This window comes from Corvus kubaryi, unplaced genomic scaffold (assembly GCF_017639235.1).
Source record: "Corvus kubaryi isolate FWS band 111438036 unplaced genomic scaffold, C.kubaryi_AGA036_p1.0 74, whole genome shotgun sequence".
Taxonomy (NCBI): Eukaryota; Metazoa; Chordata; class Aves; order Passeriformes; family Corvidae; genus Corvus; species Corvus kubaryi.
This window is the reverse complement of record NW_024582061.1, coordinates 11,157,676-11,297,042: the sequence shown is the minus strand read 5'-3', so window position 1 is coordinate 11,297,042 and position 139,367 is coordinate 11,157,676. Positions and strand designations below refer to the sequence as shown.

The following is a 139,367-nucleotide window of genomic DNA, read 5'->3' as shown; positions in this document are numbered from 1 at the left end:
CTCACTTCTCTTTCTCTCTGACTCTGAAGCCACCATGTTGAAGAGTGTTCTTGTTCAGGCTTTACGGTGGGGAAAGCCTCGCTCCCTCTGTGCTGCTGGCTGCACGGTGTCCTCTTCAGTTCAGCACGAAGTGTGCTGGCTGCAGACAGGAGGCTCTGCCGGCTCCCGTTGGCTCCGCCAGCTCCGCATGGAGAGGAGAGGGACCCGCCTGTCCCCAGAAGCCGCGCTGGATGGGTTTAGCTGTGAGCAGTCCATGGCTGGTTTTAGCTGTGAGCAGTCCATGGCTGGTTTGAGCTGCCTGCGGCTCTGGGACAGTCCCCCCCAGCGACCCAGGGTCCATGCCACAGTGTTGGGAAAGGGGGGAAGGGGCAGTGGCCCCGGCCCGGCCCGGCGGGGCCAGGAGGCTCAGAGCCCCCCCACCTTCCAGCAGGCGAGCGCGGACAAAAGGCAATTCCTGCCTTTCCGTGCGGTTTAAATATGTAAATTGTGAGAAGCATCATTGGTCTAAAAGACTGTCCATCAACTCAGGGTCAACCCAATACAGTGGCCTAAATGATTAGAACTAAGTCAAATCTAATGCTAAATTTCTCCTTTGTCTTCTTCAATCACACTAAAATATGAACATGAATTACATCAGGGGGCTGGGAAGGTCATGAATGAAAATAACAATTCAAATCACATCATTCCAAGTCCTTTCTTCCAAATGTGAGCTTTTAGCTTAAATTGGAATTTCTAGCATGCTTTATTCTATAGAGTTCATAACCTTGAAGGTTTTCTATATATTATCCTACGTGTATTGGAAATGCCAGCTTATTACAAGCAATCAGCATTAAGATCCTATCCCTGCAACTAATTTTTTGTCATTTTGGGGAGTTTAATGTGTGTGGTTGGTTGATTTTTTTAAGGCAGACATTTAAATCCTGTGATCACCACTTAACTAAGTGAGGCTTTTGGCCCATTTGTAGATGGAGTTCTTTTCACAGTTTCCTCTTACAGTTTCTTCTCATGGAATCTTCAATTCTGATCTCTGCGCATTCTCTTACTTGGTGGAAGTTGCTGTGGAGAAACAGTAGCTGGAGCACTCTGCTGCTTTTGCCTGCCTGTCAAAGATTGTAACTCTGATTTGCAAGCAGCACATGGGAGACACTGGACAGCACTGCATGTTCCATCCACGTTAGAGAATAACTCACCATTAGTTCATTTTCTTTAAAATGTTCCTCCTCTCAGATATTAAAGTATATAAAGTATATTTAAGTATATAAAGTTCATTTATTTCTGAAAGGATGTTCCCAATGCTGCTTTCAAGTGATTAGTTTTGCAGAAAAAATACAGTTGTCTGTGTTCTTTTAGTAGTAGTAGAACTTCTTGTCATTTTTCATTTATGTGAATTAAATACTTTCAAGGAGTCTTCGATTTCATTGCATTGTCCTTTAAATAATGATTTATACTTGAAAGTATAGTTTAGAAGTTACATGATCTGTATGAAACCCTTGTCAGGGAATCAAATATTTTGAGGAAAAAAGGCATTGGACTACTGGAAGAGATTTATAGATATGATCCTTATAAATATTTTTTATGAAAAGACCATTTACATTTAGTACTGTGTTATTCATTAAATACAACTTAACAGGGTTATTAGGGGCTTTTTGGTTTTTTACGTGTTGTTCGATAACTTAAAATTGTAACTAAAAATAGAAAGACACTCCTCTAACTGAACAACAAAAGAGCTGGATTTTGTGATTTCATATGTCTTGAAAATCTCTCTCTGTGAGTGTAAATCAGAATAATCTTGATGAAGAAGAGTTGCACTTTACCATTCAATATCCAGTTTTATGGGTTGGAATCTCTCCATGGGTCTGGTGTGTACACCTAACCATTAAAGGGTTTGTTCTTCATATACAGCAGAACAACACACAAGAAGAAGGGTTACAGAAGACGGAGGTAGTCACAGAAAATGTCACAACTGTGGCCAAGGATCCAAGATATGCCAGATATCTCAAAATGGTACAAGTGGTAAGTCAGTTCTCATGTCATTCCTTGGCTATGATGTTATTTTTAGGTGGAACGTTACACACAGCTGTAAGCGGACGTTAAATGTCGGAACACATAGATTGTAACAGTAATCTTTAGGCTAGTATAACATCACAATATTCTAGCACATTTTCTCTAATAAATGAATTAGTGTAATATATTCCCTCAGACAGGTTCTGGCAAGATCTTTCTACAAAATTCTGCTGGTATACTTGTGAACTGAAGGTGTGAAATGTGTAAATGCAAAGTGATATTAGCCGGAGGCACAAAAGATGCCACTGGAAGTGTAGTTGTCCTGGCAGAATTGGAGTCATTCCCTGCAGACAGACATGATTACAGTTTGATTTTACTGTAGGGTACAAAATACAGCTTTGCAAGTATAGTCCAGAACAGCAGTACTTGATATTTCTGTAAGGACCAAAATAGAGGTTACAAGGATTGCTTCGCTGTTTGGTTCCACTCCAGTTTCCTGTTATTCATGATGCAGGTTTTGTTTACCTTTTTAGCTGTGGTCTGTGCTACAGACAAATAGGAAATAAATGAATGCAATCTCAATACTTAATTGTGTGAAAGCTAATGAAGGAATGAGAAGGTGAATGGGAGGCTCTTTGTGACATTTTTAAGAGCTCATTTCACATCCACATAATTAAAAATGGGATTGGAAACAAAGAATTTATTTCAATTTATTTTCAATTTGTCAGTGGAAATTTTCCTCTAAAATCTATATTATAATTCTGGAAAGTATGACTATGTCATAGTATTAATAAAACTTTGCTTGTGTTAAAACTAACTTCATGGTTTCACTCAGTCTTCAGAGAAATTATTACGATTGGTCTGCTTCATCCCTTGAATGATGTTCCAAACCTTATTTTTCACTTGAATCACAAATTGGCACTTTATGGATAGCTTATTACAAACCATTGGAAAACCTACCAATGGGATAGTAGCAAAGAGTAGAACACTGTGTTTCTGTATTGATTTAATGCCAGACTTCAAAGTGGATTTGAAAGTGCTGGATGGTCTAATTACTTTGAATTTTTTTTTTTTTGTGACTGCTAGAGGAGTGAGATCTCACTTTCCACATTTCTCCTGTGTACTGGCAGTTCCTGGTGACTCCTCTGCCAGTTGTAAACAGTGTGGTAGGAAAGTCAAACTAACATACTACAAATTAATGTGTGTTTTTGTATTTGCCAAACTTGTCTCCTTGTCCGGTCAAGTATTTCAGTTATGTCATTTATTTGTCCAAATTAAGTTTCCAGATGAAGATTTGTTTGAACTGATAATTTATTTATTGTTCACAGTATTTGTAGTAAAAAGAGCACCATTCTACACTAAAAGTAGCTCTTCCATGAAATTGTGACAAACTCATTTTGGTGGAGTGCAGTTGAGGATACTAAATTCTTACTTCTTAAAGTTTCCAACAGTATTCCAAGAAATCATACAAAAGCAGTACCATATTTGCAGATTAAAATTTAGGAAAGCATGAAAGGTAAAGGAATTGTAATGCCCCGATTGTATTCTAAACAGGTACAGGTACGATCTTAATTGTTTTCCTTCAGATAAAAAGCCTACTCTTAAAGGGCATTTTGATTAAACTTCAGATTAGTTTTGTGAATCTATGATATATGAGGATACTGAGAGGATTTTTTTCTTGTAGATTTTAATGCACACAATGTTGGAATAAAACATACTCCAAGTGTGAACATGGAAACAACCCATTCTTAGAAGTCCTATACCAAGTTCCCTTTGATTGGAGCAAATATGAGTTCTGCTTTGCCTGATCTGACTCAATTCTGTTTTCACCTGGTTTGAGTTGATGCATAAGCAACTCCCCAGTGACTTCTGAGGTGGGGAAAAGTACCTTAAGAGCAGCCAAGCAGGAGGAAAAGCATTATTACAAGATGATGTATAGACACGCAATCCCTTATGTCCAAATCTGTACTAGAATAAGTGATTTTTTTAAACTGTCATGAAATACTCAAATATTCACCTTTGTACTGTACGTGAGTTGGGAAGTACTGAGATGTTCTTCTATTTCAAGCTAATACATTGCAACTGTTTGAGTGACCTTTTTTGACATTATGTCTGATAGATTGCTTGAACTATGTACCTGTGTGTGCTGTTCCACAATCCTCATGCACAAGCCTTAATTGTGATTCTTGCTGTGGAACTGTCACTAGTATCACATCTTTCTCTGGAACATTAGTCATGGCTGCCCTTTATTTTATCATTATTTTACTTCCTTTTGCACAAAAGATACTAGTCCTATGCCACTTGAATTTAGAATTTCTTAGACCACCAGTAGCTTTGTCCCTTTCAAATCAGAAATTGTATCCTCTTTTTTTTCTTTTTTGTTTTTTTCTGTATCCTATGTTGTCATGGAGTGATCCAGATGGTATTTCTGATGGTTTCCAACAGGAGATGGCAAAGCAACAAGTTGCCTTTGAGCAGCTCTAGGGGAAACATAGGAGCAGTTTGTTGGAATGTATCTGATGAGAGGACGTGGGTCTTGGATATGTGATCCAAGATGAGGGGATGTTTAGGTGTTGATGAATAAAATAAAGTGCAGAAGCTGTGGAAGGACTTGCAGTGAAGGGAAGGAATTTTTTTAACACATACATAGTTGACTGAAATCTGTCCACAAGTCACAGAAGATACAAGCCTGACTGCACAAGCAGTTGTATTCAGAGAAGTCGCTTTTAAATTGTGCTTCTGTTCTCATGTCCTGTTTGCCTTTTTCTCCATGCTTTTTAGACTTCTCCAGTTTTTAGCACTGCCTTAAGAGATCCTTCTGGAGTGGTAGCAGATGTACTTCCCTGGTTTTCCTCTCTCTCTTGGACCTTCAGCATGCCCAAGTCTTTCCTAGCACAATTTTTCTCTGCTGTCTTGTGCTAGCTACATTGTGCTTTCTTCACATTCTTACTCATACAGATAACTTCAACTTCATGATTCTGTTTGCATGAATTGCAAGTATATCTATCCAGTCTTGATTCTCTCCCTGCAACTTTCTCTAGATGTTTTGCCATAAATGTAAGAGGGGTTAAAAGGGCCTTTTAATCTCAATAATTTCTTGCTTCTAGGTTCTTGTTGATGGCAACTGAGATTATTGTTCCATGCTGTTGTTTGACAAGTGACATGCATCAATTTATATCAAAGTGTGATTTAAAAGTACCTGTGTAATTTAATTCACCTGTTTGTGTCCAGTAGTTTTATATTATTCTTCCTCCTGCTACACAGGGTGTTCCTGTAATGGCAATACGAAACAAAATGATTTCTGAGGGGCTAAATCCAGATCTTCTCGAGTAAGTAATTTGTGACTCTCCATAGGGCTGGAGTGCAACCATGTGTTTAAAAAACTTGGAGAAACGAAAGGTTGTTCAAGGTGGTGTGAGTTATAGCAGTGACAAGCTACCATTAGACAACGTGCATTTAGCAATGAGGACTCAGATGAAAGGTCAGTAGCCATTTTCACTGCACTGTTTAGACTATGAGGTATTTCCCAGAAATTTTTTTCAACACTCCAATAAGAAAAAGTCATTATTGTAGAGTAGTAAGAACAAATTCAATCTTATTTTGCTGGATGCACGAGGGACAATGCAGTTGTTTCCAGATTCTCTCAGTAGATGGAGTGCACTACTTGACTTCAAAATTGACAGTGTAAATTGAAGTCAGCAGTTTAAAATTTTGGCTGTTGATTGAGTTAACCTGATGTGAAGACTACTAAGAATAGATAGTAATTTTCAAAGCTTCTCATCTGGCCATAAACATTAATTTTAGTCTTTCTTTACAGCTGACATTTAATTTAGTTCTACTAGATTATTTCACAGAATTTGTTAAACTGATGAAAGTATTAACTTTCATTCTTACATTATAGCCACCAAAGTGTTTGAAGTACTTTTGCATTCTCTTCAGAAACTGTCAGGATATTAGAAAGTCCTTTTTTCCAGTGAAGTCTTTTTACATTTTGTAAAGGCTTTTTCTGAAACTAGCAACTTGTTAAATAAAATAAACCTGAAGTGTCATCATATGATGAGTCACTTTAGCTCCCAACTACTTCCTGGTGTCTAAATAAGCCTAAAGTAAGTATTCTTCAGTTGATATTTTTACTGATTGAATGAGAAATAAGAAAAAGACCCTGTGCAAGTTGTAGGTAGCTTTAGCAAACATGGGTTTTCTATATGTGTGTTAAATGTGTTGTATTTTTTGCTGTGCTTTCAAGTCCATACCTTTTTATAAGTGCTGCTATTTCTTCATGTTTGGGTGCATTTTTATAGTAGATAAATCAAAAAGATAATAGGTTAAACTTCAAAAGCAATTTTTTAAAAAGTGTCTGCTTTTCGATTGTCTATTTTGCATTAAGACAGAAACATTATTGCTGTGGGTGGAGGCTCACAGAATATGTTTGGGGTTAGATCTCAAAGTTCATCTTCAAAGATCTCTGCAACAGTAATGCTTAGTCAGATTTTCTTTAAAATGTTATTGGTTTGAAAACTGTTTAAAGAAAGCTGATGATTTGGCAGGGTTCAAAATGTAGAACATTTTAAGGTGTCAGGGGTGACTTAATTTTCTTGCTTTCTTGTCTTAATATTATAGTCTTCTTTTTATATATATATCTTGCCATTCACAGCACATTTCTTGGGTTTTCAGGTTCCTTAGGTCTGCTCACTCAGTCCCAGAAAAAATTAGGAAAATGTCCACATGGCTGTGTGCTTGGTCACTTGCTGCAGGCTCCCCCAGCTCCTTGCCGTTGGCTGAGCATGGGATTTTGTGGCTGTAGATGTGCTAGTTCTAATAATATAGTGTTGTTTCTACACTCTCCTTTTGGCTATTCCACTTCTGTTATTGCTCCTTTCTCAACTTTCTACAGTGTTTTGTAACTGCCTATTCTATCAAGCTCCCAATTTACCTATCTTTGACTTTTGTTTCTTATCCTTCCTCTCTTGCCTGTCTTCAATTCCAGGAGAGTTTGTCCTGCTCTCATGAGCTAAAGGAATTCAGCGCCATCTTCCTCTTCTTAATAAGAGGTTTTGCTCTGCTCTCTCCAGATCACATGTCTTTGCACAGCTCTTCTGTTTTGTCATTACCATGGCAACAAGGAATAATATTGTGAAGTGGTATTTGCATGAGAAAGCAATTGCTTTCTTAATTTGTTTTAGAGGTGTGCAAGGGGGAGGGAGAAGGCTCTTCTGCAGTTCTTTAATACCCTTCTCATCTTTTCATGCAAAATGTTTAGGAACACTTTAAAGTTACCTCAGGGATTCCCAACAGAGAAATTATACTAAACAGAACTAATGTTGGAAAAGAAAGTCTATGCCCCCAAGATAAATAAGAACAGGATGATTAATACAACTGTCATCTTAGTTTAAAATGTAATATTTTATCCAAGAGATGTTAACTGTCATACGGGAAGTGCATTTCTCTGAATGTCATTTTTCCCCAAGTATACTTATGTGTGTATTTTCTACCTTGCTTTCAGACTTCACCAGGCTCTGTCTTGCTTGTATGTCAAACTCATTACATATTCTCCATACATCCATGGAGAGCCAGCATCTTCAGGCAGTAATGTTAGTTAGTCTTTAGATGGCTTGCTTCTCTCATCTTCATTTCCAGTAGATTCCCCAAGCAAACATTTTGCCACAGTGTTAAGATCCATCCTAAATATTCTCTTTAAAACTAAATACAAGAGGTCTGATCATTTGTAGTCAATAAAAATCCCATGGCTGTTCTTGCATGTCAAATTTAACCCAATGTTCTAGCCAAATTCCACTCTGAGTAATTTTTTGCTTCTCTAAATTATCCCTGCAGTTTTAGTTGGATACAATATTGTTCATTTCCTGTCTTATTTTTTTCATGTACTATTTACACTGCTCAATGGTGTACAGAATGTTCCTTTCAGCCCTAGAACCTCTGAAGATTAAAAAAAATTGAATTAATCATTATTGCCTGCTTTCAACTCTTTCTACAAGTGTTTGCCACTTCTTAATGATCTGTCATCATTTCTGATGGCATCAAAGGCATGCATTCACACTGATGTCTACAGAGTTTTGATGTCCAGTGAGTTACAGTTTGTAGTGTTTGTCTTTCAGTTGTAGGTGAAGCAATACCACTAAGGTGTGAGTTTGTGAACCATAAACAGTTAATGTGTCAAATGTTGTGGAAATAAAGTGCCTGCAGTTGTCGTGAAAGGACAGTGGTGTTACGTGCTGAGTTGCTTGTGTTCTCAGCTGGATTTGCAACATGGAATGTTTTTGTTGCCTGCAGGACCCCAGATGCCCCTGTGCCTGCCTGGGGAGATGATGGCAAAGCAGAAGACAGTTCTGATAGTGAATCTTCATTCAGTGACTGAAGAGACTGATTCCAGCCTTTGGAAACCTTTGTTAGGTGCTCATGTGTTTGGAGCTTTAGCAGACAATGGTTTGATGTGGGTCATATGGGTGGCATGGTTTATCTAATGACATTTTTAAGAACTAAGCTCCTGTGTGCTCTCTTCTGGAAGGTTTGAACAGGCAAAGTGTTTCAACCTGAGCCCTTTCGCCATGAAAATGAATCATGAGATCCTTGCAGTTTTTAGGCTGCATCATGTCAGATTCATTTCTGATTCTGCTGAAATTACTTTGTAGAGCTCCAAGAATTCCACACCTCTAAACCTCCAGGTCTCTAAAACTGCATTCTGGTCATTGTTAGATTTTCTACGTAACACTTCTAACCTAAATTGCCTTCTTTCTGCCCCTTCTTCCTTTACTTAAAGGTAAATTCACTTTTGAAAATGAAAATGTTTCATTGATGAACTGAACTATTTTCTCAATATTCTATATCTGCAGTGGTGCAACAAGAATTACACATAAGTCAACTCTCTTATGGTGATTGCACATCAGTGATACTCAGATTTGAGAAAAACTAAAATACAAGTGAAAAATACATTAAAATGCATTTTGAATCTATTTTGAAAGCATATACCACTATTCAGTACCACGTTAGAGTCTGTATGAAGTTGGTAAAGAAACCCCTGCTCTCGAAGAGTTGATTTATTGAATTCAGGGTGCAGTGTTGTAGAAAGCTACAGACACGGCAAGAGTGGTTTGAAAATGACACTGGGAAAAAAGCAAGGGACTTGGAGATTATTAATGGAATCTCATTACTGTTCACTGTTACATAGGTCAGTTGAGACCATTTTCTGACTTCCGTTGGCCTTACTCAAAAGAAGCTGTGGCTGAGCAGTTTGCTTAGGATGAGAAATCACCTCCAAGTTGGTGTATTTGCTGATAATTTCAGCAAAGAAGCTAAAATTCAGTTTGTTTAATGATCAAACTACCTTGCCACCTCTTGAGGTATGCATTGAGGAACAAAATAAAGAAATGCACTAGGAGCCTGACATGTCCTGAAGATTCCCCTCAAAATTACTTAATGTGCTCCATGACTAAAAAATGATACTTCATTAAAGAATCTTCTTTAATACAATTTGTTCCCCATGAAATCCTTCTCAATCTGTTTGAATTCCCCAGATTGTTGTGATTATACCAGAGTGCTGTGTGCCAGGCAGTCATTAACTTTCTGGTATTCCACATTCTTGCTGCGACCAAGAGAAGACAAAAACTGAAGCTCCAAGTGTTTAAGTTTGTTAGCTTTTATGACTGAGTCTGTACCTTCTCTCCTTATTGTTTATGGCACTTCAGTAGGTTACCTGCTTTTTTTTTCTGCTGTAACTTAAGCATGGCTCCCATTTAAGCCTGCAGATGTATTTATGCTCTCCATAAATAAATCAGAGTAATGCCTGAATCCCTACAAAAGCATATATGCACTAGAGAATGTCTAGAGATGGTATTTTGATGATGGGTTAATTACTATTGAACACATAAACAAGAATACTTAATAGTTAACACTTGGTAAAACACAACAAATATTAACATAATTAGCAATAAGTATTTCAAATGTAAATGTGATAATGTTATTTCAGAATGTATATATTGAAACACTCCTGACTTTTTAAAATCTATATTTGGAAACTCATTTAAGCAGTCTGTATAATAAAAGTTATACTTCGTAAACCAAAGTTGTGGTTCTATTTTATTGCTATATCTCGTTCTAAACAAGACAATGAAAATTCTTCCGAAGTCTCTGCAATTCAGGTTTCTCCAAAACTAATTTTGCTGAAGTTATATCAACCTGCTAGCCTAAGGGGAGAGTTTTGGAAATTGAGGTTTGGAGTTAAAGCTAACCCATGGTGGCACCCTGACTACCGGAGAACTGAATATCCCATAGCCACTGTTCTAAGAAGCAAATTTAAGGAAGACTGAAATTACATGTTTGATACTTTTGAACTGACATGAACCTCTGTAAGGAAGTAGCATGATTTAAAGAGTTGAATTGAGAATTATTTTTCTAAAGAAATAAACAAAGTTACCAAAAAGACATTTAAGAAGATATAGCTTCATTTGTTTATCATTCTGTAGAAACTATTTGCGTAAAATTATTTTGAACTGAGAAAACCCCTAAAATCAATTGTCTTTTACACCACTGCAGATACACTTTCATGTGGAATGAAAAAGAAAGCCTCTGGCCTACAGATACTTGTTAAAATAAAAGATAATTGATCAGTAATTATATATGTCACATAAGTAATTATATATGTCACAGTTTCATTAATAGGAGTTGTGAATTTAACTGCTTAAAGACTTGTAGTTTTTTTTCAGGCTAGGAGTTTACTTTGGAATAGTGCAGCCTTGGTAGCGTGGCAGAAATATTAAGAAAATCTTGCCACTGTGTCTCCTCTCTCAGCTGAGTGGTGCCCAGAAAAAATCCAAATGTCTGAATTGTGAGGAACTAGGTGGACAAAAAGATAAAACCATCCCTTTTTACATTCAGTGTCTCAGCAGCCATAGTGCTTCCGCTACCTTTGGAACCTCTGACCACTGTAGGCTCTTCTGTTCCTAAACACATCCCTTTACTTTTAAGTTGTAGCCAAATTCAATCTGAGATGTTTCAGCTTAGGACACACGCTGACACAAGGAGCTATTAAGTGTAGGATGGTTGGTTTGAGACTGAATTATGTCAGCTGTGCTGGTGCTCCTTGATCTGCAGCAGTTTTCTAGAGATGTGGTGCTAACCCAGACAGCTGGAAAGTCCTTAACCGCAAGCTAAATACTATAAGCAGAGACTATTCCAAGGTGCTCGTTATTTGCCATCTGTTTTGGAAGAGAAGATGGAGTATTTCAGCTTGGCAGCACAGTAATTAGATATATGTAATACTTTCAAGGGAGAATGTCCATATTTAAGAGACTTTTATTTTTAAAAGCTTCCAACAGTGAAGGACTTTCAGAAGATACAGTATACATTAAGAAGTGTCAGTAATACGCATCTAATATATCCAAATTTTGCATGGATTTAAACTCATCATCTGGGGCAGTATTACAACTTGCAGGCATGAAAACTACTGCAGAGTGTTGCTGGAATAACTACTGAATGCATCTGTTAATACTAATTATGTACTACTAGTAAACTATTATATTCTTTGTTTAAACAAACTTTTTTAATCCCATCACCGTATTCCTCATTTTGCAGGTGAATGGGACTGCAGAATGCATAAAGGTCAGTTTCTTAACGGTATTACAGGCATTTTAAATGCCTGTAGATGCCCTTAGACTAGATGCATACCTGTATTTTTGTAAGCGAAACCTCAAAAAACTGTCAAAAGCAAAAACAACATCTGGACATGATAATAACTTCATAGTGAAGTCCTGGTTTAGCACTTGTAATCATTAATGTGTTCCCTCTCAAGTCTTGTGTTCAGCTACATTTGAAAAGAAAATTGATGGTTCTTTTTCCAAGCTGAGTCTCTTCCTCTCTCTTGTTTTTCTTTCCAGTGTGTGTTATTTACACCAGTGAGTAAGTGTATAGTTTGACGTTCTGTGAAAAAAAAAAAGTATAACAAACTATAGCCTGTACTTGGAAAAAGAGAATATCACTAAGATCAGCACTTTGAGCTGTGTGTGATCAGGTCAGTTTTGGTTTCCGTAGTGTTACGTAGCAAGAAACTTAAGTTCATCATGGGCTTAATCTTCCCGGAGATCCCATTTTCCCTCTGAAAAGCTGATCCGAGGTAACAGTCTTACAATGAATTTGTCTGCAGAACGGGACATGTATTTTTTTATTCTTCAGAAAATTTGGCATCCTGTTGTCTGAAATGCCTGCACTGGTGTCCAAAGTGTTACTCTCCTGATGCTTCGTGTGGTGGTGTCTCCATTCAGGGCCCTTTGCAAGCAAAACAGGAAGTGCCACATTAATTGGGGCCCGTGGCTTCATTAATTGTGCAGTTCTGTCTCTGCTAGAAGTCAGTACTGAGTGCCTTAAGGGAAGATGTGAGGAGCACCACAGCAGTCCCTTTTCCTGCCACCAAGACTTTACTCCAGCCGCAAGCAGAGATTGATGTTCGGTACTAAATTACAAGTTTGTTAGTTCTTCCAAAAATATTTTCGTTAATTTGGGAAGCTGTGGATATTCCTGCTTTGTGTTTGACTCACTAACTTTGCTAATACAATACTGGTTTAAGGGAGTTCCATGGGCTTGTTCATTATGAGGGTAACGAAGCAGAAAATTGAAATAATATTCCTCATGCCATACAAAAAAATGAGTGACAGAAAGATGTTTAGCATAGGATGTGTCACATTCTGAAGAAACAAGTCTGAATGGCCATAAATTAAGATGCACGTCATTGGGCGAGGACAGATGTAGCACAAAGCACTCCATTTTATTTGCTTCTTTTTTAAAAAAAAATAAGTCAGGGCTGTGTCTTGATCTTAAACTAATGGATTCTTTTCTCATTCAGTATATTTCCCATTTTCAGGTTAATGGGTGGAAAGGAAAATTCTGAATAAAAATTACTTTGCAGACAGTTGGTTTTTTTTGCTTCAGACTTCAAAACTGGTGCCCTCTTCCTGAAGGAATGAAACAGTAAATAATAGTATTCTCTTATTTCGATAATTCACTCTTCTCCTCTCAAGCTCTTATATGTTCTTCCTGGGCTTCATTATGGCCCTCTGCCCTTGTCTGTAGAATCAGAAGCTGTAGTAAAGTGAATGCTAGGCCAGTTTTTTACTGGAAGGAGCATGTATCCGAGTGCCGAAAATACAGGGCAGAACAAAGGGATCTGAGAGTAATTTTTTACATTTATGTGAGCAGTTCTTTTTATAGGTAATTACCATCAACTGTTTGATAAACCTTATCCTTATCTCACCACTCTTGGAGTGGTGAGAAGTTGAGTACACGTGAGCCAACCTGCTGTGAAGAGTTGGACAGTGGAAATAATCTTCCAAGGCCCGTTTTAAGTAACAGCTCTCCTAAGAACTGTGATTATCCTTTTTCCTTTCGAACAAATGATCTCTAGGGTTCAGTTCACTCCATGCTCCCAGCATATTGCATAATCCTGGTGTGATTTCCTATAGCACAGTCTGCACTGCTTTTCCAGGTCATGGGGAATCCTTCCCCAGTGAGAGCCAAACTGTTCACGATGAACATCTTGCGGTATTGATTTCTCTTTACTACTACCCAACAACTCTCTGAAAAATAACACTTCTGTGTGCTGAGATGATCCTTTGGTCTTCTGGATCCAGTTCACCTACTTTTAAAGTAGATCATAAGTAGGAAAGGAAATGAACAGAGAAAATAAGTTGTCTTTTCTCAGCTGTTTCATCATTTGTTTTTCCCTCAGGGGACAGCCAGTATTTTTGTAAAAATGGATTAGGTGAAAAATAGTTCATAATGCTTTATCATGGGTTTGTTGTGGTTTAGGGAACTGATGTCAAAAGCTTGCCTGTCTGCACAAAAGCGTATGTCAAGAACATAATTTCAAAACAGCTGAATTCAGTTCAAATATCATGAGTGGGAGTTTATTAGTAGTATTTTTGCTACTGTAACTTCTCCTTGCCTGTTACTTGGCTTTTGTATTTGCCTCCTCTTCTGTTGTAAATGTGAGGTTTTGTTACTGTTCTTTCAGCCTCCTGGCATCCTTGCTCTTCATTGTTGAGCTGGCCTATTACCATATTTGAAACCAAGCTCTCCTTTGAGCCCTTGCATTTTAAAGGTTAACTTTGTGATGCTTTCTGCATATTTTAATTGTGAGAAGTGTTTTAGCCTGATTTACCATGGAAAAACCATCACTCTATACACGTGTCTGTCCTTAGTTTCCCTCAACTTTCAGAACCTGTTGGCTAGTTTCAGTCACATTTGAGTAGGGAGGAGAGGAAGGCATCCCAGAGAGCAAGGTTCTTATGGATTTGATAAAAATAAATAACCAACTAAAAAGGAGAGATGGTGTAACAGCATTTGAGCTGAAGCATCCCCAGCTGAAGCCTTCTTAAACCCCAAGTGGTCCATGCCCCAAAGAGGTGTTACCCAGTACCCATTCATGCTTTTCCCCTGATGTTAGGCCCTCTCAACAGAAGCCTTTAACCCTCTCTGGTTACAGCCATAACTCAGCTATAGGGTGCTCAGCTGTATTTTCTTTATTCAAGCTGTGTGTCGATCAGCAGAACACCACAACACTGATTCATTGCCAGTGAGGTTATAACCAGTGGCAACTGGTCTGACCAGCAGTCAGAACCTGAGGTGCAGTAAACAGGGCTTCCTTTTTCCAGGGTCTCCTGTAACTTTTTATGAGCATAAGGCTGTGTGGTCTGTAGCCCTGCTGCAGGAAATACCCACAGGAACTTACATCTTAGAAACCAAAGCTAGTCAAGCACATGCTCGAGCTCCCTAGGAAATCAAATTCTGTTCATTTCCCTGAACTTCTTGCTCTAAGTATACAGTTACCGGAAAACATTTCAAAATGTGACCAGCTTGGATCAAGAGAGATGCCATGCTTTTGTGGTGACTGAAGCCTTGGCAGAGAGGACAGGAACAATAGGACAGTTCTCTTTGGGAATTATTTATATTGTGCTCACAAGTGGACCATGCTGTGCTGGTGTTGTGTAAGGCAATCCTCAGGAAATCAGGTGGGAGTACAAACTTTCCTTTTGCCGTATAAACAGAATGTGTTGCATAACTGAACTTGTCTTTCTGCTGTTAGGGATGGTTTTTTCCATTTCAGTTACTGTGTCTATATTGTCATACATATCAGCACACCCTGCACTAGCTGTTTTTTCCAGGACCTGTCCCACCTGGGCACCCATCCCTTCGCTCCATTACATGCTGTTACTCTCCACAGGATGTCCCGGCATTGCAATGAGCCTCAGCCACCAGCAGCACCAAACACAGCTACCCATCGTCAGGCCCCAGCTGGCTGCTGCTCCCTGTGTTGCTAATCTCACCTCTCCCGGGGGCTGAATTGCTCAATCTTGCCCGAGTATTTGACACCGGATTCTTTTGTCAGATGCCTTTGCTAGGACAGTGTGATAAGTAATGGACACGCTGTCAGGAGCAGGGTTTGCCAGATGACACACAACAGGGCTCTGCTGACCCAAAAACTTGACTTCATGAGCCGTGAGCCCCACCTTCCCCTGAAAGGGCTTCCTCTTTGAAAAGAGGTTATGGTTTGTGTGTGTGTGTGTGTTAGCTTTTAGTATGTCTCTGTTGGGCAGCTCACCTACCATTTCATTCACACTCTGAGCACACAGTCAAGCTAGAGCCACAAGTAATGTCACACAATCAGCTGAGCTAGCAGCCATGCAATTTTGGATGCCATACTTGGGCCATTTTCCAGTACATATCCTTGTTGTGGGAGACTCATCACACAGGAATCACCTGTCAAGAGGAATGCCCTGTCACACAAGAGGAGCTTATGATCAGCAGTTGTCACACAGTGCACAGAGGGCATTTCATGTCCTTTCTCCAATAACACACACACCCCAGCTTAGCTAGAGGATGGACAGCTTTTCTGATTTCAGGTTTGCATAGCAAATTCACTTTAGTGCCAGTCTTCACTTAACAGTTTTGCTTATCTTTTTTCTCTAGCTTACATACCAAAACACAGTGAACTGGAGAGAAAAAAACATTCATTGATGCTTAACTTCATTATGGAGAGAGTCTTTATTGTTGGGGAAGATGAAACATTTATCCTTAGATTTTGAAAGTTTTTATTACGTGAGCTCTTTCACGTCACAAAAAAAGCATCCACACATGCACATTCTCACATGTATACTCCTAACTTCCCAACATGTTGATATTTTCAGTTCCAATTTGTAACACTTCATCTGTTCCTAAGCAGTGCACATTCTTTATTTATGTTCAAGATCCAAGCAAACAAAATTCCTTCAAACATCCTTCTGAATCAGAGAAGAAATGACAGTGAAAAAAGGCAAAACAATTAAATTCTCCCCACTTACATGAAAATTTTACTGAGGCTTGTTTTGTTACATAGTGTTATAGTGAAAACAGATGATATTTGAAACTTGGCTTTGAAGCAGGCCTCCCTTCAGCCTCCACAGGCAACCTGACATTCCCCTTCTGCACTTCACTTCCAACAGTTCTTTCATGCAAAACACTTCCCTGTTTATCCTCCAGACAAATTACATTTGCTGGTCTTAAGTCATTTGTGTACTAAGAAAATGATGTGTTGTCAAGCCCGGACCTCACTTCTCTTTCTAAATCCTTTCTTTCATAAAGGATGAAATGAAACAGAGAGGGAATTAATTCATTGCACTTCTTTCTTTTCTTTTAAGGTGTTAGGGTGGCTGCAGTGGGATCAGCTCCTCGGTGGACAGCGCAGTGAGCAGCACATACAATTAGCCTGTGTACCTTGCCTGATGGCCAGGCTCAGGGAGCAGAGCTTCAGCAGCACTGCTGACATCAGAAGAGCAAACCCTACATATACCTCCCCTAATCTGTGCTCTTTGTAAAATGACTGTGAACAGTTTAGCAAAATGTTTAGCCTGTTTTGATAGCTGGACTAAATTGTAAACAAATGGTAACCACGTGCTATTCATGGCAGAATAATTCTGCTTTGTTTGGTTTTATGACAGCATTTACACAGTATTTTTTGCCTTAGTGACCTACATGAGGTTTTTGTCTACAAGGACTACTCTTTTTCTTTAAAAACAAAGAATTAACAAAGTAGATTATGGCAGGTTTGGTTTTTAACTATAGCAGCTGGTAATTTGATGGAAACCACCCCCAGTAAGCTTCTTTGGTGTTTTCAGAGATCAGAAAATCTCTTGCTGCTGTCCCAAGAGCCTTTAACAATACTCAGTTGAAGTTCATTAAGTCAGGAAGCGATGGCAATACACATTACTATTCTCCGTAATTCCTGCCATCACAAACCATTTTCTGGCTTCTCCTCACCTTGCTCTGAAGTGGTTTTTTCTTTGGTTTATAATGGTTTTTTACTCAAGATTTGGGAAGAAGGCAGTACATTGTAATGAAACCATCTGTAAAATCACTGACACCCATCACACTGCAGTTACAGCTTTGGTCTATTTGCCTGTAGGCACAAGCCAAGATCAGATGGTTCTAGCTCAGGAAAGAAGAAATGGGGCAGGCAAAGCCACATAAAAGCTTTTCTTCTCCCTAGCACTTCCATTCAAGAGTCCCAGAAGAAATCACAGTTAGGTCAGCCTTACAAAAATTGTTCTTTAGCAAAACGCAAGTATAAAAAAAATGAAGACCCAAAGCATTAGGGTGTTCAATATCTGAATTATTTCATGGTAATGTTGGGAAAGTAGTAGCAGAATAATTTTGTGGTTTGGTTGTTGTTTTCAAGACAACACAGCTTTGTAAAGTTGCATGAGAGGGAACAGAAGCCTCTTGGTTAGGATTTGTAAATAGAAAACATCCTAGGGCTGCTGTCCCTTTCCTCTTCTCCTGGATCATTATTATCAAGAAGCCACCTGTAATTCTCTTTGTAAATGGACTGTGCTGCATGTGAAAGAAGGAAGGAAGAAATGGGGGAAAAAATCAAAACAACAACAAAAAATATCACAAAAAAATTTGCTGAACAGGACACAGTAAAGTAAGTATTTTTGAAAATGTTTGCTTTTCAAGGAGGGACATCTCCAGTTCTCAGTTCTTTACTGTGTGGGGAGGGGAAGGTTACAGCTGCTTTAACCGCTATCAGCTCCATTTTACTCCCAAGATGACATACTTACAAACTGAATTTATAGTTGACTGCAAATATAAGAAACACCAGTGCTACTATTTCTCTGTGTTTTTCTATGATTTTTGTGTATTGTATGTAGAAGCTTTCTCAGTAAAAGACAGAGGATACATCATGAGCAAAGGCTTTCCTTTCCCCACAGGTAAATGAGTCACTGAGATTAAACAAAGGCTGAAGTTCAGGGGTCTGACTTAAGAGTCTCTTTCACTTCTACTACCCCTAGTGTTTTGTCTTACAGGCTGTCATGTTTTCATTCCTTCTAAACCCTTTCTGCATGGCATTAATAGCAGGAATAGTATTTAGCTCCCTAAACCAGAGCATTCATCCATACTTCCCAAAAGTATGTCAGCTCTGAGTGCAACTGGTCAAGATGCCTCTTGAAATTCCTGCCAGCTCTTACACTGTGGAGGTGAACCTGAGCTGGTTTCAGCAGCTTGAGTAAATTTTCAGTTCATTTTTCTTTCACAGGAGGGACTGGAGCTCCTGGAGAGGAAGGACTGACCTGCTCCTTTTGCTTCCTCCAGCTCCTCCTTGATGCCTCACTGACTTGCCTAGTGCCCTCTTTCTATGCTTCTCCTCATCCCCTGCATCCATTTCCTGCAAAATTCCAGAAAAGTGTTTATAAAAATTTCAGACCCACTTAGAGCAGATTTTTAGACCTGCCATGTTTCCAACTATTGGAATGAAATATTCCAGACCAGGTGCCCTGCTTGAGATGGTTCATTTCTGAAACTTCTGATTCAAAATTCTTTCTTGAAAAAGTTAGGGGAAAAAATTCAGGGTTTTTTCTGTATTTTTAAAGAAATAGTAATTTTTAAAAGTTTCCGTGATGTCGCATTTAGATCAGAGGGAAAGCCTCTGCCAGGGAGCAGCAAGGGCAGGTTCCCTTTCCCTGAAGGGAGGGCAAGACAGGAACTGGGGCTGGTGGCAAGGCAGGAGCAGAGCTGGTCAGCACTGGCACAGTCCCACAGACCATGGAGGAGAGCAGGCAGGGTCCAGACACTGGAGCCAAGTTGGACCAAAAGTCCAAATCACAGGAATTCCATAGTGGCGAGGCAGGTTTGAAGTCAAGTTGACTTTGTAATTCACATTCCAGTCCAGAGAACACCAAGTCATTGCACATTGCAGGGATCACCAAGCATGTTTGTAGTGTGGAGGAAGCCAAGCTAGAAAATCAGACCTGAGGGTTTTCTTAATGAATTTCAAGACTGGTGATTGGCCTTCTCAGTTGTCTCTCTCCTCCCAGTGAGGTCCAGCCCCACCACAACTTTACAACGTTCAGTAAAATCTTTGTAAGCCCCATTTTTCCCCTTGTGCAGGGTGAGGACAGTGCCCCTGGTAGGTCCCAGCCTGGCACCACAGCAGCAGGAGTGAGAGGAACACAGGAGCTGTGCCGCAGCCCACAGCAGGGATTTCCCTGTCCATTTCTGCTACAACATTTTCTGCTGAGCTCCCCTCATCTTAAAAGCATCAGTACACCACGTACAGGAATTGTGGAAGTAATGGCTGCCCCTGCACCACCACCACCCGGGAATGATCATGAAATGGGTGGTTCCCTATGGGAATACAGAGCATAACTGCAAAATTAAAACACGAATGGCGCTGCACTTGCAGAGGAATCTCAGATTATACTGTTGCACAGGTGGCTTTAAAACTGAAAATTTACAGCTTGCATGTTTAGGGGGAAAAAATGCATAATGGTGTCAAAGGCCAGTTTTGGCTTAAAATTGTAATACGTATATGCAGCACAGACTGAGAGAAAAGAGTTGACTCATTCTTCTTGTGTGAGGAGGGATAGTGTGGAAAAGATACCAAATAACACCTAATAAAAAATAGGCAGTGATGCATATAAACTAGATGTTGGGAAGAGGTCTGGTAAAACTTTATTTTCTGGCACTAGTAGTACACCCCGAAAGGCTGTCTGAATAGTGGAGGGGTTTCTCGACAGAAAACTGAAAACTCCAATTGTAATAAAAGGAAATATTTTTCTGACAGAGCAGTAAAAAGGTGCAACAACTGATGCCCTGATAAATATACCCAGTTACCACAGGCACCTACAATGCGTCCTCTAAACACATTTTTTTGGCTGGTGAAGTGGAAAAATGGGGAAATTTAGGATTAAAGAAAATTCTATTCCACTTCAAATGTCTGGAGAGTGTCTGAATGGTATAAATTGTGTATCTTGGCCATCTCCAAATATATAGGCAGGCACTTGAGGCAACGTGTTAGAACTGCATTTCCTCAGAGGCAAAACTCAGTTGCAGCCATCGGTAAACTCATATTTTTCCATCTGACATGGTTAGTAACTTGGATTCCTGATGAGGAAAAAAGATAGTAGCAAATAATTAAACACAAGTGGTGACATATGCTCCATATGGTAGCAAGTTTTCTCTAATTGGTTACGTGGAACCATGGAGATACGAAAAGTTAGTGTATCCCTTATAACAAAGCACACAAACAAACAAACAAGAGATCTACCAAAACAACAGTCAGCATGACTCTGCATCGTTTGTCTGACCACTACGGGGGCAGTAGCTTGAATTCCACAACTGCAAAGATGTTCATCTATGTTTGTGCAGCTATTTTGTGTTCAGTGAGTTTCAAAGATTTGATGGAAAGATTTAATGGAAAGCTCTGGAAAAAATGCTTTTTAACCAGTATTCTGGTTTTGAAAGACTTAAAGCTACTTGGAAGGAGTTTTAATTGATTTGTATGAAACCTTAAAACAATTCTTTTTGTCACATTCCCTTTAGAATATTAAAATCTTTATGGTCAGTCAGAAATAGTTGTGTAAATCTGCTAATATTGTTTTAATGAAGATATGATGCATTTTATTCTCTTTATGCTATACTGTGAGTTGTTTTGGCTTTCTTTTTCATCCCAATCCTGTCTTAAATTCAAAACTAGGAGTAGAGAGATTCATATTTGTTCTACATATATAGCTTTTTAGATTAATTCACACGTAATCCAGAAACATTTTATTACCAAAGAGGAACTGAATGATCAAGAGAGCCCATACTTTGTCTCATATTTAAAACATGCAAATAGGAAATATCATTGAGTCATAGAATCATGGCATGGTTTGGATTGCAAGGAACCTTTAAGATCACCTAGTTCCACTGCCCCTGCCATGGGCAGGGATACCTTTCACTAGACCAGGTTGCTGAGAGCCCCATCCAACCTGGCCTTGTACACTGCCAGAGATGGAAGTGTTGTGTGATTCATGTTATGTGATTTTTCCCTATTTTAAAAGCTGTGAGTCTTTCTGGTCTTTATTAACACCATCAGTCTAAGATCTGCAACATCTGCTTATTAACTTCCCCAGCATCCTTGCAGTAAAAAAAGGCTTGTACTTGCAAAAGGATGGATTGGACTGCACACTGAAAGGCGTTTCTGATTGACAAAGTTCTCCACATTATTGTGTTCATTCCTGTTCTCGTCTACATAGAAGATGATTTGCCACATGGGAGAGAAAGTCTCGAGGAGAAAGTGGAACTTTGTGTGTTGCAGGTAGGAACTTTTCATTCTTTCCATCACTTGCTCTGGTCATATATGCATCATGGCAAGAGAGAAAGAGAGAGAGAAACCTGCACCAGCATGATAAAAGTTCCTTAAGGTCCCCAGCAGGTAAGGGTAGAGCAGAAAGTATGAGCTCCAGCTGAGCAAACCTTTGTCCTACACCAGCACATGTGCATGTGTAGCCAAAGGGTGACTGCTCCAAAAATTTCCTTGGTATCACCCGTTTTAAAATAGCAAGTATAACAATGCCTAAGTTGTTGCAAAAGTGCAGACATGCTGCCTAAATAGAAATTACCATGTCTGGTTGTTTCAATATAGTTAGGTGAATATATGACAAAATATGAAATTCTAGATGTCATATGAGGCAGGGGCTTTCCTGCCATCAGATCATTGTAAGGAGCTTTAAAAAGATTTAATATTACATTTTCATTTTTGTTTTCCTTAAATGTCCTAACTGGGCAGCATTCAGTTCCAAAAGTGTCTGGTTTTGGTACAAATGACTCATAAATAAAAACTTACTGTAGAAGCTTTAAAGCTGGCATGTAGTTTTCCACAAAGCAAAATCATAAGGAACTTGTTCTCAAAGTGGTGCTACAAATACTAGAGTAAATTCACAGGGTGACTGGGGGAGTGGGATGGAAGACAGACAACCACCTCAGTGCAGAAAACTGAATTTAAAAGGGGGGGGGGGTGGTGTATTTTTTTTTTAATTGCTTCTATGTTGCTTCTTTTAAAAGGCAATATGTCCAGAATTACTCAAAAATTCACATTCAATCCAAACAAATTCAAGTTTTAAATAGTTGCATTCCTTTGTTCCTGTTTGAATCAGAGATACAAACCCTGGATCAAGGGCACGTGTGCTCAGAGGTGCCAGCAGAAGTGTGGCAGATGACTCAGTAAGAAAACTTTAGTGATAGAGAATCAGATTTTGCTGCTTTATGATAATAACTGAGGACTGGAAACAAGCCTTTGTACAATTTCAGATTTTCCACATTTCAGACTTCTCCAGCCAGTTTATGGTTCCTGTACTTTAGCTTTCTGCTAAAAATAACAATAATTACCTCCCACTGATTTTAATCCACCAAAGGCAGGAGAAGTTGGAGTCCTCTGCAGGCAGGCTGCAGGGAGTTGCCAGATTTTGAGCTGCCATTTGGTCCCACTTGCAGACAACAGAACTGTACCTGAGATTTATAGAGCAGTTGTGCTGCTTAGCGAAGCTAAGTGTTGTCAGGTAGACACTGGAAACAGGAACAAGAATGGGAGCTTAGAGGAGAATTAATGCCAAGTCTTGCACTACAATAGCCTCCCATGCTAAGACTGCCAGAGTGATGAATTGAAGTGAGGATGAAGGCAGCAGTAAGGAAGAATGGCTTTTTTTTGATGGTGCCCAAGAGTGGCTCCTCTTTAGGATTTTGTCCTTCCTGTGCTCAGCTTTCACAAGTGGCATGAACCTTTCTGACAGCTGGAAGCCCACAGGTGTCCATCCCAGCCACAGTTTTATGGGAGCTCACTGGAGACAGCCCCATGTATCCATCTATCCATCCATCCATCCATCCATCCATCCATCCATCCATCCATCCATCCATTCATCCATCCATCCATCCATCCATCCATCCATCCATCCATTCATCCATCCATCCATCCATCCATCCATCTCACAGTGGGCTGCCCTCTGCTTTGCTTCTCATTAGCTGCTGCTGCCAATGGCCATTCAAGTTTTCTGCTTCTTCAAAACCACAGCTGGAACCTTGTTTTGGTGAACTAAGATAAAGTCAATGTAGCGTGGTTCCATCCTTCCTGCCACTGTTAGTCTGGCCAGACATGGAAACACCTGTCCTCCTTCATGTGTCAGCAAGCCTGTGGAAAATAATCCCACTGACCTCTAACTTCAAAGAGGCACAGATTGGGGGAGCAAATTCTCTTTCCAGTTAAATTGAGTGAATCACTCAAATTCTCATCTCTCAGCTTCTGTATTTACTGATCTGTCAGCATATTAGCATTTTAGAAATACACTGTGTAGACTTTCACGAGTTTTTAGAAGAAATTACATACACAGTGCAAAATAAAGCCTGTTTTCTCCAGGTAAAGCATTAGTTGTCCATGAAAAACCTGTCTTATTTCAAAGTTTCCTGCAGGCAATTTGCAATAGTAAATTACATAGTAAGGACAAAAAACCCCTATGCTTCCTAAACTGCATTCTGTGGCTCAAACTCAGTGAAATACTTAACTGACAGCAGCAAAAAATTTGCTCTCATGAAGAAGAATTAAGAGAAAAAATATTCCAAGTCAGTAATAATTTTAAAAGTTAAAGCAATGAGTTATTGCCAACCTGCAGATTTTGTCTGTCAGGAGCCCAGACCATCAGTGGTTCTGAGGATTGCTGTGAATGACTAGTGGTTCACAAACTCTCCTTGGCAATCACTTTTCCAGATCATAACTGAAATTATGACAACTTTTAAGCCCAATTTGGTTTCTCTATAACCAAAGAAATATGATATCACTATGCAATTATTCACATGTTGTTTGGTTGATTTGGTTTTGTTGGGGTTTTTTTAATTCTAAGGACAACTGACATTCCGTGTTTTTCTCTGGTGAATGAGAGCAGTGTCTGCAGCTAAGACTAGGTATGGATTTACTTGGATATGGAAATATTGATGGGCTTGACTTTCCTTTGAAACCTGAAGAATGCCAAGTCAGCATTGTGACAGCTGTGCCTCTGCTCACGTTTTGAACAAACTTTGTTTTGGATTCCTGGGCCTGACTGCTTCTTAGCTTTATATTTATTTTGCACTTTGAAGTTCATGTTACAAGATAGGTGCTCCTGCCTCTTTTTTCTCCATTTTGTTATAAATAAACAAATCTCAGCATCATACAAAGTTCACAGAGTTTATGGTTTGATTTTCTTCATTTGGTTGGCCTGTCTCCAGAAAAGTTCTTGGGTTTAGGTGTATTCACTAGAATTAATGGACTTTTCTGCCCAGATTGATTCCATTTGTTCCTCAAAAAGCCCAAAGTGATTTCTGTAAGGACATCTTTCCTCTTTTGTCTCATGAGGTCTTGTACCTCATGTAGTCTTGTATCACCCCAGAAAAACTCCCTCATTCACTGGGAAGACTTTCCTTGGCTTTATTAGCAAGTCTTATGCAGTACTTTTCTGTTCTAAGGTAATTAAATGCTGGTGGCTGACGGTGCAGATTTTCATAAGAAAAGTTTGTCACCTACCTTTTTTTGCTTCTTTGTGACAAGAACAGAAGGTTTGGCACTGAATGGCATTGGATTACATGTAACGTAACAACCAGAGAGAATTTTTTCACTGCTACTTCCACCCTTGTGCAGCAAGACTGCAAGATGTTTTCTGAATGAGGGCATTAGTTACTCTCTTCACAGGGAATACCTGTGCCTCATGACTGTTCTGAGACTGCAAGGGAGCTTCAGTGCTGGGTAAGAGAGAAAGGCAGCTCTACACTTCAGGATGCCCTCCAAAAACAAGGCAAGAGCTTTGAAGCCCGTCTGCTTAGCAGCCTTCCAGGGCTTTTGCCACAAGACTATTGAAGCCTTGCTGCCCCAAATAGCTTCAGAAGACAGGACCTAGCAATCTTCATCCAGGCACATGAAAGAATTTTCCCAGTCTTTTATAATCGCAGTCTGTGGAGTTTGGTTTTTCCATCAAAGCTGATGTACACTGGATTTTGGCTATCTGTTCTCTAGTTTTCTGTCCCCATCCAGTATAATTTTAAGCACAAGACTGATAAAAAAAACAAAACCTAAAAAAAAAAAAGGAGAAAGCAACCATTTGGAGATTTTATTTCGTTAAACCAAGACAAACTTCTACTAATTAGAAAACATCTGATGGAGCAGTATCAATCACTATAAAGGATACCTTTGAAATTTTCCATCCAGGAGTCCTTACTGTTGAATCTGGATACATGATCCAGCACATACTTAGCTAGTTCTGACAGGTACCTATGAAGTAAGATATGTTTTTTGACACTGCTCCAAGGGTCAAATAAGGAGTCAGGTATATGGGCTGTACTGACAAAGAGAGCTGTCCCAGGCTTCTACACCTGCAGCCTTATGAATGCTAAGCCCTCAGCCTGCCAGCTCTGCTGGGCATTTCAACACTGTTGCCATGAAAGTATCAGCAAGCTTTTTAGAGAAGCCTGTAGCTTTTGGCAGAGTGTAAATGAGCACAAAACTTATTTTAGCTTTGGCTCTGGGTCTTCTCTCACGTGAATACTTGTTATTGGTCTTGCTGTACATGGCGCACCATTTCTGGATAAGAGATTGAAAACAATGATAAATGAAGTGCCAGTTGCAATCTGCTAATTAACCCAGTGTGCCAGGGTGAGTAGCCTAGGGACATGGTGCCAACCTAGCTGATCTCTGTGATACCCTTGCTATTATGTCATTGTATAGTACAGGTAGTTCATTCTTTCCAGGAAAAGCTCGTTTTCATTTGTGTTTCACAGCAGTGCACAGAACTCATGACCAATCGTTCAAACACATGTAGGGGCAATGATAAGCCCACGTATGTTTGTGCAACTGGCGCCAAATTTTCATTAGTGCATTCAACTGCTTGACAGGCGATGATGAACAGAAAACAGCCATTACACAGCCCAGCCCCACTAGCAACAATTGTGCACTGAGTACTCCAGCAGTCAGTAGATAGAAGCAGTGTTGGTAACCCCTGATTACCTGCCTCACAAGTTGCTGTCAACCAAAAACGGTAAGCAGTAGGGTTTGTTCTGCACATGTCCCTCGAAGGCATTAAGCAGATAAGCATGACAGGAACAGAATGTGGTTTAAGTTCAAGCAGCATGGAAAGATTCCACAGGACTTCGATGTTGTTGAATGAGTTGTCTTGTAAACAGCCTCCTTAACATGGCAGATGCCATGTAGCATGGTTAGAAGATTTTGTTTTCCTCCTTAGGCCAAATTTGAGCACCCCCAATGTCTACTCCTTCCCCTCCAATGACCATGAAAAGGGCAACTGCTCCGTCTGGTTCTCCATCTCTCATAATTGCACCGTTATCGCTCATAAGGAACCCATTAATGTGGAATAGGTTTTGAAACCAAAGCCTCTCTTTTCAGAACTCTGATCTAGGAATGCTTTAAGGGTATATGCCAGCTCAAGAATCAGATGCATTTTGGTTCTGGGAATCAAACCACAGCCTCTGAAAAACAATGGAGTTCAGGAATCCATGGCTTGTTCCAGAAAGTTAAGAAACTCAGTTTTTTGCTGAAAGAAGGCTAATGCTTGATGTAACATCAGAGAAGCTAATTCTGAACTAACAACAATACTTGTTTTTTGAACAATTCAGCCTTAACACAAATAATTTCTCACTTCATAATTTTCCTTCCTAGGGCCTTCTTCTGGAATATCCTACAGACAAATGTCCTGTTTAGCAGGAGATCCCTCATATACATCAAATTTCTAGCTACTTTGAGTATTTACTGAATGAGAACATTTCACTCAAAGAATCTTTTCTCTCTCTGTGTGGGATGCCAGATGTCAGCTGCAATATGATCTGCAGAGAGACACACTGTCTTGAGGGGACCTGGGCAGTATGATGATGGGCTTAGCCATTCCTGCCCTATTTGAAACAGCACTGTCCCTGTGTAGAGGTAGATGTAAAGAAAAAATGAGCTGTGTAACAAAGAAGTGTGTTATGGGCAGAGTTAGGGGGCGGAGAACCAGTTTTTAGTGCACCAGCAGAAGAATTACCATGAACAGTATGTAGAATCAAAAGCAGCAGCAAACATGACGTGATCTCAAGGGAATGGACACTTCCAAGTGTGACTGGATTTGTATTTCAAATTTAAGAGGATTCATTAAAAAGACAGTTGCTCCCATCACTGTAAATACAGATACCAGAAGTCGCCAGCTACTTTGGTTTTTATAAGCAGCCAGGAAGAACCATGTCAGGGTCTCCTCCCCTGCCATGTAGCCCTGGGAGAGGGGCCCTGAGGGGAGGCACGGGGTTTCCCTGCTCCTGGTCAGCCTCATTCCCCACTGGTTGTTTTGTGTTTCCCGGCGCGGGCAAAGGACCCTCGGTCCGGACTGTGAGGGGTCCTCGGCAGAGCTCCGGCCATGTGGCTGGAGAAATAAACATCTCTGAAATATCTTCCAAGAATCTGTGTATATATATATATATATATATATATATTTCTTTTCCACGGGACTCCTGGTTTGATAGATGCGTGTTATAGTAATCCCCGCTGTAACAGAACCAGAAGCCTAAATCATTCCAGTTTGTTCTAGATCTTACACTGCAGCCCTGCTAAGGACTTGTAGTTAAGTAGGTGGGGAAAAAGTTCACACCAACTGGAATTCTTTAAAAATAAGCAGGTATAAAAACAAAATTTAAAAAACAGCGAGGAAAAAGGTGACAAAAATGACTAGGTTTCTGAAAGGAACTTGAGCTGGAATTCATGTTTGCAATATCTGCTGTGAACTTCAGCCTCTATAGCTTCCTGCCTGTACCCTGCACAAAGCCTATCTGGTGTAGCTGTAGGCAGCCCAAACAAAGCCAGCTCTGTGTGCCTCTTCACACACAGCATTGCAAAGCAGAACACCGCAGTAAATGAAGTTGTTTTAGGAACAAGTTTTGTGATTATACCTTAATTACTAGTGAATCAGCTGGCCTTCATCCAAATTTGTGCAAATCCAAGATCAGTAAGGTGGTTAAAAAAATATTTTACAATCCTAGGAAGTTAAAGGCACTGAAGTGGCCATAAATAAACGTTAAAGAGTAAAACTAGATGTTGAAAAACAGACTCCCCAGATATGTTGGACTAGAGCCTATAAAAGCCTTCAAAAGAATTTTCTTCAAAACACTATGAAAATTAGCAGGAAACGCTCTATAGGAGATTTCATAATAATTTTAAAGATGATTCTGAATAATGTGTTCTCTTGTTTAAAGAAAATGATACTGAAAATTCACAACAACCCAAAAAGAAATTATAAGGGCAGAAACAAACATATGCTAAGGAATGGGTTCATATTAGCAGTATTTTCTATTAAAAGTGGTTTAGCAGTGGACCAACAGAACTATCTCCTGTGTGGAGTATTTAGTAGATGAGCACTAATTCCATAGGCTTGGTTGGATGAAGTATTAGTGCACATTTGGTTGATCCTAATGCAGGCCAGTATAAACACTGGTAAGAAAAGCCATCTTCGCTCTTTTCTGCTGGAGTCGCTGTCCTCCTGATCATCAACAGATGTTTTAAGACTTCATTACATATTATTTGGTGGGTAATCATTTAGCTTGAGGCTCTTTCAGTTGCATCAGCATAGTTGTCTTCCCTTTATGTCTCCCCAGACTGGTACTGGTCCATTAGACTGAACAGAGGTTTGTAGTTCTGCATCTGTTGTATTCCCAATTTCACTGTTTTTCTTTTTTTTCTTTTTTTCTTTTTTTTAATTTCAGTGATGAGCACAGGGCTCCTCACTTAGGTTTCAGTCTTCCCATGCTTCTTTGAGACGTATTTCAGGCATCACTTAGCTGCTGGGAATGGAGAACCCATCCCAGGCAAGCAAACCCTCCTTGCACCCACAGTGACACCCTTCTCAGAGTCTCCAACATGACACCAGGGACAAAAGCAGATCACCACAACCATCTTGTGTAGCTCATTTCTCAGTGTTTCATTACAGAGACACTGTTCCTCTTCTAGTCTGTGATTTTGCTGGCAAAAAACTCCCCTGTGTTCCCTGTGGGACTGCCAAACAATCTGGTGTCTTCCCACCAGAAGCTATGTGGGGACCTTTACAAGCAAGCGCAACCTCCTGTTATCCCAAATTCTACACTGAAAATCCACAGAAAGGGAAACTCCTCCTGCTGCAATCTGTGAGCAAGAACCTCTTCTCCAGGTCCTGGGACTGCAGTTTCAAAATAACTTTGCTTCTAAGAAACCTATCGAGGAATTGCTCCTTAGTATCCAGAAAATGGAGGAAAAGTGTTTCCTGATTCCTTTGTGTAATTTGATATCATTTAATGTAATTCTTTACAGGGTAATAAAGGGGTCTTTCTGTGTTTCTTTGTTTCTGCTGAGGCCAGTGATAAGTGGCATGCTCATTTCCTCAGACTTTGAGGCAAACTCCTACTTTTTCCTTCCCCTCTTTTCTTTTACCGGAACTCCTCTCTTTCTTATCCATTCTCTCAGCTTCCCATCTTTAGACCTGTTACTGAGTCTGTGTGCCTTGAGAGTAACTGCCAAAACTGCCCCAAACACTCGGGAACTGCTGGTTCTGAAACATGGTTACGTACTCTGGTGATCCAGATGAAGACCCATCTCCAGCTCCCCTTGAAGAAAAGACACCACTAATTCCCGCTTTGCCTTGCTGTTTAGCTGCTACTGTGATTTATGGGATGGTTTCAGTAACCCATCCATGGAATTGCTAGGATTTCGGTTTCCTAGACTTCTGTTTTTCCAAAACCTCTTTTCCAAAAGAGGTACGCACAGAGTTTCTGCTCTTCCTAGAAATCCATGAGAGACTTATCTGTCCCCAGTCCCAAGCTGGATGCCTGATGCCCAGTGCCTTCTGCTCACTGAATTTAAATGAGTGGTTTGAGGGTCAACCCCCGTTTGTCCTTCAACCCCTACTCAAGAAGACTCAGTGATCTGCCGGATTGCGTTTTTATTCCAGAAATTGTTTTTTATTTGTCTGTTTGTGCATTTTTCCATGGTGAATTTTTATCTGACAGTGCAATGAACAGTTTCCAATCCTGTCTTTCTTTAGTTTCCTCTCACTCCTCTTTAGTCTTAACATTGTTAAATATTTTTGCAACCAGAAGGTATTTTTGGAGTGAATATACTGCCATGACTCTCTGTTTTCAATGGCAACACTCAGTTCTGGCTGCTACGAGCAGACACAAGATGCCATGTAAAACTGCAAGTTGATTTTTAAAAAACATGATTATATAATGTTGTGCCATTCCTTTTGGTTGAAATTCCAGGAAAGTAGTGATCAGGATTTTGTATTGCCTACCCTAAACAGTAAGCATGTTTTAAATTCAGTTCAAGACTAAAGAACTATGCTAATACAATAATAGTGTTCAAATTTTAAAGCTGTTTGGCAAGGAGGGGTACTGAAAAAATGTCAGCTTCACCCTTTGACAGCACTGGCAATCACCCTTTAAAATCTGCTATAATACTATAATTACCCCAAATATTTGGTTTAAACAGTTTTAAGCTAACCAGCCATGCCAGCTGTAGGCAGGATCTCAGTAGAGAGTTGATTTTGGTCTGCAGTCAGGTTAGAGAGCACCCATGACTTACTACCTGCATACGTTCAAATTCCCCAGACATCAGATTGAGACCACAAAATGAAGGAAAGTAAGGCTAATTTGTTGACTGTCATGAAGAAAGATGATTTCTGGAACAGAATCACAGAAACCACATCCTAATACTAACATACTAGGAGAGCTGTTTGCCAACATAATTTGTGTGAATTGAGTATTAGGTAACACAGAAGGACAGAGGACAAAGGGAGAAATAAGAAATGGCGCCATCTCCGTGCCCCCAAAACCCAGAGGAAGCCAAGCCAATGGAAAGCTTCCACACTCCTGAGAAAACAAGTGCTTGCTGAAGCTTGGCTCCTGCTTCCTCAGTTGCTTCTAAGACTGTTACAGCTACTTGGGGATGTCTCATATCTTGCCACAGTGTCATCTTCACACACAGTTGCACTGAATTTTGAATTAAATGTCTTTGGAGGCTCAATCAGAACTGCATCCTGTTGTATTTGTGGTATTGGTTCTGAGAGCTCGGGTCTAAATACTTCACTCTGAACTCTCTGTTTCTTCACTAAGAAAACAAGTTGGGTTTAAGAAGAGGCAGAACAAGCAGTCTTAGAGCTTGATGTCTCCCACAAACTGCCTACAGGGAGATAACTTGTTTTCTAAATTCATCCCTGAGATTATTCTGCTGACACCAGAATCTATCCAGGAAACATCCCGAGGCTCTATGAACAACATATGCACTTCCCAAGCAGAGCAAGAACTGTTAACAGTTAAAGCCAGTAGAAGGCTTGGCATCTGATTTTAGTTGATTAAAGGAAAGAAGATCACTTTTCTTTCAAGTGAAGGTTCTTATCTCCTATTGAATTTGGATCCTCAAAGGCTAAATAGATCTCTATAAGAAAAGATGGATATTTCATCCGTTCATTACATTTTTGCCTGAAAAGCAAGACCTAAGTCAAAATCCTTTAGTAGTAGTAGTAGTCAAGATTTTATGTGTAATCCTGTTGAAAAGTCAAATGAGCACAAAATTCTATTTATAATTTTTTAAAGGACCCCCCCAAATTATTTTATTATCAAAAAATCCTCTTGAATAATTCAAACCAAAAGAAAAAACTCCCTGCAAACCATCTAATATGTTTCAGCCACTTGATGCTCTGTAAGAGGAAGGAAAGACACCTCTTTGCATGGAGATACGTCAGCTGCTAATACCTCTAATAAGAGCAGAGCTACTGAGAATGTTCCTGCAGGTCTCATGATGAAAGTCTAAATGTTCATCAGAGAAACCTTATTTGAAATGTACCTGTAATGAATTTTATGACTGTGTCATGGGAGAGTGCTCGTGAAGTGAGGAAGTTCTACCATGCTAAAGATGTCTATCAATAATGAACAATAATGAACCAATTATACTTTTTCAGAGCACTTTCTATATTTATTTTTTAAAAATCCATACAACATTTGGTGGGAGTTTCAGGAGAAACATTCTTGCTGCTCAGCGTAGTTTATTTAAGACAGCAAATGCTGAACTTGTGTCATTACAGGTAAAATAATGTTCAGACGCCTGAATTATTGCTGCACTTCATAGAAGACAATGCTACCTGTTTTGTTAGGCAAGAAAATAACTGAAAAAAAGACATTTTAAATACAAAGTGCATTTTTAAATAGATACATCAGCTACCTTTGCATTTTTTTTTTACAACCTGGCATGTCAACTTTCTCTGGGTGCAGACTGGCTGCAATTGTGAAATGTTAAAATATTGTTCTTTCTGTATTGTTGTCTCATGAAAATCAGGTCTATATTGTCTTCTAAACCCACTGCAAGCTGACAGGATTTTATTGAAGCAACTGAGTAAAATGTACCTTCTTTGTAATAGGGTAGGAAAAACTTCCCAAGAGAAGTGGTGTAGTGATGAGAGCTGGATGTCAGCTTGTGCCAGTGATAACTGCAGCAAGTGGCTCCTTTGACTTGGACAAATTAATTTAAAATCGAAGTTGCTATGAGACTACGTGTTGCAGTAGAAAAACGTATTTACTTAGATGAAGGTAGGAAGGGATGCAATGAAACTTAGATCTGACTTATTTTCCACAAAGGCACAATACAGAACTCATTTAACTGGGCCTCCAGACGACTATTAAAATCAGCTAAAGCTACCTACAAAACTACTGTGCTTGCTTGCCTGAACGTGGGAAATAAACCCAAATCATGTGGTCTGCTAGTGCCATCTATTGTGTACAGGGAAAAATACAGATAACCGCATGTAGGACTTGCCTATTTTCTCCTTAAAATGAGAGAAATGCTCTTTCTGCATTACAGTACCCATCCAAAATACAGCCAAAGCTCATTAAATCACTGCTGTTGTTTATAAAATACAGTATGTATTATTATTTCTGGTATTGCAGCAACATGCAGGACTTTGACCACTGCCAGGCCTCATCATGCCAGTACTGTTTGTGTCTGCATGTGTGACCATATGGGCACTGGCACACACACAGATGCAGTGAAACACAGACCCAGCTGTGACAGTTTTTAGTCAAAGCTACAGAGAACTTATAAATTAAAGCCTATTGCTACTTCCCCACGTTTCTTCCAAATAAATGGACATTAGCTCATCTTCCAAGGAACCAAACATTATCTCTTCTTATAGTACAAGCACCACGCTGCCTTGCACTGTTTCTTGGAGGAGAGCAGCTCTTCCAGCCTCTTCCAGAGAGAATGTTTCCAGTGGACATTGTAAACTGCTGGGAACCAACCCCAGACTCTGCAGTCTTCAAGCAGACGCTCTAAAGCCTGAAGGCTTGTGAAAATGTGGTCAATATTGAGACTAAGAATGTATTTACAGAGGAGTTTAAAATACCAAGCTCCTGAACACCTTTACAAACTTCATACTGGAATGTCCAAAATTCACTGACGTGTTACCATAATCCCTCTAATCTTCTTGGAAGTTTTGCAGTACTTTTCCAGTATTAAGAGCAAGCAATAAATCCCTTGCCATCAGGATTATTGTACTGCTGTCAAACATATGCTGCTGTCTCAGGTAAGGCCGTATGCAAACTGAGCAGACCAGAAATTAAAGTTTAGAATGCCTTATGAGAAAAGCCAATGATAAGGTCATCACTGGCTCAGTGCACATTGGCAGTAAAAGGAGTGCAAGTAACAGTGGCCTAAGACAAAGGGGGTTTTAGGTATTTTGAGTTAATGGAGTTTCATCCTTACGTGATCTGGAACGGTGACAGAGACCACAACAGTGGTATTTCAGCAGCAGATCAAGCTGCACAACCTAGAAAAATGAGATTTTTCACTTTTGGAAGCAGAAGAATGATTTAGCATAACCACTAAAAATAACAGCAACTATCATGTGACTTACTGTAGTTTATGCAAAAGGAATTTCTCAATCACTCCTGACGGGCTGACAAATAGAGAACATCATGCAGAGTAGATGATGAAAATATTTCTAGCACTGCTTCCAAGAAAAAAAATACCTATTTCTTGTTGCTAAGAAATATGAAAATATAGAAAAAAGGACCTGTAGCAAAGCAACAGAAATGTGCTGTGACATTATCTGTGCTAACCTCTAGAGATCACTTGCTTGTGAAAAATTAAAGTGCAGTACTTAACAAGAGTCAGCCACAGATAAATTACAACTTGCTGGAATATTATTTTGGGAATTGCTTGCAACTTGTCAACTCAAATTTTAACTGAACCTGGAGCCAAAGAATAACCAAAGTGTTTTCAATAGTTGTTCACTGCACAAATAAAAAGGTAATAATCCATTGCCTCTATCTGCATGTCAATGCATGTTGAGGTCTTAGACGTAACAGATTTAATAAAAGGTGCACTCTTGGTGCATTCTTTTGGTCATAAATATAACTCATATTAAAATGTATCACGATAAAGCTCAGAAAAATGGGAAGGATTTCATTCAGTGCTTGAATTTACATGTTGACTTCAGGGAACAAGGTGATCTTGATTCAGCCACTTTCTCTAAAATTTTTTTCTTCCCTTTAGGATACTGTAAGCACTGTAAAGGTTGGCTATCATTTGAAATAACAACTTCAAGCTTCTTATACTTTAGTTTATGAAAGCTAAGAATGAAAAGCAGTAAAAGAATAGTACACAATGCACTAAGAAATATGGTCTTTTCTTAACAGGGCCTTGAAAATAATATGATGTCACTTTTTGTGGTTGGTATACATTTTCTTTATGATCTTTACTTGAATCAATGTGTGTCCCTTACAGGACACCAAATCAGCAAGACATAGGTCCTTCACGTAGTCTGTCCTAGATTTGATTTTTAACTTGGTTGTAGCTATGAACCTCTGCAAGATAACCTGGGTACTATGGAAAGCAAATCTACCAGTGAAAAACACTTCTACTGTTTTTATCTGGAAGAACTGATAAAGAAAACATCAACTCTTTAAGTTGTGAAACAGCTAAATTTATTACAGTTTAAAATACACATTAAAAGAAATATCAACAGATGACATCACTTCCCAAAACACACATTAGTTTTATCTTGTGGATATTAGCAACTGAAAATCATCAATATTTCTGCATAAACTGTGATAGTGTGGAAAATGTAATTTGCAGAGTACTTAATTGACAACCAAGAGGTTAATGCACTGAATGGAGGTGGTGAATCAGTCCATGAAAGAACCTTTTGCCTGCAGATACTTGTAACATCTGACTTCTCAATTAGTTCCTTTCCAAGTCTTTCATCACAGAAGTAACTACAGCAGCAAATATCTTCACTACAGATGCTCTCCAGGTTTGTTTTTTAATTCAGTTTTCTATATAAAAAAGATATATATAAAACAACTGAAAACTGCTGGTGCCTCTTCTTATTTTCCATTCATTCCCAAAGACTTTTTTTGAGACCTTCTTCACTCCATTCTAGATTAAAATACAGGCTGGAAAATTCTGCTATATATTAACCAAATTGCAGTAAGATTTCTCTTTAATACATAACACTTGAATGTAATTTACTTTCTATTCTCCCTTCTGTTTTATGTTTCCTACGACCATCAGTGCATAAAAGGAAAAAAGGGGTGGATTTTTACAACATGTACTGGAGTAATGATTAGATAACATTTTCCAAGCAATATAGTTTAAATTTCTTTCAGGATTTGCATTTGCATTATAGTGCCCAGTATCAGAAATATGCATAGTGTTACCACCTACTAAGTTCAAATTTCTGGTCTTGAAACAAAGATGCCCATTCTTGCTCTCACCATCCTCTACAGCCCTTGCAACTTAACAGTAGGAATTCAGTCCTAGTGATTTCCGTTGCCTTTACACTTCCCTCTTTGCAAAAGGTACATTCTCAAGTTTGAAACTAATGCTACTAATCACACTACAGCAAATGAAAAAGTACAGATATGTCCAAAATGGAAGAGCTGAGGAGATCAAGTCCTTGAATGATTTTCCAGTGCTTTTAGATATTGCTTTTATTACAGTATTTTTAATGTACCAAACCTTTTAAAATTACAAAATGTTGCAAAAAGGCAGCAGGAACTTTGCTGTGAGATTTTAAAATCTTTTAGTGGTTGCTGTTGCAGAGTTAATGGCATGGGTTCTCCATACAACCTTATCAATCCCTGTCCCTCTGCCACATTTTCTGTAAGTCAAAAGAAACGTAGAATATTCATAGATATAAAATATTGGTTTTTTCACTATCAGCAGTCTTCATGTATTTCTGTTGATATCCTTAAAGAAAATCCCTAAAAGAAAAATAAAGCAAGACCAGCTTAAGGTAAGCTAATTTTACAGTTCTGCAATATAAAGTACAAGGAGATGAGACAAACCAAAATAAAAATATGTTAAAATGAAATAAATACTGTGGAAAATTAAAAAAAAAAATCTTATTTTTCTTGGAGTATGGCAGGGGGTTTTTACTGAATTAATAGTTTGGTTTTCTCTGAGCACTGGTTAGGACAAAAAGAGGGTAGAATCTAAAAAATTCTTTCTGTCATTGTGAGATGTTAACATTGGATCTCGTGCTAATTTAAACTGTCTGCGTTTAATTCCATTTTGTTTAATTTCATCACTTTCTCTTATTTGTTACATTCACAATATTTATATTTAGTTAAACTTTCAATGTTTGAATGAATTCTCCTTTCAATGAAGGAGAATTATCAACTAAGGATTGTTGGTAAATATTCTGAGAGCTACTGCATTGTCTGGCAAATCTCTAACGCCAAGGAAAGAGTCTGAGCTTTGATAAAAGATGCAATCATATGCACACACATCAGAGAGTGATGGATTAGCAATAAATACCTCCCTCCAAAAATTACGCATTAAATGATGCATACGTTTCTGAAAGGTACTTCAATAATTCTGTCAGTTTTAGAAGGCAATTATATACCTTTAAGATCGTGTGTTGAGTAATTTTGAACAACTACCTTGTTTTCCAAAAGGCTTTTTTACTTCTGAACCTAGCTTTTTTAACTCTATTCTTTTTTAATTTATTTTTTTTTAATTAAGGAAAAGTCCTACAGCCATGGTCTATTCAGTACTAAGTCAAAACTAAACAGACATAGAAATGTTTGCTATTGGTTAGAAAAATATATGTTAACTCTGAATCCAGCTACCCAAAGCAGAAGGCTTTTGTGTCAATACTTTTCCAAAAATTATTTCATAATCTTTACACTGCGGGAAACATATAGCAAAATGTGTAGTTTTTAAAAAGAAAGGAAACATCAATGGTTGAAATGCTTTGGATTATTATATAAAATCCCTCAGGTAGAAAGAAATGCAGTTTTAGTTGCATCATTTATTGTGTTATTATGTCACTTTTAGAGGGCCTCTTTCTATAAAAAGATTAGTAAATAAGAACATATTAATTGACTGCTTTTAATTTCCAAGAAAAGACACATTGAACTATCAAACTGAATTTTAGATTTTGAAATCAAGGGGGAGAATATTCATTATGTAAACAGAAATCAGTTCTGCGATTGGTAAAATGTGTTTCTGTATAACTTTGATGCATCTATCTGAGGTAAAAAATGGTAATTTTCTATTGCATTTGTTGTTATACAATTCATAGCACTTAGTCACTGCTAAAATATGTAGATACTAACCTGAAAATCTCTAATGAATGTTAAAAAGAAGAAGATGAAACCAAAGGCCACCGTCCATTCACAGATTGCACTCATAAAGTGGTAAGTATAATCCTGATGGAGTGAGACATAAAACAAATTTTCAGATAAAACAGCTAAACAAAATAAGTGTGGAATGATACAGACATTTCCTTCTGTAAATTCAACAAGTACTGCAAGATTTATGACTCATCATCCCAATACTCTGTTGTATAAAAGTCAATTCACATTTTGTTTTTACAGAGTGGTGAGTATATTTATCAAGGTTGCATGTGTTGCATTAAGTCTTGTGCAGTAACATTAGAGGCAGTACAAGAAAACTACAATTAGCACAGTATCAAAACAAAGCTTGAATATAATATGAATGTGAAAACATTGAGTTCTTGTGTTAACATTACCAAAGTGCCCATGTTCCAAGCTTTCATTCAGAGCCACTGAGCACAGTAATACTGAGAAAATTCTCATCCTGTTTTGAAATAGAGGGCTACCCTTTATGACCCTTTATGACCAAAAAGTCCTGACAAGACTTTTGTTGTTAAGACTATCATAGAAAACCTATGTCATAAGACACAAACAGAATGCAAAATGTTTCTTAGCATGCCATCAACAAATAGGCCATCTGTTTCAGTAAAAAACCATTTTTTCATCCTTGCATCTCAAAAAACCCCACAAAATCCCTGAAGATATTACTAAGATTGTCTAATTTGCAAAGATTTATCTACAGTTGCCTTGCCACTGCTTTGTTGAAATACATTTTCTAAGTGTGCTTTTATTAAGCTCTTCAAGCAGGATGCACTGTCTGCATTATTTAACCTGGTTTTTGCATACCTCCCTTCAAGAGGTAAGTTTGTCCAAAAAGAAAGTTCAAAGTTTGTCCAAAAAGAAAAATTAGTTTTTGTAGTTGTCATTCTGAAAACACTGAAATCAACTCAGATACCCCTTTAGTATGCCTTAGGTCAGATGCAAATATTTATGACAGTAGCAAAGACTTTAATAAAGAAGGGTGAAAAAGCTGAGAAAACCAATGTTTTAAAAAACCTCAAAAACTACAGAATCAAACTGGTCCACTTTTGTTTCATGTGAGAAGTTCATTTGCAAGAAAATTGACTATAAAAGGAAGTAGAACAACTAATTTCCAGAATATTTTTTTTCTGTAGTCTTTTTCTATGGGAAAGTTGCAATTCTTCGTTAAAGCGAAAGTCTAACTCTTTGAAGACTGATCATCCGTGACCAATTTTCTTACCCACACCACAGACATCTTTCTAGTGAAGATGTAACTGGAAACCAGCATTGCACAAATCTGTTCATGATAATGTACTGTTTGAAGTCTCTGACGTGTTTGCAATGCTTTAAGATCAATATAACAGCGTTCCCCAAATAATACGATACAAGGTAACTTGCTGCCTAATAAGATTTTACCTTTTCACCTGGGGTCCAATCAATTTTTGTCATGGAAATTTTTGAAGCGAACACAATCACTGGGAAAAACAGTGTAAAGGAAACTATAGAATATTAGTGAGTAAAAGTGAAAATGTCTGCTTACAAAAAAACCCCCCTTCTTCCCCTTCTGTAGCAAAGGAGATCCTAAACAACCAGAATATCAAATCAAAGTATTTAGAAAACAAGTAAATGAAACACATTATTACAAGGTAGGTGGTAGCAGCAATCAAAACACATTTCTGCACAAATGAAGGTTTCTGTGGGTTCTTTCAGAGTATAGACAGTAAGGGAGACACTCCAAAACTTAGGTGAGATTTGTGATCAAGAACTGTGGGAGCAGAGTCCTGCACTGCTGGAAGTGGAACCGTTGATTCCCAGTGGTGCACAGTAGGTGTCTTGGTCTGTTTGTACAACTTCCTCTCGAGACTGAGGGCCTCTTTCAAAGCCCTTTCACAGCTACTGAAACCAAAAGCAGGCTGGAGCTGGGTGACTCATGTGATGAGCTGCCACTATCAGTTTTCAACACTGGCAGATCACCCAAGGCCAATAAAATCAGTGAGAAGACTCTAATTCTAGCATGCCAAGGGAAAAGCCAGGAAGTTGTGCAGTGTGACTTTAAGGGAGGTGACTGTTGAGGCCAAACACCAAGCAGCATGATAAAACTCATCTTCTTAGGCTTGTTTGCCAACTGTATTTTTAACTTCTGTATGTTTGGTTCACTGTAGAAGCAGTGGCTCCCTTTTTCAGGCCTTCCTCCCTGCTCCCCTTCAAGTGAAAGAGGTGGGAAAGTTGCTCTAGCTTCACTAGTGTATGATTCTGTGAAGAACACTGGGGCATTGTTTTTAAATATACCACTGAATTAAGAGATAAAGCTTTTCAGAAGCCCCCAAAACTCATCTTTATGCTATGAATGGTGTCTCAATGTGCTATATTATATATATTAGAGAGCCCTAAGTAAGGAGTGTGACCTCATTTTTATTCTTTATCATCAGTGATTTAACTTAAAAGGAAAACCATGAACACAGAAAGGGAAAACCATGGGACATACCATAAAGGATACTGGGAATGAAAGCAATGCATGATATTACAGATATGGCCATCCTTATGTGACACACAAAGTAAGTGTTCCATCGTGGGCAGGACTTGTAAGAGATTATGGACTGAAGTGTAATGTATACAACACCCGAGCCAAATGCCACCAAAGCTCCTATGTCATGGACACTGGGAACAGCCAGCTCCTGGAAAGAGAATCAGCACAATGGTTAGCTGCTGCTATCTGAAGAAACTAGCAGGTAGTGCACATGAATGCAAATCTTCTGCATGACATACTGATTAGAGGAACTAGACTGAACACTAAGGAAACAATTTCTAATTCCAGCTTTGCTTTGATCTCCTGACCTGAAACAGTCACCTGACCTTGAGCAAATCTCACATCCTCTTCATGTCTCGGTTATTCTATTGGCAAATGGGGATAGGAATGTAGCACTAGTGTACAACTGCTCACTAGTTGTACATATACAGTGAAAAGAGTGAAGGCTTGCAAGACACCATTTCCAGCTTCCTGGGCAATTAAGCATGCTCGAAAATCTGCTGGAGATGCTTAGCTAGATAAGATCTTTATCATGCTCAGAACCCTTTCTACAAACTGCATTTAACATGGAAAGCAGGGTCAAAGCAGGGGAAATAGAAATTAGGTGAGGAAGGAGTTTATGGACAATAAATGGCAATGAGACACAACAGAGATTAGATAAGAACCAGTGTTATAACTGTCAAGGAACTCCTTTGGAAACTTTAGGATCAAAGTTTCTGCTTCCCTGACTCTCACAAATTATTTTGCATTCCTGATTTGTCTTTTCTTTGTTGAAGCCAAGTTTGTTTTCTCTTTCAGTCAGGCATCATCCAGCTCTTTTTTGTGCCACATATAAATCTTACCAATAAGAACACAGATACTTAAAAGTGAAATAGTGTGATTAGAATAGACTGCAGTACCTGTGGTGTTTGCAATCCACACACACTGCCTGGATGCAAAGCTAAAAAGGGCAAGTTACTATCCTAAGGCAGAGGGTTTTTTAATCTGAAAATACCATGTCCATTACATGTAAAACTGTACTGGCTGCTGAAGCCTTGACAATCTTTATTTTCATTTTCTCTGTATGTTATCATGTCACTATATGAGCACAATAATATTTAACAAAATCTTCCAAGTTAGACCATCCTTTAAAATAAATAATGTAGCTGTTTCCACAGATTTTAAGGCAATATCTCAAGCCGCCTGCCAATTAAATTTAACTTGATTCTAGGCTGAAGCTTTCAGTGCAATTGTCCTAATACTTGTGTCAGAATCTACCCTGTTATACACTTCCTCACTAGAAAAGGTAAAATGAATAATCTGTTTCAGTATTTTTTCTGTCTACTGAATTTTCTTTCAGACACTGAGGGGTGGACTTCGATTTGTAATGAGATGCCTAACCCTTCCTGGCAAAGTAAGCAGTAGTTCTACATGTCTCTATCAAAAGATTTAACATGTCGTTATGCCATCTCCTACAGACACAAAAGAACAGGCTGATACTGTGCTCAGTGTTCTAACCCATCAGATAAGATTACTTTATTCTGTAGAAAATGCTGCTAGTGAGTGTGCCATCATTCAGTCAAAAATGCAGATGCTTTTGGTAGTCTGATTTATTCTGCCCTGCTTGATTATAAGCAAACTAAACTTGGAATAGCAAGGTTTTTTACAGTCAAATCTTCATAGTAAAAATTTTCCAGCAAAAAAATCCATATAGTACAGACCTGTTATAAGACAAGCATACAGAAAACCCCTTAATGGCATAACTGCCTAAGCAAAAATTCTCGTGTATAGGGAAACAAATCTGTCACTGTAAAGCTAATGAAAAAAGGCAAGCACAAGAAATTCTTACTCCATTTTCCAAGTATCCACATGGGGATAATGTTAATCACTGTTACCTAGCTGAAATTTTTAATGGTAAAAATTTTCATTTCTGTTATGAAATTTATGATCATACCTGAAAAGTTGCAACTATGCCCATTCCAGTGCAGCCCATCAATCCAATACATAATGTAAACATATTGCATGAAGACCTAACAAAGTGTGATGTCTCATTTTGCTTCTCTGTTAATAAATATCTGATGTACATTGTAATTGCAGCTGAAAAAACAAAAAAATATGTTATGTTCAATGTCATATATTGCTTACATTTTAACACCTTTTCCTGTAACATATGACATGCAGAAAAATTATAAGCATAATACAGTAAATAATATTACCTTTACCTCTACTGGAATGAAGAAGAAAGGTAGTGATTTTCAGCTGAACTTTCAGGTAGAACTTAAACATTATCTTCCTCTTAAAATTGCACATTATTGCTATCTACAACTAACTGCACATCAGTTCAAGGAAAACACTAATTTAAATCCCATTCTCCTGTGTGTTTTGGGCACAGAGGCATTGCCATTCCACATTAGGAACAGATGTTACAGGGAGATAAGAACCATAAGCTACAAGTGGGAGGTTTTATTCTGCTCTGAGATGCAGTCATGTACCAGAACTACATCTCCTTATAATGGATGGTCTGAAGAATTAATTCCTTTTTGCAGAGTCACCACATGCATGTCCTTAATATGCAGTTCACTCCTGACAAACATCTGTACTGAATTAGGAAATCATTCAGTTTATAATATGCTGTAGACTGGATTCCACGGTTCCATAACACAGAACGTGGTTTCAATCTATCTACAATCGGAAAAATTAATCAGGTAACTTTGCCCAGGCACTATGAGGTTACATGAAACACACCAAGATAGTGTGACTGAATGAGGCCCTTAGAAAAGGTAAAATATATTATTTTGACTTTGCCTTAATGCCATAATACTGCATGTATACAGAGGTACACAGCTCTTGATCCTCCATCCTCTACAAGTTTATAGAAAATGCCAAACTTCCTGCCTCACATCAGCCATTTTGTAGAGAGGTAGGCACATTGCTAGGAGAAAACAGGTGCTCCTTCAACACTGTTCTTCCCTTTGCTGCAGCATTTTGGAACCTAAAGTTCCCCTACATCAGAGCTTTTGCAGAGTGATTATGCTATCTTTGTTCCACTTTTATTTCCAGCATGTTGACTACTTTGCACTGATGAGGTGCTCTGAAGAGACACAAGTGCCTCTAAGCCTGCACTAACTGCTCCTAAGGACCTGACTCTCCAGGTATCACTTACATCTACCTGATACTGCCATTTGGCTGTGGAGTAGTTTTTCTGCAGAATACTGAATACATTTCTGCAATTTAAGCAGGCAGCTTTCACTAATTCTCATTTCTTCATTCTGGTCAACCCAAATAGCTTATACATACCTAAAAGGGCTGAAATATTAATCATAAAACCGAAGACACCACTCTCTGGAGGTTTAGTTCCAGTGTCGCTAAAGCAGGAAGAGAGAGAAATTAAAAGTTAATTGAGACCTGTGAAACATAAATGAGACTTACAATTGAAATCCCAAGAGAAATATAACTTGTGTGAACTGCTGCTGTGTGTGCAAGGCAATTCATCTGCTGCTGCACACTTAGCCTCCATTTGTAGTAGAGAATCTTTCTTTTCAAAAAGAAAGCATGTTTTGAAACCATACTCTTTGAACTGTATTTCTTCTTTTTTCTGCGTGCAATATGCAAAGATGTGACAGACCTGTACTTTGCTCAGGAATGGCATGATTACATAAATGATATTTTAGAAGTTATGTTTCTTTTATCTGCTGAATTAAAACTGTGATAGAGCAAAATATATCTAATGGCAGTCACTATCTTAAGATGTGAGAGAATTGGGTTTAACCTCCTTAAAAGGACTTTACCCTATGAGAGAAGTTCTGTTCCAATGCCCCGGAGTGTTCCTAACAACTGTTTTATTTACTAATGTAGATACAGCTTAAGAGTACTCTATTTCCAAGGTGTTGCAAGTCCCTTCTGATGGAACACTTCACCCTTATAGGGGATAATTAGAAGTTCACTGGGACAGAGAGGGGGAACACGAGTGTGAGAATATCTACAGAATTTATGTACATATGTATATGCATGCATATATATATATATATGAAAAATGTTATATATACAAAATGTTTGTTGTGCGGAAAATGGAACACTTTCACCATAGAATCTTTTTCCCTGTTTTCCCTACATATGTGCAAACACCCACCTCAAAAATGCCCCTTCCTCACTGAATGAACATACTCCTGGCAGAACGGGGGCTCAAGCTCTCTCAAGCAGAGCTCTTCTACAGAAGGTGAGTGCTCTGTTGAAAGAACAGTACTATGATATTGTCACCTCTTTGCACTACTTTTTCTTCTCTGATGTCTATTTTTTCTTTTAATGTACGGCCAGTTGATATCTGTTTGATCTGGCTCTGTTGGTCAAGCCAATGGAAAACATCTAGCTCTTGAATCTTTACATAATTTGGGTGTGAGCTAAGTTTCCTGTTACTGGGCAGCACCAAGAGGCAGGACAGTGCGTTTGAACAGAGGCACCCAAAGAACTCTACTGTCAGAAATGTAAACATGTAAGGGTTTCAGCTAATGCCAAAGTTTAGTGGAAATCGAGCAAAGATTCTGAGAACAAACCTTTCTCCTAGAGTGGGAGTGTCAATCTGCTGGAGGGTAGGAAGCTCTGCAGAGGGATCTGGACAGAATGGATTGGTGGGCCAAGACCAGTGGTAGGAGGTTCAGCAAGACCAAGTGCTGGGTCCTACTCTTTGGCCACAACAATCCCAGGCAGCGCTACAGGCTGGGGAACAGTGGCTGGAAAGATGCCCAGCAGAAGAGAACCTGGGGGTGGCTGGCTGACAGCAGCTGAACATGAGCCAGGGTGTGCCCAGGTGGCCAAAGCAGCCAGTGGCATCCTGGCCTGGATCAGCAGTAGTGTGGCCAGCAGGACCAGGGCAGTGATGGTTGCTCTGTTCTTGGCTCTCGTGAGGTCACACCTCAAGGGCTGTTGTCACTTTGGGGTGCTTACTACAAGACATTGAGGGACTGGAGTGTGTCCAGAGAAGGGCAACGGGGAAGGGTCAGGAGCACCAGTCTGAAGAGGAGCAGCTGGGGGAGCTGGGAATGTTTAGTCTGGAGAAGAGGAGGGTCAGGGGTGACCTTATTGTTCTCTACAACCACCTGAAAGGAGGCTGTAGCCAGGTGGGGGTCACCCCCTTAGGTAACAAGCAATAGAACAAGAGGAAATGGCCTCAAGTTGTGCCAGGGGAGATTTAAATTGGATGTCAGGAAAAATTTCTTCACAGAAAGGGTGTTTAGGCATTGGAATGGACTGCCCAGAGAGATGGAGGAGTCACTGTCTTTGGAAAGAGTAAAGGAAAGCCTGGACTTAGTACCATGGTCTGGTTGACGATGAAGTTCAGTCATAGGTTGGACTCAGTAACCTCAGAGGTCTTTTCCAACCTAATCATTTGATGAATCACAGTGATTCTGTGATTGTGTTTATGATGGGAAAAGTAGGTACTAGCTAGAGATTTTTTTTATGCAATTGAAGAAGATGAATACTCCTTATCCCAGCAGTGAGGCTGGATTAGGTTTCAGTGCTAAGATTCTGAAGCTACCACTGAGTACAGCCAAAATGACCTCAGCATGAATGTTCTCAACACCCAAAAGAGAAAGCACTCTCTACTTAAGCAATCACTCTCAAGGATTTTGACAATTTTGTTAAGTTCAGGAAAGAAGAGTATGACCATCCCAAATGACTTGATTATTTTAGAAATTCATATTTGCTCTCCAACCCTTTCTGGGTTACAGAAGGATTTGTGCAACAAAAGTTGCTAAGATGGTTTATCAACAATAGGAGGAAGCTTAGGTTAAAGGAAGGATCCTTTTCTATGAAAAGCTGATAAAAAAAATAGAGAAAATTCATATATTTATTTTTACTAGGTAGGTTCCAAATTCTCAGACCACAAAAGTTTGGACTGGGCTTTTACACAAGTTTTTACAACTTCTCATGCATTAGGAATCCCTTTTCACCTGAATTTTCTTGTTGTAATGCTTTCAGAAGACTTGTTCCAGCTTGTACTCTGTATTAATCTTGTTTCACTTTGATAGTGAAATTGATGAAAACAGTAAATTAAGTCTTTTTTGTTTGTTTGACACACCTGAAAATAATGTTAATTCATGTTTCATTTAGCCCATTTTAAAATCTTGAACTTCATCTTTTCCTTTTGTTTCTGGAGTGTTTTCATTAACATGACAAAGGAGTCCATTTAAAAAGTGGGCCACTTGAGACAACCTTCAAGGACTTTCTCAAATCAGAAACTGCTCTGTGGTAAGTACAGGACTGTAATCACTTCAAAGCTATTGAAGGGTTTTAGGTGAGAAGAGAATGGAATTGGCACACACATAGAAAGCCATTTGAAGTTCTTGGAACACATCATAAGAGCAATCCAAATAACCTGGAATTGCACTGAACTCCATTTTTGAGCAAAAGATTTTCTCAAGCTAAAGGTTTATAGGTGATTTTTGTTGTCATGGATTTTTAAACTCAACAGTCTTAGATTATGCTTTAAAGAAAATTCATACCAGGAATACTGTATCACATCTACAATCTATTTACAAAGTACTACACTGGACTTTTAAGGTCACAATCTTCTTAATGTTGTATTTTCCATTAAAAAATCCCTGAAGCTGAATGAAGACTTGGGTTCATATTAATTTTTCTTCAAGTCTGCTGCCTTGGAAAAAAAGATTAGCAAAAAAAGTATTGGTGACAGTCCCTTCCTTTTTATGAAAAAGAAAAAAGCCAATGGCATATTTGAAACAAAAATGTGCTCACTTATTTGGGCTGGTGTATAGGTGAGCTCAACACCACGGAAAAGATGAGGAACCCTGTATGAAAATGGCAGCATTTATGTCACCATCTCATGCAGTAGAATTTAAAAAATAAACAGTTTTCTGAAGAGTGGAAAGACAGGAAGGTGAAGGAGATAAGGAATAAATATTTTAGGGCTAAAAGACTCATCACTGAATTTTCTTCAGAGCCATCATAAACTATTTCTCTTCAAACTGAAGTCCCAGATTTTAAAAATAGGAAGATTCTATTCTACCTACAGGAATTCTGATTTCTCCCGAGGAGAACTGGTAGGAAATACCTTCAGGAAAATTCCCTTTACTCTTTCGCTGAGAAGTCAAACCAGGAAACAGCCACCCCAACACATGCAAATTGGTTTGGATTTGGAGTAGTAGGAGTAACAGGACTAATTTGGGCACAACCTTGTCATCTTTTAGGACTTAGCTGCTAGAAAACACAAAATTATATTCATTTTATCTGGGTATGTATTATATGTATTTATATGGTTTACTTGATGAGACCTTAGCGCAGCCTCAATGACAAATATAGGTGTGGCCTCTCACTGTGACAGCTGCTACATGGTAGACAAATAAAATTAATGTTACTTCAAGGTATACACAGAGTCCTTGGGGAATGTATATAAGAATTACAGAAATGTTGAACTAAAGTTTGTCAATATTCTTCTCCTTTATGTAACTGGAATTTCCCCATATGAGCTCTATTTAATTTTTATAGTTCATTTTAAGATATTGCACAACTGAAATGTTGCAACATTCTTCCTCTTTTTAATCACTCTTAGTTTTACTAAATCACATGATTCAGATTCTTAGGCTAAAGCAATGACCTGCAAATTAAGAATATGAACTATGGTGTGACTATTGGCCTGAGTACTTAGAAAGAAACCTTGTATTCCCAAGTCCATATTCTATGAAGTTCTTATGCTTTGCTTAGACCAGTTGCCTTTAGAATTGTTGCATTCTTTACCAAAAGGCAATGTATATCCTTAGTCCAAATGTGGTGTTAAAAGGATGTAATATACACAAGGCTTTTAAAATACTTTACTAGTAAATACAGAGGGCCTGAAATGTGAGTGGGAATCGCTGGTGCAGCGTCTTACGTCTTTGTTTTGTTTGGGTTATTTTAGAGTATGTGGACATTTATTGTGATTCCATAGCTAAAGGATAAGAATGATGTTTTCTGGGAGCTATTCCATTAAGTTGATATAACTATGGCAGCTGTGATACATTCATTAGAGTTGTACAGTTGTGGCTTGAAGGTTTGGCCTATTCCTTTTAGAAAGAATGACACAATTAAGATACCTGAGCTGTCAAAAACTTAACTGCAAACAAAACTATACATAAAAAACCCACATCCTGTTGTCCCATATATTTTATTCTATGACGTGGCTTCAACATAAGAAATGCAATTTGTCAAACTTCTTACTACAGGATCTCAAAATATTTCTGAACACAAACCATGTACAGTTATCTCAAATGTTTTTTGTTAGTTAATAATGGATAAATTGCATTGATCACAAGCACTTTTGTGTCAGTGAAGTTTTGTATGTAATCAAGGATGAGCAGTAGGGTATTTGTTCAAGTACAAGAGCAAGGCTTTCCAAGAGCTTTCCAGATTTGTGCAGAGAGTCTTAAAAAGTTTTGCTAATATAAGCGAGAAGCCCGACTTTCTCTGGTTCAGTTTGAATGAAGCTCAGCTGTCTTGTGGGTTGTGGTGTCATTTACTCTTGCCTATGATGACAAACCCTAATTTTCAATCAAATTTTCTTGTTTATGCCAATCAGGTTAGCAGTCTTCTGAAATTATGCATGTCCAAAAAGTCCTTCAAGGAATTAGGTCTAGATGTATCTTGAAAGATATATTTTAAAACCTTGTTTAGATCTTCTGTATATCAGAGACACTCTTGGATTTCTGGCTAACCTTTAATCTATTGAGAGATAAATACTAACATTTTCATAGTTTAGATTTAAATGTTAACATAAGCCACACATAAAGAATGATTTACACAGAATTGCAGTTAAATGACTAAGGTTGTAGAAAAGAGATGCCAGGTGTCTCTTGGGAAGTCTTTTAAACCCATTGGTTCTATAGCGAAATACAAAAAATGCGTGTTTGTGGGAATGTGTGTACTGCAAAAGCCATCACAGGGCTTCGAGTCCTGTCATCATCTGGTGCACTTTGGCCTAGTTCTGAAGTTACACAAAATTACACTTCCACCGTGTCATTCTAAAGTTTTTCTAGGATCAGGCCTGCCTTGGCTGCAGCAGAAAACTTTCATGTCCTTTCCATCGTGTCTCCAGCGTCTGTGGCTTCAGCGTCCTGTGGCTCTCCGAGGTGCTAGAGGTGTGATGGGTGCCGGGGGTGCCCAGCGTGTCCCCCTGCCACGGGGAGGATCCGCACTGCATCTCCTCCCCTGGAGACCCCCCACTCGCTCCGGGAAGCCCCTCAGGACATCGCCCATGCTCACACACACATAAGTCCCGCACCTCGGCCGCTCCCCCAGCGCCCCCGCCTCACCTGATGTAGGGGACGAGGGGCTCGATGTGCCCTGCCAGCACGGCGATCGCATAGGAGATGATGAAGGCGGCCGAGGACCAGCTGACGAGCAAAGCGGGGACGAAAGCCACGCCGGGCATGCAGCACAGCATCGCCGGCAGCTGCCCCGCCCGGGGCATCGGCAGCTGGGCGGCAGCGCCCTGGAGTCACGGCCCGGGAGCGGGGACCCGCGTGGCGCATTCGCGCTGCCCCACGCGAGTCTGTCCCCGCCGGGCAGCGGCGCTGCGCCTCCCGCAGCCCCGGGGATGCCCCGCCGGGCGCTCGCTTCCCTTCACTTTCGGTTCTCCCCGGCGCTCCCCGCCCCCGACGGCGGCGCAGAGCCGGGGACAGCCGCGGCCCCTTCCCCTTTCACCGCTGCCGGCGCCTGAAGCGCTTCGGAGAGTTTCTGACCGCAGAAAGTCTCTCCACAAGCCGTGTCCCGGTCGCTGCCGGCTCTCCGGGCCGCACACGCCCCGTCGGGGCAGGGAGGCGGGCGGTGAGGTGCCGCCGGGCAGTGCTCGCCGGGGTCTGCGGGTCGTGCCGGAGGCTAGTGCCTTCACAGTTGTCTTTAAAAAGGCTAAAAATGGGCTCCAGCGTGAGAGTACAGCGGCTCTTTGCCGGTCGACGGCCGTGGGGCGGCGGTGGGGGCACGGAAACCGGGTCAGAAACTGTGGAGGTCCCATTACGGGGTGCTGCACACACCTCAGCCGCCTTGGACTTTCGTTTCAAACACATAATGTAGTCTTGATTTGCAAATCTTCTGTGAGATTCACTTTTGCGCATGATTAGCAGGAAACCATTGTTTAATTCAAAATCATGCTGTGTTCAGCATTTTCGCTTTGGTTTAGCCTGAAGCCATGGACAATCTGTTAAGGTTGTTTGTGTTTTCTTCGACTGTTTGTAGTTATCTGCCTTTCAAACCAACATCTGAACTCAAGGTCACCATTCTGCTGCCAAGACATGTATGTGAATGCTCTGCCTCTCTCCCTGAGTACTGAGAGTCTTGCCTTCGGTGCACATTCCCTGTGGTGGATGCACACAAGGTAAGTACTTGGCATGCCTTTTTAGGAAGGGAGATACAAATGAAATAAAAGGACTAGGGACAGTATATCTCAATGCAAGTACAGAAAAGTAATAAAAAAATTATTCTACCACTAAGACTGGAGGTACTCTACAACCTTCTTCTTGGCAGTAGCAAGTTGCTCATGTTCTTAACATTCACCACACCACAAATTCATGCTTCATATTTCCACAGCTAATCTGTCTTCTAGTAGTTTTGAGTGACAGAAATTTCTGATTGAAAGAACGGGTTTATTTCTCTTTGCGTTAAAGGTGCAAAAATAATGGAAGAGAACTAATATTTGAACTGTCTTAATATGCTGTTTTAAAAATGTCTGTTTAATAATGCCTCAATATCAGGTATCTTGGGTTTCTTTCCTCTTGAAACAGAAAATCAATGAAATAGTATACAGGAAATAAATCTAGTCTCTTTGGTAAATAAATGAACTGCAGAAACACCTTGATGTTCATTATATTTACAGAAGTAGAATTTTACTTTTTTATGTGTCAGTAATTCAGTATTCTGGTTTAGTCCCTTGCAGAAAGAGGATGGAATTCACTTTTTTTTACTGCATCAACATTTAAGTCACATTGTTAGAAAAATGTTCCATCCACAGTTCTGCAAGTTCTTTGTACTTCTTTAGTTTTGTAAGTAGTAAATAAATTACTCTTAAGTGTGAGTTGAGTATTTCTATTACTCACATGACTTTTAAGTGCCTGAACACTATTTGGAGTGAAAGAAAAAGACACATGTTTGGCTCAAGCAGGTGGCAACTTACTGTTTGGTGATCACTAGCAAAGGCTCTTTGTTGCTATGTAAACATTTATTGCAGCTCATGGGATGTTTCTTTTTCTTTGTGATTTTGTTGTAGAAGGTAGTCAGTAACAACATATAATTTGAGCAGTGATCTTTAATTGGTTTTTATCCGAAGCATTAGTATGTTCTTTAAAGATCATTAGAAGCTGCACAGACTAAAAAATACAGGTTACTCACAAACTTGGGAGGAGTAATTTTATTTACTGGACTTGAGAACGCTAGTGTGGTATTTCAAAGAAGGTCTAGGTATTTTAATTTGTTTTGTTTTCAGTAAGTTATATTAAAACCCTAGCAGTATAAAAATATAAAATAACTACGGATTTAATTTAGCTCTTAATTTAGATTTTTTAGATGAAAAATTAGATACAAGTTGACAGTGTTCACTTACAGTCCAGAAAACCAGGTGTATCCTGGGCTGTGTCAACAGAAGCATGACCAGAAAACTGAGGGAGGTGATCCTGCCCCCCTGCTCTGCTCTGGTGAGATCCCACCTATCTGCATCCAGCTCTGGGGTCCCTTGCACAAGAAAGGCCTTGGGTCAGAGGAGGACCACAGAAATGATCAGAGGGATGGAGCACCTTTTTTGTTGAAGAAAGGCAGAGAGAGAAAAAGTTTTTCATGGAAAGAATGGTGAAGTTCTGGAATTGTCTGCCCTGGGAGGTGGTGGAATCACCATCCCATGGTGATTTTAAAAAAAAGATTGGATGTGGCATTTGGTGCCACCTTTCAGTTGAGGTGTTAGGGCATGGGTTGGACTCGATGATCTTAGAGGTCTCTTCCAACCTGGTGATTCTGTGACTCTGTGATTCTGGGAGCTGAGGTTGTTCAGTCTGGAGGAGAGAAGGCTCCAGGGACAACACATTGTATCTTTTCATTATTTAAATGGGGTGAAGAAGAAAGACAGCTAGAGACTTTTTACCAAGATCTGTAGTGACAGCACAAGGGGAAATGGCTTTAAACAGAAAGAGGGTAAGTTTAGATTACATATTAGGAAGGAATTTTCTGTTCTGAGGGTGGTGAGGCACTGGCACAGGTTGGCCAGAGAAGTTGTGGATGCCCCATCCTGGGCAGTGTTCAAGACTAGGCTGGATGGGACTTTGAGCAATCTTGTCTAATGGAAGGTGTCCCTGCCCATGGGAATGGGGTTGAAACTAGGACATCTTTATGGTCCTTCCTGAACCAAACCCTTATGTGAATCTATGATTCTGTCATTTAACAAAATGGTCAGACTCCTTCAAATTAGAATTATTAGAAAAATAGATATGTCAATATGTGCAAATAATAATGTCCATGCCAGTGACTGGAAAAGATAATAATGGAAATAATAATGAAAGATCTAAAATAGCCTATGCTGCTGGTACTTCTATCCCCTCTTTTCTCCTGTTTCAATCAAAATCTGGTTTCCATGGATTTTATATTTATTTTATAAGAGTATTCTTTATCACATGGCTATTTTCCAAACTCATTCATCATGAAATTACCTATAACATGAAAGATGTAGTTAGAAGACTCCTCTTCCCCAAACATGTTGGTCTTTATATCTCTGCATGGTGTTTACATTGAAACTGCGCAGAACAGTTCCAGTAGCATTTACTTCCCTGATTTGGTAAAGAACTTGCTGGAAGAGGGAAGGATGGAAGAACAAGTGAGACAAGAAAATTGTAAGCAATAAAAGTTTTGAACAAGAGCAAGAGAGACGTAGTTCAGTTACTTCTTGAGATCTTTTGCTACACACAAGCACTAGGAAAAAAGCAGCCTTGATCTGTGAATGTAATGCCTAAATAATTTTTATTAACAACTGGTTATGAACTGGTTTATTAACACAGGTTGCACCAGAAATGCATTTACAGAAGGAATCAGTACACTACTTGTAATTTCTTCAGATTACTGTGTGAAGAGTTCAAGCTGGTTTGTGGTATCTCTTTACTTCCTCTTTGGTCACGTACCAATATCTGTAACCTTCTCTCAGTAACAAAAGCATGTGTAAACTATTCTCACTTCTGACACGAAGTTTGGAATAGCAGTAGTAACAACCCACAACATCTGTGAAATCTTACACTGTGAGGCATTCATGGCATGATGTTAATATTTCTAAAAGGTAAAGTGATTTAGTTATAAAGCAGTTTTCAGGTGTTACTCTTTAAAAGACAGTTTAATTTGTCCCATTTGTTTTGGGTCCCCTCTGTAGGTAGCTAGATTTTATCTATATGTCTAACCAAAATGCAGGTAAAAGATGTCTCAACTGTCAAAAAATCAGACTAGTCAAAAATTGGCGGGTCCCTTAAGAATGAAGAGAGGTAACTACTGGGTTGAAATTGTGTAATTTCATCTGTTAAAAAAAAAAAAAGAATAGAAGCTTCCTCTGGTGCAGGACAGATTAATATCTTGCAATAATGATGAGGTGTGAAAATGTGAAAAGGTTTATTCCAGAATTTCTAAAGACTGGTTCTCAATATGTTTTTTTTTTTACTACTCCACTATCACTATCACTGTCCTGCAGTGGTAGGGAGGAGAAGAGAAGATCCAGCAGGCAGGAATTGTGCAGCAAGATTGATCTATTTTAATTATTTTACAACTCTTTTATAGACTTTTTTCTTTACAGTCTAATTGGTCAAAGGATCAGCCACCCCTTGGGGTGATTGGCTAAAATCCTAAAACATCCATTGTCAAAATATTTTTCTACTGTACTATAAACAAAGCTTTACAAGGTCACAGGTGCTCATAGCTTATAGAATTCTACTGATATCTTCAGTGAGAGAGAAAAATATCTCATGGGACTGGAAAGAAGCAAGAGAAATTCTTGCTAGCTGCATATTTGTATCCCACTCCACTGTCTATTTTCAGTTACTTTTTGGGGGATATTTTTTCAAATAAAATGTTTATTGGGAGAAATCTTTGTTTCCAGAATGCATGAGCTGTAGGCTGACATGGGATATAAAGGGCAAGAAAGAGACTGTTAAGCTGCAAATGAACCATTCTTCAGTGGCTTTGTTATCCTTCATTCTAAATGAGGTAGTGAACATGCTGAAGCAGTTAGTGGGAGAATTTGGCTCTGGCATTTTGATAATTTTGGCAGTACATTTTTGTAGAAGCACATTTTTAGTGAAAAGGAAATCATTCAAAGTGAAATGGGAGCTTTTTATGTGGCCTTGCCATCTGAAAGAAATACCTTTGCAGTTTTCTTAGTGGTACACAGTAGCTGACAGTAAGTTGCTTGCTGAAGATTAAGAGAAAGTAATGAAATTCATGACCTGAGTTAAATTAGAATGCAAAGGGATTAAAGGATTCAGACTCTAAACAGAGAGAATTTGATCAATCCTAGGAAAAGCTTTCAAAATATCTTTTTTCTCAACATCAGAAGTGGCTAATGATGTGGCTACATCCAACACAAAACCTCTTGAAAATGGGGAGTACTCACTGCTGAAAAATCAGATTCTATTTCCATATGTTAATCTAGATTTACCAGCACAATTTATGGGTGTTGGTTTGTCTACTTTTATAACACCATACTGCTAAATACAAGGCACTCAGTTATTTCTTCCTGTATACCATGCTTTGCACATTGCTGGCTGAATTACTGTTTGCTTCTTTCATGAGGTTCCTTCTTGTGTGTCTGGCCCCAGCTGACACCAAGGTCTAACAGGGCAGAGAGAGCTGCTATACATATATATATACAGAGAGAGTGCTTCAGGGTAATATTGTGAAATCTCTTTATGTTGAAACTGCTTGATTCCAGCTGATACATATGGGTAGCAAACATACACACTTAGTGAAATGTAGTTTTACAAAACCTAAATATTGTGTCCAACTTTGTCTTTTCAGTTTTAACAAACTGTTCTTTCCATCATTTCTTGGCCTTTGTCCATGTCCTTCATAGTTCTTCTGCATCAAAGGTTCATGCTGCATAGCTAATTCTTTACGACCACAAATAATATGGAATAAAGACAGAAGGATTGTTCTTGTTCAGTAAAAATGCATTGAAATCAATATCATGAGGCATAAACAAATACTCAGCTTTATAGCTGGCAATGAGCACTGCAATAACCTGTGGGAGCATCACTGCTTCTTATTTGTTTGAGAAACTTTGGATTGAGGAAAAGTGGGTGCAACCCAGGAGTCCCAGAGAAAAGATCATGAACTATACCTGTGTCTTTGTCTGTACCAGCTCCTTCACACTCATGAACAGCAATTAACAGCAGGACTCGATGGTGTTAGAGGTATTTTCCAGCCTAAACGATTCTATGTCTCCGTGTTCTGAAATAAAATGGATGTGAAGAGCAACACTTAATATGGCTTTCCCAAAAAGATTTTAGCAATTATTTCCACTCTACTCTCTATGTAGTCTCTTAAGCATTTTTAAACATAAAAAGTATATTTTCAACCATCAAAGGAAATGGTTCATCCTAAAGAGGTCCTTTAACTATTTAATCCTTCTGTCTGATACTGTGATCCGTACCAAATGATGGAGAGCTAACTAACCAAAATTAGATGCTCTTCTAATGTTCTGAGCCTCCACCTCACTACTGTGATGTAAAAGGTACATGTTATTTCATACAGCCACAAAATCTTACTGACCACTGTTCTTCACTGAAAGCACCTTCATTATTTTCTTCTGTGTGCTGCTGAGTGGATTTAAAAGACAACCCTGCCCATTCCAACCATCAAATCTATACAGTCTGTCCTCTCTGCCATTGCAACCTGGCAGGATTAACGAAAGAAACGTAAATTCCATCACTATCATATGACAATGCCATCAGTGTACTAAAGGCCCTGTGTTTCTAATGTTAAAATAAAAAATGATACCTTTTTACTCTTCAGAATAATCCAACATTTCATAGAACTAGGCTACTGTGAGAAATTCTATTCTACTCTGTTGTATTCTACTCTAGTTAGAATGATAATTAAATATCAAAGATAATGAACTCTAACTGTATATTTTCAAAAAGAATTATGAAATCTAATATTTAGAAAATAAGGTTACATTCATATATTTCCTAATATACATTCAATATATTAAAACACGGCCTGGGGAGATTTTCCAGGGTCTTTCATCCACTTCATTAGGGACTTTGGAAACAGACATACAGATATGACTTGGTTTGAAGGCCACAGTCTATTTAAATTTTATTTTACCATTGCTAAGAGTATATCTCTTTAAAAAGCAAGGGCTTTCTATAAAGAAAACCAAGGGCAAAAAACCCAACACCCCAACAAAAACAAAAAAAGCCCCAAACCAACCAAAACCAAGAGCAAATGCCAGATTCTGCAGAGTTTCAAAAGGTTTCTTCTGGCTTTCTGCAAGCATTTATTATTTTAGTTTGAAGTGTGCAGGAAATAACAGATCTTTCAGAGTAAAATGTTGGCGAATATTATGCTTAGAAAATCTGATTTTGCTGCCAGGTGCACATGCTGCCTCAGCTGCATCTAGATGCTCACTTTCAGAGATTTTTGAAATGGCATTGTTCCAGTCCTTTGCTCTCTAGGCACTGCTTTTTCATCTGTTTCTAAGATAATACTATTTTCTCTTTAGTTATACATCATTTTTACCAGCCATGCTCTTCAGATTATTGTAAATGTCCTTTCTAGTATCTGCACAAATAAAAAGGAAGTGGAAAGGGAAGGAACTGATGTTTAAGAGATTTTTTTTTTCCTGTAAAGAAATGGGGACAGTGGAAAAATGGAGTCTGAAGAAAAAAAAAAAAAAAAAAAAGGATTCTATATTTTATCAACACAATTTTCAAGTAATGAGTCATAAATGTTCCTTGCATACCTGTCCAGAGGATTGGGAGCTGAACATCTGAGGGTTTTCAAAAGTACTGAAATACTGAGCATGACTTTAAAATCTCCACTTTTGCTGCAGTACTAAGTGAAAACTCTCACTAGCTGCATATAATTAGAATGCATTTGCTCATGAAGCTAAAATTACTGCAGACTAATTAAGAGATAATCCATTACAAGACACAGCAGCAAGGTCTAACAGTGTCTCTCAGAAACCGATCACTTATATTCAATATCTATTTTAGAGGTAGTATCAGTGGGATTGAGTCTCACCAAAGGCTGAGAGCTCTATAAATGGGAGCCAAAACGAGATTATATGTTGAAGGATAGAACATTGCTCAGTCACTGTCTTTTATTCTTTTATGTTCTGAGTGACTCGTGATTTAATTATTGTATTTGATGGATAGTGGTGCTACCAAATTCACAGTGCCATACCAAGCTATTAATTCCAGTATGCCTAAGGCTACTGCTTTAAATTTCAGAAGCATAGATATTACAGTTTTTGGCAGGGGTGGAGTGGCAGGGAGAGAAGTCCTAGGAGGCCCTATTATCACCCAGTTCCTTTCCATAGAAAGTGCTCATGCAGCTCTTCAAAGTACTGGCAAGCACACCAGCTTGTTTTGACTGCTCTATAGGGCCTAGCTCTCTACAAAATCCTCTGTTGGCTCCTAGGTGCACAGAAAATACTTAAATGCTTAGAGAAGCTGGTCCTTAAGAGCATGTTAATATAGTAAATGAACATGAAAGTGTAACAGAGAAACCTTTGGGGGGCTTTGGCAGGAAAGAAACGGGCCAGAGCTGTGGAGAGGGGCTGTAGGTTCTGGCTGCCAAAACGTCACATTAATTTTACCCCAGCTGCTGCAGATTGTGTGAGTTGAGAAAATCTGGCAACACAGTTTTCAGTGTGGGTTATCAACTCTGTGCTTCATCCCAGGAGCTCAGGTAACCTGCGCTGATGTCCGCACTAGCAAGGCCTCACTGGTACTCATCTTCTGCTGAACAGGACAAAGCTCCCCTGCATACTCACATGTGCCATTCATGCATGATGATGAGATGTAACTTCAATGGTAGTTATTGACAACCAAGCAAAAATTAGGATTTCTGGATTATTTTTATGTTAATAAAACAGCATTTATTACATTTTTCTTTCCTTAAATGTTACTAAATAAAGACTCTTCAGACCAAATGCACAAAGGTAATAATGGAACAGATGTTTAGGCAGTTTTCTAGATTGCCATTAAAATCAATAGGAATTTAGATGCTTTTATGTGAGCTTTTGAAAACTTTAATCCTTCTGAGCATGTGCATTACAAGAGTGAGTGGTGAAATAATTGACTTTTTTCCTTCTCTCCATTCTTGGGCAAGCCTGTTCACAGATGTGTAGAAGAACTTCTAGGATTTAGAAAAAGTTCTTAGTAGATCTATTGTAGATCTATCTAGTGAATAGGGCAGGAATACAAATGATGGCTGCATAAATACAATAAGCAAATATAAATTGGCCCCTGTCTCTGCTGCAAAACTGTTCTCTGATGATAGCCAAGTTACTTCAAACAAACTCTCGACAGACAAGTCACTACCCCTCTATTCTGAGCTTTTACTTGCCTGACTTGAGACACCTTAGAATGCTCAGAAGTTCAGAGCATTCACAAAGGAAACCAAAATCCCTAAGAGTGAAGTGCTGAGCTTTCAGAGTACTACGAGTTATCTCCTGTATTGTGAAAATTCAGACTTAAAGTGGAACAGGCATCAAACTTGCTGATTTTTGTCTTTACCTTTGCGGTCAGTAATTTTTTTCTCACAGAAGTGCTACAAGATTAATTCATGTTTATGAAAGAGACCGTACAGAGATGAATACAGGAAACCTCTGATGATGTTAATTCTCTTTTCTTTAGAACAAGATTCATGGAATGTGCAGTGAATAATATTCTTGGCTAACAGAGAAGCTTGCGATGCTTTGTTGATTATTTCTGGTCTTCTGCTTCAACCAAAGATAATGACACTGTTACCTCAGATATTTAGCTCTTACTGTTCTCCTTTCCCAGCAAATTAGAATGCAAAAGACCTGGAAAGAGCTACTACTGGACAAGTTTACCATGCCCAGTAACAAGTTCTGCCTTCCTCAAGATTTTGAGCATTACAGAATCTCCATTCCTGTTGAAAGAAAGTAGATATTACTTTCCTTTTCAAAGTAGCTTCTACCCCCTCTTAGAAAGGTCTAACTGTAGTAAGAAAAATATCAAAAATTCAGAGTTTTCTAAGAGAGAAAAAATGTTGGTGAAGGCAACTTGCAGAAAATCAGGATCAAGATAAAGCGTGTTTATAGCTATTTGACAGTTTATTTAGATTACATCATAATCCACAGGAGGCATGCCTTTGTGTTGAGTGCTGCTACGTGCACCTTTGAGTTAATACAAATACAAGAACAGTCAAGTAGATTATCCCAAGAGCCCAATGCTTTACATGGATAATGACTTGGCAAGGCCCTTAAGTATACATTGGATTATAATAGCAGTGCCTAATTTTTACATATCCTGACATCTAGTGGAATTTATTGCTCCTAGCAGAATGTCTGGGTTCATTTGCATCTACAGTGACTGGGAGAAATGGATAAAGTTAAATATCCTGCTCTTGGATGCAATGATAAAGTTCTCACCTGGAGAATTGCGTAAGCAGTGCGTTGGATAAAATGTGAAAACAGAACAATTTGGCCTAAGCCCTCCTCCTTTCAGACACATGCCTACAAAGACAGCTGCAACAAGGCCTCTGATCTGGTTCCTGGTTTTGATCTTGGAAATAATTTCTAGTGACAGACATAGAATAATCCCAGCACCTTGGACAGATTGTCTCAGAAGGTACTTGAGCTGCATCTGCTATGTGTACCTTAATAGCTTGCTGTTCATTAGCAAGCTGAGGGTGGCTTTGTTTTCATCCATTTTCCATGCCTTTCACAGAATCACAGAATCATCAAGGTTGGAAGAGACCTTAAAGATCATCCAGTCCAACCATCAAGCCACCATAATCACCCCTAAAATGCATCCCCAAGTGCGACATCCAGACGCCTCTCGAACACTTCCAGGGACGATAACTCTAATACCTCCCTGTGCAACTTATTCCAGTGCCTGACCAGTCATTCAGAGACAATTTTTTTCTAATACCTAATCTAAACCTCCCCTGGCACAACTTGAGGCCATTTCCTCTCATTCTTTCACTTGAGACATGGCAGAAGAGACCAACTCCCAGCTCACTACAACCTCTTCTCAGATGGTTGTAGAGAGCAATGAGATCCCTCCTGAGCCTCCTCTTCTCCTGACTAAACAACCTTGTTTCTCCGGAATAATTAAACCTTGGGTGGACTGAAGACGGGAAGAGTGTATGAGTCCATGGAAAAATGGAATATAGGGGAACATCTGGAGTATAGAGTCGTGTTTCCTGTCACAAATTGGTTAGGCTGTCTCTCAAAGCTATTCCTATTTGAAATATATTCCTCTATTCCTATTTGAAATATATTCCAGAACATGGTTTTGTCTCCCTTTTTTGTTTTGTTTTGTTTGCTTTGGGTTTTCCTTTGTTTTGTTTTAACCTGGTGACAGTATTGCATTTAATTTAAGTAAGTTTCTGATCTTCATTTCTGTGATGTGAACAAGTCAAAACATTTTAGTGTCTTTTTAGAAGGAAGGTTCTGGTTGTTCCTTTTCATGCACCTATTCCACTTTAAATATATATTCCTTGAATATAAGTACTCTACAAGAAAGGACAGATATAGTGCCGTCATGATTTGTTCAGCACCTTTTTATATCTCTGTGTCTACTGGTATACTTTGTCTGATACTTTTTAAAATAATTTAAAGATTTTGTGAATTTTAATGGTTTTACCATATTGGTGTCATATGGAAGTATTTATTGGTCTGTATAAATGTATCATCTCACACTTTGTTTTAATTATTAATCCAGGTCTTGAAGAAATTTGGCTTCCCCTGACTGGTTTCTGCTTTACATTGGTGATATATCTCTCAGTTTCATCTTTTCAGCACATTCACTTTCATTTCTGCATTTACGCTGGATTGTTTACCAGAAATAGATCTTTTTGACCAGAAATAGGGGTTCTTCTCATAATCTGCATGTGTGCTATACCTCAGTTCTCAATGAAAACCTCAGTCTGCTGACTCAGAATTCCAGGCCATCACCGGTACTGCCGGCACAGTGCTGTAGGCAGTGGTAAAGAGATGCTGCTAGGCAGTAATAATAGCTGAGTAATAATAGCTTAATAATAATAGCACAGTGCTTGAGCAGGAGGGGCAGGTGAGGGAATATGTAAAGATTATACTCCCCGAGGGTTGTACTTTGGCACATTGGTGAGAACATGTGAAGGAGAAAGTGCTGGCTGTGCACAACAGGAGAGAAATTTAGCTAGCTGAGAAATTTTCTGTGTACCAAGACTGGAAGGCTGGGTTATCATGAAGGGCCAAATAAGTATTATCAGACTGATAACACACCATAAGGAGGAGGAACACAGCACTATGAGGTGAGCTCTGAGGCTCTGCAGGTAAGCCCTGGTGAATTTGCCATCCTGTCCCATGGCCCATTGTCAGGAAAATCCACAAATGCCAGAGGTTTATGTCCAAAAAGGAGACAGAGGAGTCCTGCAACTTTATTCGAATAAAGGGAGAGAGCCCACCGGGGCACACACCCATGGAGTTTTCTCTCTCGAGGTTTTGGAGGGCACAGCCTCCTTCTATCCTGAGCTCCCGGCCACATGGTGCCCTGTTCCTTTCCCTTTGGCTGAGGTACAGGGAAGGTACAGCCTTCCCGAACCGCCTACCACATATCGATATCCCCCTTGAACCTACTGTTTTACCCCAAAGCTCAGAAAGTCAGTCTTGTGCAGGACCTTGTCTGTTTCAGGGGCCAAACTGGCTCTGCAACAAACCTGCTGCCCGAAGTTAGTAGAGACATTAAGAGCCATTCCAAAGACGTTAACACCCAAACCTTCACCCATCAAATTGTTTGTAAGGACATTAGCATTCCTCTCACCCTGGAGAAAGACAAAATGTGACACAAAAAAGTAAGTAGGAGAAGGGCTCAGTGGCTTGGGAGAGATGTGCCAAAGAGCTGTGCCTTCTTAAAGTATAGCCAGGTGTAGTTCTCTCACACAACTGTGTAAATATACTGGGACAAAGTTCTGGAAAGGGTCAGCCACTGTTACTTAACACAGGAAATAAAGGATCACAAGGATGATGTTTATTACTCAGAAAAGTCACTGCAGTGAGTTTTAAGAACTACTTAAAAGACCTTTTGATGCAGGGCTAGACTACAGAGATAGGCGCTACTATGCTTGGCCTCTTGCAGGCCTATGCCGCCCCATCATTCTGCTGCGGCCACCAGCGGTGCCTCCGCCTGATCAATGCTTGACAGCGGCGCTACCAAGAGCGTCCGTCCTATGTAGGTGGCTGAATCCAGAGTGTGCTATCAGCTAGTGATCGCTAACTAGTTCCTTGTCATGTTTTTTTCCTCAAGAGCTGTCCTTGAAGAATTCCATCAGTAATCCTCTCTAGCCTGCTGATTCCCATTCCACGAACACACCCCCGCACTTCATTTCTGCGCCAAAACACGCGTAGACTGCTTATGAAATCTCAGCACGCAGCTCGGCTGTGTGATGTCCTCAAGCCCTCCCGACGTCTCTCCGCAACGGGAACAGCCAATTCCCCGCCGCGCCGTGAGGCCCGGGAGCGCCGCTCCCTCAGCGCGGCCCCTCCGCCACCGCCAGGCGGCGCCAGGCGCTGCCGGAAGCGGGGCGGGCGCTGGGCCGGCGGCCCCGCCTGGCGCAGGCAGCGCGGGGAGCGGGGCCGGGCCGGGCCGTGCGGGGCGGCGGCCGCCGGCGGGCCATGCTGCTAAAGCTCCTGCAGCGCCAGACCTATACCTGCCTGTCGCACAGGTATGGGCCCTGCCTCTGCCTCGGGGGCCTCGTCCTCATGATCGTCTCCGCCCTGCAGTTCGGGGAGGTCAGTACGGTCCCGCGCCGGCGCGGCGTGGCTGCCCCCCTTCCCCTGCCTGCCTCCCTCCCTCCGTGCCGAGCGGAGCGGTGCCGGCGGGACCGGCGCAGCCCCGCGGCTGCACGGCCCCGGGGGGGTTTGGGGCTGTTTTTCCTCTGGGGAGCCGGGTAGTTGTGTTGTCCCGCGAGCAGCGAGGTTCCGCACCGGGCGCCTTGCGGGTGACAGGTCCCGCCCATCGCGGTGCCCCGTTCGCGCTGTGCCGAGGGCGCTGCCGCAGGCCCGCCGTGCCCGCGGGGACGGGCTGTGCCCGCATCCCGGAGCGCAGCCCTGCGGCCGCTCCCGCTCCCCAGGCCGCCCTGTCCCCACCTGTTGGGCTGCGGGGAGCGGTGGCAGCGCGCCGCGTGTCCCCTCGGGGGGTTAGCTGGGGTCTAACAGGTGACACAGACCGGCGTGCTCGGGCAGCTGGTGTTTGCTGCTCTTGTGCAATTCTTTTCCGCTTCCCTCATCAGGTGACTTACTGCTGCTGTGTTTTTGTTTGAGTCTTTTAAAGCCTGTGCTGGATGTCACCTTCACATGTCGACTGGGAGTGACAGAATCTTTCCCCTTTCCGGAGTTTAAGGAGTTAAATGCATCCTCCCTCCAAGCTGCGCAGCATAGTCTGCTTTGCTCTTTACTTGTTACTTAGTTCGCCCGCATTAGTTTGTAAATGATGCCTTGTAATTACACTTTTTCTAGATATGATTTTACACGGATGTGTTGTGCGTTTAAATCTTCATTTCACATTGTCCTATCGATTTGGTAAGTCAATGAAGGGATCTGGAGAGGAAAAAATGAATCCTACTTCAGTGCAGTGTTTGTGAATATAGTAAGGAATCAGGGAATTCAAGTATTTTTGTCTAAAAGGATGGCAGTGTTCAATGCAAACAGACTGGAATTTCCTGATTCCTAAGTTGTTCCCCCTTTTTTTTTTTTTCCCTTCTCTATTCTAATTTGATGGGTTCTTTCAGATACAGGGGGAAAGAAAGAAGATCCATAAAGAGTATTATCTGAAACTCTTGGATGTAGCACAATCAAAACTTTGTGTACCAACACATCTTCGTATAAAGTCCTTAATCTCTGCTGTCTTGTGGGGACCACAAGTTCCTGAAACACTTCCAAGCCATCAGCAAATTAAGTAATTGCAAAGTACTCATAGGCACCTGTTTGCACATGAGTATCAACGTGGATTGGTGCAGATTTTTTGGTGCTGTGAAACTGAGCACAGTTTTGCATTTCTTCAGAATGGGGACTTAAAACCCAGCTTTAGGATATCATAGAACTTTGGAGGTTTTAAAAAATATTTCAGTAGTTGTCTAAGTTACGGCTGATTTTGGTGAGAATCAGTCAAAATCACTGCTCAGAGTTTCCTCCTAAATCTTAGTTTGCTGCTTCCAGCCGTTTAAAAGCTACTTGGAAAGCTTAGATACAATTTAGAGAGTGAGCAAAAGACCTGGGAGAATCAGGTAGGAGTAGATTTTCCAAATTACATGTTAAGAAAAAAGAAAAGTGTTTTTAGAAAGAACAAGCTAAAACACACCAATGAAACTAAGCCTGGTAAGAGATGTTTGCATGCATTTTGCTTTTGCCTTTTTATATTGGTAAACAGTGGTAGTTCAGTGGTTTAGGAGAGACAAGGCTTGTGAGAATGAACACTGTTAGACCTCTTCCGACAACTATCGTGGGAATGGAAAATGCTTCTCCAGTACAGAGTCTGCAAGGCAGCAACTAATAAAAAAATGTAGAACTGTTGGGAAATTGAAACCAAGAAATCTTTCTAGAAATTAACAGCTAAACCATTTTTAGCCATCTGTGGGAAACTGAAGCAATAAAAAGGAGTGTGAGGCCATGCTTATCAGACCCTGGTGTCTGAACAGCATTTGCAGTTCTGCTTTTTCCCCACCCCTAGAACCAGCTTTTTTTTTGTTCTAGTAGGCAAAATTAGATCTGATTTCTTGGGTTCATGCTAATGTCAATATTACTGGTGAGTAAAAATGGATGGTTAGGGCAAATAATTTGAGACTGGTAATAATGTTCTCACAGCCAGAAGCTGAAAATGAGCTTCATTTGAAGGAAAATCGTGAGCTCAGTGAAATACTAGGACATTGAGCAGGATTCAGAAATATTTCTGCAAAAGCATACAGGGTAGCCAGGTCTAAGTCAATGCTGCTCCCTGTTTGTAAGATGAGCTTTAAGTATTAGGGCAGTTTGGTTATAAACCCTTCTTGGCCATGCTTCTGTAGGTAGCTCTGCTTTGGAAAATGCTTTATAGCCAGACCATGCCAGAGCCACTGTTATCATCTGTCTGATACAGTAGCTCCTAATAGGCAGTGCCTCTCACCTTTTTTAATGTTCCTCTGGTGGTTTTATAGTATCAGTATGAGAAGTTGAAGCAAAAGAGCCTCTAGGCATTATTGCACTATGCCCAATGTGTCAGGAGGAAACAGTTGCTGGGAAAAAATGTATCAGGTAGAAAGAGTTTTTAACTTTGTTCCTTGATGTGTTGTTAAGAGTTCTGTCCTCTGCTCTTTTTGGCTATAGTTACACGAAAGACAAAGAAAAAGGCTGGAATGGTTAGTGTTTTTCTTCTGGAGAGACATATTATTCATATAATATATTCTTACTCAAATACTTCTGTATTTCTTCTAGACACAGATCAGTCGCAGTGTGTCACTTCATCATTATCAGTAGGAGCAAATGTTTCCACATGGATACGCTCTTCCAGTGTGTACTGTATTAAACCTGGTATTTGGCAGAAGGACTTAATGATTTATGCATAGGAAAGTGCAATGCTGTGTGTTTTTAAGACAATTCCTGACCTTGGTATTTAAGGGAGGAGATTTTTATGCCTACCTGGGCAATCTGTGTCCTTTGTATGAGGGGAATGGAAGTGTGCTGATGTGGTCTTAGTTACAAAGAGACCATCTGCAGCTCTGGCAGGAATTGTGTGTGTGCTCTTGTCACCCAGGCACATGATGGAGCTTCCCTGCTCGATGGAAGGTTTTAATTTGCTTTAGTGGCAACGGGGGAAGAGAGATGTGTATCCTCTTAAGAGGGAGGAAACTTTTTGTGGTTTTGAGTGTGACCTTAGAGAAATGGTGTATTTCATAGTTCCCACAATACAAGAAATAAGTGATAATAATATTTAAATCTAGGAAGAGTGATGTAAAGTAACTGTCATAAAAACTGTCCATAAAAAACTATCTACTATCTATCAAAGTAACTACTATAGTAAAATACTATCCTTTCCTGATTTCCTTTCTTTTTGTTTTGTTGTTTTCATTTGTTTGTTTTGGGTTTTTTTCCCTCTCCAGTGCATACAAATATGTACTTATCCCAGTAAATTAAGCCACTGTGCCTTCAACTCTAAAATAGCACAAAATGCCACTGTAGTTTTCAAGGTTGGGCTTTCACTGGAAAGGATGTCATAGCAAGTTTATCTCAGAGGAGAACTTGTATGTTTTATATTGCTTTTATCTCAAAATACTTGGACTTCTTTGTTATGTCAAAGCATAGTTACCACTTTTAGTGTTGAAAAATTGTGGGTGCTTTTCCTGGCTGTTTGTTTGCAAAGCTCAGATTTTGGAGGCGTGTATACTTCAATATGTCCTGTATGAGAATAGAGAGAAAGATGAGCAAAACTGTGCAGGGGTGTGTGTGTGTGTGTTAGGGGTTTCCTGCTTGTATCAAATTATATTTGATTTATGTCTCAGTTTTGGGAAAACATTCCTGAACTTTTAAATACTGAGAGACAAGGGGGAGGTGACCTAAATAAAAAGTAGCTTAAAAAGAGTGTACATAAATAATGAAATCCTTTGTTGCAGAGAAAAGCAGAGTTTGTTCAAATTAAGCATGCTCTTCTGTTCTGGGTCTGATTGCTGGTTCAGTGTCATAATTTAGTTGGGATTTTGGTCTGCTCAGTTGTTTATTAGTGCATAGATCAATTTGAATGAAATCAGTTGTGGTTAAAGATTTCAAAGCATGAAATTTAAATACCTAACTTTAGAAGGTGGTGACATCAAGTGGTTTTGGTTTTTTTTCTTTGCAGGTTGTCTTGGAGTGGAGTAGAGACCAGTATCATGTTATGTTTGATTCATACAGAGACAACGTCGCTGGTAAATCATTTCAGAATCGGTAAGCTTTACCTGCACTTGACAGCATTGCACATTTTACTGTCTAATTAAATATTTAAATAAAATATATTAGTTGAAGTTACATACTGTTGAGTAGACCTTTTTGTATGGGCTCTAAATCTGCAGCAATTTTTAAACTTAGTGGCTTAAATATACTGCATAGTTAGTGCATAATCTCCCAGTTTGGAAGATTGGCATTTGAAAGCTCTAGTCATATAATAAATTTACATTTTTAATGTGTTTAATTCATCCAGTCTCTAATGAAACATCAATATGGTGACAATGTTAGCAATGAAGGGAGGGAATGACATATGTTCCATATTAAGATAGGAAAACATAAGTACTGTTCCTATGTGCTTAAAATTTCAGTTTTCAGTGTTTTGAGAAGTTATTTTTAAGTTACCTTGCATTTTCTGTGATGTCTCATGAGGGTCATTATTTAGCAGAGAAGTCACAAAGCTAGTAATAAGCTTTTAAAATCTGAGTGCATGGGAGAATCTCTCACAGCAAGTTGGAAACCAATTGGTCATTTATTTCAGTTGTGTTAACTGCTACGTGACTTCCTGTGACTCCATGTCTGAATAGCCATGGCGTCTGTTGCTCAGGGAGTAAGTGGACTGTGAATTGGTAGGTGGAAGAAAGCTACTAAGCAGGTGTCATCAGACTCTTAATATTGATACACTTGACTGGGAAAAAAACTAACCCTGAAAGCAGATGCTTAAATCTGCCTTGAGGTTTGTTGCATCATGGAACAGTAGAAATGATCAGATCAATTTGTCACGCTTTAGTTGGTGTGAGATAACTCTGTAAAAGTGCATTGCATGGTGTTGGTGAATACTATGAACTTTATTATAGTCTCCTCTTCTACTCCTCTCCCCCATTTTCCAAAGGATGACAGATAAAAGCAGAATGATACAGCTCATATGGATGAATAGCTTAATGTTTACATGTTTTAGCAGCGCTGAAGTAAAACATGCCAGTTTGGTCCTGTCAGTACTAAAATGCCTGACTTTGTGATAATTGACTGCAGTGTTTTTATAAAACCGTTGACTTTTTCCAAAACAAAATCACAAATCTTACTCTTGTGGTGTAGATACAGTCACTTCCCATTTCTGCAGTGTTTCCTTACTTCATTTTGGTTGTGTAAAGCACTCCTTCACTAGTGTTCATTTCTGGGGATTGGGAGCAAAACATCCAGTGCCTGGTGAGGAACTATTGGCTGCCTGATCAAAAGCTTAAGGTTTTTATGATGGGTGCTTAAATTATTCCAGTTCACCCATATGCCTTTAACAGTCTCGTGTCAGGAGTAACAGGGATGTTTGCTGTGACATTTGCATGCAGATACCAACTTCCTCTAAAAATCCATACCAACAAGAAGTCCTTGCAGAGATACAGTTTTAGGCATTTTTTTGACTTTTAGACATCCCTTGTCAGGGGTTCAGTTTATTTTTATTATCAAACTTCACAAATGCAGTAATGGACCCTGTCTTGCAGCATGCACTTGCATCAGTGGTGGTTTGGTGGAGTTTTTTAGTCTGGTGTCAATGCAACATACAGAGCTACACATAAACTGAGGACTGTGGACTTCCAGATTGAATGTCGCTCGTACAGTGATTTTAATCAGTTCCTGTTTTAGTGCTAGAGAAAAATACTCAGAATTGGAGAACAGGAGGCTTGTTGGTTAGGAAAATTAAGCAGGTGTACTGCTTTGTGGAAACTAAAAACTACATGGCCTTTGGGAAATATTAATGGGCCTTCAATTGAATTTGAGTTGTGTTGTTCTCTAAGAGCTTTGCAGGTAAAATTCTCTGTTCTTGTGTAACAGTTGACTTGTAAACTTCTATGGAAAAAACCTCACTGTGGAATGTAGACAAATTTGTGTATGGGGGCAAGCTCCTTATGATGATAAACTAAAAAGTTCGTCAGACAAAAACAATGACATCATTAGTTACACCTATTGAACACTGTACTCTGCCAGACCAAAGCAGACTTCTGGTTTTGCCTTGAAGTTTAGCAATTGCTTTGGCTTGTTTTACCTCCCTGTTAATTACCCTTGGCATCCCACCTGTGGTACTTTTCAGATAGCCACATCAGCTGCTAAACTTGGTACTTACATGATTGCTCAGCTACTTACATTACAACACCTTGAGAGAGTGGAGTAGACATTCCAGGGCTTTTTACCAAGTCACTTTATTATCCAAACCCATTTTTGAAGACTAAGCTTTGACATGAAAATAAAAAGGGAGAAAAGGAAACTAAATAATGGAGTTCCATGCATGAGTGTTTTGGATGAGGACTGCATTTTATTACTCTACTTGCAAGTGGTATAGTAAGTGTACTTTACTCAGTGTAACTTTGCTATTCCAGGATGTCATATTTAAAACTCAAAAATATATATGGAAAGATGTGAAGGAACAATCCTCAGCTTTTTAAATGTGCAGACTGATTTCAGTAGGGTGCAGCAAGTGAGAGCTATCAGTGGTCAGCCAGCCATTAACTGTCGAGCTGAGGGAGGCTGGAGAGAGGAAAAGACATACAAATGAGGGAGCAGGAAAATCCATGGAACAGCTGACTTACTGTTAGTGCATAATTACAGAGCTGGAACAGGCTGGAGGGCTGGGAGGTTTTCTATGAGCAGCTTAGACCTCTGTTGTCCATAAAGAGGCTCAGCAAGGTTGGAGATCACCATATGGTAGCTTGGGAGAGATCCAAAATCTGCTGTACCTCTTCAGCAACAGTGGATGTTGAGACAATAAAGTTTGTCTTCTACCTACAATCTCAGCTGTGACAATGGTTCTCTTATGTAAACATATCATGGGTATGGGAAATTCTTCCCAGCAAGAGTGACAGGTCTCCTGTCCTATCTGGGGGAGCTGGTGGCTCTGGTTTTGTCTTCAAGCAGGATCCTATTGATGTTTTTAGATTTGCAAGTAAAAAATGGTTTTTGAAGGAGAAAAGTGTGAAACCCCAATTAATTATCTGGGAGTCTCCAAGGAATTTTCTAAAGTGATGATTTTCTGTAGAAAGGTGTTAAGATAATTTCCACTTGGAATCAAAGTGCACCTTCGAGTCGCATCTGTTAGTCATGACAAAGAGGGGAAATAGCTGATTAGAAGGGTGGCTGTATTTAGTAAATTAGCTCAGCTCAGCTTGGGCTTAACCCGTTTGCCAGACTGGTGTTTCTGAGGAAGACCAAATGTATAAATCCATATGAAGGAAACACAGCTACAGTATTTGAGAGACATTTTTTGAGTGAAAAGACTTCTCTGAACTTCAACAATTTGCAAAAGACTCTGCATATTAAGAGAGTGTTTGGGAACAATACTACTGAAGTGTAGAATCTGTTCCTTTTAATTTTAAACCTTTTTACAGCAAAGTTCCACTACATACCTCTGAAAATATAAACTCGCAGGATATTTTAGGAAGCCGTGAAACCAGCCAGAAAGCTTTGGCCAAGTCCAGAAAGGTACAGTCTTAACAGTGCTACTTTGCTTAATTGGAAACAACAAATTGACTTGGGACATCTGATTTTTATTATTATGTTTGATAAATATTACTTTCTGAAACAATGTATGCTGTAAAGGCACATTAAGAAAATTTATTCAGTATTTGGATGAATTTTAAGCAATTAAACTAGTGGATCTGCAGACAGTTCCCTTTTTTTTTTTACTGGTCTGTCTCTATTGCCGCTGGTAGTGAAGAATGAGCTTGCCATGCCAGGGTTAATTGAGTTAACATGCCTGCATCTGACCAAAAATGCTTTTCCTCTGTGGAATTTACTAGCATTTGGCTGTATGTGGCATAGTGTATGTAGGTGTATGTGCTACTGCATAGAGACACACTTTTAGGAAATGGGAAAATGGAGAGAGGCTTCACAGATGTCAAAATTGCCTCACATCATAGAAAGAGTCAGAGTTCTTTCAGACATACTGTGTTCTTCAATGAAGCCTGGGTAAATAATTCTGCACTTTGCCCAGAAGGCTGAAGGTTGGGCATTTTTGAAATCCACTGACTTGAGTCAGGTGCTTCCACCTAAAACACTCCGAGCTGTAGCATTCCAGGTAGCGTCAAACCAGTAATTTAACCGATCACAACAAATGTGGAAAAGCTGGAGGAGCTCCTGCCATTGAATTTCTACTCCTCTGGAGGACATTTTAGTTCAAAACATGCCTTGCAAGTGAACCAGAAGCTAGTCATCTCTGGAGAAAAAAGTGAAATAATCAATTAGAAGGGTAATTGTATTCAGTAAATTGACTTTTTTTGGGTAGGAGAGACTTTCTGGGTGGTGCTGCTGGGGAAGGCAGCACTGCTGCTGGGACGTTCAAACTGTCTCAGAATGACCCACTCTTATCCTCTGAGTGTTGCAGCTCAGTTAGGAACAGTGGTAAATCGAGTACGAAATGTTTCTGCCCATTGTGCTGTGACGAGCTGCTGGCTGACCTTTTACCAAATTTTGTGCTTCAGTTATTGAGTCTGAGCCAGTAGAAAGTGAAGCTGGGTGCAAGCTCTCTGTGTGGCATGCTGTGCAAGGGAAGGTGGATGAAATACCTGCCTGTAAGCTCTGCCTCTCTTTGAATGCTTTTGGAAGGATGCCGTGCGTGGAGAGGGAACACCTTTGAACCTCTCTAATGCTGGGATCCATGGGGTCACACTATGATGTTTTCCAATGTTTGCTAGGCCATCTACAGTTTAGGAAGGTATTAAATGGCTTGACACTGGAACTTTAGAAAATAATAATTGGGGTATCCTCCTGCTGTACGGGACTCAGAGACTCACCTATGGCAGCAGCCTGGAGCACCTGCTGACACAAAGCTGTGGGCCTTGTAGAGGAGCTCATCATAAAAAAAATAGGAAAGATGTACCCAAACCCCTGCATGCTACGAAATCTGCATCTCTCCAGAAACAGCTCCAGGATATTCAATTGTGTCAAGAATTAATTTGTCTGCCGTGTCTGGAGTCTGAATTCATGTACCCAGATTAGATGGTTGGTTTATGAAATGCCCTGTTAATATAATCTAAGAGACATTCCTAGGATAGAGACCTGGTCCTGCTGACATCTACTGGCTCTGTGCAATTAAATAACAGTAAGTATGATTTAAGTTATGCTTCATGCTGTCCTGTCTAAAGTAGTTGGTGAATTAAGAATGTGCTCAGGTCCTGGTACTGACTTGAAAAAATTTTATGGGTTTGAAGGAGTTGGTGTCAGTGGAATTTAGAGCATAAAGTTAGAATTTCCTTTAGTTACTGAACAGTTAAAACCACTTTGTGTTCTTTTGGTTGATGTCTGTGCTGTTTTGTCAAAGGCTTGTCTATAATCGAGACATGATATATATAGCTAAAGAGAGTCTTTTTGCTTTGTCTTGTTTGCAGCCCAGACACCAACTATTTCTGTTGTTAGACAGAAATTGCTATTGTAGGATGCCATGAACACTTGTAATGTAATATTAAACAGCTCATGTAGCTTTCCTTTGAATTATGTAGGCTTTGTTTACCCATGCCAATTGATGTGGTGTACACCTGGGTGAATGGCACAGATGTTCAACTGATCAAAGAATTGCAACAGGTCAGGGAACAGATGGAGGAAGAACAGAAAATAATGAGGTAATAATCTTACATATTTTTTCTCTTTAGCTGACAGCAGCAATCTAATGCTGTACTAGTTTTCTTTGTTGTCATTTTTTCCCATGTTACTCAAGATGAAAATTCAAAGCACATTTTCTCACTTCTTCATTTGATTATTCCCAAAACTTTGTTTCAGTTCTACTTTTAGCTGTCAAGTACTGTCTAATTAGAAAATTGTTTAAGATAGGCATAAGAATTAAGGCTGTTCTGTCATGAATTTGTAAAATGCCGTGTGGAAAACTGTGCATTGTGTATGTCATTTTGTATTGATTTCTGTAACTCAGTTTGTAAATAATAATAATAAAACTATGCCTCAAATATATAACCTCTCTTCAACCCTTTTTTCTCTCCTGACCCCCCCCCCCTCGTATTTCTTTTATAATGGGCTTCATAAAATCTTAAACATGTTTCTTAAGTTCTTGTTTTTAGATTAGTTAGATTAATAGTCTCATGAACACTGAAACTGAGAAATGGGAAAATAATTTATGCATGTTATAAAGGTATGAGTTGGCCTTTAGCTAAGGAAGCAAAGACATGTATTTCTGCATCTGTTTTTGTAGATTACACTATACAGTTCTGCAAAATTACTGATCTAAGCCTTCAAACAGGGGCTGCTGTTTCCAAGATACCTTGGATTATGTCTTGTAACTGTTGATTTAGTTTCTGATAAGTAACTCTGCTCACATGATCTGTTTTGGCCAGTAAATATGATAAATGGAAGGGCAAGTCTGTATTTTTAAGGGTTATAATAATTTAGTTCAGAATAATGAGAAATCCACAAGTAAGTGGATTGGTCTGAGTTTTGGCTTGTTATGTCTTGCAATTTAGGTACAACTAACGGTATGATCTCAAGGGAAGTTCTGGATCTTTTCTTTGTTACCTAAACACTGAAAGTATTAGTAGAACTTTAAATTCATTGATCTTAAACATAGTCTCTGCTCTGAAAAGCTTTCAGATTTATGCTAATATTTTCCTACCAGTTCACATAGCTAATATTAGTGGGTTTAGCTTTGTCATCACTCGTGCTGTGATTCCTGTTTCAGCAGGGAAAAACACGTTGTCTTTTTCCATAACACTGATTTGGAAAGTTGAAATTAAGCTTATGAGTTAAGACTCGTGTCTATACTGTGTTTGCTATCTACAGGGACACCTGGTTCTCTCCCCGTTTTTCACGGGCTTTGAAGTCAATGACCGCTATTGCAAAAAGAACTGTTCCATAGACCTTATCAGAATATTTATGTTAGGCAAAACAATCAAGGCCTAGTTTCAGGTCACTTCATTCTGGTTTCTTACCAGTGTTTTTCACATCAATATCGCTTTTGTTAAGTAGCCTAATAATAACCCCATAAATTCCTGTAGCAGAAACAATCCTGCTGCCACAGCTCTCAGCACAGCCACACATTTCTGAGCTCTGCACTGCATGGGGGTGAGCAGTGAAGGGCACAAGTGTCAGCCTGTGCTCACCTTGGCAAGGCCAATGGCAAGGCCAATGGCAAGGCCTTGGCAGCTCTTTATCTGGGTTACTGGTGCTTTGACAACGTGTCCCTGACTCAATTAACAATCTGAAATTAGAGTCGGTTCTTTTAAAACTGTCAATTCAGTGTTATTTAATATGCTTGTTTTAACTTTGTAATAGGGAAATCCTTGGAAAGAATGCAACAGAACCAACAAAGAAGAGGTGAGTTTTTGTGATTTTGGGGCATAAATTGGGATAAATTATATTCCACTCATTGTTAGGTGAAAGCAGATGCTGGTTGGCGGGGTGGTTTGGTTTTCTACAGCCTATGCATGCTTTCCTATGCCACTTCAAGAGCTGACAGCATGATAATATGTGTATTGAATAAAAGTAATGTTATTGTGACATATATGAAGGAGCTTCTTAAAACAAAACAGTTTCTGGAGTTTGGAATGCATATCCCTGTCACTGTTTAGGAATAGCCCCATGAAAAAATTTTCATGCTTTTTGAATCATAAGACTCCAGGTAGATATACATTAAAAGTTCAGTGTTGCTTTCACCTGCCATTTGTATACATGGCACTGCAAGTAGTAATTGTCTGTGGAGGGTCCACGCCTCTTGTGGTTCTGCTGCCAGGAAGCAGCAGGATCTGGTCTGTCCCAGTCATTTGGCTTGGTTCTTCTGTTATTTAGGGATTTTTATAAGGTCTCTTCTGTGGGTGGACTTGGAAATCTTGGAACTTTGGAAAAAACAGTTGTGGGAATGAACTAAACACTACCAGTCAGGTATTTGCTTTCTGCAGGAAGATAAGCATGCTTTCAGTAATTTCCCCCTGTTACAGCAAATGTTTCAAATAACTGATCAGATTTTACAAAAACTTTTCTCATTGCATCCAAGATTGATTTCTGTCTTAAATTTTCTAGTGGTGTTAAATATGCCTTTGGTATTTTGCTGTAGTGAGAAGCAGCTGGAGTGTTTGCTGACACACTGCATCAAAGTGCCCATGCTTGTCCTGGATCCTGCGCTACCTGCCAACGTCACACTGAAAGACCTGCCGTCCATTCATCCTGCTTTACAAGCTGCTAACGATATGTTCTTTGTAGCAAAACCAAAAAATCCTTCTACCAATGTGACTGTAATTGTTTTTGATAGCCCTAAGGACGGTAAGAAGCTCTTTGTTTTTAGAGCAAGATCGTAGTAAGCTGCTGTGAATTAGTTTTAGGGTTGGGGTTTTTTTCCTCCAGTACTGACTTTGATGCTGATTTTCTGTTTGACTTTAGCAAGTCATTCAGTATCTCTCTTGCCCTCAAACTGCTTCTCTAAATGATTACATTAATGATACTGTTTGCTTACCTCCCAGACAACTGATTACAGATGATTAGAGTTCTGTGCTTTAAAAGGCTATTGCAAAACAGGTTTGATATCTAAATATCTGTGTTTCTCTGATAATCTCAAGAGGCTGGGGTTTAGATTGAGGAAGATTAGTTTTAGATCCTCTTTTAATTGCTGTGAAGTCTAGTTTGAATAATGTGCAGAAAGTTCTGCCCTTGTTCAAAGGATTGCCAACTGTAAAACAATCATTCAAGTGTTCAGCATATATAAGTAGGGTCTTAGAGCACATATGAGTTTCATATTTTGTTTAATATGTAGTGCCTGACTACTGGTCCAACCACTGTCTTTATTTTACCACCAAGAGTTATTTACCATTTATAAAGACAACTTTTCACACCATAAATATTCAAGTATCTTTAATTTGCAAAAATATTTTTTGGTTACTAGAATATAGAAAAGAAGTGACTTTCTACTGAAAGAAGTTTTTGATTTGCAATTTTATGTATTCTAGTTGAAGCTGCCCATTCTGGAATGTTAAAAGACAACAGCAAACAGATAGTATGGAGGGGTTACTTGGTATGTACTTTGACAATCTGTTGATTAGCTTTTGTTATGTATTAAACATTCTGTACATTTTTAGAAAGTTTCTGTGCTATTCTTTCCATAACTCACATGTAGTAAAAAGTGAAAGCTTTTAGATCAACCTTTATTGTTATGAGAATTATTCTATGTTTAAAAAGATCTTTATACCCTCTTTTCTTGTTTTTAGACTACAGACAAAGAAGTGCCAGGTCTGGTATTAATGCAAGACTTAGCCTTTCTTAGTGGATTTCCAGCTACATTCAAAGAAACAAACCAGCTACGAACAAAACTACCAGAGAGCCTGGCCTCTAAAGTAAAGCTGGTAAGGCTCTGGAGGAATGAGTGCCTTAGTTGTACTGGTTTTTTGGAATGGCTCAGGTATGGAATCTCACCCACCTAGGAGACTTAGGATATTTCTGAGAGTAGTGTGGGTTTTTTTTGAGTGATTCTTCCTGAAGTGGTGAAGCAGATAGTGACTCAAAGAGTTGCCTGCAAAAGACCAATTGTCCATTCTGTGGCTGCAAGTTATTAGGCATTCCATTTGCTAGCCTGCAGCTGATTAAAAGGCAGCCTTACCAGTTTCTCTCAGTCGTTTGCTGGAGGCTGTTTTCTGGCTGTAGGATTCTGGATCACTGGCTTGTTTAATGTTACAGAATTTTGTTTATGTAGCTTCTTAGCTTTTTTCTTCCCTCTTAGCTCTCTTAATAGTAACAGCACTGAGTGCTGTGTTTCTCTCTGCCACGTACTCTCTGGGGTCTTGAGCAAGCTGCCCTTCAGCTGACCCACCTGCAAGGCAACAGAACAGTCACTTGTGTGACTGCCATTTAGTGCCTTCTGTTCTCCCCTGCTATTTGGACACCTGTTAGAGTTACAGCCAGGTTTAATGGATAGGTGAAGGTTTAAAAAGTTTGTTGAAGGCATTGGCTTTTGTACTGGAGAGGATGTGATTCATGGTGTGAAAAGGACTGAGGCCAAGGAATTTGTGGAGGAGAAGGAGTTAGCAGGCGAAATGGGATGGCAATCCGTAGGTAATTTGTCTTCATTATTCTGATGTCCACCTGTAGCATCTGCTAATTCACTTTATGACTTGTTCTTGGCGCTCAAATGAACATGAGGTCCTGTTCCCATTTTTTTTTTTTTATTGGCAGGCTGAGCTAACAACTCGTACTCTGTTGCAGACATTATCTTGTGTAATTCCTTTCATAGGCTGGTCACACTCCAACATAATGCGAGCTGAAATTCTTCTTTCTTGTCTCAGCTTGTGTTAGCTGACTGGGAGTCTTGATAATGGCAGAAGCCTTGCAAAGTAAAAACATATGTGCCTGTCTTTCTACATGCTCTAAAACAGATTAATAGAGAGAGCTTTTAAAGCTTAAGCTTAAATAGGTATTTTCTTTTGCCTTTGCATCTCTAGTGTCACAGCAGTTAAATAACAATGGATGTTCATATGGTTCATTGCTATCCAGATGAACATAAAGGCTTCATCTCAGGGGTGTCTTAGATGTTTTTCCCATCTCCTTGTCTGTTTTCATGGAAGTGACATCCTGTGCCTATTATCATTCTGTATGATTTTTCCTTACCCTGTCTTGGTTGTGTTTTTTAATTTGTCATCAGTCATGTGTCATCTATTTGTGCTGGTTCCCTTTTCCTTGGGGTGTTCTTATCTTTGTGTCAACATTGCCATTGTGATCAACTCACCTGTTCCTAAGAACTCCTCTTCCACTATTTGGTTGGGCATATCTCTGTGTAAACACAGTTTTTTCTCAGGCATCCACAACATTCTGCAGTTTTCTTTCAAGTCATCTTTCCTGTCTGTGTTTCTTTTCTTCCTGGTGGATGCTTTAGAGCAATTAAATTTGGATTATTATACCCTGTGTGATCATAGCAGTGAATTCTTCCCCAACCACTCCTCTTACTTTTGATAGCAGCAAGTCATGTATGTTACAAAGAAACTTATGTATGTGAATGTAAGAAATGTTTTATTTTTATGCATAAACATTTTTACATATCAAGTGTGGATGAGGTTGTTTCTATAGAAGCCTTTGGTAGGTTCTGAGCTCAGTCAGTTCTTCTTTCAGTGGATATTGTAGGTAGGCAGTAACAGTAAACACAGCCAAGTGTGGTTTTCCTCTTACCAAAGGGAGATGCGAGGTTAATGCTACAGTTAAGTAGAAAAAAGGTTGATTATTTACAGTCTCCACTGACATTTGCAGCAATTCCTCTCTTGCTGTCATTTCTGGAATCTCTTAAGTGGTGTGAGATGTCTTGTGAAGAGGAAGAAAGTTGCACCGAGCTTGAACTAGACTTGTGTCTGTTCATAGATGCCTCCTGATGCTTAATGGGTTTCTGTGTGCTTTACGTGGCTGTTTTAGTTCAACACTACAAGTAAAGAAATAATAATAAAAATTTTGGACAATGCTGCTCTTAGAAGGGAAGAAAGGTGAGAAAGAGAGGAGTGTAGTTATTGGTGCATTTGTGTTGAATGTTAATAATGCTGTTTTAGTTGGATTGCTTCAGTTTGGTTGAAATAACTTCTAAATCCAAGGAGGACCAAAAATTGTTCATCTAGACCAGATTTTTTTTCTAAAAGTCTGAATATCTGAACAAAGCAGCTGAACTCAACTAGAGATGATTAAAATGTAAAGATTCGTGATATAATGGATCTTTTTGCGACATGAATTATATCTGTTAGAGTCTACTGAATTTTTGTCCTTAGGGCCTCCACTGTACTGTAATGATACAGAAGTTTATTTCTAGATGAAAGTTGAGCAGCAGTGTGTCTGCTGGTCCCATTTGAAGTTGTAGGTTGTGTGTTATGACAGATGAAGTTGAAAGTTATGTCTGACAGCTTTTATTGTCCATGTATTCTTAACCAAGTATTAGAAAGCCACTAGATGGAGGTGTTACTCTGGTTGTGCAGCTGATGGCTGCTGAGCTGTTTCTTTAAGGGTTCCAAAGATCTTACCTTGGACCTATACATGAAGAACAACTGAATATTTCATTTTTACTTCCCTCCCCACCTTCCCCCCCTTAACTACATTTCTAAAGGAGGCTGTTGTTCAGCCTAAAAAGACTCTTGTAACTTAAAAACTGTGTTGTGATGTAAAGACTGACAAGGAAAGGATTGCCAAGGCCAGGGGATTTGATTTGTTTGATTTTGGGTCTTTTGAGACTGTCACGCTAACAGTTTTTCACTGAAATTATGCACAGTAGTGAAAATTTTTAGAGAAAGTTGATTTTTCCTTCAAGATTTAACATCCTGATTGCTTCAAGGACAACTAAGAGCTTGTAGATCTCCCTCTTTGTAAAATACCGTGTCCTTTAATCCACATGCACACACAGATACATAAATACGGACAAGTTATGTTAGAAACTTAGGGCTGTCTTAATGACCTTGTCTTACTAGTGGAAGTAAATCCACATGGGAAACTGCAGGCACAGTGATGTTGGGTGTTTGCTGTCCTCACTGGAGATGGGGAGTCTGGGATTCTTACTGCTGCTCATCAGTGTTTCTGGAGCAGAGAGGTGGCTTCAGGAGTTGGTGTGTGAGCACACAGATGTAGTAAGTAAGCTTTGTAGAAAAAAAACTGAAGGCATTGCATTAGTTTTGACTCAGATGACCCTCCTATGTAATCTTATGAGGGGAACTTGAGGCATTTGTAAAGACAGCAGTGTTTTATATTTGTGAAGCTCTTTGTAACTCTTTAATGCAACAAACACTTCCTTTCCCTTGCTATGTAGGGATCTATATTGAGTTTTCCCAATATCTACACTGGAGTGGGAAAAGAGGAGCTTCTTATTTCCTTAGTAATCAGCTTTGGTCATTGAGAAGATAAGGTGTAATAATTTAAGGACTGGTTGGGAATCTAAGTCCCACCTCAGAAAAAAAAAAATGCTCTTGAGGCTTCTTACGTTGAGAAAATGGAAATGAAGATATTTACTTCTGTATGGGGTGTCTGAGCTCATCTGGCTCCTGGTCTAGTAAGACAGAAGTGAAATATGCTGGCTGCATGCTGGAGAACCTGCATTTCAAGTTACCTGGTGGAGATACTGCAGTTTTTAAGTGCGTGATAAAAATGTGTCACAGTGGTGGTCTGGGTGTGTGCCTGCAAGGTGTGTTCTCAGCCCACTTGTGTTAGCAGAGGACCACCTGGTCACACTGACTCTCTGCATGTACCTGCCTGTTCTTCTGTTCTGTTTTGACAATACCTTTGGATCTGCTGACCTGTTTTGGCAAGATGAAGATGTTCTCTGGAAGGTAATATTTTAAGGGAATGGGTGATTGCATCCGTCCCTACTGAGAGGAGGCTAAATACCTGTGAGACATTAAAAAATCTGCCAGGAGACAAATCTATTTTGAATGTACCAGCAACAAAATGCTTGGAGCAGAGCTTGCAATTTATTAGAATCTTGTTAAGTTATTTCACCAGGTAACATCACTGAAGTCTAACTTTATTGATAGCTCTGCTTAGGAAAAGACTGGTTTCTTAAAAAGGTGCTACTGGGAAAAAACCCACATTGATATATGATCTATTCAGTGCAGGGATTAGATTAACTCTGATGCTGAGAAATGGTGCATGTTTTTCCATTGCTTCTTGTATGTGTTTGGAATATTACAAATTAAAAAAAAATACAGCATATATGCAGTGTTAGTGGGGGGGAAGTGTTTGTAATAAATCTAGTTTGGAGTCTGTAGTACAGGTACTTATTTTGCCGAGTTTGGGAGTGAGTTAAAGAGAAATTAAATGTTCTTATATGCTTTCAAAGCTCTAAAATGGTAGTATTTTGGTTTGTTGTATGTATGATTTACGAGACAGATTCTAAGGGACAGTGTGACGCTGTTGTATTGCTAAATAAAGAACATAGCCAGTGCTGGCAGCTTTGCAATCTGCAGCATTTCGATACTGATATTTTTGGAGGTTGCTGCCTGCAGTCCGTAACTATACCTCAGCCATTTAGCTGCTGAAGCCATCCTTTCCACCCATAGGTTCAGATGATTCCCTGGAAGGTCTGAGATTTATCAGATTTTTCTAATGACAGGCCTCATAAGTCAGATTGAAAGATCTCAAATAGCATGTGAGTCAAAGCATCAACAGCTTTAAAATGTCACAAGTGGAACAGCTGGTCTTGCTAAGGGAAGGGCTGCTAACTCTGGGACAAGTGTTGTTTTAAAATAAGCAGAAAGGGTCAGATTTAATAAAAAAATAAAGAAATAAAACCACTTAGAGTTATTGCAAAGGGAACTGTGACGTTTTTGCCTTTTTTGAACATGATTATTCAAATTTGATAGCTTATGAATTGCGTTTATACTGAAAATTTGGTAGATGTGGTTGTCTTATGTTGCCTGAAGGCACAAAAATTAAGCATAGCATCAAATAAATATTAATGATTAACTGCATTTTTTTCTTAATAAGACTGTTGAATTCATGCACTTGGAAAATCAAAGGGCAGTCCTGCTTTTAGCTTGATTGGGTCTGCTCGTGGTACTTCATATGGTAAACACAGCATTTACTGGGTTATGCCGTATTCCTAGGGAGATGCTTTGATGCCCTGAAATCTGTAAACTATACTCGCTGTTAGGGTGTGTGTAGTGCAAGCCCCTGATCCTGTGCATTATGAAATCTGATATACAGACTTATGGTGGCAAGAGATAAAAACAGCAAACAGATCAAACAGTCCACAACTAAGAAATTACCGTAGCAGCCTATTGGCAACCAGCACCAAGGACTTGGAGACCCACATGGATTAGCTCTGGAGCCCTTTGTATCTCAGATTTCGGAGCTGTAGGTTGAACTAACTGTAAACCATTCTGAACATTTCACGCTTCTGACAGTGATGATACCTCCGTGCCCTTAATTTTCTGGCAAAATCATTCCTTGTTTAAGATGGGGAAAAGGCCAATTCTTTCAGTCATATAATAAAGTGTTAATAAAACATGAGTTCTGTTATTTGAGTGACAGAGAATGGATGGGGACTTACTATTCATTTATTCCCGGAGTATTTAAAACATGAATAGGTTTACTGTTGCTGGATCATTGTGTAGAGAGACATTGACTTTGCAAAGTGAAAATTAAGCATGATGTTCTGTATCTTCAAATGTTTTTCAGTTCCCATTTTACTACTTCTTTTTGTGTTTTTACAAAATTGTAGCTCTTTAAAAACAGTGCTTCCCAGTCATTCTTATTAGTAACTCTTGGAAAAATAATACAAGAAAAAGATGGAAAAGGAAGAGTGCTGCTGGAGTTGTTTTCTCTGCTTGTGTAGTTGCAGCTCTATTCAGAAGCCAGCGTGGCTCTCTTGCAACTGAATAACCCCAAGGGTTTCCAAGAACTGAGCAAGCAAGCAAAGAAGAACATGACTATAGATGGGAAAGAATTGATGCTTAATCCTGCTTATTTACTGTGGGACCTCAGCTCTGTCAGTCAGGTGGGTGAATTCTCTTACAGCTGGTAAATGTTACAGCATTTAAAAACTGCAAGTAGAGGCTAACTAGTCAATGATGAGGGTCAGTGATAAGGAACGTGGGATTTTCTCGAAGCTTGGAACTAATTAAGAATCAAATATTTATTAGCTTGTAAGAAAACATCACAAGAACACTGCCCAGTTCTCAAATCAATGGGAAAGAAGGATCAAACAGTGTGATATTTAATTTAAATTTTCATGTTCTCTACTAAGTGAAAAATATTGTCCTCTGCACATGTTCTGATAAAGCTGTGTGCAGTCAAGTCCTGAAAGGCTTAACTGATCCTCACTGGCAGATAAGCAGGCTTCTTGTGTGGGGAGATAGAGGGTTCTTTTAACAAACATGATTATCTCGTTCCCAATATATTTCTTAGGCATTTTTTTGCTTTGCAGCATCATTTATGCTGAGCAAGTGCTAATTGCTTCTCTTTCAAAAATGTTGAAGCCCTGAAATACAGATGTCTGTAAAGAAAGGAGGTTTACTTTAAATGCTTTTGATACAATGAAGGATGTTTGGTTTAAGAACAGGAAATTAAATAGCAAGGTGTCTCTTTCAAGATAAGATATTCTAAAATCCTGGGGTTTTTCCTTGTGCTGGAATTTAATTTTACAATAAATCTCAAGTGGCATGATTAATGTACCCACTCCTGAAAAGCTTGCAGTCTGTCTTCGTATCCTGTGACCTGGACTTTTGGGGAATTCTTCCTAGTTAATACCAACCCTGAACTTAAAGTTTATATTTCCCCATGTTGAAATTATGCTTTATTTTGTGAATGGGCACCTAGCCAATGGCTGCTGGTCTTGCTAAAATGTTTTCTGTTGTTACTCTTTTGTGAATGTGAAAGCTGTATTTCTGTACATATTAGAAAACTTATGTACAGTGTGTAGGATCTGCAGTGAAAATGGTAATTATTAAACATTCATCTATTTTCTTTAGTCTTCTGTTTTGTTTGGGCTGTAGAAAAGTTCCTTTTAGGCAGCCTTACTTGCTGGTTTTAGGACAGGTCACCAAGTTCTCATAAATGTGAAAAGAAACATACGTTTCGGTGTCCTATAACCTAATTTTGTTACTTGACTGATGAGTTTCTAACTGAAACATTTTCTATCTAATAAATATATATGGAAACATAGCGATTTGATAGTGAATATTAGGCTACGTTTTGTTCATTTTCTCCTGCTTAAATTCTTTAAAATAATAGAGCAGGGGATAATTGAAGAGCAACTACATCATGACACTTCCAGTATGTCTATATTAGGTGACATTTATATACAGCTCATGATGCAATGTACTTGAAAGGCCCTAGCCTCTTGAAACTGGATTTCTGAAAGGTGATGTTGCTGGTTTGAAATGAAGGAGGGGGGTGTTTTTTCTGCTTCATTCTTCAAGAACTTCTTTCAGCATGGTCAGTAGACATCCTAATGATACCAGGTGATCAGCCAGTGACATCAGAACATTGTATTGTTCACCTTGGTAATTTGGAAAAATATGATTCTTATTATCAATGTACTTTTTATTTTGAATGTCTAAGTCCTGAAGTGCTTAAGCACTCATATGCCAAAGCACACTGTCCTTACCTAGCTGGGTCAGAAATTTAGTGTTCTATTTAAAATCTAAGAAAGGGGTTTTTCCTTTCTGTAGTCTAAGCAGGATGAAGATGTTTCTGCCAGCCGCTTTGAGGACAACGAAGAGCTGCGGTACTCACTGCGATCAATAGAGAGACACGCCCCTTGGGTACGGCACATTTTCATCGTCACCAACGGGCAGATTCCTTCCTGGCTTAACCTGGATAATCCTCGGATAACTATAGTCACACATCAGGTAAAATTCAACAAAACTACCACTATGAAAGGGCCAGCAAAGATACCCTGTTTGATTTGAAATGCAGTTATCCTCTTGCAGCCAAAGGCTGCATTTATTTGGGAGAAATGACAACTTCTTCTCTGTCTCACCCAGGGTTTTATTGTGTATGTCCTTATATTTTGGCTAAATAGATCACTGAATATATATCAAGCCTGTATTTATTTCACTTTTCCAAATATTGAAGCTTCAGCTAACATATACCCATGTCTAATTTCCTTATAGAGTCTATTTATAAAAACCTGGGGAGAGGAAATTGTAATCTGAATCTATAAACAGTCTCTCAGAACTAGTAATAACTTAATAAGCTTGTGCTGAGACAGGGTGGATTACAATTACTGGGGCAAAGAAAATGGCTACAAAATAAAGTAGCTATGCATTCTGAAAGTGTTACTTAAAAAGAGAAAGGGAATCCTTCAAGCTTCCTGAATACGTGAAACCAAAATTCTCTAGTAGCTTATTACAAATTCAGAAGTAATTTTGGTCTTTGGACATGCCATAGGAGCTCTGCACAACTGAAGTGCTAAAGAGATACTTACTCAACTACTTCTGCTGTCTGCTGGTGAAGTTACTTGAAAGGGATGCAACAATCCTGACTTTTTGAATGCTGTAAGAGGTTCAGTTTGCTGGAAATTTTGTGCAGCCTGCAATTCATGAGAATTATAAGTGTACACTGAGCCTGGTCCAGTACTCGGTGAAAGAGGAGTATGTGAAAGTTTGCGTCTTTGTGATCAACCAGGTGCAGTTTCTTAGTTAAGCAGCAGAATTGAAAACAGGTTTGTGTGGGAAAAATGAGATATTGAAGTTGTTTGGGTTGGTTTGTTGGGTTTTTTTTTTTTTGCTTAAATATCTTTACATTTTTCTTTTGTATCTATCCTTGTTCTTGATATGTTTTGGTTTTTTTAGTAGATACGTATCAAATATCTGGTGTGCCTGACCTTATATGGTTTGGTTTTTGTGGGGTTTTTTATTTATTGGTTTTCTGCCTTCTGAAACTGTTTTTGGTTGTCGGGGTTTTTCTTGTTTTAGGAAATATTTCAGAATGCGAGTCACTTGCCTACCTTCAGTTCACCAGCTATTGAAAGTCATATTCATCGTATCAGTGGCCTTTCTCAGAAGTTTATTTATCTCAATGATGATGTTATGTTTGGGAAGGATGTTTGGCCTGATGATTTTTACAGTCACTCGAAAGGTCAAAAGGTAAGCCATTATGAAAAGATATTTTAGCAGAAGTAGAACTTTTCTGCTCTAATATGATAAAAATCAAAGGAATGCTACTTGGAAAGGGAGAGCACTCCCGCTTTTATCTCTAAAGGTTCATTGTTCTTAAGTAGAGAACTGTTAGCAAAGGTTCAGGGTATTGAAGGCTCTTCTCTGTATTTGTAGGTGTGCTGTGTTGATGTTTTTAGAATTACTCTTTCTCATATTCACTCCTAGGTTTGAGGGGTTATAATGGCTCCTCTGTCAGGATTCATTTTAGCTTCAGTGTTATTCTTTAATTCTCCTACTTTCTGTTGGAACACTGGTAAGACTGATGTGTGGCAGCTACCAGACTTTCTTCCTTGTAAATTCTTTCTGTTTTGTGGGAAGTGCTCAAACAAAAATCAACTTTTCTGTGGGAACACTGAGTTCAGATGACATTTAAACTGGTCTAATATTTAAGTTTACCATTAATTGCCTCTGTTGCAGACACCCATATCTTTGCCCAATCTATATATAATTATATAATATATATAATTATTTGCTAAAATAATAGATATTGTTCCATGTTATGAATGTAAAGTAATTTAGTCTTTCAACAAAGCCATTATCAACAACTGGGGTTAAGCAAGGAAAGCAAGCTGAGGAAATACTAGCAATAGTTATGCATCGACACTGGTTGCCAGCAGGGTTTTCATCCATTAGCTTGATCTATAAGAGTCACATGGAGAAAAAAATTGAAGATTTATGTATGTTATTTCTATTAAAGCAGTGAGTACACAAGGCACCAGAGACCATTGAATTAAACATTTTATACAGGCAGATGTGCACACTTGCACACAAATACAGAAGGGTTGGACAAAATTAGTTTAAGCTACAATTAAAATAACTGCTTCAGTACTTGGGGATGTTAGGAGGCTTTTTAGTTGTTTTAAATCTCTAAAGATACAGGCATATAACTGCAAAATTATATTGTTACAGCATTTGTATTGTTCTTTAGTTATTCATCCCAGTTATGATGATGAAGTCAGTTTAGGTGCAGTGTTGTTTGTGATAACCTGATCAGCAAGTGTTACTGTAGGAAATGTGCTGCTAAAATCTTGAAACAATAAGGTCTGAAAGAAAATGGGTGGGGTTTTTAATGCCTCCTCAGCTGAAAATACACACACACTTTTTTTTTTTTTTTTTTTTTCTTATCCTGCCAATTCTTAGGATTATTTAAGTCACAGAGGATCAGATGCTTCAGGGATTATGTTCAACATATGCTGCTTATCTCATGACTGGTTAGTAATGAAGAAACATTTTGAGTCAGGAGAATGAGTGAACTGCAGAGCTATTTCACAGTTTAAGTTCACCCTTCCTATCTGAAAAAGGAGAGGATGCTAGTCGTCACTGGAATATGGTTTGCAGAAGTAGATTTGGAAAGTCCTACTTTCCATTTCTGGCTGTTGCTGCTTTGCTGTATGGCTTTGGGAATTCTTCAGTTCTTCCTTCTGTTTGAAAGGAATAACATTTACTTCACAGGCAACAGGGTTTAAATGCTGTTTGTAAAGCTCTGTGGAATCTTAAGGCACTGTACACAGGGAGAAATTATTGTAAGTCTCCATATTTGAAGAAACAAGCTCAGTTGACTTCTATTTGCCAGTCCTTGTCTCAGGCTGTAATGTTGTTCCAGGTTTACTTGACTTGGCCTGTGCCAAACTGTGCCGAGGGATGTCCTGGCTCATGGATTAAAGATGGTTACTGTGATAAAGCCTGTAATAACTCAGCATGTGATTGGGATGGAGGTGATTGCATTGGTAAGACTGCAATGTTGAATTTAGAAAAAGTGAACTGTTTGTTTTTCCTTACAAGAATGATTATATAATTTGTCTTTTTCATGGAACTACAGAATTTGCCTCCCTTAGTAATAAACAAACAAGTTGACTTAAAAATTTCTATGAAAAATGACATAGAAAATAGTAGGGCATAGGATAATATTTCTTTAGGTATCAAATTTGACTACCTGAAAGGAGGGGTTTTGAAATTTAAATTATTATATGTTAATAATAATATACAGTATTATATATTATTTGGATTCAGAATCCAAACAATAGTTGACTGTGAAGCTGCACTATTAGTTTTTAGATAAAATTTTCAGGACTGCAGTGTAATAAAATGAAGTGGTACTTCTGGACTGAGGAAGTGATACCTTTCTAGGAGGCTGTAAAGTCAAGACTGCAAGCACAAGGAATAGTAAATCTGTTTTCTGCCTTCCTTTTTGAAGTTAAGACAAAATATGTTGGCACTTTGGATACCCTTTTCATTTGATTCCTAAACTTCTACACTGGGTGTAAAATCTATAGTTTACATAAACTCACAGAGGTCTAGTTAGGATTTGCCCCTTTTTAATTTCACTGATGATTGTTGAGTCTTCAGTCTAGCTTTAAAATTGTGGCTTAAATGTGCCTTTCTTTGGTTATTTGAAATTCTTATTTCTGGTGGGCTTGTTTTTTCTTTTTTCTCTAGGTAACAGTGGGGGTAATCGCTATGTTGCTGGTGGAGGTGCCGTTGGAGGCATTGGGAATGGCCCACCGTGGCAATTTGGAGCAGGAATAAGTGGTGTTTCATACTGTAACCAAGGCTGTGCTAATTCCTGGCTAGCAGACAAATTCTGTGATCAGGCCTGCAATGTCCTCTCATGTGGATTTGATGCTGGTGACTGTGGCCAGGGTATGTAAAAAGCATTGCTGATAAACTTTCTGTGGGGATTCTCTTGAATTGCCTGACCTTTTTTGGTTCCTCATTACTCTCGAATTGGGCTAAAGTGTCCAGTACTGTTCTGTGGGAGAGAGCTTCTAGCAGCTGGAGAAAGTCAGGTGTTTAGTGTACTCACTAATCCAAGCCTGGATCAATATTATTTGCTGCTTTATTTACTAAAGCTATTAGTGATCAAGCATGGGTAGGAGCTTGATACCTTATGGAGCAGCAAGCATCAAACTCGTTGCCCCAAGAAGCCGACATTCTAAGTGGGGAAATCCCATTTCAGTTGTGCAAAGCATCTTTACCTGACTAAGGACAGTTGAATTGATGATGCCTGTAGCAGTTAAAAGTTTAAAGAACCTCTCTGATGCTGACAGTGTGAGTTCAAATCTGGCTCTGGGCTCTTGCCAAAGGCTACTTTCAGTCACAAGTGAACTTGTGTGAAGTTCATTTGGATATGAAAGATTAGCAGGAGAGAATGAAGTGATTAAAAGTGCTGTCTGGTATATGCAGGAGAAGAACTTGTCCTGTTTGGAAGAGCAGAGGCTCCCCTGCGTTTCAGCTGGGACAAATGTGTTACTGCTGATTTTGTTGCTGGCAGTGAGGTTTTGCTCATATGGGAGATGACAGATAATCTGTGTTCTGCTGTGGGAGGTAGAAGTTCCTTTCAGCCTATCTGATTTTGAAAATTTCAAATCAAGATGCAGCACTGTAGCAGTGAAATCCAGCTGTTGTTACATTACTCTCCTAAAATGTGGCAAAAGTGTAATATGGGCAAGCTACTTATGACTGATTCATGATTTTAAGTGACATGTGATAATGAGGCATGTAGGTTCTTCAGGTAGAGACTGAAAGAGTGATAAATTATACTGGCTTTTAGAATTAACATGGGAGTGTCTGGTAGCTTTATATATCTGAGTGTGTTCTAGTCATCCATTATTGAAGATAAGTGAGCCAGAAGCTGGAAACTAGAGTAAGTGTTCTTTCACAAAGCTGTGTCCCTGCTAATATAGTGACTGTAGCTGGGCATATTACTATTAAAAAAAGAGTGAAATATAAATGTCATGCTGAAAATTGACAAAAGTTTGTTTTGTTTCTTGTTTGGCTTTTTTTTTTTCCAGATCACTTTGAAGAGATGTACAGGGTGATGCTTCACCTTAATCAGACCTACTATGTTATTCCCAAAGGTGAATGTCTGCCCTACTTCAGCTTCGGTGAAATAGCCAAGAAAGGAATTGAGGGTTCATACAGTGATAATCCAATTATCCGACATGCTTCAGTTGCTAACAAATGGAAAACTATCCACCTCATCATGCACAGTGGCATGAACACAACTGTGATCTATTTTAACCTTACATTCCTAAATAAAAATGATGAAGAGTTTAAAATGCAAATAGCTGTTGAAGTTGATACTAGAGAGGAACCAAAACTGAACACAACTTCTGTGCAAAAACCTAACTCTGATTTTAAAAGTGTTACTTCGGTACCAGAAGCTGAAATGCTATTTGAGGATATTCCAGAAGAAAAACGCTTTCCAAGAGTCAGGAGACATCGAAATGGCACAAAAGAGAGTGTACCTGAAGAGGTGATAATCCCATCAGTAAATGTGTCTCTTCTTCCTGAAGATGTCCAACTAGCACTGCAGAAACTGGACTTAAAACTACTAAATGGTGATATAACTCAGAAAGGATATAACCTATCCAAGGCTGCTCTCCTGAGACCTTTCCAGTTTTTAACCACAGTAAAGAGTATTGTAGGCCTGGAAAAGAAGGACATGCATAATCATTCAGAACATCAGAAGAACCATAGCAGCTGGGAGAAGCCTTATAAAGATGTAAATGATGGCAAAATAAAAACAGTAAAAGCAAACGAAGAAGTTCCTTCGAGGCTTATGGGAACAAAGGGGACCGTTGTGACAATGAGCACAAATAAACATATTTATAAAGTGCAGCCTAAAGCCACACTTCCCTCCCAGAGCATGGGGAAAAAAAATGAAACTCGAGAAAAAGTATTGAATGCACTCATATTAAGGGAAACACAGAAATCAAAACATACTGGGAATTTTGATACTGGAGAAGGCGCACAGGGAATGGAAGGAGGAAAAGGGCATGAGCAGGTGGATGCAAATGTAAAGGAGGGGCTAGTGGGAAGAAAATTACAGTCTTATGCTGGCAGTTACCAAGGCTTTTTGCCGTGGGAGAAAAAGAAGTATTTCCAGGACCTTCTTGATGTGAGTATCATAATGTCATTCCTTACTGGAATAGTTGCATCTTTCTGCATTCATTGGAATACTGTTAATATGATCTATACATTTGGAATGTGCTTTGCTTTTGAGGCAAGTGCTGAGACTTCTTTTGAAAGCTGCTTTTCACATAAAGTCTGACTTGTTTATGATCTGGGCTTCTCTTAGCTAGGTGGTAAAAGCCAAATAACTGTTTCTGTTCCCTTTATACTACCTTTTCTTGGTCAAATTCATTTTTTATTTGTTGTATGTTGTCACAATGCTATTGTTCAGACATATATAGCACTATAACAGAAAGCTTAAATTTTGTTTTTGTTGCATTTATGCAAGTATGGATTCAGTTTGTGTTTAAAGAATGCAGAAAATAGGTATAATGATAAATACTTAAATTCTAAAAGTTACACTGAAAGTCTGCAAAGAAACTGCTTATCTAGACTGTATCAAGAAAATGTCTAGGAAATTTCCTCTGCTTCCAGCCAAAGCATTTTGGCAGTTTTAAAAACCTCTAGAAGAGAAGAGACTGTGCTTCAGTTGGTAGCAGCTGCTTTGCCCTATACTATACTAAACTATACCTATACTATACCTATGCCCTGTACTATACCTATACTTTCCTCATACTATGTTTTTAAGACTATCCCTCTCTGTTCATCTGAGATGGAATTTTGCAGAAGGAATCTTTATTTTCATAGGATTTCAGTTTATCAAATATGGATGAATAACCTGCAAAAAAGGGGCAATATTACAAATAAATCTGATGACAAATAAAGACATTAGTGTGTTGGAGGTGTCAGAGCACAAGTGTTAAGGAAGTCTTTTATAGAGTAGTTTTCCTCAAAGCATGAAAGCTTTAAGGAAAATCTTACCTTTTATCTTTTTTTTTTTTTTTTTCCTAAGAAAGAACTAAGGAATAGGAAGAAAAATATTTAAAAATTCTCTTCCCATTTTCAGATATGGAAAGAGTTGGCATCTGGCTAAAATGTCATTTTACCTGTGTGTCTAGTGTTTTCTGACTTTTTCAGTAATATAAACTTGATTTATGCCTGTCCTGCTCTTTAGGAAGAAGAGTCATTACTCAAACAAATGTCATATTTTACTGAAGGTAAACATTTTGGAAGGCAGCTGAAAGATACATTTGCTGATTCCCTTCGATATGTAAATAAGCTTTTAAACAGCAAGTTTGGATTTACATCTCGTAAAGTCCCCGCTCATATGCCTCACATGATTGACCGTACTGTTATGCAAGAGCTCCAGGATATGTGAGTGTTTTTGTTTGGAATAAGGTTAATCTGTGGGAAATTCTACCTTTCTGTTGCTTTGCTGTAGCCATTTCCAGTGTGTTAATGGCTACTCATTAAAATTATGTTTTGGAAAAGGAAATAAGAAATTTATTACAACATGGTAGTTGTGATACAATGAGACTTTTGAGGCCCTTTCAAAATTTTAGATAAGAATTTATTTTTAGGTAAGGAATGTTTTCTTCAAGAAATTAGAGTGCTGACTTTGTTTTCATTCTTATCTAGGTTTCCTGAGGAGTTTGACAAGACATCATTTCACAAAGTGCGTCACTCTGAAGATATGCAGTTCGCTTTTTCATATTTCTACTATCTTATGAGTGCAGTTCAGCCACTGAACATTTCTCAGATTTTTGATGAGGTTGATACAGACCAGTCAGGCATCTTGTCTGACCGAGAGATTCGCACGTTGGCCACGAGGATCCACGAGCTACCATTAAGTTTGCAGGTACTGTTTCATTACCGACTTAACTTTCATAACAACTTCAGTTTTAAAGTCCAAGATGGTTAAAATAAAGTGAGTCAAATTTTTATCCTTGCTTGTAGTGTCAGTAACATTTGGCAATTTTTAAATATTACCTGAAGAATATAGCATTGTGTTCTGTGGAGTCCGCAATTAAATGGAGTTCTAGCAGCATCAGAAAAATGGCTCACTGGTGTCTGAGTTCAAATAAGCAGTGTGAGTTGGTCAAAAAAAATGGTCACTGTCAAGAGTTGGATCCTGCTGTGCTTACTGTATTTTCTGCATGCAGTAAAAGACAGTTCTTGCCCTGAGGAACTTGTGGCCTAAAGAAAGAATTGAGAAAAAGGATAGCAAGGAAGTCATACTAATAAATAGTATGATCATATACAAAGACTCATGCTTCTGTTCTTCTAGGAACCTGATAAACAGAGATATGGTCTTTGTAGGACTTGCAGTCTTAAACATACAGGTAGAGAACAAAGTGTACTGGTTTTGCTGTACAAGAGCAGAAATGGCACAAACCAATGAAACAATTTGTTCGTGACACAGGGCACAAAATCGTTGGTGTAGTCAGAGCACAGCCCTACTTTAGTGTGTTCCTGGCCTGTACCTTAATCAGAAAATCTTCCTGTCCTTGCAGTTCACTCTTTTGGGTTTTTTTGCTTAATTTGGAGTTTAATATGCCAGTGTTGATTTGGGAACTCTGTACTGTCCTGGCATTAGTAAAGGTGTGTTTTTAATTTTAAATGAAAATGTCATTAAGTCATAATTTATCTGGTCTCAATTCAACTCTGTACTGAGCATTCCCTTTACTTCATGTGTATAGGGAGTCCCACTGACTTAGTTACTGAAATGGGGTCTGCTGAATATTAATTCTTCTTTTGTGGACAGTAGCATGGAAATTTGTTATGTAGGTAACACTAAACATGATTGTGCACCCTGGGTTTTTAGAACTACGTCAGTGAGAAAACAGGATTTAAAATGTTTTTTCTTCTCCTTTCTTCCTGTTAGGATTTGACAGGTCTAGAACAAATGCTAATAAATTGCTCCAAAGCTCTTCCTGCCAACATCACTCAGATCTATGTTATTCCTCCAACTCAGGAAGCGTATTATGATCCAAATCTGGTAAGAAACATTAATCTTAAAAGATGCTTATTTTCTTTCCTGAGTATGTATTTACTTTAAAAGCTGGTTTGATTTCTAGAAGGAAAGTATTTACAAAAATTACTACTTGTGTGTACACGAAGTAAGTGTTATAAAATGAAAATTTTACAGGCGGCTTCCTAACTTACAAACCCTTAGTTTTCCTTAAAAGCAGAGAAAAGCTGAGATTTAGAATGTTAGTATAATTGGGATTTAAAAAGTCATCCTTGTTAAGAAAATTTACTGTTGTAAACCAAAAAGACAGTAAGCCCAGTACCTCTCTGACTAGAACCTCCTGATAAGTCTTTATCTGAATTATAACCCACGTATTCTAAAAAAAACCCCAAAATCCAAAAACCCACCAAACTACCAGATGGACGCCTCTAGAATTCGAAGGCTTCAGCCTGTTATTTTGATATCCAAAGCTGGGCTGACAGGAATCTCATGAAGTTCACCCAGGAGAAGTGCAAAATCCTGCACCTAGGAAGGAAAGCCCATGCAGCAGTGTTATGCTGGGGGCTGCCCGGCAGCGAAGCAGCTTGGCAGGAAGGGACCTGGGGATCCTGGAGGGCACCAAATGGGACATGAGCCAGCAGTGTGCCCTTTCCATATAGAAGGATGATGGTATCCTGGGTTGCATTACACAAAGTGTTGCCAGCAGATCAAGAAAAATGGACCCTTCCTTTCTGCTCAGCACTGGTAAGGCCACACCTGGAGTGGTGCTTCCAGTTCCAGGCTCCTTGGTATTGAGGGACATGTGGACATAGCCCTGAGCAACTGTGACCAGGTAGCCCTGCATGAGCAGGGAAGTTGGACTACTTGAGCTCCTAAGATTCCTTCCAATCTTACCCAGTCTGTGATTCTGTCAACATTGAGGTCTTAGGACTAAATGTTCTTTAGTGATTTAAGTTCTAAATTTCTATTTTAGGGGTTAAATCCTCATCAAAACCTGCTGGACTTTAGATCTGATACTAATACCTAAATTGCTTTTGCAATGATAATATAATTCCTGCATCAACCAATGCATTTGAATAAAACGTGTGGAAGTACTTTGCAAAATGATTTTTTGCAACTCATTTTTTTACAGTTTCAAATCAATACATTATTAAGGCAAAAATAATTTTGATGAGTATAGATCATGAACTTTTGTGTAGTAGAAGACGCTATGAATCCCCAACATATGCAAATCACAGTACAGAGATCTGCAAAATGTGTGTAGATAAATGTATATGAACACTGACTTTTTTTCCTTTTTTTCTTCCCTCTAGATATTTATCCTACCTTATATTCTTACCAGGTTATGTTATAAAGTTTTAAGTACTAAATATATATAATTATTTGTAATAATTAGATAATTAAATATTTCCCCCTAATTCTGAATTACAGAAAAATTTTATATAAAGCCGTTCGGTCAGCATAATTTGAAGGACTGGAAGTGTGGATTTGAGAGTCCTGTACGGTCTGAGGACCTTTCATGCAGTTCAGCCTTATGTTATTTCTCCTCTTTTTTTTTGCTTTCAAGTAATTCTGAAAAACTTTGTGAAGTAAAAAACTTTCAAGAATAGTAGTAATTAAAGGATGGCTGCCATTAATGTATTTTAAGATGGGTTAAAAATAAGTCTCAGTGGCTGGGAACAATTTAAATTACTTTAAACTTTTTGGAGAGTTAGTAAAATATTACTAATCTAAGCAGTAATGCCTAATGTACTAATCATTAGTACATTAGTCATTGCAAATAGCAGCAAAATAGCGTTTGTGGTGAGCACAGAGTTAAGTTTTACATCTGTTGTCTGCAACAGCTATATTTCTTGGAATTAACCTACCTACCATGGAAATACTCCTTGAAAACAGGGCTTTTGTTTGCCGGAATTATTTCAACATTTGTATCAGCTGTTGTGCAGAGTTTGCCTGGCCAGTTTTACTGGTGGCCTTTATCAGAGGAATATCAGACAGCTGTCAAGTGAGTTAGAATTTTTGAATATTGTACTGAGAATGAAGTTGCAATGTTTTTGCCAGAAGATAATCTGTATTATTCATATATTGTTTGTAGAATAGGAAATTGTGATGTTATGTACCAGTGTTGTTTTGGTTTTTCCCTCAACAATTGAAAACTATTGCTTTTGATTCCAGGAGAGTAAAGTATATGCAGGCCTTCCTAGCTATAATACAAGTTCTCTTACAAAGTACACCTTCATAACAAACTGTAATTTTCAGTAACCTATAATCTAAACAGTGTTTTCTTCCAGCCTCCAGTAACCAAAAGCCTAGTGACTAATTGCAAACCTGTGACCGACAGGATTCGTAAAGCTTACAAGGACAAAAACAAGTACAGGTATGTTGTGGCAGTCCTGTGAAAAGAGATGCTTAGTGTTGTAAAGCCATAAGAGGAAGGATAAATACACACATAACCCAAGATTGCATGTGTGTGCTAACAAATCTTAGCTCAACCAACTTTAACAGAGGAACTAAAGAAATGTACTGTTTTTAATTTATGTACATCTCATTGTGCAGAGTGATGTGGGTTTTTTCATAGTTTATTTAGTAGACTAAATATTTCTGTGTTACTTGTGTCATCTTGGGCCATTTCCTAATTTGTGTTGTACAACAGTAAGCCAGAGTATGTTTGGATGGCTAGAGAGTGAGTGCAGTTCAAGCAGCATATAAAGGAGGGAAGAGCTAGTCCTAGAAGTTGTAAATCTTTCTGTAAATGCATTCTTTCTTCTACTGAAGCTTAAAAAAAGAAAAGAACAGAAAAAGCATTTTAGTCTTAACCACCTTGTACCTTTCCTGCAAGATGGAGAAGTGACAGTGGCGTGAGTTTTATAAATGGAGGAGGTTTTCAGGTGAGATTTGAAGAAGCCTTCAGGGTGCTTTCTTACATTTGTCACCTTACTTATCCTAACATAAGTGTGGTACTTACCACTACTAAGGCTGTTAACCTGGGGTCAAATGCACATATTTTATATGCTTTCTCTTAGAATTCAGATCTATGATTTATAGGTGGTTACTAATAAATCTGCAGAAAAGTGGTTCTGTGCAAGAGCATTAGCTGAAAAATTTAAATGTCTTGATAAACAGCAAATGGCAAATTCTAATGAAGGTTTGGCCAGTCAGATTAGAAATGTTGCTGAATAATGTTGAATACAAGATTGATATTTATTGAACCAGACTTCAGGCTGTTTTATTAATGTATAAATACTATTTTAACAACAAGGTTTGAAATCATGGGAGAAGAGGAAATCGCCTTCAAAATGATTCGCACAAATGTTTCTCATGTAGTTGGTCAGCTGGATGACATACGAAAAAATCCCAGGTATCCTGTTTTGTGATTTGTGTGAAGTTGTGAGATGGTTTCAATTTTCTGGTTTGATTCTTTAAACTTTTTTTGTATTTAAAAGATAATTTATTGTCATGTGTTTCTAAACTGTATATTATAGGGTAAGACCAATTTGAACCAAAAGTACTTCTGATATTTTCTGTTTGACTGAAGCTGACTCCTCTTTCTGTTATGCCAGGGGCTATCTCAATAATTTGTTACATTTTTATTTATCTAAAATCTTTGAAAACTTAGAAACTTAAGCTATTTTTGAAGCTTTCATTTTTGCCGTTCTAGAGGGCATACAGTTTATATTGCAGGCAATTTTACTTTAAAGGAAGAACTTTTTGACCTGCTTTGTGCAGGTATTTTATACTAGGAGTTAGGTGTGGATTATTTTGTTACGAAATCAGTTTTATGTATTCATTGTGCTTTCATGCTCTTTCACAACATGGAAAGAATCTTGCTTCTGTCTTCAGAAAACCAGTTTTCAGCCAGTTTACTGAGTTTGGCTGCAAGAAGAGGTCTGACAAGTGTCAAAAGGTAGAGCAAGGAGGAAAGTAGAACCAGGTACCTTGGGCCAGGGAAAGTGAAACCTCCTCTTTTGGTCACAAAAAGCTGTTGGGTAATCTCAGCTGCCTGTAAAGCTGTAGCATAATTTATATTTGTAGTTAAAGAGTAGATATCCACTTTCCTCTCAACACTGTACTACTTTTGCTAGGTTATTTATTCAGAAAGGGAAATGCTAGTCTTGAGACATTTTACAGCTGCTGAAGGTGGTTTGTATCTGTTGCTGTTCCTTTCAAAGAGTGCCTTCTGGCCACGTAACTCCTGCATTCCAGTTGCCACAATGATCCATTTTAAAAGAAAAGTAGGCAGTACTTTAGCCTATCCTGCTGCTTCCTTTTCCTTCTCTGTTTCTTTGTCTGCTGGCTATGAGTTGGTTCTTTTTAAAGGTAGGGGTGATTTCAAGTCTTGTGAGGCTCAGAGGCCTGAGTAACAGAAGTTTCTCACCTTCATGAAGTTCATGAAGTGAGACTGAGTTGATTGCCCGGGCTGTATTCCTGCAAAGTGCAGTACTGTAGTCATATCTTGTTAACAAAGGAGAGCTGGCGCAGTTATGTAGGCATGCCATTTCCTTCTCTTTGCCATGTTTTCCTTGCATGCAAACCAGTAATTATGACCAGTCCCTAAAAGCAGGTTTTTAGTGCCTGTCTTGGAATGAACTAAAAGTGTCATTCAGTTACTATCTCCCAAAAATGTTTGGTTTGCACCCTTAAGGCAAAGTGAGCATTAATCATCTAGGCATTAACTGTGGAGTGTCCAGAGGAATGTCATGTTTAGTTTCTTTTGGATGAATTTAAAGTCTTTCCATTACAAATGTGCTAATATCCTCATCAATCCCATACTTTGTTTTGGTTTGCTGTGTGCAACAACCTCTCAGTCTGTAAGCTGGATCTCTTTTTGATGAAACTAAAACACAGATATACACTCTAGGAGTACAGCTGCATTCCCAGGGCTAATGAGCTGCCAGTCCAGGGAACAAGATCAGAGACAGTCCAGAGTGAGCTCCTGAAATGCTTATAGTGTAGCCATGATTGCCATAACCAACTGCTTTGCCTAGTATTACTTGATACAGGAGATACAGCCTGCTCGTTTTTGGAGAGGCATATTTTTCTTCTCAGATGTAGCAATTTGAATGACTGTTTATCCTCTGCACATAGGTATCTTGAGCAAGCTTATCGATTAGGCCAGATACAGTATGTTGCCATTCAGTGGTAATTCCCTGTCTGGGCTGATATACAAGCTCCAGAGTTCTGCTTATTTCCAGATTCCTGTAGGAAGTCTGAACTTTGCTCTTTGAAATAACACACCATACTACAGAGAATACAGCTGACCAGAACTGCTTATTTACAAAGGTTAGCAGTGACAAGGCATATGTCACCAGATATGATTTCTGCCGCTAGGGAAAATATAGGGTTCTTGTATCCCACAATATAAATAAAGCACATAGCACATGCCCAAATGTGGGAAGGGGAATTTTTGTTGTCAAGCACCAGGTCAGAGTGTCCAGGGGTACATAGCAGTCTAGCACACTAGCTGCTGCTTTAGTTACAATTATTTGCAGTACCCTAGTTGCATGTTTCTCATGTGAGGAATAGCACTCTGCAAGAGGCATTATTGTGAGCATGCTTATTTGGTCACAGTGACTTCCATGTAAATTCTATTCAAATTGTTGTTGTTTGCATTTTGGTTGATTATGTAAGTCCAGCTTTGGGTCTGTGATTTGAGGTATGTCTTGTCCAATTTATATAATGTTCTCAGTAATCCAAAGCCTAGGGACCAAGCTTTGCCCTCTCTTATACAATCTTCAATTTGATTGATTTGATTGATTTTTCTCTAAAGAATGCAGCATGCACACTATAATATTAATAATTTAGTATGTTTCCCTCCTACAGTGGAGCTCACTTTGTTATTTAAGATACTTTACTCATGATAATTCAAAACTGTAAGAATCCTTACGCAGATTGCAATTCTCTGTTCAGTGGGCTCTGGGATGGTGCACACTCTAGTGCCCATTAGATGGCAGCATTATATAACTAAAGATGTGGCCTGTCACTGGATTCCTCTGAGGTTTTGACTTGCTCTCAACCCTAGTGCTCTTAGAATTAAAATAAAATTAATTTAAAATAATGCAACAATAAAAAAAATCTGCTTTTAAAAGGATATGGTTTCACTTTTGTTCTAAAGGATTATGTTTGTGTGATTGGTTTGGCAATACCTTTGCCACATTATCAAGGAAATATTCTAACAATGTCATCTTGTTTTCTAGAAAATTTGTTTGCCTAAATGACAATATTGATCACAATCATAAGGATGCACAAACAGTGAAAGCGGTGCTTAGGGATTTCTATGAGTCGATGTTTCCCATACCTTCCCAATTTGAACTGCCAAGAGAATATCGGAATCGTTTCCTTCACATGCATGAACTCCAAGAATGGTATGTTCCACACGTTCTTCTCAGTTACTTTACTGCAATAATATTTAATTACCTAAGATATTGGTAACAAGCTGGTTTTCCCCCAGTATTGTCATGAAAGAGTTAACAGTGAAAATAGTGTGGTAAGATTTGAATTGAATTTAAAATCTGAGGTCTGCAGGATTGAGGTTTTTCAAGTGCTTAAATAGTCATTAACATTTTATCAATTGGTCCTAACCTACTGCAAACAAAAGTTGTTGGTTTGTTCCTTTGTTTGGGTTTTTAAAAAATAAATCAGGAATTCTGGCTTTCTTTAAATGTAAAAAAAAACCCAAACCATTGTTACATTTCTCACTAAGTGATTTTTTTAAAATCTGTCATATAGCAATAACCATCTGGATAATAATCAGAAAAGATTAATTTTCTTAATTTTGTGTGTCTCACTTTTTAATAATATGTGAATTTTTTGTGTGTGTTTATCTCTTGCCATTTTGTAAATAACAACTTAAGAAATTGGAGTAGTTGACTTGAGAAGACAAGCAAAACGTTGACAAATACAGTAACAAAAATTACACAAGACTAATATAAGCAAACCTCAGCAAATCATGAGAAATAGCTGTTAATAAGAAAATAGAAAATATTAGAGGAACTGTAGAAGGAATCAGCAGGATCATAGGGGTGACTGTAGTGCTACAAGCCCTGCTGTAGTAGTGGCAGAGGGAGCATGGGGCAAACCCATTTCAGCAGTTAGCTTTAGAAATTTGTGCTGGAGGAGTAGACACAGTGTTGGCTCTTTTTGAGACCCTCCATCAAGACTTTTTGTAGCTTCAAAAACATGCTTTATTTGGACTTGTTTGTAGCCAAAGATGATTCTACCCCAGGGTGGGTTAAGGCATGCCAAATTGCTGGTGGAAATCAAAGTATTTTCAGAATCACAGGACAGCCCAGGATGGCAGGGACCTCACAAAGATCATTTGGTCCAACGTTTCATGGAAAAAGGTGCCTAGATGAGACTGTCTCCTGCCAGCTCTCAAGTGTCCTGGCTACAGGACTGTAGCACATAAGAGAATTGCAGTTTGGTCAAAAAGGACATACGCAGTGTGACTCTCTCCTTCCCCACTTGTGACTGCAAAACCATAGTTGCCACAAACAGATGTGGCACTTGGGGACGTAGTTTAGGTGTGGACTTGGCAGTGTTAGCTTAACAGTTTTAGACTCAATCTTCAAGGTCTTTTCTAATCTAAACAATTCTGTGATCTAGCACCCTGAGCAGTCATATCTTGGAAACTTCCAGTGGTGCAGACTCTACCATGTTTCTGGGGAGACTGCTCCAGTAAATGATGGTTTTGACTGTAAAAAAATTTTCTTATATCAAGATGAAACCTCTCCCAGTCCAACTTGTAGCTGTTGCCCCATGTCCTCTCTATGTGGCTCTTTGTGAAGAGAGAGCCTACGTCCTCTTTTTAGTCAACCTTTAAGAACCTGAAAAAACTTTCTTTGCATGTTCCATGGAAACTCTTAAAGTTTAAATATTTGCATTTGTGAATATGAAGCTGTTTTTCTGTTTCCTTCTTTCTTTGTCCAGGAGGGCATATAGAGACAAGCTCAAATTCTGGACCCACTGTGTTCTAGTAACACTTATTGTGTTTACAGTCATCTCATTTTTTGCTGAACAGGTAAAGTTAATGTCTTCTTATCAAATCTGTATAACACTTAACAGATTGTGGAATCTTCAGGGTAACATTGGATGGATTTTTTAAATAGGTTTTGAAGAGTAGCTAGGATTCTTCCTTCATAAAAGTAGTAAAGATGTTACATGACTGATTATTAGGTTGCTTTAATTTTTAAGTCACCATGTTGAGATTCCTTGAAAAGAGAGTCATATGGGGAGAAGGAGAGTGGCACCTTCTCAGATGCCTTGTGACAGTAAGGTCCATCACCAGTGTGCTGAATTTGGATGCTGAAATTCAGTAATGGTTTTCGAAATTCTTGGTCTGTTAACATACATGCTGGTAGAAGTGTATAGTAAGTTAAGAGGAAGGAAACGTAGTCCAGAAAGGAATCTTAAGTTACTTAAAGGCCTTATCAAAATCTCTTCTCTTAAGTAATTGCAAAGACTCCTACTGAATTCAAAAGATTTTGAATCTGACTCAAGGGGAAAAAAACCTTCCACTTCTGCAAGCTTAAAATCGCTTTCTTGAACGTGATTAGTCCTGCTAAACTCAGAGGGAGTCAATGGAACAAATCATATGGGTAATTCTTTGCAGGTTGGGGCCTTAAGTAACACTTTCCGTGGTCTGATGAAGAGGGTGTAATTCTTGAAAGGTTGGCTTTTGATTATTTTTTTTTTCTCACCTGTAACTTTTGCATGACTCTTTCCCTTGATTTTCAGCCTTTTGTATATATTAGAAAACTCCATTAGTAACTTGGTTTTGGAAGGGGATACCCAGCTTAGTGGTACAGTTAGGAATATAAATACCATTTTATGATGCCAGCTTTGTGCTGGTCTTTTAAAAATAGAATGTAGCTCGGTGCTAATTTAAATGCACAAATAACCTTTAAAATAATCAGAATGAAGGCATGGTGTATTTTTCACTTTCTGCTTGTATTCTGATTATTGAGATGTCTAGTGGAAATGTGCATATCTAATAGATGAATTGGAGTAGAAAATGCCTTTCTTGTGCAATGACAAAAAAAAAGTACAGTATTGAGTATTTACCATGGGTGGTACAGATTTGATAGTTTCTAGGATGAAAACCTGACCAGCTGTGGACCTTTAGCCCAGCAGAGGACTACATATTGTATTTTTTTTCTCTCCTCAGCTAATTGCACTTAAACGAAAGATTTTTCCAAGGAGAAGGATCCAAAAAGAAGTTGGTCATGAACGAATCAAAGTGTAGAAGAGCTTTATTTTGGAGATCAGTCTACCTCAAGCTGTGATTAAGCATTTTAAATGTCTCTTTCATAAGTGTCTTTTCTGGTTTGCTATTTAACTACACTGATATGAAGAAAAAAAAAATCATGCACCTACATTAGAATCTCTGCAGTACTCTTGATGATATAAAAGCTGCTGGAACTGTGGCAATGCAAAATAACAACAACAACAAATTGCAGGACACCTGTACATAGGCAGTTTTCAACAGAGCTTACTTCACAACTCTTAGTTCACGGCCATGTTATCCTTTTTTATAAAAAGGGTTACCTAAACAAATGTAACTGCATTTCTTGCAGTGGATGTTGCCAACTAGATAAAATGTTGGAAGGAAAAGTTGTTTGGGATCAGCTTAAGAAGTCCTTAATCTTGCATTCCAAAGCATTTTGCAAATTTCTGTCGTTGCTGCTTTTTTTAGCCCTCCGGGGAAAATTGAGAATTATGTAACTTGTCATTTAAATTTAGTATACATTTATAGATGTTGACATTCTTTAAAGCACAGTGACAATTCATTTCCCTATTTGTAGTGTATAATTGGGATTTGAAAGAAAGGTATGCTACAAAAAAATTACACAGTAACAACATCTAATGGTTTATTTGAAAGATGTTTTCTATCTGGTGTTATTATAGTCCAAAGAATACTCAAAGAAATGGTGTTATTTCCTGGCTTGATTACAAAGACGGTTGTAATAAATGAAAATGATCAAGGTAAAATATTTTATAAGCATTGTAAATAAAAAAGCAAAAGTGCCTATATATGAATGGGTAACAAATTGTTTCAAAGTAGAAAAGTATGGGGAGCAGTGTTTCAGTTCATAAAACAATATTTTTACTGACAGACAAAGCTGTGGTGTTTCTCAATTTAACAGGGTTTGGCCCTGTATTTTGCTGAGATATCAGAGTAGCGTGGTTTTATGTGGGAAAGGGTACTGAATCTTTTCAAGCAGAAATTTTTTGTGGTGTATCTTCACTTAATTGTATTAGCAGTATTCAGAAAGCATTAATTTTTGTAACCGGATGATGTACAAAATGTATGTGGATATGTATTGTAAGATACTTGGCTTGCTTTGAAATTAACTAAAATGTGATGAAAGTTTTGTGTGTCGTTTCTGCTTCAAAGTCAAACAAAGCTCACACATTTTGGTAACTCAGCCAGGAATCTGTATGAATCTTTACGTCAAAAGTTTGTATTTTTTCCTTTAAAAACCTTCCAGCTGTAATGATTTAATACGAATGTGAAGCCTGGATCGGTTCTCAAAGTGGAATGAAGCTTTTGAGCACCGCGAGGCTCTGCAGGCGCTGCCCGGCCCGGCCCCGCTCCTGAGGGCGGCAGCGCCGCGGTCCCGCCCTTTCCCGGCGGCGGGAGGCGCTGAGGCGGCACCGCGCCCTGTCCCGCCCGGGGAGCCGCGGGAGGAGCGTGAGGGCTGCCAGGGGCCCCGGGGGTCTGGGCCAGCGGCGTTCCCTCTGCTGCAACAGGAGGGCGTGAGGTGCCCTGCCCCTGCCGCCCGTGCGTCCCCTCAGGGTGAGGCGGCTGAGGGCACAAGTCTCCCTTGCTGCTCTGAGGTGGGTCCCCACGGTGAAAAGCCCCACACAGGACCCAGGAAATCCACACAACTATGGGCTTGTTTCGTATCTTTTTGGGGCAGGGTAAAAAAAAAAAAAAAAAAAAAAGAAGGTGAGTTTCTCTAAAAATCACTTAAAATACACAGCTGTGGATTGAAGACACTCAGATTGGCTAAACAGGTACCTACACGGGATGGGTGAGGGCTGCGTGGGCTTGTGAGGTGGCAGGATTGTTTTACACCTGGGTGAGGAGGACTGAGCAGTTCTACTTTGTAAACTGATTTTTAGTACAAAGAAAAGTGTCTGTATGTCAAATAAAATACATGCTTACAGTTCAAAGTTGAAGTGCTTTGGCAGCACAGGGACAGGCACTCTCCCTCCTTTACATCACGTTCTCAACAGTCAGAGTAGTCAAAAAGCAGATTAAATCTTGACAATTTTCTCTCATTTGAGGATAATTCTAATGCAAGGGCTTTTGATTTTCCAGTCAATAAAGACACCTGTTTTTCAAGACACTTGCAAAGTCTAAAAATCTTCATGCTACATAGAGAAGCATCAACCTCAGAAAAAGCTGGGTATTAAAAAGCACTGTTCCTTCCTTAGTGTAGTGTGGCCATGTTTACAGATCCATGGAATCTGGGATTAAAAATAAAATTTCACAACTATTGAAAAATAAAATTAAAAAAAACCCAGAAACAGGAAACCTGAGGTGTGTGAGAGAGTTGTTAATGTTGGGGGGACTTTGTAGCCTTTGAAATTCAAAAGATCTTTAATGGAGTTCTCAATTTCTGTGTGTGAACTTAATTTTCAGGTCTGTCTGTGCCCTGGCTAGTGGAAAACATACTGATATTTCTAGCTGTGTTGAATTGTGTCCAGAATGAGAGCTTTACTAAAATAGTAAATAAATGAGTATTTTTTTAAGAGGGTAGTGTATGTGTGAAATGTTTACCAATGTAGAAATGGCATTACTTACATTACAGAATGCAGAGGTGTAATAGCTATAAAGAAAGATAAATCAGAACCTGGAAGTTGCCCAAGACTTTTAAAAATGGCATAAGCATATGTATATTTGTCTCTACACTGTGGGATGGCTTGTAGAATCACATTGTTCTCTATGGTTTATCGTTTCTCTATTTTGGACAGTAGAATATTGGCATAGTATAGCTTTTGGGGAATGCAGTACTGGATATGACAAAATGTATAATAAACCTTATAGATGCTAAGCTGGCAGACATCTTAAGACAATGGATAACTTATATTTTTTTTCCAGCAGAATCAAGTATGTTCCTAATAGCCCTGGCATTTTTTTAGCATGTTCTTAAAAGCATTGCTGATGGGTAATGCTGTGGAGTACCTCAAAATTAAACTAGTTTGACTGCTTGCAGGTGCAGACTTTTAAAGAGATACCCATAACAGGTCCATGTAAGCGTGAAAACATTTTTATTTTCAATTTATTGTGGGGGAAGTTACGTGACAAATACAATATACTGTTTCAGTAGGGAAAGATCTCACCATGGCACCATCGGGAAGAAAGCATGGAGGAAAAGCTGGTAAACCAGCACAGGAAGATCAGACCATACCTGCTTATGATTTTGAGGAGGAAAGAAAGGAACTGAGTGGATCAGAGGAAGATCTTAGAGAAGGTGCTTATATGACTCTTTTAGCACATTTGTAAAATGTGAAGTTTATCACATTTGTGAATATGAATAGAAAGGAAGAGAATTCTGAGTCCGCCAGGGACTGGGCAAATCATGGTTCGTAATTCCTGAGACCACCAGGCTCCTCCTGTGTAATTCTGATTGGTAAGAGGAGAGAGCCCAATTGAACAGCTCTGTGTAGTGCACTATTATGTCCTGACATTCCAGGTGGAGTCTTCAACAGAGTAGAATTTTATCACATGATTATGTTCCCTTATTTTAATGCCATATCCTTCTGTCACCTGGCAGCACAGAACATTGTGAGACCAGGGCGGGGCACAAGAGCTCTGCCCACTTGTCTGAAGCACTGAGTTGGGTAAGGTTGTTGGAGTTCTAGCAGGGTTAAGAGTACTTCAGAAAGGATCTGAACCAAAGAAAAGAAGTAGAGAAAGCTGAGGCAAAAAAGAAGATAAATCAGCTGAGGGATTCTTGTTAATTTTGAGGGAATATCATCAAAAAAGCAGACTTGGCTTCAAAATACAGTTCTCAATCATCACATGATAGTTTTTTGTAAAGTCTGGTGTAAGTCCACTTCTGAATTTTTCCATTTCAGCAGTTATCTCTGGGCTTATTTCTCATTAATTTCTCCCCTCCATTCATTTAGACTAAATTCCTCATTAATGAAATCTGACAACCAAGGATTTTTGTTTTCAAAATAATGTTAGTATCTATCTGTGATTTTGATTTTTAAAGGTATGGAATTACAGTACCTATTTTATGGTAAAATTGAGATTGAACTTTACAATTTTTTATCTTATTTTTACTTTCTGATGATTTTTATATTGTGAGCTGGGAGTAATGGTGAAGTAGTGGACAGAGAAAGTAAAACTGTTTGGGACCAGTGTAGAGAATTCAAAGCAATGCCAGCTCAAATCTGGCCTTGCAGAGTAATTCACCACCATCTGTCAACTCCAGACTCAAAGTTACAGGAGCTGCCTGTGTTGCTGACAGGAACTGAGCCCCATGAGATATGGTTGGGGAAATGGCATTACAGAAAAGTAATTACACTTTTAATAACTCAACCAACACAAAATGTATTTTTGTAAATATTTCTATAATCCTTCTTAAGGTGACACACCAGTCATGGACAAGCATGGAAAGAAAAGACCTTTGGTGGCTACGCATGTGGGTCCAGATGATGTGGGGTAAGGTTAGATGTTTGGGGGCTTTTTCCAAAATAAGCAGGTCTTAAATAAATACCAACTTCAGTTATTCACTACACTCATTTTTGCTTTGTTTGGGTTTGGTTTTTTTAGTATTTGATTCAAAAATTAAGTGACAGATAATACAGTAGTTGTACGTAAATAAAGTAAACGTAGCATTTTAAAATGGTAATTCTTCAGTTTCTTTGTAGGTACTTTTTAACATGCAGGAAAATTTGATATATTTGTGTGAATCAAAAATTTTGTATCTTTTAAAATATTATTTCTTTTATCCTAAGTTGTTGATAATTTCAATAAATTCAATTTTTTTCCCTCTGATTTTATTGCTTGAAGATATTAGCAATACTTTAAATGATCCAAATATTGCATTAAAAATAAATTCTTTTCACAGATAAATGCTTAAAAAAAAGTATTCATGGTCAGTGTAAATGTAATAAAAAAGTATATGCTGAAATAGTTTTCAAGCAGATTATAACTGTTGAGTTGAAGATACTGTTTTTACTGTATTACACACTGCCTTACACACTGGTGTTACCATCTTAAAGATGCTGTAAAAACAACCCTGATATTATTTGCCCTGGATTTTTTTACTGTGTCAGTCATGCTAACTGAGATGAACTTGCTTTCATTTGGTGTTACAAACACCCTTTTTGTTTTCTTTGTTATAGGGAATGATCAATTTTATTTACTGACTGCCCTTACTCAAGACCCTTTAAATGCCTAAGTACCTCTTTACTAGGGAGTAAGCTAATAGATTCTAGCATTATTAAAAAAAAAAAAAAAAGCAAATTAGTCTGAAAAAGAAACCTCTCACAGGAGGAGAAAAGGAGTGTAATTATTTTATCTTATGGCAGTCGCAGTTCTGTCCCTGCTCAAAAGTAATAGGCATGTGAAGAAAATTAGTTTTAAGCATATACAACAAGTCTTACTTTCAAGTCAGAAAATGGGCAAATAAAAATTTGAAACACTATTTTGTAGGGGTGAAGTACAGAATATGTTGGAGAGATTTGGAGGTAAGTACACTTACATTCTAATTAATTAAAAAAGAGTTGCAGAGTTTAAAGTAGTTACTTACCACAAAATAACTTTCAAGACTTACACAAAATGACCAGTTTTTGTAGCATTTTTCAGAATTTCTGAATAAAGCCAGCTTTCAGAAAAGAAAAAAAAAGTTATATCTAAGGAGAGCAAAGGGAAAGAAGAGGAGGGAATAACTATATAAATGAGTCACAGCTTGTAAGTGTAGATAATTACAAACGAAAAGGGAAAGATGCATGAGCGCTTTGGATAATCAATTCCAATCTTAAGATGAAGTTTAGGAGGTAGTAAATATATTGTAGAGAAAAGGGACAATAGCAGTTTGCTGTTGTTCTCACTCAATTTTTTGTCACACTGACATAGAGGATACTGGGGCCAGCAAGACTTGAGTGAGAAATAAGGGGTGTGTCAATGTTAACATAAGCAGCAAAAGAGAACGAATAGTTGTAATTCTAGACAGGCAATTTTGGAGGTAGAGTTTAATTGTGATACAGAATGAGAGAGCAGTCTGTACTTAGTACTTCCAGCAATCTAAAGAGCAGGGAATCAGCAGATAAGAGAATTTCAGCAGTCAGAAGTACTATGAGTTTCTAGAGTAGCCAGATAACGAGGCTAAGTAATGCCAGTCATCCAGTGATGAGAGATTTGTGTGTGTCACTTAGCAGGATTTAGTACAGTCATCATCAGATCCTCAGGTGGCTTTACCTAGTTAAATTACCAGCTGAATTCTAGATAGTGACAGGTTAGAGAAAAAACATTTTTAACTTATAAAGAATGTACAATACCCATCACAGAGTAAGCAAACATCAAAAAGAAAGAAGGAAGGGAAACCATTTTAATGCTTCCATGGAAGGAAGGGAAACCATTTTAATGCCAGCATTATGCACTCAGTAGCTGATTAATACTTTCATTGTATGCAATAAAAGAAACCTGTACAGCGTCATTACTTGCATATCAAACTTCAGGTGAAAGAGGAGCTAAAGTAACTCCTTAATCCACAAATTAGGAGTTTTGGCTGTCACAAAATTACATATTTTGTATCACAGAGTGGTATTAGGAATCTGCAATTAGGATAAGAGGAGGATTTCAATGTTAAAGAGTTATGGTTGCTTGTAATTTAAGACACAAAAAAGGAAAGAAAGGAAGGATGGAAGGAGGGAAAATGAATGGATCAGAGAGAGGATGCTGTCTGTACAAAATAGTGGGTTTGGCATTAGCAGGGGTGGATGCCTCAGCAAATCAGAGAGGTTTGACAGATGTTTCCTGAAATCTACAGTGAGAAGGAAGAGAAATTACTGTATTAACCTTAAGCTGTGACTTGATAAATCTCCAAATGTAAATTGAAGTGAAACGAACACAGTAACTTATATTAACACTTAAAAAGTACTGTCTGAAGTATAAAAAATAGTTTTCCATTCATTATGTTCAAGTAATTTGCATAATACTCTGAAACAGATGTTGGTTAGGGTGTATGAGGGGCATAAGCAAGTAGCATTCCCACCAGTGCCACCAGCAGACTGAGGGACACTCACCACAGCAGTCCAGATCACACGAGTGTCATTAGAACACACCTCATTTGCTTCTCCAAAATGTAACTCATCAGCATTTTTAATACATGGCACAATGTATCCAGTATGCTTAATTTCTAAATATTCTTTGACTTTCAGCTGACATCAACAAGGCTCTCTTAGCTAAGAGGAAACGATTAGAAATGTATACAAAAGCCTCACTCAAAACCAGTAACCAGAAGATTGAACATGTTTGGAAAACGCAGCAGGAGCAAAGGTGACATTTACTCTTGGTTTTCAAGCCTGTGAACTAGATTCCCTTCTGTCACAGAATGGATAGTTGCTCTGTCCTCTTGCAGTTAAATAGCAAGTACTGCATCTAATGTTAAATATCTGCTCAAGGCCTTTGCTGCCTCCAGTTGTGTTCACTTTGTTAATCTGACAGGAATAATTTAGAACATTCTCTTTTGAACAGAGAAATTTAAGATTTGGAACTCTGACACCAACGTATGTTAAAGAGCTGGCCTTTTATCTTTACAGAAAGTGACCTTTGATGTTATTTTTGTCTTTTAAAACAATGTGGGGGGGGGTTTCCACTTTGGACTTTTCTGTTTCTAGGTGAAAACTAAAAAATGTTCAGTAAAACTTTAATACCATTCTGGTTAAGAAAGAAAATAATTTCCACCTTGCTTAACATTCCTCTCGCCTCTTAAGGCATATTTAACTACTACATCTGATACTAGAAGTAGAGCAAACTGAAAAATGAGACAGCTGAAAACTAGAAGTCAGCAATACTTGTAACTGCCTTGGAATTGTTCTACATTTATATGTATTTGAAACTTGTATGGACAAAATTTTAAGAAATGAGCTAATCAGTTTTGCAATATAAACAGCTTGTGTTAAAGCAAACATCTGTAATTGGGTTAGAAAACCACAGTAAATCTCAGAAAACCTGACACTGTTAGGAAGTGTCTTTTTAACCAGCATTTCTTTTTAACCAGTATTTTATGGGAGTGCTGTCTCTTTATAGATATATTCCACATCCACTCAGTGTGTGTTCAGTTTTTCAAAACATACAGTATTCAAATAGGGTCAGATGTCAAAATAGCCTATTTCTTTATGCCAGCTTTTATTCTATTCCATGCATGTGTTGAACCTTAGCTTTCCTTGTAGCTAAAGATTTATTTATTAAATGCTTTCCCTGTAGCATTTGTCGTACTTACAGATGGTATCTGTTTATAGGCAGAAGCTCAATCATGAGTTCTCCCAGCAGTTCCTGACTTTATTTCAGCAATGGGATGTAGATGTGCAAAAAGCAGAAGAGCAGGAAGAAAAACTAGCAGTGAGTTTCCAGCATGGCACAAGTTTCACTGTATTTTCACAAGGAGGGAATATTGTTAAGACATTCAAGAAATATGAAAACACTTTATGTAGTTTAAACATAAATATATGATTGTTGAAGTTTTGGGAAGAGGGGTGCATTTATAAGTTTTATTGCAAGTTTATAAACACTGTTAAGTAATGCCCTAGGCCAGCATATGCCTTGAGAAAAGCCTAGACCATTCAAGGAGAAGAAAGATGTGTGCTGTTTCTGTCCATCCATAGTCTTTGGGTCTGGGAACAAAGGAATAAAAGAAAGTAGTTTTCTTTTAGCACACATTGCTTAAAAGTATGCCTGTATATAATAAATGTAGGAGAATTTGATCACTGAAAGGGGATAGGAGCTACCCAATGGAATGTAATCATGTGATGTTGCTGTGTTTGTACTTCCAACATATTTGCAAGTTTTGCTTTTCCCTAAGTAGCACATTCCTCTGGGATACCCTAAGAAACTGTGGGGGATAGGAATCCTCATGGGATTTTACAGGGATAATTCAGGTTGCAAGAGACCTCAGGAGGTGACTTGGGGCTTAATCCAGTCTTCAGTCTTATTTTCATTAATAAAAGCAAGGGTAACTCTCCAGGCAGAGATCGACATTACAAGGCACAGATTTCCAGTGAAGGCAGAATTTCTGATTCTGAAAAATGACACTGGTGTGCTGTCCAAGCACTCTGGTTAACAACTGATGCAATTATGTTTTTCTTTCGCTTCTGCTTCAGAATATGCTTCGCCAGCAACAAAAAGTTTTTCAACAGGCACGAATAGTTCAAAGTCAGAGACTGAAAACCATTAAGCAACTCTACGAGCAATTCCTAAAGGTAAATCTTTTTCTTGGAAGGCAGCTGATCCTTATCATACCACTTAAGAAAGCTGCATTAATTCAGTGTTTTGTTTGGTATTTCTTTAACAAAGTAACTAACACACTAGACAGCAAGCAAAAAACTTGGTTTGAGTACAACCAAACAAAAATTTTACTTTTTAGTTAAAAGCCTTCCTCACAAGAGAAAATCTTCTGTGCCTTAATCATCTTCAGGACCCTTTTTTGGGCTCTATCCTCTGTATCCGTGTCGCTCTTGTACTGGGGAGTCTGAACTGGACCCAGCACTCCAGGTGTGGCCTCACCAGCTACATGGCCCCCAGCATACAGGGCAGATTCAAGTCCATCAGTTTCTGACAAACCTTAATTTCTGTTCAAGTAATTTCCTAGCTGATTTTGAAATTTCAGTTAGTTATGATAAGCTTGGTGTTTGGTTTGGTTTTTTTCCAAGTCTGGTAGTTGAGAAAAATAAATCTGAAATCGTGAAACTCTTAGTTTAAAATAGTCAGAATATACAGAATCTATTACAGAAGCATTAATAAATAATAGCAGTTCCAAAATGTCAAAAATGTCTTAATCAAAGAGGAAAAACTGAACAGAAGGTCAAGTATTACTTTGATTTTTCTCCTCAAAGAAGATCAAACAGTAGAAGTCAAGCCTTAAATAAGCTTAATACAAATAAAGGAAAATGCTAACTAGACACATGCACAGAGGTAGGTGTAATTTTATGTACAAAAAGGGAAGATAACCAGGGAGTTTTATTTGGCTTATTTGGGGAGAAGTGTGCAAAGAAATGTACTGGGGTTTATACTCCTCACTTCAAGTCCTGCAAGGTTGTCATAATACTGAACCCCTGCCATTCCTGACAGATGTCTGTTCAATCTCCTCTTGTACTACTCTTAATTGAAATGCAGAATAAGTAGCTGAGACCTCACAGAGGCTGACAGGAGAGTTCTATTTTTTTCTCAGGGTACATATTGTTTAAATAGGAATATAGACTGGAGCATGAAGTCCTGTATGATTCCTCTGCCAAGTTTGTGACAAACTCATCAATTATCAGTGATCACTGTAAAAATTAAATTGTAGTATGAATAATGATTGGGTTGTCTGCTTGTTTTAAATTAACCCCTTGACACTGAGGAGTTCTGAATTAAAGTTATCCTTAACTTCAGAGCATGGAAGAGCTGGAGAAGAGCAATGAAAATCTTCTGGCTGGTGCCCAAAATGAACTTCGCAAGGAAATGGCTATGTTGCAGAAGAAGATTATGATGGACACTGTAAGTATCAGATCTATGAAGTTAGTTAAATGCAAAAATAGAACATTCTATTAAAAGTCATTTGACATTCATTTAATTCAAAGGAATCATATTGATACAGCATTTGTTCAGCATTATCTCCTTTTCTTGTGACAGCAACAGCAGGAGATGGCAACTGTTCGCAAGTCTCTTCAGTCCATGTTATTCTGATGGCTCAGTGGAGGAGCAACTTGTACCTAAGTAACATGATACAAGTACAGGCATTAGAAGGATGTTGAGATTTGGATGTTAAGATTTAAATGTTTCAAGGTTCTTATTAAACGCTTTCCTGGATTGTTCTAATCTTGTCTGTTAATGTTGTAAGAACATATCTTAGTAAACTTTTATTACTGGGGGGCAGTATGGACCCCAAACCATTCACTGTCTGTCCAATTAATTTTTAACTATTTCATATCCACTTTCAATAGCATTGGACTGTTTAAATTGTTTCACTTTTTCTAATGCTTAATTCTTCCCCTTGTTACAATTTATGAAATATGCATTACCCAGATTTTACATCATAACTTGAGGCCTTTAGGTACATTATGCAAATAGAAGCATTTCTAACAAGCTGCAGATTTTCACAGTTTCAACACTTAGTCTGCTGATATATTAGCAGTTATAAAAATTCACAGGGTATGACACAGCTCAGATAGAATTGTTTAATGATGTGTATGATGGTAAATTAAAGTAAGTTTGTTAACTCTTTTGTTAGTCTAGGCATTGTACTATCTTTCTATTAGTAAGGGATTTATAAACTGCTGTAATTTTTCCAGAAAACAGGGTCTTTTTAGTTAAATGATGAGCTTAAGGTATCAGCTCAAGTAACAATAAACAAACATTATGCATTTTGGGGTATATACTTTTTGTAGAACCACTGCTAGAAGAAATCTACCTCATTTATTTAGTACAGGCTATTACAAGCCTTTGAGATGGAATATTACTTTTTGCAATCCCAAATGACTAGCAATTTAGGGAGGCCAGAGTTTTAAGGATAAAGCATTTATCTTTTATGTATCTCGTTACAGTAAGTAAGTATAAATGAAACAATTGGCTTAGTGTGCATGCAGTTTGTTTTTACAGAAAACCATTACACTGGAATGTCCACTTTTACAAATTAAGTAGTTGCCAACATATTTAATGCTTTCATTTAATACGACAGTAGATAAAACAAAATCCATCCACACGCCCACACACACAAATGTGATGTTTTCATAACAATGTGTTTCAAAACCATATTCTTCTTCTCAGCTTACTAGCATTTTTTAGTTCAGAGTCAAGTCATTTGATGGTGGTTCTCCAGGTTTGGAAGCCAGATTAGTGATGGCTAACTTGCAGAAACTTCAGCTGTTAGCTTGTAACTGATGTTGAACAAGTAACCAGCATGGATTAAACTTGTTCTGCCTCTGCTAAGATTCAGAACAGGAGCAAACATGGAAGTTACACTGCTACAGTGATGCATGAGGTAATACGGGCCTCTTATGGGTAACCAATAACAATGCTGATTTGTAACTACTGAGTCTCAGCCCTCTAAGGACAATTACATGAGGCTATGAAAGAGTTGCTTTCTTATGAAAGACAGGCTCTGCTTCGGATCTTCAATAGGAGCTTATTTGTTAGCATTGCCTCCTGGTTCTGGTTTTATTTGTTAGTACTGAGTCATGGTTCTGGTTTTCCAAGTGATTTCTGCATTAGTTTCCTATCATCCATATACCTCAATCATATCCTTAAAATTACTTCTACCGACTATGCCATGACACAGTTTTGACCATTGTGGAGAGCCCACTCATCTAACTCTAAAGACATTGCCTGTGTCTTTTCATCAGGTGGTTAATTTGCTTACAGTAATTCAGCCAAACTAAAATGGCCATTACCATCTTCTTTTCTATTTGACCGTGGCCTGGGTTCAGGCTAAATTCATGTGCAGATGCTGTGTCATTTCCAGCCTCAAGCAGGAGTAGTAGAATTCACTCTGAACTGATATTAGTTACTTTGAGTTGTAGTCCTCTGGCAGTAACTGCTACAGTTATCCCTCAAAAAAGTTATTTTATTCTTCTTAGGTAGGAGGGTAGTGGATGCTACTTTATTCCCTCCAGAATAGCAGACAATACACCACTTTAAAAGTCCCTTGAATGCCTCAGAAAGTATTTTTGAATTAATAAGCAGGTACGAAGCTGCAGTGGTAGTATTTTTAACACAAACCATGGCATTCTTTATTGGACAGTTCAGGAAGGACCATGAACTTGGAGCTCAGGTACATATCAGCAACTGGAAGTAGTAATGCACACTTACATTCAACAGCTTTTTACATAAATCATATTCAAGTAGTACCTCTTTGAAGGAGCTTAAGCTTATAGGGTTTGTGTGCAAGTAATAATTTTTTCATGCAGATAACAAACTACTTTGATTCAGCTTTTCTCTAATGGCAACAGCCCTGTTGTTAGACATGCTACCCAGTGGGTCTGTTCTTAAAGGAAGAGAGAAGCTGATATTGGGCCTGCATTCCTGGAGAGTTTTACTTTAAGGTTCAGTTTTGTGCTCTTTTGCTTGGATAAAGTACAGTGGGACCAATTGTAAGGTAAATGAACACAGCGATAGCAAAAACACCACACACGGAAATACAGAAGGGCGGGCTGCAGTGCTGGAGCTACAGACATTGAAGTTTATCAGTGAACTTTGTCATTTGCTTCCATAGTCTTACAGATACAAGTTAGGGTGCCTAAGTGAGTCCTCTCCTTACATAGCTACCTGTAGTCTAGAGGATGAAGTGCAATGAGACTAACCTTATTATGACTACAAAACCAGAAACTGGCCTTGAAAGAAAGTACAACCTAAAGTTTTATGTAGTAGCAGTAGGTTATGTACTTAGATACTAGAGAATGCAAGAAGTCTAAAGGCACTCATAGCAGTACTTTGAAGTAGAAGAAAATTTTCCTGAGCTGTACCTCCTTTATCGACTGATCCAACAGCTTGTGCCTTAGAAGTACCAGGAGATTGAGTGATTTTTATCTCATGGCTGCCCTCATTTTACCAGTCTTAACAATGCAGAACTGAATTCATTGGTATGTCTGACAACCACTTCAGAGCAATTCCAACAAAACTTTAGAAATTAATGCTACAAGATTAGACACTTGGGTTAGGGAAATGTGAAATTCCTCTTCAAATTCTAGTTGGTAGCACCTTGGATTGCATTCTACATTCACCAGAAGTACAGAATTAAAGTTACCTAACAGGAAATGGCAACATTTTCAAATGTAGTATTTGTGGTCTGAAACACAGAGAAATACATACTGGTTCAAAAGTATTGATACAACAGCATCTGCAGAACTTTGTATCTACTAATTCTAACATCTGGTAATGTCTCAAATACAGTGAACTTTCTCATAATACTGTTTTCTTCAAAAGCTGTATCTGTCTTCCCAAAAACAGAGAGGCTGCTTCATTCAACATTCCCCTAACTGCTTCTTCTCTTGTCCTTGACCTATTTTAATCAGTCATTATGGTTTTGAACCTGCTCAGGAGCTCGATGAGATGAAATTCTGAAGACATGTATATGAAGATGAGAAGCAATCTGTAGGCACACGCCACTGGCATATCTCAGCATATCAAACAAGGATATGAACTTCAAAAGAACAAAACAGAACAGGTTAAAAAAAATCCTTTTTTTTTTTCAATTGTCCCTACTACAAATATGCTATACTTTAATGAGAATTTATCCAAGTCACAAGTGTAGCAATCATTTTAACACACAGCTACAAAGTGGTCTAGTTTAGAATTACAAACAAAACCGTCACAACACCTCAACATCCTAACAGCACTAAACACTTAAAAGATCTGATAAAAAAAGGTTCATCTGCAGTTCACAGAACAACTTTAAAAAACCCACATGGACTAAAGCATAAATTTACAAATCTCTCCTGAAATTGCTTTCACATCTCTGTTCCAAGGAAAGCAAGCCCATCAGCTCCCAAAAACATGTTTACATGGTACCCTGGCACTCCCTCCACAATGACAGCTGACATGTGAGCAAGTTAGAAATGGCAGAGCAGAATGACAGGGACAATTCTCAATCTGTTCCTTTAAGTATGGTCAAAACAAAAAGTATAAAACACTTACCAATGCTATCCACAGAACAATATATTCATCAATGAAACTGTTGAAGTATTGGTCCAAAAACAGAAGTCCTGGTCCAATAAATGCAGAGTCCTGAAGACAAATTTCACTTTTTGTCATGTGAGCCACCTATGTTTAAAAAAAAAAAAAAAAATTAAAAAGTGCATCCCTGCAAGATTGGTGTAACTACCAGCAAACAGGCATCACATCCTTGCCCAGCAATGTTCTCTTGGAAATTGCATTTATACCTGTGCATTTCAGCTATCTGCAGGGGTTCCCCACTCTAGTTTTCCAGCACTGTATTCAAAGGGTAAGACTACGCAAGTATATTACTGAAAACAAATACTATCCACTTGAAATACTGTTTTCAAGTCTAACTTGAAAATTTTGGCTTTCTCTAGCCAAAAGCTAACTAGGAAGCAGACTTTTGCTTAAGTGGCAACACTTGTTCTCACTGTTTAGTAAGAAAGTCTGTAGAATACCTATTTTCTAGTGTTCTAGTGTTTGAAAAATGTCATCCTTGGAGAAAAAAATATCATCTGGCTAGATTACTGATGGTAGCAAGTATGTAGTAAGGCAGTTTGGTTTTTTTAATCCATTGAGTATTTATAAAAAAGATAAAGGCAAAAAAGACACGTTTATCTCTTCATTTTAATGATCAAAGCAAATTCTTATTTCAGATAATTAAATCAGAATTTACAGCACTGTTAGTACGGCTTAAGAGACCACAGCTAGGACGTTAAAGACAGACAGTAAGTGCATTTCTAGGAGTAAGCTAAACAAAACTGGAAGTTCTAACCAGTACATTCAACAGCAATTATGTGTTTGCATCAGTGTTACATATAATCTCTCTGTAGGACCCCGAGTCTAGTTCAGTATCTTGATCCCAATAAATATGGTAATACAGTGGCAAAGAAAAATAGGAAAATGGTGCCCCCTGATCCAGTAGGAGTTAAGCCAAGAACCAGTTTAGTTTTAGGAAGTTTAGGATTGACTTACTACCAGCTTCTGTGAAATTTTGGCATTCACAAACCCAAATGTCAAGACATACAGGCAAGAATGTTTTTCAAACAGCTGAGTTGTAGACTTTTTATAAATCATAATGGCCAATGTGATAAGCAGTCCAATGTGCAGGCCTGGTGAAAGAACACTTGTTCCCTAAAATAAAAAGGGACAGAAAATTTGTCTTAAGTTTCAGTTACACAGTAAAGTCCAGATTTTATATATATTGCAAATCCCATTAAACAAAACCGGAGTTGTCAAAACTTGGCAAAGTCCAGTAGCATTATCCCACTGCTCTTAGTACCCTTTGCAGTGACCACTAAGCAATTTTGTAAGAAAATTCATTGCCGTTCCTGTGACAGAAGAAATCCAGTAACAGGCAGAGGGAAGGTAGATAATGAAGTCTTTGCTCTAGCCATCTAACACTTTCATGCCTGTCTGCTTAAATGCTTAAACAAATAAAACCCTTATGGACTATCTGAAATGCAATAAATAATGGGCATAAATTATTCAAACCTCATTTTGATTTTTAGAGCAACTTACTGCTATTGTAGATCCATTCTTTCCAACCCCTCCACCAAAGATGACACGGAAGTAATTGAGAAAAGAAAGTGCTGTTCCACACAGGATGCCAATAACTGCAAAGAACTTCAGTTCTAAGCCCAGCAAAGGGACCTTAGCAGAACACAAAAGAAACCAAACCAAAACAAAAAAAAGAAAAAACAAACAATAACAAAACAAGAGAAGAATATTAAAAGTTAAGCACACAACACCTTTTTCAAGAAGTGATTAAAGAAGCCACTCTTACCTACTAAACAAACGTCTTATTTGAATTGTCACTTTCCTGGGAACAAGCTCAGGACAACAGTGTTTAAAATTTGTTTCCTTACTAAGAACACAGTAAGTATCTTTTGTTATGTTTAAACTCCACTTCGGAGTACTTAAATTCTGTTCTTGAAATTCAGCTACATCTTACTCTGTTCCTCCTTAATATGTTCTTCAAATATTTTCACTACGTAAGCAAAAACTTGACACAGACTACTGCCATCACCATGGTACGGGAGCAGGAAGAGGGATACTTCCTTCTATTTCTCTGGATGAAACAACGCTGAACCACAGGAAACACAAACACCATCGGCCAGCTGTGTGTTTTGGTACGTTATTTGTGTGCTGTATCTTTGCGTATCACGAGACTATCATGAATAGTCTCCAGATACAAATTTTAATTGAACAGTTACCTTTTGGAATCAATTGCAGTTTCAAGGAAACTTCCAAAGGCAGCAGAGGATTAGGAAAAAGAAGTAGTAATAAATTGAAACTGTTGACTATATTTTTGAATATACAATGTTTTGAGATACAGCATAACTACAATAGATTTTAATAGTGAGGGAAAAATCAATCATAATTTAAGTTTAATGCACCTGCTTTATTTTCCAAAATGAAAACAAGCTTTTTGAAAATAGAAAAAAAAAAGCATCTTACAGGCTGGGAAAAGGAAGCAAAGTTTAGCTAAACATTCCTTAATTGTTTAGTAAACTTTTGAATTAGTTTTCATTTCTTGGTGATTTATATTTGGGTTAATTTCTATTGGTTATCAATAGTATGGAAAAGTCTCAGTTCTTTGCACTATGACCAGTCAGAACTATAAATTTCTGCATAAAGACCGTAGAAAGGTTGATGATGTTAGTCTAATATACTTTTGATGCTGTCCACTAGAGTGCATCTTTAAAGATCAGAAGTCAGATATCAAAAAGTTTTGTGAAAGAAAAAAATTCTTTAAATATAAGTATTTACATTTATGTGGCTGTGGCATAATTCTTAAAAATCAGTACATCTGCATCGACACAAATACGGATAACTTAACCAAAACCCCCTGGTTTCATCCCATGATTTCATTAGATTGAAGCACTTCATCCTTAAATTTTAAGATAAATAGTTTAACTGAACAGTAATGTATGTCTTGCAATAAAATATACAAAATTTAGAAAACCAGAACAAAAATTATTTGCTAAAGCTTAAGTATGTGTGGAGTATTGGTGCCAGATCAAAAGTTTGTATGTGGCAGATGGGGTCTTTTTTCCTCTAGGTAGGTACAAATTTGTGCATAGGGAGTAATCTAAGTAAACTACAACATCAAGATAACCAGCACTCATACAATAGGCTAAAACAACGTTACACAACTAGTAGGTGTTGATGGTACTTGTACAGGGCAGCTTCAAATACCACAGAACTGTGGACACTTACAAAAATACTCAACAGGAACTCTGAGCACTTAACACACTCACCTTATAGTCCCATATCGCTGCTCCTCCATAGGCAGATATCAAGAGCAACATTGTTATGGCGATCTGAACTTCAGTTACATCAATTCTATGAAGGGGAAAAAGAAAGAGATTTAGTTAAAAGCCTTCTTGCTGTAAGTATAAAGTGTGTGTGGAGAGAGCGGGGAATAAAACCCCAGTAACTGTACTTCAAATGATATAAATATATATAGAATATTACTTTCCTTGGCTGAGAAAGCTACTCTATATGGAGGCACACATCTCCAGCTAAAATTAAAGCTATACTCCTTTTCTGGAGCAAGCTACATATAATTTTAATAAGGGGAATATTTAATTAATACATTGTTAACTATTTGAAAATTCTGTATGAATTTACAGACTTGTTGATGTGTAAGAATCAAATCAAAGCTTAAGGCAAGCTCACAGTAAATGCAATCAAGCGTTTCCATTAAAAGCACAGCATATAAAAGCAGAGACTATAAAGAGCAGGCTGGGAAAGAAGGGATTTCTTTAAGCCTTGCATCATGAAAACTTGACAGATACAGCCTGCAAAACAAGGGAGGACTGAGTCAGTGGATAGCTGAGCATTTGCCTTATTTCTGAAGACATAACTGCTATCTTGCTTTCCTCCATAAAAGGTGCTTTGGAAAAGGTGGCCTTGTATGCCTTATGAAGTCCAGACTCTGTATTTCACCTTTTTTTGTTCTCAGACAAGACAGACAACTCTTTATTGTTGTATTTAATTGATGAAACCTCTCATGAAACCAAGGCTCAAGAAAAAAAAAAAAATCAATACTTTTTAAGCTTTAAAATCAATAATTAAAAATAATAACCAAAGAAAGTGCATATCAAAGGTACCTTTTATGGTAACAAAAGTTTTGAGACAGGTACCTTATGTTCATACTAAAGTTACCAGCAAACAGTGAAAATGAAGGTTCCAGATTTCTTTTAGCAGTTGGAATAAATTTGCTGTTTTAAGGTATTATGACCAAAGTCAATGTGTATTGCTACTTGCTTAGCACATGACCTGTCTGTACAGGAAACAGTGGATTTTTAAAAGGAGATAGCAATCAACTCCTGGGTAATGGAAAACATTTATCTGAACTTGATAATCTCAGTAACATTACACTCTCTTCTTTCATCAGAAAGATGGCGATAAAATATGCCAAATTTCATCATAGTCTGACTCTTAGAGGATCCAGACTTTAAACTCCAGTTAGATGATAAGCTGACATGCTCATTGCCTCTTAAAACCATGAGAATGGGGAGTCCTTCCTAAGGTGTTGTATTCCCTCAGCTTTATCTGCTCATCAGTCTGTCAGGTGAACCAGTCCAGCTTGTCAGTCTAGTGCAGGCTTTTCATCTTCTGCCCATTTGATGAAGTGGCTTGAGTCAAATGACAGTGGAGCTGGGAGTGAGCTCTTCCCTCTCTGCCAGGGATGAAGTGTTACATCCACCCAGCCGTTGCTGAACTTGCCGGTTACCTCATGCAAAAGCACCCAAGTGCAAGTGTTCAGAGGTTGCACTCTGCACTATTAACACTTGGATTTCTAATCTGCATTGCCATTGTTGCTGCTGGGGGTGGGAGGAGGCTCAAACTTGACGCTGAATCATGTGCCAAAGTTTAATACTTAATTTTACAGAGGCTCAGACTGTTGGTGGCAACAGAGCCCAAATCAGAGTCCAAAGACTTTACTCAGACACTGCAGTATTCTACAATCTGACAGTGTCACATTATTCAGCTCTCTGATCCTTCCTGCCCATCAGCACTAGGAATCTCTCATTTGTGATTTATTTCTAAAATCTAGTGCTGCTAACTGAGGAACAGCATCAGTAAAAACCTCCATCCATCTTCTTATCTACCATGATATTTAGAGCACTATACTAATGCCTTCTTCAAACCTCTATGCTTAAGAAAAACAAAATTGGGAGCCTTGAAAAAAACTGTGACCTGTTTTCACTGGACAGAAATAAGTTACCTTGGAGAAAAGTTGTGTCTATTTAACTTAAAACAGTAACCATGGAACATTAGGCCACTCTGAACTGTTTGTACTATGCACTATCATTATGTTTAAGTAGAAGTCACCAAGTTTTTAACAAAATCTTTATGTAGTAAAGGAGTCCCAGTGACTTCCTGATGTGGGGAAATCATTCTCATGCTTTACGCAAGAATAAAAGGCACAGAAAAGCAGCCATGTCTGCAAAATGCCAGAGCTCATGGTCTAGTCCAGCTCCCTTCAGAGCAGCCTACTGTCATGGACAGAAAGTATCCAATTTCAGCCATCACTGTAAAGCACCTATTTTTGTTTATAGTTTATTAAAAAGATTAGGATGTTCAGGCAGGCAGAAGAATTATAGTTTGTGTGGTAAAATGCATTACCAGCAAATCAAAAAGAGCTCAGAGACAGCCTGCATTTGATGCCGTGTGCAGGGACAGCTGGTCACCAGCCTGTGTGCCTGGGGATGCGCAGATTTGCTAAGGTGCTTCTAACAGGACAGAGCTAAGTAGGACTATGAACAGGTGACTTAGCAAGGGACTGGGATTAGTAGAAAGACAGCCAAAACTTATTTCCAGTTTTGCTGTCACAGAAGTCTCTGACCTTTTCCTCTTCTCAGAAGTAATTATACTAAAGTGAAGCTCATTGCTTAAAAACAGCAAAAGGCTGTGGCCAGGCACCACCACAGCTACAGGAGAGTGCAGCAATCCCCACCCTATTAGCAGTTAAATTGAAATTATTATTTTCTACATGAATTTCATGACTTCTCCTCCTATGCTGCAGTGAAACAGATAAAATTTCTATCAAGTCATGAGCAGCACCACAGCAGTCTCTAGAACTGTGACCTAACACAAAACACAAAACCTCAAGGACATCGAAGCCAGTATGAGCCAGATTAAACGAAAGGCCCTCATATATATGTGGGGTAATTTTTCAAGCATTGCCAGACGATATGTGGAACTCCTTGAGGATGCAATGGGTGCAGAGAGTTCATTCCAAGGAAGACTGAAGATATCAATGACAGGGAAACCCATTAGCAGGGGAATTTCTCTAAAATGCATGTGGTTTAGAGTTCCCTGAGGCTGAAACTGTTCTGTGGCTGGAAGATTAAAAGGGAGGTACCCAGCTTGCTCTGTCCCTACTCCTACACAGGGCACTTGTCTGCAATGTAAACAAGACCTCTCTGGCCTGAGCCTGCATGGTGCCTGTATGGGCTCTGACAACAAATCTGCAGACTAAAGTGCCAAATGCATGCAAACAAAGCATATAGAGCTAAAATCAGCTGCTAAAAGAAAAAGTTCTCATTATTACTCAGGGTTTCAAGTGCTTGTCAGGTAAAACACAAGATTGCTAGATTGGTAGGGAGATGAGAAAGAAGGTGAGAGAAAGAGAAAGCAGGGAGTAAACCAAGAAGAAACTGAAATCAAGGAGCTAGCAGTCTCAGACATTAAGGCATATGTACTTCTAAAGATACCTACTTACTTTCCAAACCTTAGTATGCCTGATACATATGTCTGCCAGTGAGCAGAATAGAACATGAAAAGTCCCACAAAACAACAGAAAAACAACCAGTCAGGATTTGTTCCTAGTCGGATTGCTATGCAGGATCCAAGGACAACAAATACTGAAAAGCAGAAATGAACATGTTAGTCATATAGCCTCTTGGCTTGAAGTTAAGAGAAATTTAAAAAAATAAACTAAAACACAGGACATTTTACATCACTCTAACAACGTAATGCTATGACTGATACTTCATGGAGTAGCTGACCCTCAAGGACAGTCCTGGCAGGAGAGACCAAAACACAGCATTCCTTCCCTGCCAAGACAGGGCCCCACCCTCTAGCCTACAGTGGTTGTTCTCCCTCTTACCAGCCTTGTCATCTCGTGTTCTTCGCGACACTGACAACTTCAGCTGAAGAGCCAAGCTCAGGGAGACTGGCATCTGCACTTCTCTGGGAACCGAGGCATAAAGAAGCTACCAATTCCCAGGGCAACTGTTTCAGCCATTGAGCTTTACAAAACTACAGGCGCATTGGCACCAACAGCAGCAAAATACAGAAAGTGAAACTGAGCAAGGCTTACTTTTTAAGGACTTACAACTTTTTAAAAACTAGTTCTTCTCAGGAATATAAATTACCCTTCTCCTACGTGCCAGGCTACCCTATTACCAAACCGATACTTTGGCACCTTACTCCTAAAGTGGAGTATGTGAAGATGCACAGTTAAGTAGGAGCAGAATACATCTTACCCAACATTTGACAAAGGAACTTCTGAAATATCCCCCCTGTTACTGGCCAGGGATGCAAAGGTCAGGAGATAGTAAAGTTACTCTAAAAGACCCTGTTCCAAGCAGGAGTTTGGACTAGATGATCTCCAGAGGTCCTTTACAACTTCAACAAATCTGTGACTAATCAGCTCGTCTTGAAAAGAGGTAACTTTTATAAACTAGGATGGGTGACAGTAGGTTAAGGCTACCTGTGGAAATAGAGTCGCAACCATGATCAAAGAGTTCTCCTAGAGGAGAACTACTGTTTGTTCTTCTGGCTTGCTTCCCATCAATGGCATCCAGAGACTGGTAGATAAAAAGTCCTATTGCACCCAGGATGTATGCCCAAAAAGGTGCCTGAAAGAGATTCGTAGAAAAGATCACCAAGTAGTTCCCAATTTCTCAGCTAATAATCTGTTTCATAAAGGATAAAATAATGTTCACCACAAAACTGTACTATACTGTGCTTTTTTTTACTTAATTAATGGACAAACCAAACACTTTGCACTAATTTCTACACGAATTGTAGTAACTACTGTAATGAACTCCTCCAGATACACCAGTGGAACACAGGTCCTTCTAATTATTTAAACAAAAGCAATCCCAAAACTTTAGCCCCTCTTCTGCATCAACTGATTTACTTTTCTACCTTAAACCCACAGTATTGCTATAATTATTTGCATTCTTTGTGCTGAAAAATGTTATAAAAATAAAAATCATCTTTAAAAAAGAAAGTAGTAGCAAGGCACTTATTAAGCTCTCAGCAGTTTGAGAGGTGCTTGAATGATTTGCTCAGATTTACAACATAAAAACCCATTAAGTATTTTACTAAAGGCTTCAGCCTTTAGGGAAAAATATTTTTTCCAACACACAAAATTGACTACCGAGGCACTTGGGACAGGACTTAAAAAATTAAGAAATTCACTAAATATGAAGAAGAAACCATCTACTTAATACACACCATCAGTTTCAAACCAAGCTGTTACACTAACACCACTCTTAGCTTCAAGGGAACTGTTCTGCAGACATTCCTTTCAAAAGCACTGTTTTCATATGCACAGTCCTTATGGCTTTGTCTAGGAAGTAGGTTTTGTTAAAAATTATTTAAAACACCTTTGGAACAAAGCACAGGCAACATTTTTGCCTCATGTACTTTCCAGAGGTACCTTTAGTATTTAGAAGCACTGTTCACGAAAACAGAGTCAAAATCAGGTAAAAATGCTGGAAATACAACTTGCAGGTTAAACAAGGGAACAGCCAGACAGCCACAGAGCTGAATCCTTTCCCACTCCCCGCTCAGGGACAGCTGCTCTGGCGCTGCTACATTTCTGCAACTCCCCTCCTGCGACACGAATTGATCAACATGTGTACATGTATTTCCTAAGCCCAGTAAAGGCTATTAAGCAGATTTAGCCACCAGATCAGATCTCAGTGTGCTGAGATTTGTCCACACTCAACTAAACGCAGTGTCGCTGCTGGGGAAGAAGGGAAAATGGCAGTCATCTGTCCATTCAAAGGCAGCAGTAAGAATGCAGCCGAGGCAAGCTGCTCCTCCAGACATTCTGATGTCTTGTCATCATTGTTCTGAGCTAGAAAGTTACATGTCCAGTTAGACTGGTCACAAAACACACAAAGAAGCAACATGCTTAAGGAAGGTCCAGTTCTGAATAGCATTTTTGCTGTTATTTAAGAATTCCTCACATATTCCAGTCTAGCTGATACACTGCTATCAAAGTCAAATAGTTGGCTGCTTCACCCAGCTTTGAAGGAAAAGACAGTCAAAGAATCAGGAACTCCAGCTTTAGGTGCAAGGTCTGGATTTGTATGCACATGAAAATCTAGAAAACTTAAAACATTCTTCAAAACTGGCAAAGCTGTCTTCTGCCTTAATCCAAGGAAACCAAGAAAAATTGTTATCACAGATCATGTAGGAAGTCTTAAACAGGGAAAAGAGGATGAAGAGATACTCCAATGGACATTTAATATACTGGTATTTGATAATTCCTGCAAAGATCACACTATAGAAATTTAGGTCAAGTGAAGACAGCAATACATGTTTGATGTTTACTGATGGAATTAGTTGAGTTACTTAGCCGCCTTCTCCCATTTAGTGTCTAGTTACACAAAGGAATCTTGTCTTGGGGCATGGGGTTAAAGCAGGGAGGGAATTTTTAGCCATCTTTTGAAAAAGTTTCACTCCTCTAATGAAGGGGAAAGGATAAAGCTTGTGGAGAACAGGAGATGACTGTGGCTAGCCCAGGACTGTGGATCACCAAAAGCTCCATGGAGGCACAGAGAACTCAAGGGTCTCTCCTGGCATAAGGTCTCACTTGGTCCCACATAGTGCAGAGGGGCTGCAGCTACCTCCTCTTTCTCTCCACCCTTCAAAAACAGAGGGCTGTCAGTCATTGCTTGGGTACTTCAGAATGTAAAAGCACAGTTAGGACATTGTTGAAGCTAAGATAATTTTAGTTGTGATACAATCCACACACTAAAGTCACCATAGAGTATACACTGGCTTTCAGAATAACTTTGTTATGTGGAGAATAACACAGAATCTCAAACACAGCAGCTCCAGACCTATAAGCAGAAATGCCATGAGAAATCACTAGTTTCACTGTCAGGAAAAGACATTGCCAATTTATTTGAAAGACATTGCAAATTTTACCATTAATATTTCTGTGAAGTGCCACAAAGATCACCTGCAGAGTTTTATGAGGTGTCCTTACTGCGACATACTTCTATTCATTATGAAAAGATAGCTTGAGATCTACATTTAGCTTCTCGCAAAGCAAGTGTAACACAATATATGCAAAAATAAACAAATACATCAGCTTTAACTCAAACTTTTCCTATTAGGTCTTTTTGACAAAGCAGTAGCTTTTGTCCAGTTGCAAGTTATAGTACAGGTATGATCATTCAGGCTGATCCAAGTCTGTTAGCATTAGCTCCTACTGGGACAAATCAAAGCAACAGTCCCTCTAGTTCCAAAACTAAAGCACTCGGCCCCTTGCTGATCTGGAGGAAGGGTGAGCATTTTCATCTGCCTCCCAGTAAGTGTATCTGTATCCATTAGCAGCTGTAGCAGATGTATTAGCATCCCCACAGTTAAAGAGAAAGGAGAAAGATCCTAGTAAGAGCAACATATGTCAGAGAGCTTAGAAACACTATCTGGAGCATTTCATCCCTAGGCCGTCAGTCCAAATCTAACCCAAAGTGGTAAGAACTAAAATTCACTTGTGATCAACTATCATTTAGCAGATTAAATGAATGTTCTAATGTTTTAATTGGTAAAAACAGAGTTTTCCAAATCACCAAAGGTTCCTAATAATCAGGAATTTTCTCTGCTATCTTCCCTCTCAATACAGCTCCTGTTGCTGTCTCCTTTGCCTTCTCACATGCCTGGCTGTCCATTCAGGGATGTCCCCTGATGGCTTCCCACGCTGGACCCAAGTAGTTTTCAAATTAGAGAAGTGGGAGCATCTGAGAATGCTGACATGGCTGAGCAGAAAGGTCAGGAGGCTCCCAATAATCATCAGCTTTTCACTGATGAGGTGTTTATTATCTCTGCCCAAAGTTATATCCTGCCTAAGCAAGTGCATTATTTGGCCAGAGCTAGATGCTGCTCCCATGGAACTACAAGAGAATAGAAACCTGGGGGGAAGGAGGCAGGGAGGGAGAGGGGGATGCTTCTCTGCTTCAATTCAAAACGATGTCTGAAGATAATACAGTCCCACAATCCTGTCACACACAGATTTGATACAGTAGAACTGGTCATCTACTGACCCAGAGCATGTCAAAACAAAGCCATATACATGTAGTGTTTGACAGGTATGTGTGACATGCCTCTCCTTCAGGAAAAAATGGGGGTTGAACAGCAGGCATTCTTCTCCTCCCATGATTCCGCCCCACAAAAGAGCATGGACAGTTACAAAAGACTACATGTGTCAGGGAAATCCTTTAGAACTTGTTTCAAGCAAAGCTCTCAAGTCTGGAAAGTTCAACAGGCCAAGCTTTTGCAGTATTTAAAGATTCAGTTTCCCTTAATTACTCATCACGTTTAGCCATAATCTCACTTCCTCAATCCATGGCTAATAGTTTTGCCCTAGTTTACATGGCCCCTCTCTGGATCAGATCCAGAATAGAGGGAGACATTTAGACTGGACTTCCCCCTCTTCTTCCCCCTGAACATGGATCATTTCCCACACTTCAGCACAAAGCACTGTGTGCAATTATACTAATAGCAGGATAAGGGAAGGGGCTGTTCAAACCTGAACTAGAGCAGGGAAGACAGCATGGATGAAAAAATAAAAATAATAATCAAATAATTGTACCATAGTCCAAGTGCATTTCATGCATACCAAAGACTCTCTGCATTCCTTTAGCGCCCTTGTCTCTCCAACAAGCCCTGTCGAAAAGAGTTCCCATCCTTCTGTGTCAGGATTCCTGGACCTTCTTACTTCATGCCAAATAACCTCCTTCTCCCATTCACAACTGATCGCTCTGTTCCTCACTCGTGGGTTTTGGCTGAATTTCCCACTCCACTCAGTGCTCCACACTTCTCTCCCAAGTCAGGTGATGCTTTTTCCTTCACACTCTCCCCTCCCACACACATCCCTGTTCATACCACCTGCTCCAGTTCAACGTCTTTTCTACTTCTCTACTCTCTCTCCCACACAGCTCAGCTGTGCCCCTGCTGTTTACATAATATGATACCTGTCAGTATCTTCCCCTCATTATTGCCCTCTGACAGGCCTCTTTCCTTTTAAAGGCAATTCAGCTGTTTGCTTGGGTTTGCTGTTGTTTTTTAAGTTTTTTAAAAAGAGAGAGAGAGGCAGAGACAGCATCTCACCAATGTTCCTCTCCCTCCAAACTACTGATAGTAGAGCCAGGTGAAGTCACTGAGACCCTCCCCTGCTTTTTGCTCTCTGTTATAAATGTACTGTGGTATTGGCTTTTCGCATGTTACATAATTGTTATGAATGTATTGTGGTGTTGGTTTTTTTCATGTTCCTTAATATTAGAAAAGCTTTGCCCAGGTTCTGTAATGTAATGCTGTAGAATGTCTGTAGTTTGGGTGGTCAGTTTGGGAAGCATGGGGGGGGTCTTCACATTCCTGGAAAATCTTATCAGAAGAAAAGAACCTGAAACCAGACAGAATGGAACCAAGGAAAAAGAAAAGACTGATAAGATGATACTCAGCAACTCCAAAGAATTCATGAATTATGCATGATGATGATGAAGACGAAGTAAGCGATGTACTTTTAAAGCCGATCTTTTGGATATAAAGGTGTGCCTTTGGATCTCTGCCGAAGCACCCGGCCGTAAGACCCTTTTTGCTGTTGTCTCCTAATTGTCCCTTTTATTAAACTTTCCTTAAAATTTTACAAAGAGTGAACCTCGTTTTTCACAGCCTCAGTAGATGCATGGTTTTCTGAACAGCACATTTCAGCAAGGTATGACACCCTTTTATAAACTCACTACACCATTTCTTGAACAATTCCACAGAGCTAGCCATCACAAGCCTCCCTTCCTTCCCTTGGCTTACTGCAGGAGAACCCTTGGGCCCCTGCCCCCTTTTCCTATCACTGCCCAAACAGCAAATCTGTGATCCACACTTTTCTCTTCCTGTCTTCCTCTGCTCCCAGATATTTGCTTAGATCATGCTGTAAATGGTACAAGACTATTTTTCAAATAGTTACAATTCAGTACAATGTAATAATTACGGTTAATGTGCGCTTCTGTCTAAAATTCTAGCTTCTCAAACCATTCTACAAGTCTATGACTTTATAGAAGAGAGCAGATTTAGACTAAATAGAAGGAAGATTTCTTTTTTGACGATGAGAGTCATGAAACACCGGCACAGGTTGCCCAGAGAGGTAATAGATGCCCCACCTCTGGAAACATTCAAGGTGAGACTGGACAGGACTCTGAGCAACCCAATTTAGTTGATGATAGCAAGGAGGCTGGACAGGATGGCCTTTAAAGTCTCTTCCACCCAGCTATTCTACGATTTTAGAGATCTTGAAGGATTACCAAAGCTAGACCCCTCCACAAGCCACCACCAATGCAGAGCATCAAAGTTTCCTTCTCCCTTTAAAAAATATGTTCAGTCACTTTTCTTCCTGCTCGTCCCCAAACTGCAGAGGGGTATGCAAGATTCCCCTGCAAAGCCTAAGGAATTGACTGGAGCTGCTTCAGAGAAGCCTGCTGGCAGTAGAGCAAAACAATTCACTGTCCTATAGTGGGGATAAAATAGAAATCTTCACCCAGAAAGTGCTTCTTTTGCTCTTTAATGCAGCAAATACACACTACTCTTAGTTAATGTCAGCAAGAGTTTTAATTCCTAAAAAATTCCTAAGAAGTGTCAAAAAAAAAAAAAAAAAAGGAAAAAGAAAAAAACACAACCCAGGCTGCAACCACGGTGAAAATGCCATTTCAGCACTCCATAAACATGAAACGTGCAGGTGGTGCTCTCTCCACCACCATACCTGTATATTATTTTTACAGACTGCTGTCCTAAGTTACAGAGAGTAGGAAACTGGACAAACCTCAACAAAAATGTACCCACATGGATTGTAGTCACAACAATGCCTGAGGGGTGCAACCTGCTAAGGGCTTACCTCTAAAAAAGAAGGCTTCTGTTGAAACATGCATTTGCAGCAGACAGTGATATCAACCATGTTCCTACTAGGCCAGGAGACATTACTGAAATAGACAATATTTTATCATTCCAAAACATCCGGTGCTAGTCAGGAACAAACTGGCTTTTAGCGGCTACTGATACTGATGAAGATAAAAAGAACAGCGTATAGGGAAACAATGGCTCCATGTTAGGAGAACAAGAGAGCATTTTGTGGGTTGAAACATGAATTGCACTGGGGTTGGCAATGAGCAGTATGAAATTGTGGAAATCACTGCAATAGGACATAATGGAAGCTGAAAATACGAATTGGTTCGAAACAACTCATTCAAATGGCAAAATCATCAGGTGGAAAGTGTCTGTGGGGAACAGGCAGATCCAACAGTTACTTTCTAGCAAGTAACCCAAGTAGAATCCCTTGCAAAGAAACTGCTAAACCACAGTCTTTGGCAGCTGGAAGGGATACTGGAGAAAGATCTCTTTTCTAAGCATCTGTTAGCAGCTACTCTCCAAGGGATTTCAGTGACCAGTCTTACTTGTTTTGTGTTTTCAATAAAGGCTTAACCAAAATGGCCCACTTAAGACTGGTTAAGGAATAAAAAACAACCACATAAACCAACTCAAAAAAAAACCAAACCAAAAAACCCACCAAAACCCAAACCTGCTTGTTATTTTATCCAAGTCTCCAGGTGCTCCTACCCTATCCAAGAGAATATGACAAGTTCTTCTTTGTCCATCAGCTAATCAAGACATGTTCATGGTGGAAAGAGGTGCTGTTGAAGTGCACTATGGTATTAGCTCAGTCTGTGATTTCAGTCATCTTGAACATAATTTTCAGCTCCACCTACCCTTTCCAGCCTATAAATCCAAGTCAAAACTATGAAATAGGTATTTCAAAACTATGAAATCGGTATTACAACAGCGCATGCAGCACCTATTAAGTGTTGCAACAGCTTTAGCTTTTTCAAAAAGCTGTCCAGAAACATGACCTTACCTCAGGCAGAAGACAAGCTGAGTCATTAAGCAAGTAGGAGAGAGAATGATGCTTCTAAGTGATGCAGCAAGAGAAAATCAGGACTATTCTCACAGAGCAGAGGCAACAAACAAAACAACAAGATGAGGCTGGCTTCACACTGCATATTTATAAAGGATAGACTGGTATCTGAACAAGAAAGTATAGTCCAAACTATAGGTTCTTATAAAACCCAGCTTCCACAATTTAAAAAAAAAAAAATTTAAAAAGTCCAAACAGAAAAGTTCCTAAAACCCAACCTAAGTTTTCCTGGAAGGAATAATTCCCTGGATCTCTGCAAAACAACTTTTTTCTTTTTGTACAAGAGTCCTCAAGGGAAAAATAACTTACTTTCTGCTTTTAGTTTTGCATAGCAAAGAGAAAAAGCTAAAATGAGCAGTCAGACACATAGCTAGTACATGACTGATCTTTTTATCACAAAACTAAGCTAAAGGTAGCAGTCTACAGGCATTTTAATTCTGAAAGTGCTAATAGATTACCATCTGTAGTTTCCAGCCATTCACTATCATCTCTGTCCTCTCTCCTCCTACTGCCTGCAACACCGGAGTGCCTCTACCTGGTGATGTATATCAGGGGGATGATTAGGGTGAGACCAAACCCCAAAGTTAATTTCGATTTGGATAAGTTTCCTGATATGCCTGCCACAAACATCTCTGTGAACACGAAGTGCAAAGCAACTAGAGAAAAAGATAATGTTCTTCTGACAGGAACACTCACCAGGGTAAATCTATGGTATTAAAAAAGTCCCAACCAACTGCCAACCTCTGCTGTTAGGATTTAAGCCCACCAGAACACAAGAAAAACAACTGCCACCTTTTAAGGGATTTTACCCACATAAAGCAATTTTTCCCTGGTATTTCCTACCCTGACTACCATAAAGACTCTGCAGCGGGAAACGTGCAACAGGCTGGCAAGCTCGCATAGAGGTCCTGAAATTGTGTGAGAAACTGTAGGCACTGCAGTTCAAGTGAGAGCAGCCCGAGAGCAGCCCCAGCCCACGTTAACAAGCCTGTTTTCCCTCCAGAAGTTAAAGCACTTCACTGCTTCCCACCCAAGGACATTGGAAACATTGGAGCTACTGCCAGCTAACACATCTGCTACACAACCCAGCCGCAGCTCTGACCTAAGCGATGCCCAAGTGGATCAGGCACGTTTCGTGGCCAGCCCTGCCCTGCTCCTGGGCACATCCCGCACCCTCCATCATGAGCAGCTGCTGTTTCTACCTCCACGGCCCCTGGGTGACAGCCGCGCTCCTGAGGAGGGCTCCATTCCCTTCCCAGCCAGCTGCCCGCGCAGAGGCACGCACATGGAATGCAGGCTGCTCCGTGGGGTAGGCGGGAGTGCCACGCACCAGGTGAGCCCGGCTGTGCCCTCTGCACCACAGCGTGCAGTGCAGGCCAGGTGCCCACCACACCAAAGCCCCGGCCCCACGGGGCTCTTTGGGCAGTGAAGGGCCAGAGCTCGTCCGCTGAACCTCGTCCTTCCACGTGATCCCTACAGCATTTGGGCATTCAGACCCTAACACCCATCTCCAGCTCTACCCCTGCTGCCCCAAAGGGTGAGCCGCGCGTCACCGCTCCTCTGATTTCTCAGGACAATCCCGCAGCGCTGCCTTAGCCCTCCCTGCCAAGGGACGGGCCACGCGCGTCGCTGCGGTGGAGCCCAAAGTGACAAGGCACGGCCCCGCGCCGGGCACGGCCCCCCAGCCCCCGGCACTGCCAGCACGCACCAGCGGGGCCGAGCGGCGGCCCCCGCGCCCGGCTCAGTGCGGCTCCAGCGGGGGGCGGCGGCCGTGTCGGGCGGTACCTGCTCGGTGGCGCTGGGGCAGCAGGCGATGAGCGGCAGCGCCGTCAGGCAGTTCAGCAGGAGGCCGCCCATGGTGATGGCGTTGGGCGCCAGCCCCCGCGGGACCTGCTCCACCAGCCAGCCCCAGTAGGGCTGCAGCCATGGCTCCAGCAGCGAGCGCCCGGCCGCGCTGTAGCGGTGTTGCTCCAGGCGCTTCAGCTGCGCCGGGCTGAGGGGCGCGGGCAGCACCCAGGGCGCGACCATGCCCGCACCACCACGACGGACGACACCGGGGTCAAGGGGCCGCCGCCGCTCGGGGCGGGGCTGAGCCGAGCCGGGGGCAGCGGCGGAAGAAGCCGACGCCCAACAGCGGCTTGGCCGGAGGGGAACGGCTGCCCCCGCCTCGGCCAACGCGGGGCGAACGCCCTCGCCCCCGGCCGAGCTTTGGCTCCTTCGCCCCGAATGCCCGGCGCCCTGACGGTGCCGGCCCCGCCTCGCTGCGTGGGGTTGGGGATGCCCCGGCGGCGGGGAAGCCCTCGGGCGCGGCGGGGGTGCGCCCCGGCAGGGCCCGTCCCGCCGCCTCCGCAGGCCGCGGGCGGTCAGGGCCGGTGCTGTAGCGGGGAGATGCGCCTGTGCGCACACCTCTCATCTCCCGGGGTGCGGGCAGCGCGGGGTGAGCCCCGCTGTCCCCTGTGATTTGCCTTGTTCAGCTTATTTCCCTTTCACACGTTTTATCATGCAGATAGTGGCCACGGCGGGGGTGCACGCAGCAGGTGGCCAGAAGGATTTTTACTGGAGCAAAGCATAAAGGCAGGGTGAGCAGCAGGTGACCTCCCTGCAGCCAGCAGGACGGGGCAGCCGTGCCTGCACGGAGGTGACCGCCCTGTATCACCCAAGGATCCCTCCACCACCCGGAGGAGACCCGTTGCCTGGGGAGTTCGGTCTTAACATGTTACGGAGCAGCTGGACTCGGTGTTCCACAGGACTTACTGTACCTCCTTGACTTGCTTAGAGAGGGCGCTTCAAAACAAATGCGCCTTTTCGGAAATTGTGTCACATCAAATTACTTGAATTGGTCACGTGAAGGATTTTAGCTGTATCCTTGAATCTCCAGGAAGATGCGTGGTTTCTGAGTGAGGCCAAGGAAAAGATGGGCTTTGTGGAGCTGAAGTAGAAGTGTAAAATACAACCTGCAATGGCATCTTCTCTTAGTATTGGAAATTTTTTTTTAAGTTACTCTACTGTGAGCCAGAGGGTGCAGCTTTCTGTCCAGACACTACACTTTCCTGGACGGGAGCCACGTCCTGTTATTCAAAGTGAGGTGATTCACTTCAACTGATAAAGTTAGCGTGTGCTTGAGTAGGTTTCTCTACTGCAAGTGTCAGGAATGCTTGACACATGTTCCATGGTGGTTTCCAAATCCCACTGCGTGCTGTGTACATTCCCACTGCTACGTCATTCATCAGCCGATGCCATTTACAGATCACTAAAAACAGTATGATGCAGCAATTGTCATTAGAGGCCAAAACAAAGAAGAAAGGAACTGCTAGCAAAAGAGAAGGTAACACATAGTAAAGAAAGGTTCAGTAACAGCCAGCTGGAGAATGGCAAAAGGGAAATGTGACAAAGTCAGCCGGATCCCCAGTCCACTGGAATCATTCTATTTGGAAGAACGTAAAACTTTGTTTTGTTTAATATCCTGTGCACCACTGTGGTCAATGAACATAATAGAACTGGTATTTATGGAGAGATTGCTCAAGTTCTTTGGATACCTGGAGGAAAAAAAGAGAAACCAGGGAAAGAAGTGGAGGGGGAAGTAAGTGGCATAAAAAGCAAGGGCCACATTAGAGGAAGAAACAGATTCTCTGCTGAGTTTATCACGGGGCTTGGGGAGTGGTTTGTTTGGTTTGTTTTAATTTAAAAAGTATTCAGCAACAAAGCATAGAACAAGAGAACACAGAATTTTAAGTCCAGTGTGTTTAGCCTTCCAGTGCTTCCTCGGTATTCAGGATACAGTTTTGCTTCCTAAGCAGCAGCTTTACTTGTCAGTCAGGAAAGCAGGACATGAAAGTCAAGTGTGCTTAAAATAGAATGCCTTTTGCTCCAGAATCTCAAAATGCAACAAAAGACTTTCATAAAGTAAGGGATCCCTTCACAATGCTCTGTAAAAGGTACCAATATCACACTTTTTTTTTCCCCTATAAGGCTGTTCAGGGAGCTTGAAACATCTCTTAAAAAAGAATATTTTTAAAATTTTCTGACTCTCCATAAAGACCTCCTTATAAACAGTATATCTCAACTTAAATTGTCTTGAGAAGATTACACGTGTCTTTTTTCTTCCTCTCCTTTATATTTGTGAGGTTGTTTTCAGTAAGGGAAAGGTGTGCTGGCAGTAGCTGTGATCTTTCAATGCAAATGGGTTACTGCAGTGCCTGTACCAAGCTCCACATACACCAATTTGGGAATGGATCTGTGATTCCACAACTGTTGCATTTATATGCCAAATACCCTTCCATGGGCAAAGAGGGCAAGCCAAGAGAAGACCAAATATCTTCCTCTGGCTTCATTAAAAATAAAGGAAAATTTTTAAAATTAACTTTGGTTCATCTTTGTGTGTCTATCTATGTGTGTTTACATGTTTGGGTCTGCTTTCTTAGTCCAAGCAATAATGTTCTTTGGCTAATGTAAGCCAAACTAAACACCAAGGCAGGGCTTTCAAGAGTACTGAATTCCTACTGGATACAGGAAGGTGTTCAGGAAAGAAAAATGTTATTAAAGGTACTACTGAACTATAACCTCAGCACGTACTAGTAGATGGAGGCTGTACATAGCAAACGTAATATGAATAATGCACCTATCTGAAAACTTCAACTGGTTTCACATATTATGAGCCATCAGGCAGCACAACCATGAGGTACTAGTAGTTTCACTGTTTCACGAGCTTTTGTGTTTTGTTATTACTTTATTTCATATGACCAGGTTGTATTTGCTGTCCTCTGTTACTCCTAGGTCTCTTAGGTTCACTAATTACCTGGATCCCTGTGACTTTGGAGAAATTTCCTTTGGAGAATTGTGCCACATCTTCTACAGCATGATATTCTCCTGCTTCTATTCCCTCTAAGTTGCTTTTCCTGTAGTTGCTACCTTTGGTACCTTTTTATTTTCCTAAGCTGGTATTAGCTGCAGATTTCACTAGCATTTTCTTAACTTTGTGGGTTTGGTCACTATTACATCTATCAAACATCATCCCTGGAGAATCCCATTAGACAGATTGTTGTAAATCAAAACTTTACCTTCTATTACTCTCTAGATAAGGTTCTGCAGCTTGTTTTAGTTCTACTAGAAATCCCTTTCCTGTCCCACCCCTCCAATTATTTCTCGTGGCCGCTCGGCGTAGTCAGTGCAGTATGAATTTAGAGCACATTAATGCCCACTCCTCTCAGCCCCACCCACGGCCTGATGCCCAGCGCTTCCTGCTGGCCTGGTGCATCCCCAGCCCGAGGGACAGCCAATGGCAAGTGCTGGGCAGCGCAAGTGGGGAGGAATTGAGGGCAGCTGAGTACAACGCTTACTGTTCGCGCAGGGACGAGGAGCTTAGTTCAGCTTGTTGGTTAACACCGCTGCCATCTGGTGGAAATTAGAGTAGCTAATTCCATCGACAGAGAGGCCACAAAAAGCTGAGGCTATGCCGGCTTCCAGATTATGTGTGGGACATTAAGACTGAGGAGGCAAATAGATACAAGCTTGAAGCTGTAACCATTATTCATACAAAGTACACGTGGCTGTGTGCCTCATTTTTGGGCTTACTGACAAGCACAAACTCACAATAACTGTAGCTTTCGGTGCTGACTGTAACAGACTGATACTATTTTAAATGAGGGCCATGTGCTTAAATGCCTAAACTTCGGTGGCATTTAATCAAACTGACCTTCTTCTGCAGCTTTCAGTGCTCCAGAATAGATGGAGGGAGTCCCAATTCACTGGTGAAATACAGAATAAACAGAAATTATGAATCCTGTATGAAATTCTCTTCCTAGTAGGTGTGTTGCTTTCTTTCATGGGTAGGTGTGAATGTGTAGGAGAGAACTGATTTTGGCAGGAGCAGGGTGAAATTCGGGTAGGGTGTGGGGGGGTGTCCAGGATCACTGGGAATGCAGAATTGCTTCTCTGCACAGATAGCACTACAGAAGAAATCACAAAGATGAGAAGAAGGGAGAAAAGAAAAAGAATCTATCTATCTACCTATGATTCACTGAACAGTGTGAGAAAATGCATTCAGATCCCCAAAGCAAAAGAGGTGGGAACGCAACTGCAAAAACACCACTTCAGTCGTGGCAGTTCAGAGTAACACATTCTTTTATTATTGCATAATTACTGACTGCTGAATGTTTGAAAATGCACTGACATCAAAGAAACATCTTGTAATGTACTACTGGTCTAAGTAGGCCTTTATCTTTATAAACCCTAATTGGAGATCAGTCATTAGCCAGTGAGCACATAACCTGCCCTGTTTGTACAGCAAGAGTGAGAACTGGTAAATAAATGACAGGGCAATAGG

General features: G+C 39.3%; 5 protein-coding genes across 15 annotated transcripts in view; 3 read left to right on the top strand and 2 right to left on the bottom strand.

The window, feature by feature from the left end:
* Window positions 1–10,081, top strand: part of WASHC3 (WASH complex subunit 3) — a 16,651-nt gene extending 6,570 nt beyond the window's left edge. The window contains exons 5-7 of one of the 4 annotated variants that reach the window (XM_042050899.1): window positions 1,906–2,013; window positions 5,269–5,333; window positions 8,293–10,081. In XM_042050899.1, coding sequence (XP_041906833.1) covers window positions 1,906–2,013; window positions 5,269–5,333; window positions 8,293–8,377 — 258 coding nt within the window. In that variant the 3' untranslated portion in view covers window positions 8,378–10,081. Of the gene's footprint in view, window positions 1–1,902; window positions 2,014–5,268; window positions 5,366–5,401; window positions 6,054–8,292 lie in introns of those variants that run through there. The other 3 variants (XM_042050898.1, XM_042050900.1, XM_042050901.1) reach the window with 3 other exon arrangements.
* Window positions 10,082–35,281: 25,200 nt separating this feature from the next.
* On the bottom strand, window positions 35,282–50,028 carry DRAM1 (DNA damage regulated autophagy modulator 1). Its single transcript, XM_042051095.1, has 7 exons — window positions 49,774–50,028; window positions 43,769–43,836; window positions 42,426–42,568; window positions 40,463–40,640; window positions 39,382–39,440; window positions 37,945–38,037; window positions 35,282–36,585 (listed from the first exon to the last, which is right to left on the bottom strand). Exons 1-7 carry the CDS (start codon window positions 49,929–49,931, stop codon window positions 36,541–36,543), a joined length of 744 nt encoding a protein of 247 aa, XP_041907029.1. The 5' UTR covers window positions 49,932–50,028; the 3' UTR covers window positions 35,282–36,540.
* A 13,238-nt stretch (window positions 50,029–63,266) lies between these two features.
* GNPTAB (N-acetylglucosamine-1-phosphate transferase subunits alpha and beta) lies at window positions 63,267–104,323 on the top strand. 4 transcript variants are annotated; one of them, XM_042050398.1, is made up of 22 exons: window positions 63,268–63,443; window positions 67,519–67,604; window positions 73,085–73,204; window positions 74,862–74,903; window positions 75,640–75,845; window positions 76,526–76,590; window positions 76,784–76,918; window positions 82,861–83,022; window positions 84,698–84,877; window positions 85,946–86,116; window positions 87,792–87,915; window positions 88,625–88,828; window positions 89,980–91,088; window positions 92,157–92,356; window positions 92,621–92,840; window positions 93,867–93,980; window positions 96,245–96,330; window positions 97,213–97,311; window positions 100,148–100,315; window positions 101,880–101,970; window positions 102,562–102,619; window positions 103,117–104,323. In XM_042050398.1, the coding sequence occupies exons 1-21, from the start codon at window positions 63,327–63,329 to the stop codon at window positions 102,607–102,609; spliced, it is 3,747 nt and encodes a 1,248-aa protein (XP_041906332.1). In that variant the 5' UTR covers window positions 63,268–63,326; the 3' UTR covers window positions 102,610–102,619; window positions 103,117–104,323. The 4 variants fall into 4 exon arrangements, 3 of the variants coding, with proteins under 3 accessions (XP_041906333.1, XP_041906332.1, XP_041906331.1); XM_042050397.1 differs by lacking the exon at window positions 102,562–102,619; XR_006020002.1 differs by lacking the exons at window positions 100,148–100,315; window positions 101,880–101,970; window positions 102,562–102,619; window positions 103,117–104,323 and having other exon boundaries at window positions 63,267–63,443; window positions 96,232–96,330; window positions 97,213–97,299.
* Window positions 104,324–104,433: 110 nt separating this feature from the next.
* On the top strand, window positions 104,434–114,069 carry SYCP3 (synaptonemal complex protein 3). Of its 4 annotated transcripts, XM_042050405.1 has the most exons (9): window positions 104,434–104,789; window positions 106,286–106,432; window positions 107,556–107,631; window positions 108,628–108,662; window positions 110,355–110,472; window positions 111,438–111,537; window positions 112,296–112,394; window positions 113,566–113,670; window positions 113,806–114,069. In XM_042050405.1, the coding sequence occupies exons 2-9, from the start codon at window positions 106,303–106,305 to the stop codon at window positions 113,857–113,859; spliced, it is 717 nt and encodes a 238-aa protein (XP_041906339.1). In that variant the 5' UTR covers window positions 104,434–104,789; window positions 106,286–106,302; the 3' UTR covers window positions 113,860–114,069. The 4 variants fall into 4 exon arrangements, with proteins under 4 accessions (XP_041906339.1, XP_041906340.1, XP_041906337.1 ...); XM_042050406.1 differs by lacking the exon at window positions 112,296–112,394; XM_042050403.1 differs by lacking the exon at window positions 113,806–114,069 and having other exon boundaries at window positions 112,296–113,656.
* On the bottom strand, window positions 113,721–135,238 carry CHPT1 (choline phosphotransferase 1). 2 transcript variants are annotated; one of them, XM_042050400.1, is made up of 9 exons: window positions 134,831–135,237; window positions 125,558–125,705; window positions 124,565–124,706; window positions 121,089–121,173; window positions 119,347–119,478; window positions 118,801–118,959; window positions 117,805–117,930; window positions 117,200–117,310; window positions 113,721–113,885 (listed from the first exon to the last, which is right to left on the bottom strand). In XM_042050400.1, exons 1-9 carry the CDS (start codon window positions 135,071–135,073, stop codon window positions 113,841–113,843), a joined length of 1,191 nt encoding a protein of 396 aa, XP_041906334.1. In that variant the 5' UTR covers window positions 135,074–135,237; the 3' UTR covers window positions 113,721–113,840. The 2 variants fall into 2 exon arrangements, with proteins under 2 accessions (XP_041906334.1, XP_041906335.1); XM_042050401.1 differs by lacking the exon at window positions 117,200–117,310 and having other exon boundaries at window positions 134,831–135,238.
* Window positions 135,239–139,367: the final 4,129 nt, after the last annotated feature.

Coding starts and splice junctions, on each gene's coding strand:
- DRAM1 (XM_042051095.1), bottom strand. CDS start 49,931: ATGCCCCGGGCGGGGCAGCTGCCGGCGATGCTGTGCTGCATGCCCGGC. Junction 39,441..40,462: donor ATGCATTGCTTTCATTCCCA/GTATCCTTTATG, acceptor TGTTTTTCCCAG/TGATTGTGTTCGCTTCAAAA. Junction 38,038..39,381: donor ATTGGACCCCAGGTGAAAAG/GTAAAATCTTAT, acceptor TCACTCCATCAG/GATTATACTTACCACTTTAT.
- GNPTAB (XM_042050397.1), top strand. CDS start 63,327: ATGCTGCTAAAGCTCCTGCAGCGCCAGACCTATACCTGCCTGTCGCAC. Junction 67,605..73,084: donor GGTAAATCATTTCAGAATCG/GTAAGCTTTACC, acceptor TGAATTATGTAG/GCTTTGTTTACCCATGCCAA. Junction 84,878..85,945: donor TAACTATAGTCACACATCAG/GTAAAATTCAAC, acceptor TTCTTGTTTTAG/GAAATATTTCAGAATGCGAG.
- SYCP3 (XM_042050403.1), top strand. CDS start 106,303: ATGGCACCATCGGGAAGAAAGCATGGAGGAAAAGCTGGTAAACCAGCA. Junction 106,433..107,555: donor AGAGGAAGATCTTAGAGAAG/GTGCTTATATGA, acceptor ATCCTTCTTAAG/GTGACACACCAGTCATGGAC. Junction 107,632..108,627: donor GTGGGTCCAGATGATGTGGG/GTAAGGTTAGAT, acceptor ACTATTTTGTAG/GGGTGAAGTACAGAATATGT.
- CHPT1 (XM_042050400.1), bottom strand. CDS start 135,073: ATGGTCGCGCCCTGGGTGCTGCCCGCGCCCCTCAGCCCGGCGCAGCTG. Junction 121,174..124,564: donor GGCATACTAAGGTTTGGAAA/GTAAGTAGGTAT, acceptor TCCCCTTCATAG/AATTGATGTAACTGAAGTTC. Junction 117,311..117,804: donor TTGTTCTGTGGATAGCATTG/GTAAGTGTTTTA, acceptor GTTCTTTTGAAG/TTCATATCCTTGTTTGATAT.